This window comes from Bufo bufo, chromosome 1 (genome assembly GCF_905171765.1).
Source record: "Bufo bufo chromosome 1, aBufBuf1.1, whole genome shotgun sequence".
NCBI lineage: Eukaryota > Metazoa > Chordata > Amphibia > Anura > Bufonidae > Bufo > Bufo bufo.
Genome location: NC_053389.1, coordinates 602,170,175 through 602,314,353, shown reverse-complemented (window position 1 = coordinate 602,314,353; position 144,179 = coordinate 602,170,175). Strand labels below are relative to the sequence as shown.

Genomic DNA, 144,179 nt, shown 5'->3' with positions numbered 1-144,179 from the left:
ATGCAGATTTAGCCATAGGTTTGCCCCAGAATACATGGAAAAATAGGGCATTTGGGCTGAACAGCATATTTATGATGTGCCTGTGTGGCCAGGACTGCAGTCACACCTAGTGCAATCTACTTATCAATGAATTCTGACAACTTCTTAATTAGGAAATAGAAAGCAATGCCAGGTGTCACCAGCGTCCTGATGATGTGTCTGGTGCGCACGTCACTGGGAGGGAGACTGGCACCATTCATACAAAAGGGTCAGTGCTAATAGAAGGCTATGGGTATGGCAACACATTGCATAAATGCTGCAGAATTGCATGTGGGAAACTCCACGTTTTACCCAACCGTCCTGAATCCGGTGGGACAGTCCCGGATTTTAGCGGTTGTCCCACCGTCACGGGTAGGTTGATGTATTTACCAATTTCAACTGTATCTGTAGGCCTGATGACATCACTGCAGGAAGAGCGTGATGTTCTCCAGTCATTAGGGCTAGGAAAGTATTACTTTTTTATTTTATTAGCACTAAGGGGACAACATTCTTGTCTGTGAGGCAGTAGGGGGTCAGCACTAATTTGTGGGGGCACTAAGGGGGCATTCTGCTGTGTGGGAGTTCGAAGGGGTACTAAAGGAGTATTTTACTGTGTGGGGGCAGTAAAGGGGCATAAGTACTGTTTGGGAGCAAGAAGGGTGGCTTAACTACTGTGCAAGGTACTAAGGGGACATAACTACTGTCTGGGGACACAAAGGGGACATTCTACTGTGTGTGTGGGGGCACTAAGGGGGTATAGCTACTGTTTGGGAGCAGGAAAGGTGGCTTAACTACTGTGCGGAGCACTAAGGGGCCACTCTACTGTGTTGGGGTACTAAGGGGACATAACTACTGTGCAGAGCACTAAGGGGGCACTCTACTGTGTGGGGGTACTAAGGGGAAACTACTGTCTGGGGCACAAAGGGGGCATTCTACTGTGTGGGGGGGCACTAAAGGGGCATAACTACTGTTTGGGAGTAGGAACGGTGGCTTAACTACTGTGCGGAGCACTAAGGGGGCATTCTATTATGTAGGAGTACTAAGGGGACAGAACTACTGTGTGGGGCACACAAAGGGGGTATTCTAGTGTGTTGGGGTACTACGGGGACATAACTACTGTGCGGAGCACTAAGTGGCCACTGTACTGTGTTGGGGTACTAAGGGGACATAACTACTGTGCAGAGCACTAAGGGGGCACTCTAATGTGTTGGGGTAATAAGGGGACATAACTACTCTGCGGAGCACTAAGGGGGCACTCTACTGTGTGGTGGTACTAAGGGGAAACTACTGTCTGGGGCACAAAGGGGGCATTCTACTGTGTGGGGGGGCACTAAAGGGGCATAACTACTGTTTGGGAGCAGGAACGGTGGCTTAACTACTGTGCGGAGCACTAAGGGGGATATTCTACTATGTGAGGATACTAAGAGGACATAACTTCTGTCTGGGGGCCTTCTACTGTGTGGGGTACTAAGGGGACATAACTACTGTCTGGGGACACAAAGGGGGCATTCTATTGTGTGGGGGCAGTAAAACTACTGTTTGGCAGCAGGAATGGTGGCTTAACTACTGTGCGGAGCACTAATGGGGCATTCTACTGTGTGGGGCTACTCAGGGGACATAACTACTGTCTGGTGACACCAAGGGGTCATTCTACTATGTGGGGGCACTAAATGGGCATAACTACTTTTTGGGAGCGGGAACGGTGGCTTAACTACTGTGCGGAGCACTAAGGGGGTATTCTACCGTGTGAGGGTACTAAGGGGACATAACTACTGTCTGGGGACACAAGGCAGGCATTCTACTGTGTGGGGGTACTAAGGGGACATAACTACTGTCTGGGGACAACAAGGGGGCATTCTACTAGGTGGGGGCATAACTTCTGTTTGGGAGCAGGAATGGTGGCTTAACTACCGTGCATAGCACTAAGGGGGTTTTCTACCGTGTGAGGGTACTAAGGGGACATAACTACTGTCTGGGGACACAAAGGGGGTATTCTACTGTGTGGGGGCACTAAAGTGGTATAACTATTGTTTGGGAGCAGGAACGGTGGCTTAACTACTGTGTGGGGACACAAAGGGGGTATTTTACTGTGTGGGGGTACGAAGGGGACATAACTACTGTGTGGGGGTACTAAGGGGAAACAACTAATGTGTGGGGACACAAGGGGGGCATTTTACTGTGTGGGGGTACTAAGGAGACATAACTACTGTCTGGGGACACAAAAGGGGCATTCAACTGTGAAGGGGGCATTCAACTGTGAGGACACTAATGGGGCATTCTTAATGTGAAGGGTTTGTAAAAGGGAATACTGTGTGGGGGCACAAAATGGATTAGGTGTGTATAGATGGAGTTAGAGGCGTTAGTGTAGGATTATGTCTCTCCCTGGGCTTTACAAAAGTTGATAGGTATGGTAAAGTGGATAAGATTTAGAGAAATCTCTGGTGGAAATTGCGTTGTGGTGATTTTAAATCCTCAACATGTCCATTTATTCGGCAGATTTCCACAACGATTTTCACACTGTGCAAATCATCAAATCCACAGAAAAATCTGCAGCGGAAAATTATGGGCTGTGTGGCCGTACCTTATGGGTGAATCCATGTGGATGGGGTTTTAAAAATGCAATTTACATGAAATGGAAACGATCCAGGTAAACTTTGCAATGCACACGGTGAAATCTGCATATATCGCAAAGGAAAGGTCTGCAGTTTGTGCGTTAGTCCATACAGTTTGGGGGGGGGGGGGGGGAAGGTAGGTATCACGACATAGACCTAACCGGCTGAAGCCAAAAAGTCACTCTCTAAGGGGGCCTGTTGATATGCCTAATGCATGTGCCATGAGCTTTCCTGGTGCACATAGTCAGGCAGATTTGGCATTTATTAGGCCCCAAGCAAAGCTATATCTGGGGCCTCTATAGCGCTACTAAGGGTACTTTCACACTTGCGTTGCATGATTCCAGCAGGCAGTTCCGTCGACTGAACTGCCTGCCAAATCCGGCAATCTGTATGCAAACGGAAACTCACAAATGCATTGTAAGACCGGATCCGTCAATGCAGTAATTGAATGCCGGATCCGGCACTAATACATTCCAATGGAAAAAAAAATCGGATCTGGCATTCCAGCAAGTGTTCAGGATTTTTGGCTGGAGAGAAAAATGCAGCATGCTGCGGTTATTTCTCTGTCCAAATACCGTAAAAGGACTGAACTGAAGACATCCTGATGCATACTGAACGGATTTCTCTCCATTCAGAATGCATTAGGATAAAACTGATAATTTTTCCACCCAGTATTGAGCCCCAAGGACGGAACTCAATACCGGAAAACTTTGACGCAAATGTGAAAGTACCCTAAGACCCTCTCTCAGCCTATCAGTGCAGCCTAGGAATTTGTGCTACTGCTCTACAGCAGATTCCACGCACGGGATCCACTCGTGTGAAAGAGCCCTTAGGGCAGGGGTCAGAAACCATCAGCACTAGAGTTTATGTGAAACTACAACTCCCAAAATACACACTTCTACGGAAGTTCCAAGGACAGCCGTACAAGTGAATGCTGCACACTGGGAGATGTAGTTTCACAACAGCTGATATGCCAACGGTTGCTGATCTCTGCTTTAGGGCCCATTCACACAACCGTATATTTAAGTCTGCATCTGTTCTGCAATTTTGTGAAACGGATGCGGACCCATTCATTTCAATGGGGCTGCAAAGGATGCGGACAGCACACCGTGCACTGTCTGCATCGGTAGTTCTGTTCTGTGGCCCCACAAAAAAAGATAGAGCATGTCCTATACTTGTCCGCAATTGCAAGAATAGGCATTTCTATCATAGGGCTGGCCGTTCCGTTCAGCAAAAGTGTGGAACGCACACGGCCAGTTTCTGTGTTTAGCGCAGCTTGCAGAATGCAAAAACCGGATCCAGTCATCTCAATAAGCCCTTAGGGTGTATTTACATGCGGCGGTTTTAATAAAAAAAAATTTTTTTTTGCTTAATTTTGTACATAAAAAGCCACAAATAGATGCTTATAGACAGAAATACTATAAAGATGAAGCAGAGGTCATTTTGTCACCGCATGATCTTTATCTACTTGAGGCATAATGTGCGATTTACAAACATATTCTAGACAGGATTGTTATTTACGTTACATCAAAATTATATGTCCCCCAAAACAAGTTTTCCTTGTGCATTGTGATTACTCCATTACAGTAGTTCCATAGACATCAGTCAGTAAGATCCCATCTTTATACTATTTATTACATTCCTGCGATGCTGCAGTATGTCAACGCCTCATAAATATTCTGTATGATAACGCTGATATCTTCTTATCTCCAGGATGCTGCGGCACATACAGCGTATTTGTAAACTATCTCCATGTCCCTTCCTAAATCAGGGGGTTAGAAATTCAGTCAGCACAACACCAAAGAACTGCACAAACAGGATAAAATGGTTCATCACTGCAAGAGAAATATCCACATCTCAACCATTACAGAAATCCCAGCAACCGGGATCCTCGAAGGCCCCAATATCGTTGCGAACAAGGCTGCTGGTTAGCTGCATTATTGGTGGAGCTGCAGTGGGAATCTGGCAATATCTGCGGTGGGAGAAACAGGAGAAGAAGAAGCTGGAACGCATTGAGCAGCTCCGTACCCTAGCAGTTGGTCAGGGAGACTTCGGTCTTACTGATCACAAAGGCCAGCCTTGCTGTAAAAAAGACTTAAAAGGTAAATGGGTGCTGATGTACTTTGGCTTTACCCATTGTCCTGATATCTGTCCAGATGAACTGCAAAAGCTGAGTGCTGCGGTGTCCCTGTTGGACAAGGACTCCACTTTGCCCCCTGTGCTTCCTGTCTTTGTTTCAGTGGACCCCGAGCGTGATAACGTTGCGGCGCTAGCAAAGTATGTTAGTGAATTCCATCCACGACTCAAGGGTCTGACTGGCACAGAGGAGCAGATCAAGGCAGTAGCCCAAGCCTATCGCGTGTACTACAGCGTGGGACCTCGTGACGAGGACAATGATTACATTGTTGACCACACCATCATCATATATTTACTGAATCCTGACGGACTATTCACAGATTACTATAACCGGAGCAAAAACGATCAGGAAATAGCTGAAAGCGTAAAACGCCATATGAAGACCTACAAGTCACTATTCAGTTGACAGTGTTTGCCAAGTTCTGCCACTGGACTGTAAACCTTCTCTGATTCTCTATTCATATTGGCCCCAGTTTTTGGAGATTGTTTTGGTTCATTTTATACGTATAAACTTCAGACATTGAATATTGCTATTTCTTTGTTTAAATGGATTTAACTGCACTTTTTTTGTACATTGAAAGTGACAATATCATAAATCACGCTGTGCTTGTGTCTAGAAGAAGGCAATAAAATGACATGATTGAAGCTGTTTGTCAGTGCGTTCATTCTGGTTGAAGATGTCGATGAACTGGGGCTAGGAGTATCAGTATAGGACTGAAACTCCTGGCTCCAATTCATCTTCTCTGGCGCCTCTATGGATCCAGTAGTGGCCACACACATCTTTCTGATGCTGGCCTGTGCTGCTGAAAAGGGATCAAGCGTGAAAATAGAGAAGAAGGAATCAGAATTTTTCCCTTTCATCCTCCATGACAGCATACCATGAGAGATGACCGGCCTCCAACCAGGTAGGGACAGGAAGAATAAATTTGACCCTCCTCTGGCTCCTCCTCCTGTCTTCCTGTCCCTTCCAGGTTGGAGACGAGTTTTTTTTCTCATGGCAAATGCTGTGGGACCGCGTCTGTGGAGGCAGACAGAGGCTGCTGTTTTAATTTTATGCCTTGGCCACATGAGGGAGGCAGGCAGCACCCGTTCCCTAGTTTGGTACCTGTGGTGCTGGAGGGTCCACTATATGCCGGGCATTTGCTCCTTATCTCCCGCTCTGCTTGTCGGGCGGGGGATTCCAGGTTGAGACCGGACACTCAGTGAGGTATGGTATGAAAGAGAGGGATTTAAAAGAAGCAGTGGCAGGCGCTATGAAGGAATTTTCCAGGAATAAAACAGAAGAAAATAGGGAAACTATGGAGAATGCAAGCCAGGAGTATTCTGTTTTTCTCCTGGATAAGTCACAGCAGAGGCTTTTTTTTTAAGGGCCAAAAATATTTTGCCGAATCGGGCCGCCCAGGGAAATTGCTGGCTAGGGTGATCTCGAATCAGGATAAAAAAAAAAAAAAGAGCAAGTATTCGTTCATCTGAAGGAATAATTATTGAAGATTAAGATTGTATAAAAGGAATCTTTGTGAAGTATTTTGTGGATTTATGTAAATCAGACAAGAATATTCCAGATGAAATGATGGATTCATATTTTGATTCCATCTCTCTTCCAGTCCTTACGGACACCCAAAGAGAATTTCTTGATGTTGAATTTTCCCTACAGGAGTTAGAGGCTGCAATAAAGGCCTGTTTGGGAAACTCCTCCTCTGGTTCAGATGGATTCCCATATGAATTCTAGAAATATAGGGAGGTTATTCTCCCTTGTTTATTAAGGGTATTTACTGAATCATTAGAGGACGGTACCCTTCCGGAAACAATGACAAAGGCTGTAATAACATTAATATTAAAAAAGGCAAGGATCCCCTAGATATGGAGTCATATAGGCTGATTTCTTTATTGAATACAGATGTGAAGCTTCTTTCAAGGATCCTGGCTACAAGGCTTGCTAAGGTTATTACATCAATTATACATTCTGCTCAAAATGGCTTTATTCCTAATAAGGGTACGTACTATAATTTGCATCGCTTGTTTGCGAATATACAATCTCGCTCCATCCTGTCTCTTGATGCCTCTAAGGCCTTTGATAGGTTGGAGTGGAGATTCCTCTGGAAGGTTTTGGAAAAAATGGGATTTGGTGCTAGGTTTATAAATATGATTAAGCTTTTGTATAAGTCCCCTTAGGCGAGTTTGAATATTAATGGAAGTTTGTCAAATTACATTGAGTTGAATAGAGGTACCCGTCAAGGGTGCCCATTCTCCCCATTACTACTTGACATTTATATTGAGCCTCTTGGTGTAAGGGTAAGGCAAGATTCTAGGATTGAAGGGTTTGGGACATTAGGAATAGAGGCCCGCATTTCGTTATATGCAGACGACGTGTTATTTTTTTATACATAATACTAATGTTACACTCCTAAGAATTATTCAAATTGTTAATTTCAGGTCTTGATATTAACTGGTCAAAAACGACTCTTATGCCTGTAGACAGACTTGAGCTTCCCAGTGAGGGGTTTTTGAGTATGTTGAAGATTTCTGATTACTTTGAATATTTGGGTATGATGATATCTCCTAAGATTGAAGATTACTTGCACCTTAATTTGATTCCATTGATAAGTAAATTGAGGTCCAAAATTGCGATACGGCTTAGACTCCATATTATCCATAGCCGATAGAATATCCCTAATTAAGATGGTGATCTTACCCCAGTTCCTCTATATTCTTAGGAATTCTCCAATATGGATTGAGGACAATTTTTTTTAACTAATTGAGAGAATTATTAATGATCTACTCTGGGGAAAAAAGAGTGTGAGACAAAGTGGAAAATCTTTAAGTCGATAGAACAGGGAGGGTTGAACATTCCATATTTTAAGGGCTACTTTATATCTGCACAGCTATGGCTATACTGCGAATGGAAGAAAAGTCCACTATGTAGGACCTTATGGAGCAGATCTTGCTATGATAACATGTTTATCTTATTGTAATCTGATCAAATATCTAATATACAACAGGATTATAGAAAGGCTGGGAAACTGTTTAGTAAGTCCTGGTGTACTATTAGAGGATGGTTGGGAATAAAGGGATCTTTTTTTTGTACGCCACTTTGGAATAATTTTTTTCTACAGGTTTTAGATGAATTGGTAGGGGATCAGTATTGGCAAAAAAATATTTTTTTGTTGCACAGGTGGTGAGGAATGGAGATATACTTTTGTTTTTGGAGTTAGCACAAAGAGAGAATATATCTAACTTATCGTGGTTTAGGTATTTTCAGTTACGTTTGGCACTTTATAGTGTTATATTTTTTTTTTGTTAGATGTAGACACTTTTACTCCTTTAAATGAATTAATGGGGAATTTAGGTCACAAGGCTAAGATTGCATCAAACAAATAACTTTTTAGGATGGGGGAAAAAACAACAACTACGTTTTATTAGTCATCTGCATTAAAAGCACACAAAGAAGGGTGTATGACCTAAAAACATGATATATAATAGGCTGACTATAAGGTCAAGTGGATGGAATGTGCAGTGGCGTTGCGAGGAGGGGGGGGGGGTGCAGCAGGTGCGGGCCGCACCGGGTGACACCAGACTCATGGAGTGAGTGCACAGGCGTGCGTACGGGGCTGGGCTGCTGGGCACACCCTAATCAAGCCTGTCACGTCCGAGCTTCCGCCCCCCTCCCCCCGCTGATTCCCTTTTTAACGCTGTGAATACTAATCAGCGATTAGTACCGGATGACCCCGGGAAGCGATGAAGATTCTGTACTCACCGCTTCCTGGTCCTCGGCTGTCTGCTGTGCAGGGCTGCGCACAGCGTGAGTCGCTCTGTGACATCACGCTGTGAGCGCCAGCCGACAGCAGGAGCAAGAAGATCGCAGGAGGTGCTGTTAAGGAGCAGGAGAGGTAAGTGTTTTATTTATTTTTTATCTGAGGCTTCTGGGGGCAATCGGGGCATAATGGCTAGGTTGCTGGGGGCTGAGAGGCATAATATGAAGGGGGGGCTGAGAGGCATAATATGAACTGGGGGCTGAGAGGCATAATATGGGGGGGAACCTGAGGCATAAATTGGGCTGAGAGGCCTAATGGGGGGACTGAGGCATAAATTGGGCTGAGAGGCATAATGAAGAAGGGGGTTGAGGCATAAATTGGGCTGACTCGGCGAGGCAATGGCATAATGGGGGCTGAAAGGCATAAGGGATGATACTCTGGGCTGAGAGGCATAAGGGCTGATTATTGGGGTGATGAGAGGCATGGGGCTCTTGTCTGAGGTCTGATTGGGGGTCACTTACATTGGGGTCTGAGCTGAGGTCTGATTTACATTGGGGGTCTGATTGGGGCTGTCAGCTGAGGTCTGATTAACATTGGGGGTCTGATTGGTGGTCTGACCTAAGGTGTAATGAAAAATTTTTTTTTCTTATTGTCCCCCTCTAAAACCTAGGTGCGTCTTACAGGTCTCCTTCCTGAACTGCAGAGCTGTGCTCACTTCCATCCCTGATGGGGGGGTGACACCATTTTCTACCGCACCAGGTGACACCAGCCCTAGCAACGCCACTGGGAATGTGTAATTCACTGTAACTGTATAGGTGTAGCGCTTATTTAGCGCTGTACACCTATTATTTACAGTTGCAAGAAAAAGTATGTGAACCCTTTTGGAATTATATGGATTTCTGCACAAATTGGTCATAAAATGTGATCTGATCTTCATCTAAGTCACAACAATAGACCATCACAGTCTGCTTAAACTAATAACACAAAAAGAATTAAATGTTACCATGTTTTTATTGAACACACCATGTAAACATTCACAGTGCAGGTGGAAAAAGTATGTGAACCCCTAGACTAATGACATCTCCAAGAGCTAATTGGAGTGAGGTGTCAGCCAACTGGAGTCCAGTCAATGAGATGAGATTGGAGGTGTTGGTTGCAGCTGCCCTGCCCTATAAAAAAAACACACACCAGTTCTGGGTTTGCTTTTCACAAGAAGCATTGCCTGATGTGAATGATGCCTCGCACAAAAGAGCTCTCAGAAGACCTACGATTAAGAATTGTTGACTTGCATAAAGCTGGAAAGGGTTATAAAAGTATCTCCAAAAGCTTTGCTGTTCATCAGTCCACGGTAAGACAAATTGTCTATAAATGGAGAAAGTTCAGCACTGCTGCTATTCTCCCTATGAGTGGCCGTCCTGTAAAGATGACTGCAAGAGAACAGTGCAGACTGCTCAATGAGGTGAAGAAGAATCCTAGAATGTCAGCTAAAGACTTACAAAAGTCTCTGTCATATGCTAACATCCCTGTTAGCGAATCTACGATACGTAAAACACTAAACAAGAATGGATTTCATGGGAGGATAACACAGAGGAAGCCATTCCTGTCCCAAAAAAACATTGCTGCACGTGTACAGTTTGCCCAAGAGCACCTGGATGTTCCACAGCAGTACTGGCAAAATATTCTGTGGACAGATAAAACCAAAGTTGAGTTGTTTGGAAGAAACACACAACACTATGTGTGGAGAAAAAGAGGCACAGCACACCAACATCAAAACCTCATCCCAACTGGGAAGTATGGTGGTGGGGGCATCATGGTTTGGGGCTGCTTTGCTGCGTCAGGGCCTGGACGGATTGCTATCATCGAAGGAAAAATGAATTCCCAAGTTTATCAAGACATTTTGCAGGAGAACTTAAGGCCATCTGTCCACCAGCTAAAGCTCAACAGAAGATGGGTGTTGCAACAGGACAACGACCCAAAGCATAGAAGTAAATCAACAACAGAATGGCTTAAACAGAAGAAAATACGCCTTCTGGAGTGGCCCAGTCAGAGTCCTGACCTCAACCCGATTGAGATGCTGTGGCATGACCTCAAGAAAGCGATTCACACCAGACATCCCAAGAATATTGCTGAACTGAAACAGTTCTGTAAAGAGGAATGGAAAAGAATTACTCCTGACCGTTGTGCACGTCTGATCTGCAACTACGGGAAACGTTTGGTTGAAGTTATTGCTGCCAAAGGAGGTTCAACCAGTTATTAAATCCAAGGGTTCACATACTTTTTCCACCTGCACTATGAATATTTACATGTGTGTTCAATAAAAACATGGTAACATTTAATTATATGTGTGTTATTAGTTTAAGCAGACTGTGATTGTCTATTGTTGGGACTTAGATGAAGATCAGATCACATTTTATGACCAATTTGTGAAGAAATCCATATTATTCCAAAGGGTTCACATACTTTTTCTTGCAACTGTATATACCAATCAGGTGAACACAGTCCTCTGATTAGTATAGACCCAAATGTCAGAGGTATAAATCGCAAAGGGCAAATATGTGGCGCTTACTGTGTGTTGCGCCACTATATCAAAATATCAGGAATTAAACCTCTGAACAAAAATGCAGTATCCAATGCCAGGCTTGGTAAAAGCAACAATGTAGGACAACAAGTAATTGGTGCCTCACTAAGGCCAGTGTTGGTAGACAGCTGATATGGCTCCTAAACAGCCAAACATCAGCGAAGACTGGCAAAAGTGACTACCATAGAAGGCTCAACGCGTTTCCGTGCACTCTATTGGCGCACTTCCTCAGGAGCATTTGCTTGATTTAGCACCAGAAACTAAAGCCTGCCTGAGCCGCACATCCTCTAGGTTGAGAGTCGGCATATTAGTGTGGCTCTGATGTGAACCACGGCACTATGAGGGCCGCGAAGCGGCCGTCCATGTGCTGTAATTTAAAGGGCAAACACCCCACCCTGCAGGCGTGCCTTTGCTCGATCAGCCAACCCGGCGAGAGACACAGCTCTAGCATCGCCGGTCAGCTGATGAGAGGGAGGAGCAAGATACACCTCGGGGGGAGCGCAGCAGCGCTGAAGGTACAAAGGGGGAATATTACTGGCGACCCTTTTTTAAGAAACAAGGGAAATACATATTAAAGAAGACAGGGGAGATAACAGTGATAATTTCATGATTTTCCTATTTCATGACGTAAAGTCATGATTTTATTAAAGACACGGAGGCGAGTATTGCTTAAACTTCCTTTACTGTTACCATAGCAGCAAAGAAATGAACATGTCAATCACAAAGAAAACACCATAGTAACCGACTCCTCCCCCTTTATCCCAGTATATATAGACTCCACACTCTGGGATCATCCTCTTTCTTTGAACAGCCACTCAAATCGCTGACTCTTCCGGAAACTGGATCTTCCTGGAAAAAACAGTCCTGAACCTTAGGACGAACTCGTCAACCGACCAGACAGCCGAACTTTAGTAGCCTTGAAAAGCAACATCGTGTGTGTTTAGTCCAACAACACTAAGGAGGAGACACTTCAACCTGCGAACGAGAACACAAAATACGAGGTAGTACCGTAAGGATATATCATGATAAACGAGAAAACCATACAAGGTACATCAAAATCAAAATAACCAAAAATGCATAAATAAGCAACATACATTGTAATAAATAACATAACTTGTAATAGATTCTTCTGAAAACCCACAGGGTGGGTAAGGGCGGGCAATACTCGCCTCCGTGTCTTTAATAAAATCATGACTTTACGTCATGAAATAGGAAAATCATGAAATTTTATCACAAGACACGGAGGCTTCGTATTGCTAGTTTAAAGCTGAGAGATTACAGAGTTAAAAGCATGAGACTCCGGGCGAAAGTAAAATTCCCGGAAGGTGGAAACCCTAGACCAATCCGCTAAACGCATCACATCCTCCAGACGGGCCCCAGAGACCGACATAGAAGTAGCGGAAGCACTGCGGACGGAATGAGCCGTAAAGATATTGGTGTCGATACCGGCCTGACTCATAATCTTCTTAACCCAGCGAGACAGTGTCACACTGGCGACTGGAGCATAGGGTCTCCGAAAAGAAATAAACAAGTTGGGAAAAGTAGAGACACGTAAAGGCGCAGTACGAGATTCGTACTCCTTGAAGGCATGCGACCGGACACAGTTGTGGGGACTGAGGGAAAGCGGGGTAAGCAACAGAATGAATGTTCGTCTTAGTGCGTCTGGAAATGTTAAACACGACCCCTTCCGGTGTAAAGGACCGTGCATCGTGATCTAATGCCCGCACATCCGACACCCGCTTACACGAAATTAGGCAAAGCAGCGTGACTAACTTAGCTGATAACTGGCGTAGTGATAATTGGTCATTAGAAGACCAAGAAACCAGAAAATTTAAAATCAATCCCACATCCCAAGTCGCCGAGAAACGAGGTCTGGGAGGTCGAGACAAGCGAGAGCCCTTCAACAGACGACACACCAAAGGATGTTGACCCGCCGGAGTACCCTCGAAACCCTCGTGTCGGGAAGATATGGCCGATCTGTAAAGATTAATAGTACGATAGGCCTTACCTGAGTCATATAAAGAAGACAGAAAGGACAAAACCGATATTATAGGGGCCCGAAAGGGATCCAGGTCCCTTCCTCCGCACCAGCGAGCCCAAGCGTCCCAGGCGGAGCGATAAGCCCGTCTAGTTCCTGGGGCCCATGAGTTCTCCAGTAAGAAAAGAGTCGTGTCCGAAACTCCAGACAGTGAAATGGGACACCCGAGATCCTGCAAGCGAGAAGCCGAAGTCCGTCTGTCCGAATGAGGGGATGATGTGCTCCCAAAGGATCCCGCAAAAGCCCGGGGAAATCCGGGAGGAGGATTGGAAAATCCACTAATAAGTTCAGAAGTAGTGGGAACCAGGGTTGAGACCGCCACAGCGGGATGATCAAGATCAGATCCGCCGACTGGAGTTGGGCTTGGAGGAGAACTCGGGGAATTAAGGCAAAAGGCGGAAACGCATACATCAGTGCTCCCCCCCAGTCTTGCAGAAAAGCGTCTACTGCTTCTGCCAGCGGATCCGGACGCCAGCTGAAGAACCTGGGAGTTTGGGCGTTCAAGCGGTTCGCGAATAAGTCTATCGATGGATGACCCCAGTGAGACGATAAAGTTAGGAATACCCCCTCGTCTAACTTCCAATCGCTGGAATCCGAAAGATATCGAGAATTCCAGTCTGCTACTACATTGCGGAGACCCGGAAGGTGCTCCGCTATAACTACAATGCCTTTGGTAAGGCAAAACTCCCAGAAATCTTGAGCTAGGTAAGTCAGAACCGAAGAACGAGTACCGCCCATCCCGTTTACGTATCGGACCGCGGAGACATTGTCCATCCGTAATCTGATACAGGTCGTGACTGTGCCGTTGGCGAAACTGCGAATCGCCAACGACCCTGCCAATAATTCCAGGCCATTTATGTGGAGGCGGGACTCCTCTGGGGACCAAGGACCTCCGATGGATATCCCATTGCAATGTGCCCCCCAGCCGTGTAAGCTGGCGTCGGATTCTATAACCAGATCCGGAAGGGGCCCGAGCAGGGCTTTGCCATTCCAGACTGATAGATTCTGGATCCACCAAAGAAGCTCGTCTCTCGTTTCCGAATCGAGAGTGACCATATCTGAGTATGTGGCTCCGGTCCGGAGGTGTGCAATTTTGAGTCTCTGGAGAGCTCGGTAGCGCAAGGGAGCCGGGAAGATGGCCTAGATGGACGATGCCAGGAGACCTATCAGGCGTGCTAAGTGACGTAGAGATAGTTGGGGACGAAGCAGAGCATGTCGCAGCTCTTTGCGGATAGCGCGGACCTTGGACAGAGGAAGGTGAAGGGTAAGAGAAGAGGAATCTATCCTGAACCCCAGGAACTCTATAGAAGTTGAAGGATTGAGGCATGACTTCTCCTGATTTATGATGAAACCCAACCTGGACAAGAGGTTGGTGGTCATGGACAGGTGTAAGTGAAGAAGGGACGGGCTCCGTGCCATGATAAGAATATCGTCTAGATAAATTATCATGCGTACCCCTCTGCTGCGGAGCCAAGAAACTACGGGCTTCATTACTTTGGTGAAACACCAAGGGGCGGATGAGAGACCGAAAGGCAGGCAGGTGAAGCGCCAAAGTTGGTCTCCCCAAGGAAAGCAAAGCAGGTTCCTGGAGGTTGGAGCCACCGGGACCGTGAGATAGGCATCCTTGAGGTCCAGTTTGACCATCCAATCTCCTGGAAAGAGCATATCTCTCAGAAGATGGATGCCCTCCATCTTGAAATGGCGATATTGGACTATAGAGTTGAGGGACTTTAAGTTGATGACAGGGCGCGCCTGGCCGCCCTTCTTTTGCACCAGAAACATACTGCTGATAACCGCAGCTGAAAGGGGTGAGGTGCGTTCTATCGCCTGTTTGAGGACGAGTTCCTTCAGTTCTCTGTGCAGTTGTTGTTGTACCGATCCAGTCCCAAGAATGTGTCTGGGGATAGGTAGAAGGCTTGGAGGGGCTATCAGGTCTATAGTGAAACCCATGATGGTGTCTAAAACCCACCGGTCTGAGGAGATCTCGGACCAGGCATTGGAAAAGTGACGGAGTCTGCCCCCGACACATCCTGTTGAAGAAGACAACGGTATGGGGGGAAGGGCACTTACCAACTGGTCGTCGATAGGATGGGGCTCCACGGTAACTTCTGGAACGTCCTGAAAAACCCCTGGCTGGGAAGAAGGAGGGTTGATGTCTGGCATCCTGAAGGGAGGATCTATAATTGAAGGAGCCTCTTCCCGAACCACGGGAATGGAAATCGGACCGGCCGGACAGACGGCCCCTAGAGCTGCCGGCCCTGTTGGAAAAACGGGTGTTAAAAACCCTTTTCATGTAAGTCTGGGCTTTATCTAAAGCCGTAAAGGCCCCGACATATCTGCCCAGCTCCTTAATAAATGAGTCTCCGAATAGGAGGCCCTGAGCATTTTTTCCTGCTTCTGACAGCGCAAGGTTGGAGAGCTTAGGCTCCACCTTCATCAAGATGGCTTTACGCCGTTCGATGGCTAAGGAGGTATTCACATTGCCTGCAATGCAAATGGCCCTCTGCACCCATCCTCCTAGCTCGACAGGGTCTACTAATCTACCCTCCGCCTTGGCAGACTCGGCCATGTCAAAGATTTTTGCCAGAGGGCCCGTGATGTCCAGAAGCTTATCCTGAACTGCTCGTAAAGCTGAGTCCAGCCCTTTTTTAGGGTTAAATTTAGTTTTAGTAAGGAATTGAACCATCTTCGGGTCCACGATCGGTGTTTCACACACCTTATTAGGGATCAGAGGGCGAGGGCATTCCGCCCGCAATTTACTGCGGGACTCCTTGCTTAAGGGAGCACGGATCTTCTCCTCTAAATAATGTGCTACATGAGTGGCAGGGAGCCATTCTGCTGATCTGGGATGATGTAGCTCATCTGGATTAAATAGGGGGGCACCAAGCGGGTCAATCATAAGGTCGTCAGGTATAGGAGGTCCTGCCTGAAAGTCGCCCGTAGGCGTGGGTGGGATAGGAGCTGGTAATAAATTTTGAGGGTCAGTTTCGACGTCCTCAAGCTCCTCCCCTGAGTCATAATGATACTCATTCTGAACCTCCTCAATGGATTCTCTATCAGAATCGGACAAAGGCTCAGGTAAGGTCCTGGCCGATTTCCAAGCACGAGAATGTTCTGCCTGTCGTGCGCAGGCTCTTTTCCGCGGGACAACCGCGTGGTCATGTGATGGATTACCATCGGTTCTTAATGTTCTGGAGGCAGATGGCCTTTCAGTGTCCAAAATTGGATCCTGTGTGGCCCCAGGGGGCTGAGCACATAAGGTCTGAGATATAGACTGCGATAACACTGAGGACATGGAGCCCATAGCAACCATGATCGCCTCAGAAATAGACTGCTGCAGCGCAGCATTATGTCTCTCCTGTGTGGAATCATTAATTAGGCTGAGCGCATTAGGGGGGCTGGGGGAAGGGGCAGCCCTGTCCTGCCTAACTGAGGAAGAACTACTGCGGCGGGACATTATGAGAGGAGTGGAAGGAGTTAGTCACCCCAGACCACAAGAAAAAACCTGAAAGAAAAAGAGAGGAAAACAATGAGGGCCTGAGGTGCAAAGGGTACAATGTAGGGCACAAAGATAGATACTAACCTAAGAAGATTCGGCACCGGGTGAGAAGGGGGCTGCAGGAACACAAGCGGTGACAAAAACGGCGCGAAAATCCTGAGGTAAAGGCCGAGATCTCGCGAGATCTCAAGTGGCCGCAGTCCAGGATAGGAGCGCCGATGCTTAGGAGAGCGGAGGCCGAAATCTCGCGGATCGCGAGACTTCGGCCGTCACCAGCAAGTGCCGGGAGCTCCGGAGGGCAGGAGGAAAACTCGTGCGTCGCGATATTATGGTCGGAGCGTGCAGGAGTATGCCGAAAGGATCGGGAAGAACCGGTAAGGAACAAGGGAAAAGAGAAGTCTGAGGCGGCAAACGAATGAACAGGGAACTGGGGAGCGGACCCAAAAGGGGAATGAAAGAAAAGCAAAAATTACCGATACTAGGTAGAACGTAGTAATGAAGTGGGAAGGGGCAAAACCCTCTCACAGACCAACCTGAGCGATGTAAATTACACCTAAAGCGCAATATAATCAAAACAATGACAAGACAGCATACTATTGGTAAAGAGGATACTTATCTGCCATGGCAGCAGCAAAGAAAGAGGATGATCCCAGAGTGTGGAGTCTATATATACTGGGATAAAGGGGGAGGAGTCGGTTACTATGGTGTTTTCTTTGTGATTGACATGCTCATTTCTTTGCTGCTATGGTAACAGTAAAGGAAGTTTAAGCAATACGAAGCCTCCGTGTCTTGTGATAAAATCAGGTTAAGATTGCTCAACTTTATAAATTATTAGTTAAAGAGTTCTCAGGGCTGCAGGACCGCCGTCCGTCAGTCGCTGTATCATACAGGCTTCTATGTGAACCCTGTACTGACTCCTGCACAGCGCGATGTAAGCGCTGTGCAGGCGTGACAGCATAGCAATCAGCCACAGAGGCTGATCGCTATACTGTGCATGTCACAGGGGGCACTGGATGGCACAAGGGGCTACTGGATGTCAAACAAGGGGCACTGGATGGACCCATGGGGTAATGGATGGCACAATGGGGGAAATGGATGGCACAAGAGGGCAATGGATGGCACAATAGGGAAACTGGATGGCACAAGGGGGTCAATTGATGACACAATGGGGCACTGGATGGTAAACAGCGGCACTGGATGGCACAAAGGGGCAATGGATGCCACAATGGGGGAACTGGATGGCACAAGGGGGCAATGAATGGCACAAAGAAGGCACTGGATGGAAAATATGGGGGCACTAGATGCCAAACAAGGGGGCACTGCATGGCACAATGGGGAAACTGGATGGCCCAAGAGGGGCAATTGATGGCAAACAGGGGCACTGGATGGCAAACAAGGGGGCGCTGTGGACGTCACTGTTATGGGGGCGCAGTGGACGTCACTGTTATGGTTACTGTCCATGTGCGATTCACATTCTTTTGCAGTCCTATTGAGTTCTATGGGTTTTAGATCTGCATTATGAGGACTAGAATAGGACATGTTCTATCTTTTGCAGAACTGACATACGGTTATGGAAAGCACATGGACGTCATCAGTGTGTTTTTTTACATCCTTATGTCAGTTCCATTAAAGACAGAACATGTCCTATTCTGGTTTTCAAAATGAGGACCGTAAATCCATAGAACTCAATAGGAGTGCAAAAAATGGATATGGTTGTGTGCATAAGGGTTTAGATACACAGCTCAGCAGGCAGGATCATACAAGATAGAATTAGATACACAGCTCAGCAGGCAGGATCATACAAGATGGGATTAGATATACACTTCAGCAGGCAGTATCATACAAGATGGGATTAGATACACAGTTTAGCAGGCTGTATCATAGAAGATGGGATTAGATATACACTTCAGCAGGCTGTATCGCACACAACAGGACGTGTATCAGGCACAAATACAGGAAAGGATTAGATACAGATGTGTTTGGATATGTTTGCTGATTCAAGCTGTTTTTCACCCTCTGGAGATGGCGAGGGAAGAGCCTGTGAACGGTCAGTGATGAGATTAGATACACAGCTCAGCAGGCTGTATCACATAGGATGGGATTAGATACACATGTGAGGGCAGAGCCAGTGGACAGTCAGTGATGGGATTTAGACACTGAGTGAGAAGTAGATTCATGTCTGGGTGTAGAAAGATACACAGGAGTTGTAGTGGGCGTAGCTGCTGCAGACAGAGCAGTGTGGGGGCGTGGTCAGCCTGTGACTCATCTCTGTGCAGTGCAGCCAGGCTTGTGTAGCAATAAAGTTATGTATTCAACAAAACAAAAAGGGGAGAAAGTAAACAGATCTGCCAGGATAGTCTGATGTCTTCCAGGGAGGAAGAAAAGCTCAGACATGAAAAACAGGTATTGGGGGCTTATGTATGCATGGTGAGGGGTGTTAGGAGCACATAAAAAGAATTATGATTTTGGGACCAGACAACCTCTTTAACCCATTCCCAACCTATGACGTACTACTACGTAATGGGAACCACTGAGTTCCCGGAATTTGACGTAATAGTACGTCATAGTGATCGCGCAAGCACCAGAGCGGTGCGCGCGTGATCACTGCAGGGGCCCGGCAGTCCATGGTAGCCGGGCCCCTGCTGTATCCGCCGGCATCGCTGTAAAAGCCGATGCCAGCGGATTAACACCTTCTATGCCGCGGTCCACGCTGACCGCGACATAGAAGGGGCTTGTGTCGAGTGAGTGATCGCATCAAGTCCCCGCGGTGCTGTGGCGGGGACCCAATGCGACACAAGGCAGCCCGCTGCTGTGCAAAGGCTGCCCAATGCCTTGCACGGCATCGGGAACTGCCTTCTATGGGTGTCGGGGAGATCCAGCCTCAAGCTCATGTATTGTAATGCATTGCAGAGGGGATCAGACCCCCAAAAGTGAAAGTCATAAATAAAGTTAAAAAAAAGTGTTTTTAATAAAATTAATAAAGTAAAAAAGAATAAGAAGCCCCTTATCCCTTATTTTATAATAAAAAAACTGAAAAAACAAACAAAACCCACACATATTAGGTATCGCCGCATCCGTAATGACCGGCTCTATAAATATATCACATGATCCACCCTGTCCGATAAACACCATAAAAAAAAAAAAAAACTGTGTAAAAAAAAAAAAGAAATTTTTGTCACCTTACATCACAAAAAGTGCAACACCAAGCGATCAAAAAGGAGTATGTCCCACAAAATGGTATCAATATAACAGTCACCTCATCCCGCAAAAAATGAGCCCCTACCTAACACAATCACCCAAAAAATAAAAAAAACTATAGCTTCTCAGAACATTGAGACACTAAAACATCATTTTTTTTGTTTCAAAACTGCTATTAATGTGCTAAAGTGAAATACATAAAAAAATATACATATTAGGTATCGCCACATCCGTAACAACCAGCTCTAAAAAAATATCACATGAACTAACCCCTCAGGTGAACACCGTAAAAAAATAATAATAAAAAAAAAAAAAGTGGCAAAAAAGCCTTTTTTGTCACATTACATCAAGTGATCAAAAATGTGTATGCCCCCCAAAATAGTACCAATCAGACCATCACCTCATCCCGCAAAAAAATGAGACCCTACCTAAGAGAATCGGTCAAAAAATAAAAAAGTTATGGCTCTCAGACTATGGAGACACTAAAATATAATTATTTCGGTTTCAAAAATGCTATTATTGTGTAAAGCTTAAATAAATAAGAAAAAGTAGACATATTGGGTATTGCCACTTGCGTAATGATCTGCTCTATAAAAAAGTCACATGACCTAATCCCTCAGGTAAACGCTGTAAAAATAACAAAATAACACATGCAAAATAACTTTGAGGTTTACTGGTGGAATATCTCATAGTGCACAAGGCTGCCATTGTAAGGTATGCTGGCTGTTATCTGTCTCATGGATAGATAGACGGCTTGTACATACCTGGCTTTTGGCATACAGCCTTTGTGTGGTTGTCTATTGTATGTCGTACATAATAGGAGTCTAAGACGCATCCAGCTATCCTCTTGATGCTGTTTCCAAACCATTTTGATGGGGTTTCCATCAATATCTAACCTTTTTTTTTTATGAATCAGACACCGTCTTCTCTTCCAAGCAGGGGGTTTCTGGTTGTCTCCCATTGACTTCCATTATACTCGGGTGCTCAGCCGAGCACACGAATATAGCAATGTGTTCGGGCCGAACACCCGAATACTTTGGTGCTTGCTCATCACTAGTAATGATTTTTGCCACTTCAGCCTGAGTGATAGGGTTAGACAAAAGGTCTTTCTGATGAGATGATAGAAAAGGGAGCTTTAAATTCTTTAAATATGTGCTCATTTCTGAAGCAGGTGCCATATACGTTTCAGGTGAGCCCTGGAGATTATATAATGCGGAGTAGTACTCTACAAACTGATCGGCCATTGCCTTTGGATCATTAATTTTGGTGCCGCTGGGTGTATAAGGTGGGGGATTCTGGACTTTGCCGCGCGCATTTTAAGCCAGTAATTGTCCAGCCTTATTATCCTGTGAATAATACCGGGCTTTTATTGTTCTTAAGTTTTTCTCGTATCTAAAAAGGAGGCATTCCCTGAGTTGTGTTCTGAGGGAGTGAATTTGGGTGGCTCTGTCGGAGGAGAAGGAGTTTTTGTTTAGGGATTCTAGTGATTGAAGTTGAGAAAGGATGTTTTGCAGCTTTTGTTCACTTTGCTTTTTGGCCTGATGACCCAGTTTAATAAAAATCCCTCTGATAAAGGCCTTATGGGCGTTCCAAAGACTACAGAGTTGCTGTTCAAGCTATAATACTCCTTCAAAGCTATAGCCAGTTTTTCCTTATATACTGTGTTTGAAATGATATAGGGGCTACAGCGCCATACTGTATCTCTAATGTTATAGGTTTCTTGAATAGAGAGAGACATGGTGGCATGAACAGACTATTTAATCGTCCCAATGGTGGATTTAATGGCCAGTTGCAGGAGCGATCTGCTGACTAAAAATAAATCAATGCGGGAATAAGTCTTATGCACAGGTGAGAAAAAGGAATAGTCACGCTCAGCAGCATGCTGAAGTCTCCATATGTCGTACAGTTCCTCCCGCCTTAGCAGGGTGTTGAGGGTCGGATATGACTCCTCCCTCTGCTACTTGCAGTAGAGTCCATTTCTGCGTCAGGCACTAAATTGAAATCACTGCACATTATTAGGTGGCCTTTTCGTACTTTTCCAACCTTAGCTAATACTTTATTGAGAAAGTGAATTTGATGTTTGTTTGGTGCGTATATAGCAGCTATAGTATATGGTATGTTATTCACTGTAAACACCCTAATGATATATCTACCATTAGTATCTAATATCGTTGTACTCTGTGAAAAAGCGATGGAGTTACTAAAAGCTAGAATAACACGCCTTTGTTTTTTACGGTAGTGGGACTGTACGACATGAGGAAATACAGTGGATATAAAAAGTCTACACACCCCTGTTAAAATGTCAGATTTCTGTGATGTAAAAAAAATGAGACAAAGATAAATCATTTCAGAACTTTTTCCACCTTTAATGTGACCTATAAACTGTACCACTCAATTGAAAAACAAACTGAAATCTTTTAGGTAGAGGGAAGAAAAAATATAAAAATAAAATATGGTTGCATAAGTGTGCACACCCTTAAACTAATACTTTGTTGAAGCACCTTTTGATTTTATTACAGCACTCAGTCTTTTTGGGTATGAGTCTATCAGCATGGCACATTTTGACTTGGCAAGATTTGCCCACTCTTCTTAGCAAAAACACTCCAAATCTGTCAGATTGCGAGGGCATCTCCTGTGCACAGCCCTCTTCAGATCACCCCACAGATTTTCAATCGGATTCAGCCTCTGGCTGGGCCATTCCAAAACTTTAATCTTCTTCTGGTGAAGCCATTCCTTTGTTGATTTGGATTTATGCTTTGGGTCGTTGTCATGCTGAAAGATGAAGTTCCTCTTCATGTTCAGCTTTCTAGGAGAAGCTTGATGGTTTTGTGCCAATATTGACTGGTATTTAGAACTGTTCATAATTCCCTCTAGCTTAACAAAGGCCCCAGTTCCAGGTGAAGAAAAACAGCCCCATAGCATGATGCTGCCACCACCATGCTTCACTGTGGGTATGGAGTTCTTTTGGTGATGTGCAGTGTTGTTTTTGCGCCAAACATATCTTTTGGAATTATGGCCAAAAAGTTCAACCTTGGTTTACACCTTTTCCCACATGCTTTTGGGAGACTTCAGATGTTTTTTTGCAAAATGTAGCCTGGCTTGGATGTTTTTCTTTGTAAGAAAAGACTTTCGTCTTGCCACTCTACCCAATAGCCCAGACATATGAAGAATACGGGAGATTGTTGTCACATGTACCACACAGCCAGTACTTGCCAGACATGCTTTTGGAAAAATGTATACAACATTAAGAGTAAATATTAGAACAAATAAAACTGAAAAATAAATTGTAATGGACAGAATACTTAGATCCGGAGTATGATCGGTTACCCGAGGGGGTATATAATCTGGACAAGAAGGACTATAGGGGGTAAAGTCCTGGTTTTTGCCAAGCACTGAGAGCAGGCGCCATGACACCTAAAGAACTGCCGATGTTCAGTGTTTGTTTCCTCTCTTTGCACTGGCTGTGTGCCACTCAGAAGTCAGATGTGGTGGATATCCTCTGCAGATGGTACTGGAATGTTCCATGATCCCAACAGACGGTGGCCCTCTTCTACGGAGACAATGCTGTACTGTTTGCCATTATGGTTAAACATCAGCTTTACTGGAAAGCCCCACTTGTACATGATTTTGTGCTCTCATAGTGCTATGGTAACTGGTGCTAACAGACACCTCTGTCGTAGTGTTGCTGCGGAGAGATCCGTGTATAATTTCACTGACTGAGATGGCGCTGGCATCTCAGAGAACTGGCAGGCCGCTGATAGGATAGCTTCTTTGGTTTAGAAAAAATAAATACGAGCCAGAGTATCCCTAGGTGTCGTTTCTGGCAGATGTCTGGGTCTAGGGATCCTGTGGGCCCAATCTATGATCAGATCATGGGTAGAACAGGAGGGTAGTAGCTTCTGCATTAGGGACCGTAGGTATTCCATAAGGTCAGAAGGGCTAATTTATTCTGGGATCCCTCTAAATTTTATATTATTCTGCCTGGAGCAGTCCTCCAGGTCATTTATTTTAGCTTTGATGCGATCTATCTCTGCAGAGAGTTCCTCCTGGTTATCAGATGCGGCAAACTCTCCCATTTTAGACTCCACATGTGAAATTCTGGTGTCTAGGCCTGAAATAGAGGATTTAAGCGGGGCTAGAAGAGAGAATTCCTGGTGCAGAGACGCGCCCAAAGCATGTCCCTCAAGAGGTTACCTGAGGCCGGCTGCTCAGAGGTGGGGAACTCCTGCAGTACAGATGAAATTGAGTGAGTAGCAGGGGACTCCAGGCTTACCTCCTTTGTCTCAGATTGGAACCTGGGCCTTTGTTTCTCAGGGCTGCGCACTGTGGGGTAAGATGGCGGCCGCAGTCCCACGTGGTCCTGTGAAGGAGACGACCCCGCTGCTCCACCGCTCGTGGAGCTCCTTTCTATGCGCGCTGAGTCGGGAGGTGAGTTGCGGGAACCTGATTTGTTCTGGGGGATATCCCTATGCACCGGCAGGAAGATCACATGCACCGACCCAGGAGATGATGACGCACACGGCAACGCCGCTTCAGTCTGTGCGGTGTCCGCTCCATTCTCAAAATAAAAGTCCAGTCTGCCTTGCTTGGCATGGACTTGTTTACCTCGGGGCATTGTGGGGAGGTTTTAGAAAGGATCCGGGCACAGTTTCCTTTAGTATAGCGGCTGGAAAAGAGGAGAACTTGCCTTAACTTTGTCGCTCAGTGCCAGAACTAAGGCTGCGTTCACACGGGCGAGATTTCCGCGCGGGTGCAATGCGGTAGGTGAACGCATTGCACCCGCACTGAATCTGGACCCATTCATTTCAATGGGATTGTTCAGATGAGCGATGATTTTCACGCATCACTTATGTGTTGCGTGAAAATCGCAGCATGCTCTATATTCTGCGTTTTTCACGCAACGCAGGCCCCATAGAAGTGAATGGGGTTGCGTGAAAATCGCAAGCATCCGCAAGCAAGTGCGGATGCGGTGCGATTTTCACGCATGGTTGCTAGGTGACAGTCTATAAACTGTATTATTTTCCCTTATAACATGGTTATAAGGGAAAATAATAGCATTCTGAAAACAGAATGCTTAGTAGGTGATCAATTGAGGGTTAAAAAAAAATAAAAAAATAAACTCACCTTCTCCTCTTGTTCGCGTAGTTCTCCCGGTCTTTAGTTCTTTAAAAGATGAACTATGGTCTAAAGGACCTTTGGTGACGTCAGATCACATGCTCCAATCACATGGTACATCACCACGAAAATAATAACATCTACACAACACCGAACCCAAACCTGAACTTCTGTGAAGAAGTTCGGGTCTGGGTACCACAGTCGGTTTTTTATCACGCGCGTGCAAAACACATTGCACCCGCGCGATAAAAACTGAACATCGGAACGCAATCGCAGTCAAAACTGACTGCAATTGCATTCCTACTCGCGCGGGTTTGCCGCAACACACCGGGACGCATCCGGAACTAATCCGGACACGCTTGTGTGAACCCAGCCTAAGAGTTACATAGTAACATAGTACATAAGGCTGAAAAAAGACATTTGTCCATCCAGTTCGGCCTGTCATCCTGCAAGTTGATCCAGAGGAAGGCAAAAAAAAAAAAAAAAAAAGTGAGGTAGAAGCCAATTTTCCCCACTTTAGGGGAATAAAAAATTCCTTCCCGACTCCAATCAGGCAATCAGAATAACTCCCTGGATCAACGACCCCTCTCTAGTAGCTATAGCCTGTAATATTATTACACTCCAGAAATACATCCAGGCCCCTCTTGAATTCCTTTATTGTACTCACCATCACCACCTCCTCAGGCAGAGAGTTCCATAGTCTCACTGCTCTTACCGTAAAGAATCCTTTTCTATGTTTGTGTACAACCCTCTTTCCTCCAGACGCAGAGGATGTCCCCTCGTCACTGTCCTGGGGATAAATAGATGATGGGAGAGATCTCTGTACTGACCCCTGATATATTTATACATAGTAATTAGATCTCCCCTCAGTCGTCTTTTTTCTAAAGTGAATAACCCTAATTTTGATAATCTTTCAGGGTACTGTAGTTGCCCTCCTCTGGACCCTCTCCAGCTCTGCTATGTCTGCCTTGTTCACAGGAGCCTAGAACTGTACACAGTACTCCATGTGTGGTCTGACTAATGATTTGTAAAGTGGTAGGACTATGATCTCATCCCGGGCATCTATGCCCCTTTTGATGCAACCCATTATCTTATTGGCCTTGGCAGCAGCTGCCTGACACTGGTTTTTGCAGCTTCATTTGCTGTTTATTAAAATTCCGAGATCCTTTTCCATGTCAGTGTTACTGAGTGTTTTACCATTTAGTATGTATGGGTGACTTGCATTATTCCTTTCCATGTGCATAACTTTACATTTGTAGTGTTAAACCTTATCTGCCACTTATCTGCCCAAGCCTCCAGTCTATCCAGATCGCTCTGTAGTAGTATACTGTCCTCTTCAGTGTTAATTACTTTACACAGTTTAGTGTCATCTGCGAAAATTGATATTTTACTATGCAAGCCTTCTACATGATCATTAATAAATATATTGAAGAGAATAGGGCCCAATACTGACCTTTGAGGTACTCCACTAGTGACAGTGACCCAATCTGAGTGTGTACCACTAATAACCACCCTCTGTTTTCTAGCCCTCAGCCAGTTAGTTACCCACATACAGATGTTTTCTCCCAGTCCGAGCATTCTCATTTTATATACACTGCTCAAAAAAATAAAGGGAACACAAAAATAACACATCCTAGATCTGAATTAATTAAATATTCTTCTGAAATACTTTGTTCTTTACATAGTTGAATGTGCTGACAACAAAATCACACAAAAATAAAAATTTGGAAATCAAATTTTTCAACCCATGGAGGTCTGGATTTGGAGTCACACTCAAAATTAAAGTGGAAAAACACACTACAGACTGATCCAACTTTGATGTAATGTCCTTAAAACAAGTCAAAATGAGGCTCAGTAGTGTGTGTGGCCTCCACGTGCCTGTATGACCTCCCTACAACGCCTGTGCATGCTCCTGATGAGGTGGCGGACGGTCTCCGGAGGGATCTCCTCCCAGACCTGGACTAAAGCATCTGCCAACTCCTGGACAGTCTGTGGTGCAACGTGACGTTGGTGGATAGAGCGAGACATGATGTCCCAGATGTGCTCAATTGGATTCAGGTCTGGGGAACGGGCGGGCCAGTCCATAGCATCAATGCCTTCGTCTTGCAGGAACTGCTGACACACTTCAGCCACATGAGGTCTAGCATTGTCTTGCATTAGGAAGAACCCAGGGCCAACCACACCAGCATATGGTCTCACAAGGGGTCTGAGGATCTCATCTCGGTACCTAATGGCAGTCAGGCTACCTCTGGCGAGCACATGGAGGGCTGTGCGGCCCTCCAAAGAAATGCTATCCCACACCATTACTGACCCAATGCCAAACCGGTCATGCTGGAGGATGTTGCAGGCAGCAGAACGTTCTCCACGGCGTCTCAAGACTCTGTCACGTCTGTCACATGTGCTCAGTGTGAACCTGCTTTCATCTGTGAAGAGCACAGGGCGCCAGTGGCGAATTTGCCAATCTTGGTGTTCTCTGGCAAATGCCAAACGTCCTGCACGGTGTTGGGCTGTAAGCACAACCCCCACCTGTGGACGTCAGGCCCTCATAGAGTCTGTTTCTGACCGTTTGAGCAGACACATGCACATTTGTGGCCTGCTGGAGGTCATTTTGCAGGGCTCTGGCAGTGCTCCTCCTGTTCCTCCTTGCACAAAGGTGGAGGTAGCGGTCCTGCTGCTGGGTTGTTGCCCTCCTACGGCCTCCTCCACGTCTCCTGATGTACTGGCCTGTCTCCTGGTAGCGCCTCCATGCTCTGGACACTACGCTGACAGACACATCAAACCTTCTTGCCACAGCTTGCATTGATGTGCCATCCTGGATAAGCTGCACTACCTGAGCCACTTGTGTGGGTTGTAGACTTAGTCTCATGCTACCACTAGAGTGAAAGCACCACCAGCATTCAAAAGTGACCAAAACATCAGCCAGGAAGCATAGGAACTGAGAAGTGATCTGTGGTCACCACCTGCAGAACCACTCCTTTATTGGGGGGTGTCTTGCTAATTGTCTATAATTTCCACCTGTTGTCTATCCCATTTGCACAACAGCATGTGAAATTGATTGTCACTCAGTGTTGCTTCCTAAGTGGACAGTTTGATTTCACAGAAGTGTGATTGACTTGGAGTTACATTGTGTTGTTTAAGCGTTCCCTTTATTTTTTTGAGCAGTGTACTAACCTTTTATGTGGTACAGTGTCAAATGCTTTGGAGAAGTCCAGATATTCGACATCCATTGATTCGCCGCTGTCAAGTCTAGAACTTACCTCCGCATAGAAACTGATTAAATTAGTTTGGCATGACCGATCCCTCATGAAGCCATGCTGATATGGCGTTATTTGCTTATTTCCGTTGAGATGCTCTAACATAGCATCTCTCAGAAAACCTTCAGTTTACCCACAACAGATGTTAAACTTACTGGCCTATAGTTTCCAGGCTCTGTTTTTGGACCCTTTTTGAATATTGGCGCCAATCCTGTGGGGCATTCCCTGTCAGTATAGAGTCTGCAAATATCAGAAATAAGGGTCTGGCTATGACATTACTTAATTCCCTTAGGATACGGGGGTGTATGTCATCCGGTCCTGGCGATTTGTCTATTTTGATCTTTTTAAGTCGCTGTTGTACTTCTTCCTGGGTCAGACAGGACACTTTTAATGGGGAATTTAATTTTACATTTAGCATTTTCCTCAGTGAATACATTGGAGAGAAAAAATATTTAACAGCTTTGCTTTCTCCTCATCGCTCTCTGCGAATCCCCCCTCATTACTCTTTAAAGGGCCGACACCTTCAGATTTATACTTTTTAACATTTATATAATTGAAGAACATTTTAGGGTTAGTTTTATTCTCTGGCAATTAATCTCTCGGTCTCTAGTTTGGCCGCTTTTATTTGTTTTTTACATGTTCTATTTTTTTTCCTTATAGTTTTTCAGTGCTTCTGTGCTACCCTCCTGTTTTAGTGTTTTATATGCTTTCTTTTTGTCATTTATTGCTTTCTTTACAGTTCTGTTTATCCACATTGGTTTCTTTTTGTTCCTTAACCTTTTATTCCCATACGGTCTGTACCTCTCACAATGAGATTTTAGGATGCTTTTAAAGATATCCCATTTTGTGGCTGTATTTTTATTTGTGAGTACTTTATCCCATTTAGTTAGGCCTATGGCCTCTCTTAGTTGGCTAAATTGATCTTTTTTGAAGTTTGGTATTTTTGTTCCTCCGTGTAGAAACGCTCTTTTGAATGATAATTGGAAGGTTATTACTTTATGGTCACTATTTCCCAGGTGTCCCCCAACCTGCACGTCTGTTGTTTTGTCAGGCCTATTGGTTAATACTAAGTCCAGTATGGCCGTCCCTCTAGTCGGGTCCTGAACCAGTTGGGAGAGGTAATTGTCAAGAACCTGTTTCCTTTATGAGATGTACAAGTTTCAGTTTCCCAGTCTATATCTGGGTAGTTGAAGTCCCCCATAATAACCACCTCATTATGATTTGCCGCCTTATCTATCTCATTTAGTAGTAGATTTTCTGTGGACTCTGGTATATTAGGTGGTTTATAGTAAACTCCAATTAGTAGTTGTTTATTGTTTTTAGCTCCATGTATCTCTACCCACAGTGACTCCACATGTTCATGTCCCTCACTTATATCTTCACAGAGTGTGGGCTTTAGACAGGACTTTACATAAAGGCAGACCCCCTCTCCGGTTTTGACGATCCTTTCTAAACAGACTGTAACCTTGTACATTACCTGCCCAGTCATAGCTATCATCCAGCCATGTTTCAGTTATTCCCACTATGTCATAGTCCTCCTCACACATCACTAATTCCAGTTCCCCAGTTTTATTTGTCAGGCTTCGGGCATTAGTATACATACATTTGAGAGGTTTATGTATATTTTTTACCCTACACCTTTCCTTCTGAACTGTTCTAGTCCCTCCTTCCATTCCTCGCCCAGTCCCACTATCTTCCCCTCCTATAATGTAATTTCCCTCCCCCCCAGTCCCTAGTTTAAACACTCCTCCAACCTTCTAGCCATCTTCTTCCCCAACGAGGTGCAGCCCATCCCTACGATAGAGCCTGTAGCCGATAGAGAAGTCAGCCCAGTTCTCCAGGAACCCAAACCCCTCCTTCCTACACCAGTTCTTGAGCCACTTGTTAATTTCCCTAATCTCCCACTGCCTTTCTTGTGTGGCCCGTGGTACAGGTAGTATTTCGGAAAATACTACCTTTGAGGTCCTTGCCCTAAGCTTTTGACCTAAATCCCTGAAATCATTTTTAAGGACTCTCCACCTACCCCTAACTTTGTCATTGGTTCCGATATGGACCATGACCGCTGGATCTTCTCCAGCCCCTCCCAGTAATCTGTCAACCCGATCCGCGATGTGTCGAACTCTAGCGCCAGGAAGACAGCACACTGTTCGGCGATCACGGTCTTTGTGACAGATTTCCCTATCTGTACCCCTAATAATTGAGTCTCCCACTACCAGCACATGTCTGGCCTGCCCTGCTCTCCTGCTTACTGGAGCTGACATTCCCCTGACTGGCAGGGGAAGTGCCGTCCCTGGACTGACATCCCCCTCATCTGCCAAACGTGCAAACTTGTTGGGGTGTCAGATCAGGGCTAGCCTCCCTGGCACTCTTCCCTCTACCCCGCTTTCTAACTGTTACCCAGCTAGCTACCTCACTTTCCTCAGCCTCCTCTGTCACCCTCCCCCTCATCTACCCCAAAGAGTGCTTGCTAGGTGAGAAGCAAACTCTTTTGCAAATTGTCAATGCCTCTGTGTTGCAACTTGCCCATTTAGAGACTCTATTTGCAATTCCAAGCGGGTAATTTGCTTACATCTTGAACAAAGATATACACCCTCGAACGGCTGTTCCAGGACTGCATACATCATGCAAGATGTGCATCGGACTGCGTTGTCAATTGTGCAACACATACTAAATGGGGATTACACCACAAAAGCAAAAAATACAATATAATGTAGTACTAAGAAACTGGCTAATTGCAGTCCCCCACTGAAGTCACACGCTTAATCAACCACACGTCTGCCTATATAAATATAAATGCAGCTCACTACACCAGCCTGGTTTGTTTTCCCTCTGAATTCAAAAAGGAGTGTGGGCCATTCCGCCCACTGGGTTTTAACCCCTTCAGCTACCATAACGTGCTTGTACATACCCCATGGCTGAGGGGTTGTATGAAGCAGGCTGCTGTGCTGAGCCCACTCCATACGCGGCAGATGCCGGCTGCATAATACAGCCTGGGGTCCCGCTTCTTCAATAGAAGTGCTGCAGTTACCAACTCTGTATACTACAGAATGGATGGAGGGGCGTACTGCCAGAGCTACTCTGAAAAAGCTGCTCTGCAGGGGAGCATGGTGTTGGACCCTCACTTACCAGATATTGATCCTGAGGACAAGCCATCAATGTTAAAAACCTCTTTACTTTATTGTCCATCTAATGTAAGGTAAGTTTTAGGGATCTCACAAACGGTTCAAAACGGATCAGTTCAGCCCCAATGCATTCCGAATGGATAAGGATCCGTTCAGAATGCATCAGTTTGGCTCCGTTCCGCTCTGGAGGCGGACACCAAAACGCTGCTTGCAGCGTTTTGGTGTCCGCCTGGTGACGCGGAGCCAAACGGATCCGTCCTGACTTACAATGTAAGTCAATGGGGGCGGATCCGTTTTCACTGACACAATATGGTGCAATTGAAAACGGATCCGTTTTGACTTTGTTCTTCATAATGCAAATGGATCTGAACGGATACAGTCGTTTGCATTATAGGTGCGGATCTGTCTGTGCAGATACCAGACGGATCCGTACCTAACGCAGGTGTGAACGTAGCCTCAGTTGTTAAACAGACATATAAGATAATAGAACTCTATTCCTGGAAAGTTGGAACTAAATAAGTGGTATACTTGCCCATGGAAACCAATATGCCTCATGCTGTCATTTTCCCATGGGTGAGGTGAAAAAAGTGCATTTCATTGCCAAGCACAATTTTCCTTTGTGCCAATTGTTACACATCTCACCCTTTGTTTTTGATCAGTTAGTGTATAGAGCAGTTAGGTACCTGGGCCATTATTTCCAGGGTTCTGTATATATGTAAATTAATTTCATAATGTAACACAAAAATGTACAGTAAAAATGAACTCTGAGTGACAGACTGGTATAGAGGGAGAGAGAGAACCCTGTCTACAAGAGCTAACAATCTACAACGCAAGGAGGAATACAGCAGGTGAAGATGGAAGCTGATCATATGGCTCTGTAGTGGAAGAAGGGTTACTGTACGCCTTGCCGAATAGGTGAGTTTTCAGGTTGTTTTGAAGGTTTCAAAAGGAGGGGAAGAATCTGATCGTTTGGGTGGGAAGAAGGGTCTACAGATTTCTGGAGTAAGAGGGATACAAAGGAGAGATCTTGGAAGCAAATGTGTGAGGCCTCTTTCAGACAAGCGTGTCCAGTGTGGAAAACATGCTCCATACGGCAGCTTGATTTCCCATTATGAACACTGCTTGTTTCACTGGATCACACGGCATTATAATGATGGGGCATGAGCAGTGCTCCAACCCTCCCCAGGTGATGCTGACCTGCAGCTCCTGGACAAGGCACTTCACGGAATTCCAGGGGAACATTACGACCACAAACAGGGTTTGCACCTTATGGGGGCGGTTTCAACTCTGTCAATATTCTATCCCCAGGGGCATGGCTCTGTTCAAACCACTCCCTCAGTTTGATAAGAATTAAAGGAAACCTGTCACCTGAGTTTGGCAATAGAGCTGAGGACATGGGCTGCTAGATCGCCGCTAGCACATCCACAATACCCAGTCCCCATAGCTCTGTGTTTTTATTGTGTACAGAAACCAATTTGATAGGTTAATTTGCATATCTGAGATGAGCCCAGCGTGAATGAGCCCTGCATCCTCCGAATCTCCTCCTTGCTCCCCGACGTCAGAAAGCTAGAGCGCCGTAATCTAGCGATGCGCGAGCTAGCACATGCGCAGTTCGTTCCCTGAAACTGATGCCAGCACAGGGAAGGAACACTATGCCAACACAGTGCATGCGCTAGCTCGCGCATCGCGAGATTACAGCGCTCTAGCTTTGTGATGTTGGGGAGCAAGGAGGAGATTCGGAGGATGCGGGGCGGTGCTGGGCTCCTTCACGCTGGACTCATCTCAGGGACAGGACTCATCTCAGATTAATTTGCATATCTATCAAATCATTTTTTTGATGCAATAAAAACACAGAGCTGCAGGGACTGGGTATTGTGGATGTGCTAGCGGCCATCTAGCAACCGATGTCCTCAGCTCTATTGCCAAATTCCAGGTGACAGGTTCCCTTTAAGCTATAATGAGTGTTTGAGGTTAGGAGATCAGAGATGACAACTACACATGAGCCATCTGATGACAGGAGTCAAAGAAAACCAGCTTGAAAACAGACAGATTTTTTTACCTCTATCTCAGAAATAGCTGAACATTGTTAATAAAGACTAATTAAAGGGATTCTGTCACCAGGATTTGCCCTATAGAGATATTTATATGTGCCCATCAGTCTCCTTGTTTTGTATTAAATGATCCCACTCTTCCTGCTCGGTGTGTCTTTTATTTTTCCAAAAAGCGATTTTATAGATATGTAAATTACCTTGCAAAGGAGCCCAAGGGGTTGTCCCACGATCCGTTGGAGCCCGGCCGTGCCCATCGTTCCGGAGCCCAGCGCCGCCTACCAGTCAATTTATTCCTTCCAAGCGCCGTAATCTCACGTGCGCAGGGAGCCGGCGCATGCGCAGTTGGATCGATGAAGCCTTTGCCAGTAGTCTGCACGGGCGCAGACTACTGTGTACACTGCTCCTGCGCGAGATTACGGCGCTTGGAAGGAATGACATCAGGGCAAGTGCAGTGAATACATTAACTGGTAGGCGGTGCTGGGCTCCAAAGGATCGTGGGACAACCCCTTGGGCTCCTTAGCAAGGTAATTTACATATCTATAAAACCGCTTTTTGGAAGAATAAAAGAAAGACACACAGAGCAGTAAGAGTGGGATCATTTAATACAAAACAAGGAGACTGATGGGCACATATGAATATCTCTGTAGGGTAAATCCTGGTGACAGAATCCCTTTAAAAAAATTTTTTTTGCCTAAAATGAGTAAGATGCAATCAGAAAAAATACCCTAAGTTGTCCATAGCCTTTAAAATCCATTCATACTTTATTATTGCTAGCTGGCCCAGTTTAGAATATTTTAATGCCTTAAATTGGCAATTTGTAAAATTATCTGTGTGCAGTTATTTCAGGATGTAAAAAAGACCAAAACAATATTATATAAATGGAATTTATACATACATATATTTGAAAAGGGACTTGACTAGCAAAGACTGTACAAAAATGGGGTTAAAAATGTATGTACAGAATATAAATGTAATAAAAACATTTATGTCTTTGGTTAAATGCACACAGCACTTTACCAAGTAACATAACAGCCAGCACTAATGGGAGAGAAGGAAGGGAGGAGTCCATTAGGCCACTTGTCTTCAGTATACCAATATACTGTGGCGTCCCGTTCACCACTAGGCCGCATATTTTCCGATGTTTCTTTTTCTAGCAGCCATCTGATTCTAGCTGCATTAGGCATCACGTTTTGTTACAAATGCAGTCTGATATAAATTAGACTGGCCATGACAAAGTAACAGCAGTGTGGATTCAGCTGTCAGATAATGTGTAATAAACTTTCTCGTCTTTATGGTCAGTGATCAGCAACAGATGGGGCAGTATATGTCTTGAATCTCTCATGTGCTTTCTGTTGACTGAGAAGCCGTAGGGACATTGTATCTAGTCCTTCATGGAGCCCTGGCTTCTGGGACACTTCTACTGTGTAATCATTGGCCTAGAGAGAAAGAGCAGTGATTGTTAGTCAGTACTGCATTGCTTGTAACTAAATTGTGCAGCTTGCAATCGAAATTCCAATTCCCTGCAGTTTTCCCATCAGACCATAGGGGATGTAAAATCATAATGCAGTAACAATTTATAAAAACTACTCATAATAACTATCCTGATATTTTCTCTAAATTTCTGCATTCCATCTGTGTGCTGCACTAAAAATGGGTTAAATTAACTATTTTGCTAATACACAAATTTGTTACAAAAACACGATAACTGCCTGTGCATTGTACCATAAGGCCAGACACACGAGCGAGTTCAATGCAGGAAACTCGAGTGTGTCAGTGAGAGGTCCCGTTCTGAACTCCGCTGCTCTGACACAATCGCACAGCGTTCGGGTCTATACAGACATGCGTATTGCTTGGTCCGCAATTTAGCAGAACGGGTGCAGACCCATTCATTTCAATGGGGCTGCAAAAGATTTGGACAGCACACCATGTCCTGTAAGCATCCGGTTCTGTGGCCCCGCAAAAAATATAGAGCGTGTCTATATAGGGCTGACCACGTGCATTCCGCAAAATGCAGATCACTCATGGCAATTTTCAGACTGCAAAACACTTATGGTAGTTTAAATGGACCCTTATACTGATTTAGAATGTAGTTGTCCCTGTGAGAACTGAATTACACCACTGAAAGCATTATGTCAGTGTAATTTGATAGATTCCATGACTCACGGGGACACACAGCCTTATAAATCACTATAACGCTGTGCAATCCTGTCAAAGGAGCAGAGTTCAGAACGGGACCTCTCACTGCCACACACAGCTCGCATTAAGCTCGCTTGTGTTTGTCTGGCCTAAATATTAGGGCGTTGAAAAAGGTCCTTCTAAACCTGTCCTATGGATTGATAGCAAATTTGAAAACAGGTTAGCAGGCTGATTGACCACCTGGCAACGAGCACTGCCAGCTCTCAAAATAAGTAGTCCAGCAAGCAGATTTACTTATAATAACACTTATCCGTCTTACTAGGATGTGGCACCCAGCATAGGTCCAATTGTGTCTTGCACCTAGGTCTAGCAGCTGGAATTTGTCATTTGTAGCTTGTACAGCATAACATAGAAGGCCTGCTTGACGTTGTATGGTAACCCAGTTATAAGACATTGCACAGCACATCAATGACAGTGTCAAAATAGCATGCTCAGCTCTGCAACATCTGTGAATTATGGACAGAAAAGATTGTTGAATACTCACCAGTTGTAGAGATGCCAACATGTATCTGCAAATTTCATAGGGTTCCCTGTGTGCCATTAGACTTGCAAAAGATCTCCACTCTCCCACCTTACTGAATTGTGACACCAGACGATCTCCGTAATCATGAATATCGAAAGCGCCCCTTTCTTCCTGCAAGGAAATACACAAAAAGGTCTTTATTCTGATACTATGCCACCGGGCAGTGAAATGTGTAACTTAAGTTTTTTTAAAGGGAGTCTGTCACCTCCATATGGCCATATACAGTGCTTACATGGCTCTGTAGCACACCTATACAGGATTGTAACGGTACCTTTGTTCTTTTCTTTAGACTTGCACCAGCAGGAAAAACAAAGTTTAATTCATATACAAATGAGCACTTGCAAGTGCCCAGTGGCGGCGTTCAGTGTGTAGGTGCCCAGGCTGCTGTGCCTTCTTTTCACTTTACTCCTCCCCAGCCTCTGCTTTGCCCACCCTCCAAGTCCGGACCTATTGATGAGGCAAGATACTTGGAGGGCGGGCAAAGGCAGAGGCTGGGGAGGAGTAAAGTGAAAAGAAGGCACAGCAGCCTGGGCACCTACACACTGAACGCCACCCCTGGGCACTTGCGAATGCTCATTTGCATATTAATTAAACTTTGTTTTTCCTGCTGGTGCAAGTCTAAAGAAAAGAACAAAGGTACCGTTACAATCCTGTATAGGTGTGCTACAGAGCCATGTAAGCACTGTATATGGCCATATGGAGGTGACAGACTCCCTTTAAAGAATTTTTAAAAGGAGTTGTCTTGGGGTACCACTGAAAGGGACCCTTGTGATCAAGTTTCATCACTAAGGGAAGTTTACAGGAGAAAGCTCATTTTCAGTTCATTGAATACAATGGACCCCATCATCTATGACTTTTATATAGTGTATATGGAAAGAATGCTCCACTTCAAATGTTTCGTTTTTAGGAACAAAAACCTAAAACCCTACTGCAGATGGTTGGCGTTTGCTGTAAAGACAGTTCATACCTGTTCTTGAAGTTGTGGTTCCATTTTATCCTCCCACTCTCGCACACGCAAGGAAAGTACAGTTTCTTGGGCATACTTCTGAGAATTTGCAATAAATAACTCCTAAAATCATAGAATAAGATAGAATCACTATCAGTAACGTACTTTAATAAGATCACCATAAAAGAAATAGCCCTTTATGAATTAAATCTCCATTACACAAGAGCCTATGCAAGCAAGTATTGAGAAAGGATTCCTGCACTATAAGCAGCCATGCACATCAGAGGCTATTCACACATATTCCAGATGGTATACATGTCCTACATCCCTCTAATGCTGTGTGTCTGGATCAGTTAAAACCACGGTCGGGCGTTGATATGGACATAGAATACGCTCGTGTTGACAGCCAATAAAATAGACTATTTGACCCAACACGTTATCCTAAAAGAAAACCTGGACTTCAGAGGTTTATTATAGTAATCTATTGATCCCTTTAAAGCGGTTAAGACCTGAAATATTGTACTTACCACATTTCTTCTCACAAGCTCTTCATATGTCATTTGGTCGTGGAGATCCATTGGATCTGCAAATGACAAGGCGCAGTCAGTTACAGCCTTATTGTCTATCATCCAGGAGAAGCAAAATTAAAATCCACAAAAGAAATGGAAAAAAACTACTGAAAAGTGAAAGTAGCTAAAAATCCCCAATGGTTTTACAACAATTTGTCTGGACTCTGTACTAGAGGCAGGAGCCAAAAAGAGCTAAATTATAAAAAAGAAAGAAAAGTGTGTGTTGTCTTCCAAGCCTTATTTAAGCATCCTATATGTTTGTGTGTGTATACTGTACAATAGGCACAAGAGAAATACAGCTCACCTGGCTGCCAAACAATTGGATCGATGGGAGTGTAGAAGTAATTAAAGAGGATCCAGCAGCCGTCACCATTAAAGCATATCCACTTTATTAGAAACTTCATTAAAAATCTATCATCTCACAAAACTCTGCCACCATTAAGGATTTTGAATGGAGCTTCTAGTAAAGTGAATATGCTTCTGTTGTGACATTGGATGCTGGATCCCCTTGGCAAAGCACCCAAGAAAATCTGGGAGGCCTTATTATACACCTGTATGCCTAATTTGAGGTGAAGAGGTATCACGAGGGGAATTTTTGAGGTCAGTTTTAGGCTACTTTCACACTTGCGGCAGAGAGATCCGGCAAGCAGTTCCGTCGCCGGAACTGCCTGCCGGATCAGGCAAAATGTATGCTAACTGATGGCATTAGTAAGACTGATCAGGATCCTGATCAGTCTTAAAAATGCCTGATCAGTCGAAAAAATGCATTGAAATGCCGGATCCGATTTTCCGGTGTCATCCGGCAAAAACGGATCCGGCATTTATTTTTTCACCTTTTTTTCAGTCTGCGCATGCGCATACCGGAAGGACGGATCCGGCATTCCGGTATTCTGAATGCCGGATCCGGCACTAATACATTCCTATGGGAAAAAATGCCTGATCCGGCATTCAGGCAAGTCTTCAGTTTTTTTAGCCGGAGATAAAACCGTAGCATGCTACGGTTTTCTCTTTTGCCTGATCAGTCAAAACGACTGAACTGAAGACATCCTGATGCAAACTGAACGGATTACTCTCCATTCAGAATGCATGGGGACATACCTGATCAGTTCTTTTCCGGTATAGAGCCCCTGTGACGGAACTCTATGCCGGAAAAGAACAACGCAAGTGTGAAAGTAGCCTTAGTTGAGAGTACATTGCCTTTATCATTGCTAAATGTATCAAATGTTCTACTTCAGCCATAGAAAACATAATACTGACGACAGTGACGAGCATGAAGAATGTGAATATGCATTACCAACACCCGTACAAGCTGGCTCATCGTGTAGACTAGCTGGAATGTTCAGACCTAAGTCTTCATGGTCTGAGAGATCTGTCCAAAAAGAAAAATGTGTGATACAAAGAGAACGTTATTTCTGTTCTTATAGAATCTGACAAGCATGCTTTTCATATCATATGCATTTCATATTTGTTTTATTATTAGAAACTAATTGTCATATTGTAAGATATTTTACAATGTGTAAGAGGAATCAACTATTAAACTTTAGATTTATGTAGCACAACCAGAACTGGTCTGTCAGGTAACATAGGGTGTGTATCTCCAAGCAGACGAGATCTCCAGCCATTAACTGAAAATTGTATTCAAATGATGGATGGAACGTCAGTCAGTCCTCCAATCCCTAAGGGCTGTTGCACACGAGCGAGTCCATTGCATGAATAACACTCTGTGTGTGAGCATGATCCTCCGTTCTGGACTTGCAGGAGCACATGGCATTATACAGATTTATAATGCTGTGTGCCTCTGCCTGACCTTAATTCTACAAGATCATACTGACAGCTTTATGTCAGTATGATCCTGTAAAAGTAAGGTCATGCAGAAGCACATAGCATTATAAATCATGATGATGCCATACGCTCCTACAAGTCCAGAATGAAGGATCACGCTCACACACACAGAGTGTGATTCATGCAATGGACTAGCTCGTGTGCAACAGCACTAAGGCCTCATGCTGGCCCCTAATAGGACAGGTTCTATTTTTTTGCGGAACGGAAATATGGAAACGGAATGCACACAGAGAGCCCTTCGTTTTTTTGGGGGATTCAGTGAAATAAATGGTTCCGTATACGGTCCTAAAAAATAACGGAACGGACACAGAAAGAAAATACATTCGTGTGCATGAGCCCTAAAAGTCATTACTGTGAGCCCTCGTATTAGGGAGACTTTTAGCTCACACTGGTGGGTGTCTCATACTACGCAAATCTGAAGCTTTGGACAAGAAATGGAGAATTATTTTTTTTTTTTACGGATACAAAGTAAACCAAAACTTACAAACTTATTCACAATGTATGTTGCAGATTGTAGTATTAAATCAGAATTTTCAATAAAATTCCCCCACAACAGACCTGTGGCTTTGTTATAGACTTTACCATGGCTGGGAGACTGCAGCTTTACACAGTACCAGAGTTCTATGCCATTGAACTCTGCCAGGAGGTGTTTTTTTTGCCACCAAAAGTTTCTAGGGCTAGCATTCAGTACTTTTACAATACTGACAGATCAAACCTTGCAGAGTGCACTAGTGTTACAAGGGAAATGAGGCCAATGAAACCTCTCCTGCCCAAGACGGACAGGTTTCCTTCCTATGCATAACAGGAAAGATCTTGGAGAAATGTTACAGTTATTTTACCGTTCTGATGTCAGATGAAAAAAATAAAATCAGGATCCTATAAAAAAGGATCAGAAGAACGGTAAAATAACGTTGTTGTGAACTCTCCCTAAATAAGAAAAGGAAGCCAGTCAAGCTCACAGAGTCAATGTATCCGACCACACGTTTCGGATGATTCACAGGAGGCGCATAGCAAATAGGGGAAATCCACGTCCATAAAATCTTCTGCCTTATTAGATCACATTAAAAGCATAACATTCAAGTAGTAAATCATGCCCCACGCATTTTGGACAGACGCAAGCTATCCTTAGTCATGGCATCCCCCATAACAGAACTGTGGCTTTGTTTGCATTCATATAATCATATTGGACCTCTAACAAGTCTGCAGTGGCTCTGTCACAATACTATGTGGACCTCAGTGAGGACAGAATAGTAGAGGTGATCGGTTCCCTTTAAATATAGAAAAAGCAGATGCTCTACAACATGCTGCCGGCAGATTACCATACACTGAATTTTGTGGCAACAGGTTTTCTAACTGCAAACAGTAAATATTCTGTAGAGTTACTGGATATTTGTATCCCATTTAGTAACTCAATAGTAATATTTTATATACATCTATATATACAATTTTGTACACAGACCTGCACCATCATCATGATCCAAATAGTCTGCATCGCGCCCTTCTTCCACATGATTTACCGGGTCATCTTCAGCAAGTAATTCTGCCACTTTTGCAAATTGTGGCCCCTAAGAAAAATTTGAAGAGGTTACGGATAAGAACGTCTACCTGGGTGTATTAGGTATAGCACTAGTAGTAGGTTGTCATTTTTGTTTTTTCAGGCATTCATTATTTTCAGCCTTGAGCATAATCCTTACCGTTAGGCCTCATGCACACTAACGTATTTTTTCCATGTCCGTTCCGTTGTTTTTTTTGCGGACCGTATACGGAACCATTCATTTCAATGGGTCCGCAAAAAACACAAAAACGGAAGTTACTCCGTGTGCATTCAGCTTCCATATGTCCGTTCCGCATTACGGACAAGGATAGTACTGTTCTATTAGGGGCCAGCTGTTCCGTTCCGCAAAATATGGAATGCACACGGACGTCATCCGTATTTTTTGCGGAACGAAAACACATACGGTCGTGTGCATGAGGTCTTAGTGTTACTTATAAAACCAGGTACAATGTTTTCAATGCAAAGCCTGTAAGATAAACTCATTGTGATGAAAAAAAAGATATATGTTTGCTTCCATATAACCATATTATGCACTTCTAACATGGCTGTAAGGTCTGTCACTATACTATGCTGACCTCAGGGAGGACACAATAGTAGAGGTTAGAAAGAGCAGAGATATAGATGTATAAATTACAATTTTACTGAATCTTTTCCATCAAAACTATACATCAATCTGGTGTATATGTGTATATATATATATATATATATATATATATGCGTGTGTGTATATCTATCTATCTCTGTCGCACTAGGACTTTTATACCAATATTTAGAACAATGTGATTACCATTCTTTTCTGGAGTTGCCTCTGTGCAGCAAGACGTTCCTTAGCATGCTTCCAATACAACACTTCCATATCTGCAAAATACACAATAGGCTTGGATTAAAAGTGAACCATTTCATTGCCAGTGATTTATGTAATACATCATAATCTTAAAGGGGTTATCAAAGTTATTTTTATTGATCACTTATCCTCAGGATAGGTCATCAATATCAGATCGGCCGGCCTGGTTGAAGACAAGGCCATGGGCAGTGCCAGCGCAGCCTTCCCTTCATTGTTTACCTGCTTACAGTCGACATCGCAGCAGAGAGCAGGTGTAATTACAAGAAGCAGTCCCTTTCACTTCCATGGGGCGGCTCCTTCCTATTCAAGTGAATAATACAGAGCTGTCCCATAGAAGTGAATGAGACGGTGAGCAGGTAAAACAACGAAGGGAAGGCTGTGCTAGCATGGCGCTCAAACTTCTTTTCAACCAGCTGATCGGCGGGGGTGGCAGGAGTCGGAACCCCCCACCGATCTGATATTGATGACCTATCCTGAGGATAGGCCAATAAAAATAACTTGGACAACCCCTTTAAATGCCTATCTCAAGCTTAAATCCGGGCATCATATTAATGCCCAGAATGAAAGCTTTAAGATGTTACCAGGATCCACCATCTGGTTGGAATAGTAGCAATCATTCGTTGGGGAACAGAAGTTTTACTTCTTCATTCTGTGTGAGGGAGGGGTGGCTGGTGGAATCTGCAAGTGTTTGCGTTATCTGGTTCAGAGATTTTTGTTCTCGTCCCTTGACTTTGTGAAGATTCCCACACAGGCATAAGCAGCATGTGTTACCTCTGCACATTTTGTATGTTCATTTTTAGGAGGAGCATGTCTCGGGCTCTGTTTGGATGAGACTTTTGGTCAGATTTTTTTTTTGTTTTTACAAATCTTAACAATTGCATGAAGAAGCCCATGAGTGTGTGCTGGGCAGATTTTCACAATCTGCCAGGAATAATCTGTTTTTATTGAAGAATTCAGATTTTATGTCAAAAGTTTAAAAACCATCCTGGCAGCAAATAAGTTAAAGGAAAGTGGTGTCCAATCTGAGGACACCACTTAAAGCGAACCTTTCACCTGGATTTCACTTAATAAACTATTACCAGTACCTTATAGATTATCCTCATTCTGTTTCAATGCATTCTTGTGCCGCTTTCCTGGGATGTATATTCATGAAAAAAATGACTTATAAAGTCCTCGTCTCCAGCTCCTGAAGTCACGGTAGAAGTCAAGGGGGTAACCCTTCCCTCACTCCAGGCTGTAACTCCCCTGCCCTAACCCCTCCTCTAAGCAGTGTAACTGACACCCGGCTCAGTCGCCGGGACCGCGCTTGTACAGGCGGTGCATGAGCCGTCGGACTCAAGCGCGATCCTGTAACTGAATCGCGCATGTGCCGTCCCCGATGCCTGCCTGTCTTCTCTTCCTCACGCACGATTCAGTTACAGGATCGCGCTAGAGTCCGACGGCGCATGCGCCGCCTGTACAAGCGCGGTCCCGGCGGCTGAGCCGGGTGTCAGTTACACTGCTTAGAGGAGGGGTTAGGGCAGGGGAGTTACAGCCTGGAGTGAGGGAAGGGTTACCCCCTTGACTTCTACCGTGACTTCAGGAGCTGGAGACGAGGACTTTATAAGTCATTTTTTTTATGAATATACATCCCAGGAAAGCGGCACAAGAATGCATTGAAACAGAATGAGGATAATCTATAAGGTACTGGTAATAGTTTATTAAGTGAAATCCAGGTGAAAGGTTCGCTTTAATAGCTCTAGGGACATCAACATTATTCCTTGCCTGAGACTCCAAAATTCTCTTTATCAGCACTATAGAAGTGTCTTTCTCTGACTGACAGATTCCCTTTAGTACAGCTCCATTGGCTTATATCACAGAAAGAAACACAGAAAATAAGTTTTAGGAAAGTAAAGCTTCCCTCTATGGACCAGAGTAGAGAGGTGCTAAATGAGTAGCACTTGCTCTGGTTGATCTGACCCATTCAGATCATGCAAGGTCAGCAATTCTTTTGAATGGTAGACTGATGCAGGGAAAACGTATAGCCAACATCTGTTGTCCAGGGATTCAGAAGCTGCACCTGTTTGGCTTTGTAAACAAGACCGTCCCTTTAAAGAGGACCTTTCACTAGAATAAAAAATGTAAACTAAGCATACAGACATGGAGAGCGGCGCCCAGGGATCTCCCTGCACTTACTGTTATACCTGGGCGCCGCTCCGTTCTCCCGGTATAGGCTCCGGTAGCTTCATATGTTCAGTTCAACTGGGTGGAGCCTGCCGGCGTCTCCTTCTCCCAGGCTGTAGCGCTGGCCAATCGCAGCGCTCAGCTCATAGCCTGAGAGAAAAAAAAACTCTCAGGCTATGAGCTGAGCGCTGCGATTGGCCAGCGCTACAGCCTGGGAGAAGGAGACACCGGCAGGCTCCACCCAGTTGAACTGAACATATGAAGATACCGGAGCCTATACCGGGAGAACTGAGCGGCGCCCAGGTATAACAGTAAGTGCAGGGAGATCCCTGGGCGCCGCTCTCCATGTCTGTATGCTTAGATTTTTACTTTTTTTTATTCTAGTGAAAGGTCCTCTTTAAACATTTGCCCTAGACCACAGACACACTGGGCTTCATTTATCAAAACTGATCACAGCAATCACTCAGAGCTGAGATTTTATTTTGTCTTAAAAATAAAAGCTGCACTGTGATTTGCTGCTAAGGCCAATAAAATAAACATACCACCAAATGTTGGACCTTTCCTTCTAGATTTTACCGCTTCCGCACCATCCCAGGCTAGAAAAACAGAAAAAAATAATCAGTCAGCAGTGTGACCCATATCTACACATGAAAGCATAATAGTATGGGCACGTATAAACATTGGCATTAAATCTGACGTGTGATTTACAAGAGATCCAAGGCAGGCGTGGATGTTCTGCATGATTGTTGGCCCCATTGATATTTAATCGGGCTAATCTGTGGCATTTGTGTGCAGAATACACTTGAATAATAACCATGCTGGTTCTTCTTTTTTATCTGAGGTGCTGAAATACATCTGCACTTTTTCCAAGAGCATGTGAATGGGATATAAAATATGGAATGTATGGGATTTGATCAAGATTCAAGCATGAAATCCATGCCGTAAAAACTCAAATCCTGCACATGTGAACAAACCCTTAGTCAGAATATAAAGCTTTTCCCACACTATGGGAAGATTTATCAAGACCGGCACTTTCTATGCCAATCTTGATATCCCCTGCGCTGCTGGAAGATGCGCCCAATTTATGATGAGCAGTCAGTGCGTCTGAACAGAAATCTACGGCAGCTCTGAGCTCAGAAAACTGGTGTAAATGAAGATAAATTTGTCACCTTTTGGAAAAGTGGTAAGGAGGGCGTAAAAGAAAAGGCACTTGCAAGAAGATCTGTCACTATCCTTCCTTTAATAACTACCCACAAACAAGATGGATGCAGAGTTTTGCATACATTGAATGCTTCTCTAACACACTAGAAACTAAGGTGCCACTAATGGGGTCGTATGAGATTAGAAAAATATAGGTGCTGTGTCTTACAACCCAGGGACAAATGTGGCAGTACTTCTGGAAAACAATAACCTCTTTTGCTGAGTGATATTTTATCTTATACATTCACTAAAGGCTTTTTTTTTCTATACTTTAAAGGCCATATACATCTTCGGGGCAATTTCTGCATTTTACCTAATTTAAAATAAATTTTTCCAATTGGTCTTTATTAAAAATGGTCAGCTGCTTCTGAGATACAAGCGTTAAAACACAGTCTGCTTGCAAGCTGTCACTTTGCGATTTCTTTGAACCCCCTCATCTGACAGCTCATGCGTAGCTCTGATCTCTTAACCTCATAAACACTTATTTAAAGGGATTCTGTTACCTCTTTTTACCCTATAGAGATGCGGACATACACGGCTAGATCGCCGCTAGCATGTCCGCAATATACCTGTCCCATATTGTCCGAGTGGTTTTATTGAATGTCAAGAATTATTTTATATATGTAAATCAGCCTGGTAAGGAGCCCAAGGGGCTGCACTAACCGTTCTGGAGCCCAGCACCGCCTGCATCCAGGAATCTCCTCCTTGCTCACGAAGTCAGATCGCCGTAATCTCGTGGTGCGCGAGTTTAAGCATATTCTTATCAGTTTGATAAAAATGTTGCTATAATGAGTGTGGTGAATTCCACATTTTACAGAGGAATTATATTACGGAGGCTGGTTCAATCACTGTTATGAAGGTGCCGAGCCCCTCATTTCTCCTTACAGCACAGGCATACAGAGGTCACATATATAGCGTCCTCCATTCAATACCCGTGGGGCAGACAGCACTTGGCTGCCAAGCAGTAAAGCCTACCTTCATTCTAGTTTCACCTATACTGTCTGCAAAGACTGTAATTTTGCTATTCTACCCAGTGTGTATAATTATACTTACACGAACAGCTAAACCATTTCATGAAGTCTTGCAGTTTGCAGGTTAATCTCCTTTTCCTCTTGTTATTTGATAAGTCGTCTATCACCCCTCGAGGAACTGTATAATGCTTGCCTTACATAAACAGGAAAGAAAACAGTTGACATACAAGTCTCCAAGCACAATAAAAATAAGCAGAAAGATCGGGTCGTTACCTTTTTTAAAGGGCTTTTCTTCAGAAGACTCAAAAGGGTCTAAACTGCGCCATGGGTCCAAAAGATTATGCTATAAAATATAATTATAAAAAATAATTTATCATGAGGGGAATATTTGAAGTCTGTGTTGGTGTACATTATGCCACATTTATCAAAATGTCTCATCCATAAAAGGGTTGTCTCACTTCAGCATACAAGCATGACCACCACTGATAGATTGCAGGGTGGTTGTAACCATGGAAACCAGCAGTGTATAATGTGATGGAAAAATGAATCCAGCCAGCAAAGGAATCAATATGGATGACAATACATTAGGAAATGGCTTGTATTAACTTCCTCTACATGATAAATGCAATTTGCAGAAATGAGACAACCCCATTAAACCTAAATCTGAAATCCCCATTGTGTTCACAGGGAAATCCGTGCTGTCAATCTGCATCAATTGGTGCGGATTTACATGTGGATTTGATGTAGATTTCACTTTCCCCATTGAAGTGAACAGAGAAAATCCGGTCAGGTAAAATAAAATAAATTGACATGCTGCGGATTTTAAGAGTCCACACCGTAGGTCCAAATCCACACGGAAAAAAATCTGCATTGTGTACATGACCTAAGGTGTGGATTGGCCGCAAGCAATTCCGTGTGCATATACCCGAACACTTTTGTCTGGAAAAGCTACTCCAGTTTTCCTCCTCCACCCTTCTACTGGAGAGAAATAGCAACTTAAAAAACCCCCCAAAAAACTGAATTCTGAAGTAAAAGCATGATAAATCAGGGCCATAGAATGTATATAACACCACAACTATCTTTATAGTAAACCTATCAAATTAACAAGATGGACAACGGGTGATTATAGCAAAATTAACATTTTGAACTTCAAAAGAAAATGCTCCTAGAGAGGTGTATAATGTATAATATATATATATATATTCGACCGATATTGATTTTTTTTTAGGGCCGATACTGATAATTTGTGAACTTTCAGGCCGATAATTTATACCGATATTCTGGTAATTTTCTTATTTTTTTTAAATAAAATTAAATTCCTACACAAATCTGCTGAAAATTAATATGTTTATTGTTAACGTGTATTTAATTATTATTATTTTTTTAATCTTTCTTTCTCACTGCTGGGCTCCGATCGGAGGAGCAGGGGAGAGGGGATCCTGTGGCCACTGCCACCAATGATTAATACTGGGTGGGGGCGCACTGCGCCACCAATGATTAATACTTGGGGGCTTGGGGGGGTGCACTGCGCCACTAATGAAGAGAAATCTCTCATTAATTCATATACAGGAGGCGGGAGCTGGCTGCAGAATCACATAGCCGGCTCCCGACCTCTATGAGCGGTAGCTGCGATCCGCGGCACCTGAGGGGTTAACTAACGCAGATCGCAGCTACCGTTCATAGAGGAAGGGAGCCTGCTATGTGATTCTGCAGCCAGCTCCCGCCTCCTGTATATGAATTAATGAGAGATTTCTCTTCATTGGTGGCGCAGCGGCCACAGCCCCTCCCCTTCCTCTCACTGGCTGCAGCATCACAGGGGGAGGGAGACACTGCTACCTTCTCCCCTGTGCTGCTGAGGGAACACAGAGCGCTGAGAGCAGCGCGATCCTTGTTCCCGGTATATCGGCAAAATAGATGCCGATTAGAGTTGTTGCGATACCAATTTTTTTATTCGGTTTCGATACCATGAAAAAGTATTGCGATACTCGATACCATTCGATACCACGTGAAAAAAAAAAAAGCCACATGCATTCTGCATTTTAAAAAATGGCGAATCGCGCAGTATTTTTTTATTTTTTCTGTTCTGGCGTTCACCGCATAGATTTTTTTTATATTTTAATAGTTTGGACTTTTCTGACGTGGCAATATGTAATATGTTTATTATTTATACATTTTATATGTGAAATTGGGAAAAGGGGGTGATTCATACTTCATATGTTGGTGGGGTATTTTTTTCCTTTTTTTTTTACACTTTTTATTTAATAACGATTCCCCCCCCTAGGGGCCAGAACCTGGGATCTTTTCATCCCTTGTCCTATTCACCCTGATAGAGCTCTATCAGGGTAATTAGGACTTCACTGTCCCTGCTGCTCTGTGCTCTGTGCACACAGCATCACGGATGTTACCATGGCAGCCAGGGCTTCAGTAGCGTCCTGGCTGCCATGGCAACTGATCGGAGCCCCAGGCTTACACAGCTGGGGCTCCGATCAGAAGCTGCCACTGCACCACCAATGAAGGGGAGGGGAGAGGACCTTGTGGCCACTGCCACCAATGATTTTAATACTGGGGTGGTAGAGAGGGGCCGGCACCAATGATTTTAATGGGATGCGGGGTTGAGGGGGGGGGGGGGGGAAGGGGCACACTGCACCACCAATGATAATTACCCCTTAATACAGGAGGCGGGTGTCAGGGGCAGGATGCCGGCAATGCAATTCTGCTACCGGCACCCGCCTCCTGTATTATGGGTTAAAGTCTACTTTTCCTGGGTCCAGACTTTCAGTATTAGGCTACACAGAGCGGCGCCCAGCGATGTCCCAGCACTTACTATTATTCCTGGGCGCCGCTCCGTTCGCCCGCTGTGCCCCATTACTGTCTCCTCTCCTGCTCCACATGCTGATTACTATCGGAGGGATGGGGAGGAGACATCAGCTTCACTAGTGGGCGTTCCTTCTCCCTGGCTGTAGCGCTGTCCAATCGCAGCGCAGGAAGGAACGCCCACTAGAGAAGCTGATGTCTCCTCCCCATCCCTCCGATAGTAATCAGCATGTGGAGCAGGAGAGGAGACAGTAATGGGGCACAGCGGGCAAACGGAGCGGCGCCCAGGACTAATGGTGAGTGCTGGGACATCGCTGGGCGCGGCTCTGTGTATGAAAAGTACTATCATTGATGGCGCAGTGCGCCCGCCCCTCCTCCACCCCTCTCTTCTCATTGGTGGCAGCGGCGGCAGCAGCACAGGGGGAGGGAGAGACTGCTTCCTTCTCCCCGTGCTGCTGAGAGAACATGAGCGCGCTGAGAGCAGCGCTCTCATGTTCAGAGATACTAGACTGCGCAGAAGCGCAGCCCAGTATCGAAAAAATGGAAATCCCGGTATCGTATCGATACCGGGACAGAAGTATCGATTGGGTATCGAAATTTCGATACCCGCAACAACCCTAATGCCGATAACGTTCAAAATCCTGAATATCATCCGATAATATCGGATTAGGGATCGGTCGATCCCTAATTTATATATATTATATATACACACACACAAACAAACGACTTAGACTGATATTTAAAGGGGTTATCCAGAAATTTGATAGACTATTGATGGCCTATCTTCTGGATAGTTCATCAATATGAGATCGGCGAGGGTGCAGAGTCGGTTGTTTGAAGAGGCCGCCGTGCTCACTGGAGCTCTGGTGAGCGCTGCAGAAGCCTTACAGTTTACCCATCCATTGGATAGCAGCTGTGATTGGTATTGCAGTTCAGCCCCATTCACTTGAATGGTATAAACATCATGTCACTGGCCTAGGAAGAGGCCACATTGCTCACAGAGCGTCTTTGAACAGCTGATCGACAGGGTGCTGGGAGTTGGACCACCGATCAGATATCGCTGACCTATCCAGAGGAAAAGCCATCAATATGAAATTCCCAGATAAACTCATTAAAGGAAACCTATCACACTGAACATGGTGTCTTATCTGTAGGCAGCATATTATAAAGCAGAAGGACACTGAGCATTCCGACATACTGGTGTAGGAAAACTCTTTCTATATATATATATATATATATATATATCAGTCAATAGCCAAACTTTACCATTATGGGATTTACTTTTCGTAGAGGGCAGGTACATCAAGCACATGGCAGATGCTGCCTTCAAAGATGCCTTAGTGCCTGCCAATAGAGCCGTTAAAGACCTGAAACTGCATGGTATAAATACACGCCTCTTTGATCCCCCACTTCTCCCGGTCTCAAGGCTGCAGGTGACTCGCTACAGCCAGCAACTGACTGCAGCGGTCATGTGTCAATGTGTGTCAGGATGTCATCGCTGCAGCACGAGGTAGAAAACAGCGAGGGACCGGGCAGCCTCTGAACAGGACTGGCAAGGGATTGGAGAGTAGGCTTTTTGATTTACACCACACATTATCTCCAGACAAGACCTTTAGCTACGTATTACACCTGGCTTTTTCATACATGACATTCTGCTAACTCCCCCTCCTCCCTAACCTAGCTAATGTAAATTACCTGTCAGGGACTGTGCAAGACCGACATCACCCAATTCTGATGGTCCATATATGCTATGTCAGTCAGCACTGCACTAAAAGAGTAGCGACAGACAAAATGAACCAAAAACATATCAGGACGCAGTTTTTTAATACCCGTGTACAAGCCTGCAGCAGAATACCTTGGTGCCCAACAGAGATCTACACTGAACAAAAATATAAACGCAACACTTTCGGTTTTGCTCCCATTTTGCATGAGCTGAACTCAAAGATCTGAAACATTTTCTACATACACAAAAGACCCATTACTCTCAAATACTGTTCACAAATCTGTCTAAATCTGTGTTAGTGAGCACTCTCCTTTGCCGAGATAATCCATCCCACCTCACAGGTGTGGCATATCAAGGTGCTGATTAGACATCATGAATATTGCACAGGTGTGCCTTAGACTGCCCACAATAAAAGCCACTCTGAAATATGCAGTTTGATCACACAGCACAATGCCACAGATGTCGCAACGTTTGAGGGAGCGTCCAATTGGCATGCTGACTGCAGGAATGTCTACCAAAGCTGTTGCACATGCAATGAATGTTCATTTCTCTACCATAAGCCGTCTCCAAAGGAGTTTCAGAGAATTTGGCAGTACATCCAACCGGCCTCACAACCGCAGACCACGTGTAACCCCACCAGCCCAGGACCTCCACATCCAGCATGTTCACCTCCATGATCGTCTGAGACCAGCCACCCGGACAGCTGCAGCAACAATCTGTTTGCATAACCAAAGAATTTCTTCACAAACTGTTAGAAACCGTCTCAGGGAAGCTCATCTGCATGCTCGTCGTCCTCATCGGGGTCTGGACCTGACTGCAGTTCGTCGTCGTAACCGACTTGAGTGGGCAAATGCTCACATTCAATGGCGTCTGGCACGTTGGAGGGGAGTTCTGTTCATGGATGAGTCCCGGTTTTCACTGGTCAGGGCAGATGGCAGACAGTGTGTGTGTGTGGCGTCGCGTGGGTGAGCAGTTTGCTGACGTCAACGTTGTGGATCGAGTGGCCCATGGTGGCGGTAAAGTTATGGTATGGGCAGGCATATGTTATGGAAAATGAACACAGGTGCATTTTATTGATGGCCTTTTGAATGCACAAAGATACCGTGACGAGATCCTGAGGCCCATTGTTCTGCCATTCATCCACGACCATCACCTGATAATGCACGGCCCCATATTGCAAGGATCTGTACACAATTCCTGGAAGCTGAAAACATCCCAGTTCTTGCATGGCCAGCATACTCACCGGACATGTCACCCATTGAGCATGTTTGGGATGCTCTGGATCGGCGTATACGACAGCGTGTTCCAGTTCCTGCCAATATTCTACAACTTTGCACAGCTATTGAAGAGGAGTGGACCAACATTCCACAGGCCACAATCGACAACCTGATCAACTCTATGCAACGGAGATGTGCCCATTTCAGAGTGGTCATTTATTGTGGGCAGTCTAAGGCACACCTGTGCAATATTCATGCTGTCTAATCAGCACCTTGATATGCCACACCTATGAAGTGGGATGGACTATCTTGGCAAAGGAGAAGTGCTCACTAACACAGATTTAGACAGATTTGTGACCAGTATTTGAGAGTAATGGGTCTTTTGTGTATGTAGAAAATGTTAAGTTCAGCTCATGCAAAATGGGAGCAAAACGGAAAGTGTTGCGTTTATATTTTTGTTCAGTGTATTTACCGTTCCCCACAGTGCGGGTTGCTGGCAGATCATAAGCTACTTTTTGGCCACAATGCGCACCGAATTACATGACATGTATTACAGCCACCTCTTATTTTCACTAAATTATTACTTGACGGAACCCCCCCACCCCAAAAAAAATAACTATGTAGAGTACCTTGATGTTTGAAACTGCCATTTCCTTCACTGCTCTTTGTCGCAGTACATATCCTCGCTCTTCTGTTTGGATCTGTACAAACACATGCAGATTGATTACATTTTGGTGCTTTTTTAGTTAAAGATATGCATTCAAAGAGGTTAGCCATTGTATATTTAAAGAGGTTCTCTTGCTATTTAACTTATTTAGTAGTACATAATAAACTGCAGAAGGAAGCTTTTACATAGTATTTACCCTCCCCAGAGGGTCTCCACTGCGCTTGTGCAGGCTCTTCCACCCAGGTCCTGACCGGATGTGGCCACTACTCTTCTTCAGCTGTTCTGACTATGATGCAGTGGAACAGGAAAAGAAGCAGCTATATCTGATCGGGACCTGCAACATCAGGGGAGCAAGGGGGTAAGTACTATGTAAAAGAGCTTACCTGAACAATTACGAACTACTAGGGAGGCTCGTCCCTGTTGCGGCTTGCTATTGGCTGCTCCCCCCGTCGCCAGATGTTTTTTTTCAATCAAATCGTTTTTTATTGTTCAAATAAAATTGGTATATTACAATACATTATGTATCTCAATTTTCTTGTAGTTTTCTCCCCTCCGCATCACAAATATACACAATTATAAAAACATTATCATCTGACCATATATTTGTTACATCTTCTACAATCATTGTACATAATGAACATACCAAGATATAGACAAATCAATTACAAAGTCATTTGACTGTTATAACCCCAACAGCACCCTCCCCCCCTCCCCCAACAACCAACCCCCCCCCACCCCAGATCAGAGCAAGAATTTCCAAGATCTTTTATATTACAACATGAGTGTGAGACAACCATTCATTCCACAACTTTCAAACTTCAAAGGGCATCCCCTCCTAACAAACACTCCCTTCTCTAATGTTAACATATCATTCACCTTTCTCACAAATTCATCCACCGTTGGCGGACTCCCCTGGATCCACCTAAAGGCAATCAATTTCCTGGCCACATACAGTAGTCTCCCAACTGCCACCTTGACCGCCTCTCCCCCACCAATCTCCTTCACATATCCCAGCAAACATATCTTAGGATCCTTCTTTACCCTCAACTCCAGGTTACGATTAATCAAAGACAACACCTCATCCCAATATCTACTTAGCACTGGACAAGACCAAAGCATATGAAATAGATCTGCACCTTCCGCCATACATTTTGGACAATTGTCATCAGTTCTAATCCCAATTTTCCGCAAAAATACTGGAGTTTTGTAAACTCTGTGGATGATAAATAGTTGTGACAACTTACCCTGTTCACTTACAGACACTCTCGGAACTGCCTCCAATATATCTTCCCACTGTTCCTTTGGGATGTCCCCCAAATCCTTTTCCCATTTTCTCATCCTAGTAAGGGGGAATTCTACCAGAAATTTATCTAAAAGCAGAGTATACACCTGTGATATCAAACCTCTCTTTCCTCCAGCTGGGAGAACCAGTTTATGGACCACACCCATTTTTGCAATAGTGCATCCCTTCCTTATCGTGACCTCATATGCGTGTCTCAGTTGCAGATATTGATAGAACCACACTTTGGGAATGTTGAATTCCTGCTGTAGACCTTGAAATGATTTAAATACACTAGTCTCAATCAATTGACCTATCCTCATTACTCCATGGGATTCCCAATTTCGGACTCCTGATAGAGAAATGAATTCTGGCAACAGGTTATTGTTCCATAATGGGGAAAGCTCTCCTACCCCACCAACTCCCCTGATCAATTTCACCTTTGCCCACACTTTTTTCATAAGCTCAATAAGCGTCACTTTCTCTCTTCCCCCATGCATCCCTGCACCCTCCAGAATACCCATAAGATCCCTACTGCCCAACCAGTGTTGCAGTATCTTCCCCGTCACATCTGGTAGCTGAAATTCCATCCAACCCTTAAAGTGTTGACACTGAGAGGCTAAGAAATAAATCCAGGCGTTAGGGACAGCCAAGCCACCTTCAGACTTGGGATATTGCAGCGTCTCCAGCTTAATCCTAGCTTGACCATATTTCCAGATGAGATCTCTAAATATCGAATGTATTTTCCTAAATCTCTCCACTGGGATCCATACAGGTGCATTATTCAATATGTATAGTAACTGAGGCATCATTACCATTTTTAAGAGATTCACTCTACCCACTACTGACAAAAAGAGTCTACCCCATGTCCTAGCTTTAAGCCTGAAGGTATTTAGCAAAGGGGTTAAATTAAGCTCTTCAAAATCTAGCAGTCTAGGTGTTATATATAGCCCTAAATATTTAAACTTGCCCACCCAAGGAATCAAACTATCAGCCTGCACACCAGAGAGTGCCTGTCCGTCAACTGGCATCAAGGCGGACTTCTGCCAATTTATCCGGAGCCCTGAGAAGCTACCAAATCTATCTATTAAAGCCATGGCCGCATCCAGAGAGCCCCCAGTGTCACCCAGAAATAACAGTGTCATCAGCATACATCGCCACTTTGTTTTGCGTCTCACCATATCTAAACCCCACAATATGGGGTGACAGGCGAATAAGGGCTGCAAGTGGTTCAATTGCTAATGCAAACAACAAGGGTGACAATGGGCACCCCTGTCTGGTGCCCCTGGACAAAGAAAAGCTATCTGACAGCCCCCCATTAGCTCTGATCCGTGCTTTTGGGCTTGAATACAACACTTTCACCCACTGAATAAATCGAGTACCAAAGCCCATGACTCTCAATGTTTCCCATAGGTAGTTCCATTCAACACTGTCAAATGCCTTAGCGGCGTCTAACGCAAGTAAGGCCCTATCTCCTCCATTATCTGCTGGAATATTCAGACTAGTATATACTCTACGGATATTTATAGCAGTCGATTTCCCGGGCATAAAGCCAGTTTGATCCGGGTGCACTATAGTTAGTATTACTCTGGACAACCTGTTCGCCAACACCTTTGCCAGGAGCTTCACATCTGCTGTTAATAGCGAAATTGGTCTATAAGAATCAGGAACTTTGGGATCCTTCCCAGGCTTAGGAATAACTACTATGATAGCCTCCTGCATAGAATGTGGTAGCGAACCTGTCTCCAGAGAATATTCAAGAACCTTTAGTAATTCAGGGAGAAGTATCCCTTGCATTTTTTTTATATAACTCCACTGGTATACCGTCTGCCCCCGGCGCCTTACCATTCGCCATCCCCCCAAGAGCTGCCTCCAACTCCTCCAGCGTGATCGGCTCTTCCAGTCTCTCTCTATCCTCATCTGATAACACTGATAGCTGAGCCTCAGCCAGGAAGGCGGACAAGGCCTCCTCCGAGCCAGACGCCTTAGAAGCATAGAGAGAGACATAAAACCCTTTTAGAATGTCTAATATCCCTTTTGTATCCTGGCTACTATTCCCATTACCATCCATTAGCTCTTGTATACAAGAAGAACCCCTCTGTGCCTGAGAAACCACTGAGAGCAAATGCCCAACTTTCTCTCCCTCCTCAAAGGATCTTTGGCGGTAGAAACTACGCTTCCTATCCGCAGCCTGTAGTAGGTGACACCTCAGTTGTTCCTGAGCTACCTCCAGCGCCTCACTATTATCCATGGTGGGGGTTCTACCAAACTCCCTTTCAGCCTCAGGCACTTGTACATGCGCTTTAACATCCGCCTCTCTGGATTTAGATTTATGCTTACTTATTTCTTTGATCAATACCCCTCTCAGAAACGCTTTAATGGCATCCCATACACCGTGAGTTGAAGCCGTCCCTCCATTAATAGAAAAGTACTCCCTGATCTCCCTAGTAATCTCAGACAGATCCCCCAGTACATTCAGCCAATGCGGGTTGCATTTCCACAACCTCGGTCCCTGCCTAAGCACACCCAGGCACAAATCGACCTGCACCAGGGAATGGTCAGACAACGACCGAGGGTGATAAATAACATCTCTTATCAATGGCAGCATTACATCATTAACCAAAGCCAGATCTATGCGTGATAGTGAATGATGCGTAGCAGATCTACATGAAAACACCCGCTTATCCGGGTTACGCAGCCTCCAAACATCAAGTAAGCCAGTTTCCCTCATAATATTCTTTAGAGCCACACTCCCCGGTGATCCACTGGCACCTTCTACCCGACATCTATCTATGGAGTCATCCAATGTACAGTTGTAGTCCCCCACTAGCAGCCACGGCAGTCCAGGGAAGTCCGCCACAAAGGTCATAATATCCCGTATCAAAGGGGAAGCAAACGGTGGAGGCACATATACTGACACCAACACCACCTGGATCCCATCAATCTTGCACACTACACACACATACCTGCCCTCAGCATCCACATATTGTTTCAGATGTTCATACCTTATACTTTTATGCACAATCACACTTACGCCCCTAGAGTGAGAGGAATGGATTGCATGCATCACATGTCCTACCCAATTTTTGTTCAGCCACTGCACATTATCATTGGACAAATGCGTTTCCTGTAAGCAGCAGATAGCTGTCTGAAACCGACTCAAATATTGAAATATACCTTGTCGTTTACGTGCATCAGCCATTCCCCTCACATTCCAGCTGAACAGTAACCCCAACCCCCCCCTCCCAAACATCCAACTCTAACGCAGGGCAATCTGTAAGCACAATGCCCAATGCTGAACAGAAATCATTTCTGATTACAACACTCTCCCTCAGGTAGAGAATCCTCTCCACAACTGGGAAATACATTTCTTATCCCAACCTCCTACTCCTGCATCAGGATCTACCATGTGGTAGCAACACTCAATACACTTTATAACTGGTATAACGTTCAAGTGACATTAAGGTGCAATCCTATGCATATAAAGTGAACACAAACTGCAAACTATTTCCTTCAAGTGTTCAGGGCCCCACTTCTCAATTGCCTCTCGTGGACGTCCAGCCACTGTGTCGCTTCATCAGGGTCCTCAAAAAATCTGGTGGATCCCAACGCCACCACTCGCAATCTGGCCGGGAACAACATGGCGTACGGAACTTGTAGCACTCTGAGCCTTTTCTTTATATCTATAAATCTGCTCCTCCTCCGCTGTACCTCATTGGAATAATCCGGATAAATGGACACTCTGACCCCATTCATGACCATCTCATCATTATCCCTTGACTGGCGTAGGATAGTGTCCCGATCTTTAAAGTGTAAAATCTTCGCCAGTATGGGGCGAGGAGGCCTGCCTGGCGGGAGCGGCCGCGACGGGACTCTGTGCGCCCGCTCGACCGTGTACAGGGGGGATAGGCCCTTCTCCTGGAATAACTGGTGCAGCCATTTCTCCACAAACTCTGTAGCATTGGCTCCTTCTGTTTTTTCTGGCATTCCAACAATTCTCAAATTATTCCTCCGCGATCTGTTCTCTAAATCATCCGCTTTGGCGTATAAAGCAGCTATATCTTTCCCATTCAATTTTGACGCCATTTGCAGGGGTTGAATAACATCTTCCAGTGAGGACACCCTCTTTTCCAGATCTGAAGTACGCTCAGAAATGTTATGCAGGTCATGCCTGATTATGGACACGTCTGATCTCAGGCTGCCAACTTGTACTGCAAGCACTTTAAGGGTACTGTTGCAGCTTGCCACCGCCACCATTATATCTTTCAGTGTGGGCTCCCTTGTAGAATCAGCCCGCAGGCCTGCTGGAACTGTTTCAGGGACCGCAGAATTGGGCACCGGCTGACCGGAGAAAACCGGGTCATCGCCGTCCATGGATCCGTCCTCCTGGTCAGAGGAGGTAGGAATATCAGTCCCTTTATCACTGGCCGAATCGCCCACTCCACCATCCAATCTGGCATATCTACTAAGTTTAGCAGCCGCACTCTGGCTCACCAACTCCTGCCGCGCCGACCCCTCTCCACTTCCGGCGCCATCTTGGATTTTCTCCATGCGGTCTTGTTGCGCCAGTTTGGACGATTTCCTCTGCATTTTCAGGCTCCGATTTTGTCACTGCAGTCACCGGACACCTTCCTCTCCTTAGGTAAGTAGTTTCAGGCAGTTTTGAGTGCGCTTTCACTGTAAATGAGCAGGATCTTGGCAGGAGCAGTGAAACATGCACTCACAAGCCACGCCCCCCCGTCGCCAGATGTTTTGATCTAAGTGACAGGGAGATGCAGCCTTGCAGGGATCCGGAGTGATGTCGGTGCCGGGGAGCAGGAAAGTATAATGTATACAATGGGAAGGGGGAGGGGGTCATTATAGTGGCTGGATAACCCCTTTAAATTCTGCACATGTGCTGAGAAGAGCACATAAAGTCACTTAGTAATGCAATGTTTTAAAACTATCAGTAGAATTAAAAGGTGTAGTAGCCAACTCCTTTAACAGTGAATTTTTTTTTTAAAGTAATTATATATGTGCAAGAACATTTCTGACATGCAAAGCTTTTTGGTATGCAATTTGATTTTCTGTTAAAATAAACCCTTTGTACAATATTGGGTATACCTCAGCAAGTCAGACCAATAACTTTATATCTCAAAAATATATTCTGGTAGACTGTTTACACCAAAGTTCAGTGCCAGATCGGAGTTTGTAGATCAAAGATATGGCACCTTCAAGACTCTTTAAGCAAAACCCTTTCACATGTCACAATATGACATGACGACACAATGCAGCAGAATAAAAAAGCTGTTACCTCCTGTCGCTCAATTTGTTCAATAGGTTCCATCTCTTCTTCATGGTGATCATCCAGTGGAACAAATCCATCATCATTCCCTTTAAACATGCAAAAAACAACCAAAACAATGTAAATGTCTTAATAATGCTTTTGAAAGAAATATAGTTAGTAAGCAAATGGCTCTAATTGAAAGGGCTTTAAAGGGAACCCTGTCTGGAGCTTTATGCTACCCTAACCACAAACAACTTGAAATACCGACAGAAAAGTCAAAGTGGTGGCACCCCACCGGCTTTTCCCAGTCCAGCTTGGTTGCGAGGTCTATCCTCCATCTTTGTATAGGGGCAGACTTGTCAGTCAGGCTGGCCCTTGAGAAGCTAGTGGGGAGCACCCCTGCCACTATGCTTCTGATTTGTATTGCCCAAATGTGATCTGAACAAAGCAAGCCTAGGGCCACCTGTGCACTTTGCGCAATACATATGGGTTTTCCGCACAGAAAATCCGCAGAGTAGTACAGTACCAGCAAAGTGTATGAGATTACACAAACGTCATGTACACTTTGCAGATTTTTTTTCTGCATGGAAATTGACCTACATTGCAGATTTCCAAATCTGCAGCATGTCAATTATATTTGCAGTTTTAGATGCAGATTTCACCCTTTTTACTGGAAGGGTGAGATCTGTGGAGAAACTGCTTCTGCGGTAATTATTCTCTTCTAAAAATTGCATCTAATCCACACCAAAATCTGCAATTACAAATAGTGGATTTTGGTGAAGTTATGCTGCAAAAACGCACATAAATACACACAGAAATTTGCACAGATCTTGTGTGCCTTCACCCGCATTCCTGTACAGGTGGCCTAAGGGCGCTCATACATGTAGAAGTAAAATTCTACACAATGTGCTGTTTGCAGTAGAACTGTAAACTGCGTTTTGCTGTAGGGTCTGGTAACATAGGTAATCTTACTCACCATTATCATCAGAGAAGTTCAACACTGGTAACGGTGCTTCACATTCAGCTTCCATATTTTCATTCTTATCACTTTCTATGTTCTGCACAACTGTAAAAGAGAAATGCTTTAAAACTGTAGTCTTAATAAATCTACCAACGTCTTTTTTTTGTAGAATACCCCTTTAATGGGGTGTAACTCATGAAAGAGGTTGGATAGCAAATAGTACTCTGCAAGATGGAGAGAAAGTAATACATCTGTAAATATACCATCTTAATGCCATCTAAGGCTAGGTACACGACAACAGATAGGGCACAACTACACTGCAACATGCTGCGACAGTCGCAGAAAAATCTCTGCGACTGTCGCATCGCAGTATGTTGCAGTGCGACACCATAGACTGCCTTTATAAAAATTGTCGCGCGACATTGGTGCGACAAATGTCGTTGTGTAGACCTAGCCTAATTATTTTAGCATCATTTTTTACAAAACAATTTATGAATTAACAAAATATTTGGAGTTTTGGGAATACTGTTCAGACTTTATGAAAATTTTTGTACCTGGCTGAAAGCTGGCCTCCTCCATTCGCTGGATATTTTGTTCAAAGTGTGTTGGTGACATTAGAGCCAGTTCTAACATGAAGGCACCGCATGCATGAGGCGTGCAGGTGTTCATACGGAAATCCTTCCTGCTAGCCAAGATTTCTCCTTTTCGGCTGAAATATACAAATGAACTTAAATGAGGAAAAAAACATTTACTAGATTAAGGCGGAAAGCACACCTTTTTTCCCCCCTTTTTTAAGCCAAACACAGGCGTAGATTCAAACAGCTGATAATTCTCTCTTCTGAATCTACTCCTGTGTTTGGCTGTAAAAATGAGATTTTTGTATAACTTACCAGTAAAATCTCTTTCTCGCTCTTCCTTGGGGGACACAGGAAACCTTGGGTATAGCGCAACTCCCTAGGAGGCGTGAGACTAAGTGAAAACTGTTAAGCCCCTCCTCCAGCAGCTATACCCTTAGCCTGGAGAGAGAGACTACCAGTTGCGTGTCCAAGTAGTGAAAGAAAGGCAATGACCAACCATATAAAACCAAACAAGTCAACTACCCGACAGGGGCAACTAAACCGTAACGGTGAACCAGATAATGGGTGGGTGGTGTGTCCCCCAAGGAAGAGCGAGAAAGAGATTTTACTGGTAAGTTATACAAAAATCTCATTTTCTCGCCCAATTCCTTGGGGGACACAGGAAACCTTGGGACGTTCAAGAGCAGTCCAAGAAGGGAGGGACTACAGCCCAAGGCGAAAACCACCGGAGGTATCAAGATAACGCCGCCTGCAAGACCAGGCGGCCCAAAGCAGCATCTGCCGATGCATAGGTGTTCACCCTGTAGAACTTGGTGAAGGTGTGCAAGAAAGACCAGGTGGCCGCCTTAGGCCTCTTTCACACGGGCGAGTTTTCCGCGCGGGTGCAATGCGGGAGGTGAACGCATTGCACCCGCACTGAATCCGGACCCATTCATTTCTATGGGGCTGTTCAGATGAGCGGTGATTTTCACGCATCACTTATGCGTTGCGTGAAAATCGCAGCATGTTCTATATTCTGCGTTTTTCACGCAACGCAGGCCCCATAGAAGTGAATGGGGTTGCGTGAAAATCGCAAGCATCCGCAAGCAAGTGCGGATGCGGTGCGATTTTCACACACGGTTGCTAGGAGACGATCGGGATGGAGACCCGATCATTATTATTTTCCCTTATAACATGGTTATAAGGGAAAATAATAGCATTCTGAATACAGAATGCAAAGTAAAATAGCACTGGAGGGGTTAAAAAAAAAATAAAAAAATCATTTAACTCACCTTAATCCACTTGCTCGCGTAGCCCGGCATCTCCTTGTGTCTCCTTTGATGAAGGACCTGTGATGACGTCACTCCGGTCATCACATGGTACGTCACATGATCTTTTACCATGGTGATTCACCATGGTAAAAGATCATGTGACGTACCTTGTGATGACCGGAGTGACGTCATCACAGGTCCTTCATCAAAGGAGACACAAGGAGATGCCGGGCTACGCGAGCAAGTGGATTAAGGTGAGTTAAATGATTTTTTATTTTTTTTTTAACCCCTCCAGTGCTATTTTACTTTGCATTCTGTATTCAGAATGCTATTATTTTCCCTTATAACCATGTTATAAGGGAAAATAATACAATCCACAGAACACCGATCCCAAGCCCGAACTTCTGTGAAGAAGTTCGGGTTTGGGTACCAAACACGCACGATTTTTCTCACGCGAGTGCAAAACGCATTACAATGTTTTGCACTCGTGCGGAAAAATCGCGGGTGTTCCCGCAACGCCCGTGTGAAACCAGCTTTACACAGTTGTTCAGCCGAAGCCCGATGCCTCTGAGCCCAAGAAGCACCGACCGCTCTGGTAGAGTGAGCGGTAACACCAAAAGGCGTCTCCTTGCCCTTAGCGCAGTAAGCCTCGATAATAGCCATCTTGATGAAGAGGGCAATAGACACCATGGACGCCGCCAACCCCTTGCGCGGACCTTCCGGAACCACAAAGAGAGAGTCCGTGCGCCAAAAGGGTCCGGTGACTTCCAGGTAAATCTTCAGGGCCCTAACCACATCCAGGCGGTGAAGCTCCCGTTCTCGAAGATGAGAAGGACAAAGGGAACGGAGGACGATGTCCTCATTGAGGTGAAAGGCGGAGACCACCTTCGGAAGGAAGGAACCGGACGGAGAACCGCCTTATCCTGGTGGAAGACCAAAAGGGGCTCCGCGCACGAAAGTGCCGCCAATTGAGACACCCGTCGATGGGACGTGACGGCCACAAGGAACATGACCTTGCAGGACAAAAGACAAAGAGAAACCCTCCGCAAAGGGGTAGATTGGAGTGCCGTTAGCACAACATTAAGGTCCCAGGGTGGAATGGGAGCGCGATACGGGGGAACAGAGTGAGCGACTCCCTGGATAAAGGTTTCGACAGGCCCGAGAGGGGCCAGAGGACGCTGGAAAAGGATGGAAAGCGCCGAGACCTGACCCTTTAATGAGCTGAGACCCAAACCCAGGTCCAGACCAGACTGCAAGAAGGACAAGACCGTGGGTAGGGAAAAACGAAGGGGATGAACATCCAGAGTTTCGCAAAAACCCAGGTAAGACCGCCAGGTCCGGTAATAAATCCTGGACGAGGCCGGCTTCCGTGCGCAGATCATGGTACGAACCACATCTGCTGAAAAACATTGTTGCGTTAAAACTGCGGTCTCAATAGCCATGCCGTTAAATGTAGCGACCCTAAATGCTGGTGGAAGATCGACACTTGAGAGAGAAGGTCTTCTCTTAGAGGCAGCGGCCAAGGCACGTCTCCAAGGAGTAGCATTAGGTCGGCGTACCAAGGCCGGCGAGGCCAATACGGGGCTATGAGAACCGTAGGCACGCCCTCTGACGCGATTTTTCGGAGGACCCGTGGCAGAAGAAGGAGGGAAACACGTACAGGAGGGAAAATTCCGTCCACGGAAGAACGAGAGCGTCGGCGCCATACGCCCTCGGGTCCTTGGACCTGGACAGGAAGGTGGGGAGCTTGTGGTTGAACCTGGAGGCCATGAGGTCCACATCCGGACAACCCCAACGGAGGCAAATGGACTCGAACACTTCGGGATGCAGAGACCACTCGCCCGGGTCGATCGTCGTCCGACTGAGGAAGTCCGCCGCCCAGTTGTCCACCCCCGAAATGTAAATGGCCAACAGGGCCGGAACATGAGTTTCCGCCCATAAAAAAATAATAATAATTTCCAAATGAAGGAGAAAAAACAGCCCTGCAGAGCAGGGAGTGTCTTGCCTCCTTGGACACTAAGCAAAAACTGGTAGTCTCTCTCTCCAGGCTGAGGGTATAGCTTCTGGAGGAAGGGCTTAACAGTTTTCACTTAGTGTCACGCCTCCTAGGGAGTTGAGCTATACCCAAGGTTTCCTGTGTACCCCAAGGAATTGGGCGAGAAAATAAACTGTGTCAAAAACAAAACAAAACGCATGGGTGATTACACCATTATGTTGCTCGTACATGTAGCTTTAGAGCTTTTCGGCGCTCCAGAGGCTGTGAAACTACAACTCCCAGCATGCACACTTACTCAGCTGTTCTTGTAAACAGTCATAGGAGGAGGATTGTGGGAGTGTAGTTTCAGAACAGCTGTAGTGCCGGAGGTTGCCGATCCCTGGTGTAGAGTGTCATGTAGAGTTACACTGGATTTGAGATGCGGTTATATGGCTTGTACAGGTGAAACACATGGTCTCAATTTGTTTCACCTGTACATGCCAAATGGGCAGAAGGAGCATCATGCATGGGCACCTTTACAATTTTTATTGACTAGAACCACAAATAATGTATAAATCACTTTTCACCTGCATAGAGGGTTGTTTTTCTTTTCCACTTCTTCAGGAGGAACAAGCGCCATTGGTGTAAGGGGAATAACGTTCACCAGCTATTAAAAAGGAACAAATGTAAATTACATAAATTAGATCAGATAAAAAAGGGATGGGGAAACGATACATAATAATTGTATATTAACGTACATTTGGATTTTGTTCCTTTTTCAAATCCACGTTGGTTTTCTTGGTGTCAGTTATATCATCTAGGCTGAGAAACTACAATAGAAGGAAAGGGATCATAATGTGACCGAAGACAAGGCAGTCTCTAAGATTTAACATCACCATAAAGAGTTGCGATGATTTACATGACATGGCATTTATAATATAGTTGCGAATAAAATGTAACTATACATATGTTACTACATAGTTGTATTAAAGAGAATCAGTCACCAGTGACCTCCCTATCAAATTGTTTGCATAGACACATAGCTGTGGTTCACCTGATTAAAACGCTGATCGACAGGACCAGGCAGTGGCAAAACAGAGAGATGGGGCTGGCCACAGAAATTAGTGGAGCTTGGACGCAACAAGAGCAATGGTGACACCCTCATTGCACCAAAGGCCTAAGCATTTTAATCAGGTGAACCATAGCTCTGTGTCTATGCAAACAGTTAGCTAGTGAGGTTGCTGGTGACAGATTCTCTTTAATGGTACCGTTCAAATTGATAAAGAAGCACATGTTTAAATAGTTTAAGCCACTATTACATTTTAATTCTAGTTAAACATCATTTTGACAATAATTGGCAGCAGACTTTCTATACGGGAAACAGAGGAATTACTCAACAGCAGCTTGTGTTTCTATCTTCACAAAACCTCTGGTCATGTACTGAACGCATTGTTATCCATACGTAACATTTGTCTGTGTACCGATTTATCTAGTACTTCAGGTCGTCCTTACAGGCATGTATTCGTAGTGGCCCTATGTATTACCTATTTGCATTAAACCTGATCGGTCGTCTTAATATATTGCCCTGAGCAAATCAGCATATTATAGCTACGCTGTTTTGCTACTAGCAGCGCTGCAAGCACAGGAGTAGATCCAAAGAGAAGGACTGATATGCCTCCTTTCTTTTGTATCTACTTCTTTGTGTGACTTGTGTGATCCAGCCTTACAGTAGTGATGGCGCTAAGATGCTTTGCCCTAAGGGCAGACTAAGACAACATCAGTTCTCGCTTCCTACACAAAACTACTTTGAGGCAGATATGAATAGGGTAGTGTTCCCCGACCAGTTTGGGAGTATAATGTGGCTCCCTATAACTTCCCGTATAACTTTCAGTTAACACAGAGGTTAAAAGCCATATCACTTGGTCAAATATTTAATTGGCTTTTCACTTTTAAAAGAGTCTGTCACCAGCAACCTCCCTATCCAACTAAGGGCACTGTCAGAGTTTTAGTTAAATTTTGTTGATCCGAGGCTCTGTTCCCAAGTAATGACACTTTTGCATGCATGAGAGAACACAGGGCCGGGCAAGATTACGTTGCCACTGCCTGAGCCTGTCAATCAAAGCAGCCAGGGAGGGGCAGGCCACACAAAGGGCAGGAGCACCAGTGCAATAAGAGCAACGATGACTCTCGTTGCATCAAATTTGCATGTTTGTACTAACAACAAAATTATTTATTTTATTAAGATGCAATAATTGTGTAAGACATTCACACGAACGTGGTGTTTTGTGGATCCACAAAGCACGGATACTGGCCCATGTGCAGTCCGTAATTTGCGGACCGCACATGCCGCCGCCATCATAGAAAATGCCTATTCTTGTCCGCAATTGCGGACAAGAATAGAACATGTTCTATTCTTTTTGAGGGGCCGCGGAACAGAACTACGGTATGCTGTCCACATCTTTTGCGCCCCCTACAAACGAATGGGTCCTCAGCAGTTCTGCAAAATTGTGGAACAGATGCAGACTCATTCATATGGTCGTGTGATTGTAGCCTTTTAAAAGGTATCAGTCTTGTTTGCTTTTAATTGCATATTCAGAGTACAACCATTACCTCTTGTTCTTCATTCTGGTTTGGAAAGTTTGCATCTTTGTCCACCCCATCTTCTCCAACAGAGGCCGGCTGCTGATTCCGCCTAAGTAAAACATGACAATGTTAGCTCTTGTTTGTAATAAATGTACAGCCAGCCAAGGCTACATTTCGAAAGGCTATATTCTCCTTTTACAGTTTAAATGTATATTAAATAAAACTATGAAGGAAGAAACCAGACACCGCATGGGATCCCTCTGCATAAAAAAAAAAACTAAACCTGAGCGTTATTTCCTGACAGATCGTGTGGCACCTCTCTAGTTCTCCTGGCTGCAGCTGTGACAACATGTGACTGCTAAAGTAAATTGCATATCTCTTCTGTACAGTGCAATAAGGAATGCTCAGTTCCCATGCGTTGTCCAGTTTTAGGAACTGTCCTTGTCCATAAATCAATTGTACAAGACAAGAAATTTTCTAATGTATCTTATTAGAGAAAATTGCCTTTCTTCACTTTTATCAAACTATTTCTCCTCTGCGCCAATCAAAGACCCATAGTTCACTGATAATATCCATCTCCAGTAAGAAAACAAAGATCAGGTTACCATTGCTGCGAGGGGAAGAAGCAGCTCTAGTAAGTTTTCTCTCATGCCAGTGCTTCCCAGCTAAACTGCTCACTACTGATGTAGATTGTCCTCCATGCTGCTGCTTCTAAAGGTTTTCTACAGAGATAGGGAAGCAGGATCTCGTGTGTGAAGTGTATGTGAGACATGATAGTATCTCCTCCTGTCTGCAGCATTGATCAGGTTACTGCTGCTTCCCCTAGAAGTCTAGGGAGTGGGAGATGAGAGGAAGATGTGGCTGATAAGTGGAGAAACAAGATTTTTTTTTCTGTAATAAGATATATTACATAGTTTCTTACATTCTCCTAATTATTGACTAATGAAAAGTTCTTTATAATCAGAGGTACAGTTTAAAGAAAATGTTATATATTTAATATACTGTAGTTCTGTCAGGTTTTGATCAGGTTTTCAGATGCAGTTTTGAACCTAAAACCAGATGTGTATTGTATAGGGAAGATTCTAATTATTATTTTTATTTTTTTGAATATACAGCCTCATGGCAGGTAATTGAATAAAAAATAAATAAACCTGTTTCTACAGTGTCATTCTAACCTCTGCATCTCCAGTCCTCCCATTCTTTATATACAAGACAGACATTGAGGTGCACAACACGTGACCGCAACCAATCACTGGCCAGAGCGATCTCGTGCCATATACCGCTGAGGCCAGTGATAGGTTGTTGTGGTCACGTGCCATAGACCACTATGTCACCACTGCAGTCTTGTATAGAAAGAGCAGGAGGAGGAACAGAGATGTGGAGCCGAGAATGACTGAGGGAGAAACAGGCAAATAATATAGTTATTTTTTCCACTGGCATGAGGCATAATTTTAAAGGGGTTCTCCGGGCTTTTACTATTGAAGACCTATCCTAAGGATAGGTCATCAATATCAGATTGGCGGGGGTCCGATACTTGGCACCCCCACCGATAAGCTGTATGAAGAAAAGGCATGCGCAGTGTGCACGTTTTCTACATTCTCTCTTCCTGCTCGCCACAGACACAGCAGCAGCGAGCAGGAAGAGAGAAGGAATCCTGAGGATATGTCATCAATATTAAAATCCTGGAGAACCCCTTTAAACTACTCAGACAGCCTCTATAATGGTTAGAAAAGTGGTAGCGTACTAATAGGTTTTAACTAATAAAATATAAACACTTTTGCTCTCAATTACACAGAACGTATATACTGCGATACATACTTCTTATTGGATATGAAATCCAAGGCTTGATACACCAAAGAGTAAAGATATTCCACCTATATACAAAAAAAAATGTATCCAATTAAAACCAAACTGATTATCTAAACATGAACACAAACAAAATTTTAACAGATGCTAAGCTGCTATTAAAGGGGTATTCCCATCTTAGACAATGGGGGCATATAGCTAGGATATGCCCCGTTTGTCTGATAGGTGCAGGTCCGAGTGGTAGGACCCGCACCTATATCAAGAACGGAGCGGGAAGCGATGCGGCTGAAAGACCCCAGATTTCCCGGGGTCTGTCCACCACCAAGCGCTAATCCCCGCCTCTCCCATAGAAGTGAAGTGAAGATTGTACACCGCTCTCTGCACTTTTAAAAAGTGGGTGAGAAAGTGGCCATGGCTAGTTAGGAGAGTATATGTAGGCCAGAATTTTCAGAAGCAACTTTTTAAAATGCTGCAAAAAAACTGCAATCACAATCAAGAAGGGGGGCCTGGCCAATAAAGCTTGAATACCATCTCTAGACAAAAGTATTCCTCTATCAACTTTGTCAAAAAGCTCTATGGGACTGCTGGAGATAGCCAAGAACTGTACCCCGCTACATCCAGCAGTTGTCACAGAGCGAATAGGGATGCTCAAACACCGCTTCATTCATATATGGGCGACACAGGACCCGTGTTCTCGTGACATGTGGGGGTCCCATGGTTGCACCCTCACCTATCCTGTGGATAGGAAATAAGTTTACATTTTGGGAAACCCCCTTACAGGCTAATGCACCAACTCACCTTTTTACTGTAAATGCATGCTGACCCTTGGATGAGGAGGGCAGCTTCTGCAAAGTTCATGGTGGTTTTACCGCCATCAAACGATATGCAGATCTGATCCAACTACACAAATATAAATGAAATGGATTATCATGCAGCAATTTTTTTTTTAAAGAAATGTAAAAAGAAAAGGAGTTTATTTTTTTCAATAAATGTTGACGCTTTCATTATATTTTTGAGATAATTATTGTACAAAACAAGATAATGAAAAGTGGAGCCACAGAGCAATAAGGCTACACCTACACGACGACATTTTGTTGCACTAATGTCGCGCAACAATTTTTATAATGGCAGTCTATGGTGTCGCACTGCAACATGCTGCGACTGTCGCAGAAAATCCATTCAAGATGGATTTTTCTGCGACTGTTGCATCGCTGTTGCAGCGCGACACCATAGACTGCCATTATAAAAATTGTCGCGCGACATTAGTGCAACAACGTGTAGACGTAGCCTAAAAGAGAATCTAAATGTAGTATGTGGTTTTCGGCAAACAATTATTGTCTGAAGAGGTTCTCTGGGAATAACGAGGCCACAAGCGGCACATTACTGCTGAAGCCTGTCATTGGCTGGATGTAAACAGGCCGCGGACCGGATTATGGAGATGTGGGAGCCTGTGCGGAGGACTGGAGAGCAGTCAAGTGTGAATCTCCCATTTACGGAGGCAGGCTGCAGGCAGAACCCCTTTAAGGGTTCACACATGCTGGGGAAGGAGGGGGGATCTGCAGCACAAACTGACCTGGAGTACAAATCGTCAGGGCAAATTACACTGCTGAACCGCTGCAAAATCCACCCCATGTGACTGTACCCCAAGGCCTCTTTCACACGAGTGTGATGGATTAGGAAAACTCGCACCACTTTGCAAGCAAGTTCAGTCAGTTTTTTTTTTTGTTTTTTTTAAATCAGATAGTTTTTATTCATTTTTCAGAGGTAAAAATAGAACATGAACATCATTGCACGTACATGTTACAATATGAGATACACAATCTCTATTAATTGGATGCATATCGTCTGACAGCAGTGCAAGATATTAATATCATTTCCCATCAATGAAGGGTGATGCTCATCATAACCAATTTACTCTCATAACCCTCAACCCCGGTCAACCCCCCCCCCCCCCCCAAGTTCAGTCAGTTTTGTCTGCGATTGCGTTCAGATGTTCAGTTTTTTCCGTGCTGGTGCAATGCGTTTTGATGCGTTTTTCACAAACATCTCCTAGCAACCATCAGTGAAAAATGCATTGCACCCGCACCTGCTTGCGGATGCAATGCATTTCCCACTAAAGCCCCATTCACTTCTATGGGGCCAGGGCTGCGTGAAAAACACTGAATATAGAACATGCTGCGTTTTTCATGCAACGCAGAACTGAAGCGTGAAAAAAAAAAAAAAAAAGAAAAGAAAAATACATGCACATAGATCTATTGAAATGAATGGGTCAGGATTCAGTGCGGGTGCTATGCGTTCACATCACGCATTGCACCCACGTGTGAAAACTCGCTTGTGTGAAAGAGGCCTAAGAATGCGTTCACAATGTTTTCTGCATAGATTTTGGTGTGGATTCTGTCTCGAAAAACGCCTCCCATTATTTTTAATGGGAGTCCACGATGCAGTTCATGAAGTTACGGTTCTATGGCTACAAAACCGCACCCTTTCTGCTGGGGCAGATTTTCCACAGACCAAATCCAAAGTGTGAACAAGGTCTTAGGATTCTATTTAATTGATTTGCATATTTTTAGAAACAAGAGAAATATTAGCTGTATTTGATACCACACCTGAAAGCATAAAAGTAAATGACTGGTGCATTCTGGACACACAATGTGGGCCATTTATTATGATTCTGTATGACAGGTTTTGGCGTAAAAGAGTCGCACAGTCCTGTTTTGGGACTTTTTAAATACCTGTGCATGTGGTGTTTTTATGTCACCCTCAACACTGGGGAGTGCTGGGGACTTACTAGATCATCTCTAGCTTCTGACTCGTAGAGGGGGGTTATAAGCAGGAGACCCCCTCCATGACATCCTAATGCCACAGGTCCTTATAATGATTCTAACAATCACAATTTGAAAAAAGTTTTATATATATTATCTATAACATAAAACTTTACCTCTTCCAAGTACTCGCCCAGCTGAGTGGCCACATCCACCTCCCAGTTCTTGGTCATGTCCCTGATTGGCTGCAGCAGGTGAGAGTACCTGGACTCCACGTCCTCCATCTTTTATAAATGCACCTGGAAAGAGTCCAATACACAGTTAAGCAGATTCATGTGAACTCCATGTACACAGGTTAAGGCCTCCTGCACACGACCGTATGGCTTTTTCAGTGTTTTGCGGTCCGTTTTTTACGGATCCGTTGTTCCGTTTTTTGTTTCCGTTTGGCATATACAGCATACAGTAATTACATAGATAAAATTGGGCTGGGCATAACATTTTCAATAGATGGTTCCGCAAAAAACGGAACGGAAACGGAAGACATACGGATGCATTTCCGTATGTGTTCAGGTTTTTTTTGCGGACCCATTGACTTGAATAGAGCCACGGAACGTGATTTGCGGGCAATAATAGGACATGTTCTGTCTTTAAACGGAACGGAAAAACAGAAATGGAATGTATACGGAGTACATTCCGTTTTTTTGCGGAACCATTGAAATGAATGGTTCCGTATACGGAACGCAAAAAAACCTGCATCCGTGATCCGGTGAGCCCAAGCGGCCGGTGCCCGCATATTGCAGACGCACTGTTTGCGGGCCGCAATACGGGCCACGGCCGTCAACTGCCGTGTGAATGAGGCCTAAGAATGGTGTTTCTGGCCAAGTAAGAAAACTGGCTGCTGTATGATGCATTACGATTGGTGCATCTTCAGGAAGTCCGTGTGCCAAAAGAGAAAATGTACACCCGCAAGGAGCTACTGCAGATTTCAATGTGCATATAGTTAGATGCGTCGGGCCATAGAGATCATATCTGCGCTCCCACTCTTCTGTGAAAGATGTACTGGTGTCGGAATATTACTTTGCACTTTAAATTTACGGAGTTCACCATGTGGAATAACTAGTGCGGTCATTTTTTTCTATGGGTCAGTATGATTACATATATAGTTATGGTTTTGTTGTTTCTTTTTTTTTTACTAATTTTACACAATAATAGCACAGCACATTTCACACAAAAGCAATAGTATATATATGTATGAGCAACGCATTCTAAGAGCCAGAATTCATTTGTCCGTGGATGTAGCTGGCGTATGTGGCCTTTTTGTGAAGGGTTAGAAGTAGTTTTCATTTATACTATTCTTGGCGAGGGAAATATGAAAAATAAAAATAAAAAAATCCATTACTTTTTGCGTTTTTTTATGTTGTTCACGGGATGGTTTATCATGTTATCTTTATTATATGTATTGTGGCAAATAAGGCAATACGGTGTATGTGTTTTTTTTTTCTTTTACAAAATACCGTAAAACTTTTTACAGAATTTTTTTTTATGTATACCACTGCATTATAACCTATCACTGTACTATTAGGCTGTGTCTGTGGCACAGTGTAATAGGCATACAGCTATGTTAGGTCCCTGGCAGCCATGGCACCGCATTGTGTACTCAGGGGGTGGGCGGCGATGGTGACAGGGAGCATCTGCGTAACTTCTTAGATGGCACGGTCACTACTGACGGGATGGCGCTGTTACAGTGGTAGCCTGGCGTCTGTCAGAGCTGGGCTCCCACAGTGACCCAGAGAGTTGTATCAGCGCAGGTCTTACACGGTGTCTTCAGGCCCCGCTGCCCGCACCGGGTTTAATGGCACAGGTGGCAGGGTCTGAAGCGAGTATACAGGTTGCGCTCCAGAAGGGGAAAAAATATATATATATATTAAATTATATATTTATTTTTTTTACAATGGAACCGTATGGGTGACGGGAACATAGCCAAGCAGGTGTGCTAGGGAAAAGAAAATGGAGGAACCGTTCTTTCTGGAAACCTAGCTGAGGATGGACACCAGTAATGATGTATAAAGCTGCAATGGCAGACGTATTAGTATCAGGGCAGTAGTGTGGTCATAGCCTTGACAGCAGCCCTCCGCCTGCTGAGACACTACAACTACCAACATGCCCTGATCGGCTGCAGCTGTCAGGCCCTGCTGGGACTTGAAGTGTTTCCACAAATAGGGAGATGGTAGCTGACAGGTGGGCACTGAGCTCAGCCCCTGCCTCCTCCCCTGGATGTCCGGTAAACTCACCTTAGCGCAGGTGCCTGGGTGTAAAATAAAACGTACAGTGTAACGAGCTCCTCCGCTTCTCTTTCAGCCTCGGCTCGCCATTTTTGTTTTTCCCGCCCAGCCCGGTACAGACGTGCACTTCCGGGCTCTTCGAATTCTACCAATCAGACCAGCACTACTGGGAGTAGAAAGACGGTCTCGCAATGCCTCTGGCGGTCGCTAGGTGGCGCTGTCATTCTTGGCTGCACACGTGACGCTGAAAGGCCGGGCTGTCCTGTTGTGCGGGATTTGTCTTCTCATTTGTGTTTAGGTTTGTGATAGGGTCCCAAGGAGTCCAATGAAAGCTGCTAAAAGAAAAAGTGTCCAGAGCAACCAATCATAGGGCAGCTTTCATTTCTTATAGCGCTGACATTGGTGGCTACTAGCAACAAAGTTTTTCTTTTACTTAGTAAAATCTTGTTCTCCTAGGAGCCTGGTCACACCGTGCCACTTATTTATTACTATGCAGGTAGAGCCAGCTCCTCACCAAGGAGGGGAACCGCACATCACTTGCAGTTTGATTTATGTTATTGAATCAGTTGTAACCCCACTGAGGAAAAACATATTTTGAGGGGGAAGAAATGCTGCAAATATTAGCTGGAAGTCAAAAGGTTAATGTAAAATACAGAGCAAACAAATTTATCAAACTGCGGTAAAGTAGAACTGGCTTAGTTGCCGATAGCAACCAAGCAGATTCCATCTTTCATTTTCCAAATGAGCTGTGATAAATGAAAGGCGCAATCTGGTTGCTGTGGGCAACTTTACCCCAGTTTTATGTAGTTATAGGGTTCCTGCGAAGAGGGCTTGTTCTCCCATTTAAAATAACGGATCTCTGACGGAACTGAGCACAACTGATAAAATAAAAGATCCACCACAACATTTTCTGCATCAGGTTTTTTCAGCTCTGAAAATTCTCTGTGTGGACCAAGCCTTTGCAATGCAAGGGTGAGATTGGGACAAATCCACATAAAAATCTGCACATAAGGCTACATGCATTTTTTTTGCGGTCCACAAATAGCGGATCCGTGTTCCTGTTTTTTTTACATCCACATCCGTTACGTTTGTCCACAAATTTTGTAGGTTGTGTTTCTGTGTGCGGTCTGCAAAAAAAAACCCTGAAGTCTGTAATTCTTAAAAATGTAAATATCCCCACCCAGGATACTGGTATATACAGGTTTCCCAGCAACCATCCGCAAAAAAAAAAACCAGATGCGGATGACATACAGATGGCTTCCGTTGGTTATCCACATTTTTTTGCGGACCCATTGACTTCAATGGGTCCGCAAAACGTTTATTGCAGACAAGAATAGGACATGCAATACTTTTTTTGCGGACGGGAAACACGGACAGCGGATGCGGAAAAGAAATGGTTGACTACACCGCAATTTTAACGGCTCCGTAGAAATGCATGGGTAACCATCCGATCAGCCAAAAAAAACGGAACGGACTCAGAAATACAACTGTCCTGTGCACGTAGCCTAAATCCGCCAAATCACATCACTTTTCCTGCAGTTTCTGCTTTAGATTTATTTATTACAGTCAGATATAAATTATGGTTCTATGGTAGAAGCAGGGCTCTGAAGAAAAGGCAAAAGCAATGCAACCGAGCAGGGAGAGCCCTCCAGTCTAGTCTGCTCTTTGTACATGGACAGGAAAGGATCGCTGTTCTGCTGGGCGAAATCCGCTCAGACGTTACAACTGCGCCTGCGCAGTGAAAGACCCGGAGCTCAATCCCACTTCTCTGAGCCCGCCTATCAAATCAGTTCAAAACGTGGACACGTGAAACGCGCATGCCTGTCTAGTAGGGCGCCTGGGACCCTTTAATGCGCATGCGCACACCGTCCACGTTGTGACTCATCCAGACTGCTGCAAAGATTTGAGGGGGTTCCGTCCGCGGTCATGGGGGAGCAACGGCAAGTTCGAAGTACCTTCTTATGGGGGCTGAGCGGCATTTACCTGTGTGCATTCCTGTCACTGTATACGCAGATACCAGGTAAAAGACACGTAATTGGCGGCTGCAGTTTTGGGGGGGTTATTTGTACGGGCATGTGAGACCTCCGTTTCTGTGGTAGGAAATCTACTCCCATTCACCTTCTGTCACACCACACTTTCCCCAGCTGATTGCATGGGCACTGGGCAGTATTGCTAGCAGGGTGGGGTCTAAGTCTTAATCATGAAGAGATAGATAAGGGTTAATGCTGGCAGTGCATGATCTGGGTCTAAACACAAAGTTTCCCTTTATTACGGCTGAATGTGATGAAATGGGCGCGGTGATATTGGGCATATTGTCAGAAGATGGCTACCAGACTATGAAGCCCCCCCACACAGGAAGTGGTCTCCCACCTCTTTTGTGGCCATGCCCTTCCATTTTGGGTTTTGGCAAGAACCTTCTACCCCAACTATGAAGACCTTTCACGTTGAGTAACAAAAAGAACATACAAACTATCAATAACCTATTTGGGGACCTTTAGACTAGAGACACGGAGTGTTGAACTGCTTCTGCACGTTGGATTGCTTTGGACTACTTATATCATGGTGGTTTAATATGAAATAGTGAGAAGAGTATATGTATTACGGTCAGTGGTATATTTATATTGACTATTACTACAGCAACTAGACACTTCATCTATCAATATTGAGATTTTAAATATTTTTTCTTTTATTATGTTTATGCACAATAGGAATACTCAATTAAAACACTACATTTTAATACAGTTCCAAATGAGAGAGGGCGTGTTAATATAATTATTTTTGTATAAATCTCTTGAGAGGCTTTGGGGTGAGCCTACCTAACTCCAGAGATCGCGACGGGTGGGCCGCTATATACATCTATCTATTGTACATTCTTGTTTTATGGCTTAAAGGGAACCTGTCAGATCCGTTGTGCTGCCCTCTGATTTCACATTGATTTCAGGAGCCTGTCACTTAGGAGTTAAAGGGAGTCTTTCACCTAAAATCACCATTGTAGAACACTAACATCAGGATCTCCATTACATTCCCCATATTAGAATGCTACCTTCCATATTGCTGTCCATCGCCGATTTTCTCAGAAAAACACTTTTTTTAAATTCAATATGTTAACTAGCTTCTGAAGGTGCCCAGGGACGGCATTCATGCGGCCGGTGCCCAGGCCCCTCGGCGCTTTTCATATGAAACCCCTCCCCTTTCACCCCTCTGGCCCGCCCTAGGTTCTTCGGATTACGTCCTCCTCTTAGTGAGAAATCCAGCACCAGCCCCGTTCAACAAATTTGCCATTATGAGCAGAGGCACAAGAGCGTTTAATGCGCATGTGCCGGCCCGTACATCCCGATCTAGCCAGCCTTGTGCCTCTGCCCATAATGGGGAATGAAGTGCGCAGGCGCGGCGATTCTGCTGAACGGGTCTGGTGCTGGATTTCTCACCAAGAGGGGGATGTAATCAGAAGAACCTAGGGCGGGCCAGAGGGGTGAAATTGCTAATTGACAGGCTTCTCCATTGGCACAGAAACATGTCAATCAGGGACTGGAAGGGGAAGGAGCTTGCATGTCATGAATACATCGGACTCCTGACTTCAGAGCGGATGACTCTCTGGTTGTGCTACGAAGCTCCACAAGTGAGTAATAGGGTCAGCTTCCCGTTAACTCCAGAAAGCTGACGTACACTATGCTCCGAGAGGACCGCATAAGGGACTTGACAGGGTCACTATATAGACCCTTTAAATATGTACAGTTATCCCCTATTAACAGGATAGAAGATAACTATTAGATTGGTGGGGGTCTTACCAGAGGGCAGCCCACTGATGATGAGAATGGGGATCCCGTACCCCTCATGGCCTCCCTCCAGGCATGTGCACTGCTGCTCCATTCCTCTCTACGGAAGTTCTGGAGACATCCAAGCGCTTGTACTTGGTTGTGTCCAGCAGTCCCGTCCATCCTGCCACTATGTTAATTTCTGCGGGGGGCCTGAGGGGTACGGGGTTCCCATTTTCGTGATTGGTGGTGGTTCCACAGATCTAATAATTAGCCTCTGAATAGAGGATAACTTGTCACTACTAGAATACCACATTTAATGGCTGTTTAAAATAAAGAGTAATATAGAGTTCCTTTCATTACATGAGGCCTTAGAAAGTTGGTACAACTTTTTATGATTTCCACTTCCCTTCATTCTGGCGAATACATTTGGGCAGATTTACTAATCCTGTAGACCAGAGTTCCTCGTGAAAAATACATTGCATTCGGATGTAATGCGTTTTACACTGATGGTTGCGTGGAGAGGTTGTTCTTAAATATTTTCACGTGTGTGAAAAACGTGTCAAAACTGATTGCACTCGCGTGGAAAAAACTGAACGCAATCGCAGACAAAACCTAGCTTCACTGAACGCATCCTGAGCCAATCCGTATAGTTTGTGTGAAAGAGGCCTTAGGGTTAATTCACACGACGTGGGAAAAAGGCAGTTAAATGGAAAAACTGTCCGTCTCGGTGTGTGCATCCATTTTGTCAGATGAGTTTTTTATTGGCTTTTTTTTTAAACCGCAACCCCTGCAGTGCCATCAGGATAAATAAGGGCCCCATAGTTCCCCCATCTTAAATAATGCCTTTCAGTAGTGCCCGATTTTTATATAATGCCACAAGAACCCTCAGTATGTATAATGATTAAATATATATATTGCCCCCTGCGCCATTATTCACTGGCTGTTAAAAAATAGCCATATTAATGGCCCCATAGACTGCAGTGGTTGTGAAAAATGCCATGTAACATCCGTTAAAAAAAAAGTCACGGCCATTTTTCACTGCTGTATAAATGCAGCCCTAGGCTATGAATTGATCACAGTTCGTCAGGCTGGATGATGAATCTGTGCAGGGATAGACATTGTTCTCTAAAACTATACCAATTATTGGTTGCTTACTTTGCGATAGAATTTTACACCAGAATTGTAGCACAGTTTTGGCCCAAAATGTTGCATCTTAGGCCACGCATCGTTCTTGCTAAGCTACACCTCCTTGGCAAGCTAGGCACAGTGGATTTTTATAAAACTAGATGCACCAAATTGGGTGCACTCACTTCAGTAACTGAGTTCTTGTTTTCCAGCAGACTTGCAGTATGCATTTTATATGTCTTGAATACTTTTTCCTTTAGGGCTATATGGACGTGAAGGAATCTTGCCAGCATGGAAGATGCTTCGCTTCACTGGCAAAGGCTTATGGGAACAGTTGAATGACTCTCCTACATTGCTGTGGCTAGGTCCCCGGATAGGACTGGACACGGAGCAGAGCATGGAACTAATCTGTTTACTTGGGACTGTCCTTTCTTTGGGTGCTTTGCTTTTCAACTGCTTTCGGGACAGCTTAATTTTTCTACTGCTGTGGATCCTCTACCTCTCCCTCTGTCAGGTAAGCTTTGTGTCTATGCCTCAGAAACTTAAGGAGTTATACAGCCAGCAATATTGATGACCTCTCCTCAGGATAGGTCATCAGTATCTGATTGGCGGGGTGCTGGGAGATGGACCCCCACCGATCAGCTGCTTGAGGAGAAGTCGGCACTCATACTGCTTCTTCCTCAAGATTACACTTTGCACTGTCTCGCTGGCATCTCAGTGTAATTACAAGTGCTTGGTCCTTTTACTTAAATGGAACAAGTACTTGTAATTGCACTGTGCCCCCGAGACTGGAGTGATGATGCGCAGGGTGATCTTGAAGAGGAAGTGGCGCTCGGACCAGCTCCGCCTCTTCTTTATTTTTTTTTGAAAATCTTTATTTATGTCAATTTTTTGGCATGAAAAACAAACAAAGCTCAGTTGAATACATCAGATATTACAGCATATAAGAGCAAAATAGTTACACATATCTGACCATTGGACACAGCGAAAATGGAGTCAACCGTATGTGCGGCCCGTCTCCTATCGCACTTGAAATAAGCAATAAGCCCTCTTTTAACGCTAGAGTCAACTAACTCTTCCAAACACGCTGTTATATTTTGAGGCCTAGATGAGGCATTGGCTAAGAGACCAACCTCTCCTAGTTGTCCCCTCCACCATGTTTAATGCAGTATGAAAGGACAAACATGAAAGAACCATTAAACAAAAAGGATAAAAGGAGGAAAAATTAAATATGTCAGTCAGGATGTCTAGTGAATGGTTATCTGCTTGTAACCTCAAAACTTGCACCTCTTGAGGAATAGAATGTGAACTAGGAAAAAGTGGAGTATGTACCATCTAACGCAATATGCTAGTAGGATATACAATATGAATGAGCTAACACTACCCCTGAGCATATTTCTCCTCCATATGCGTGAGCCAAGGTTGCCATATTTTAAGGAACAACTTCCTATTGTTGTTTTCCCATCCCGCCAACTCCTCCATTCTACATATTAGGTTCATTTTATCATACCACATAGTCAAAGTTGGGGGATCTACCTCCCTCCATTTAATAGGGATAAGGAGTTTTGCAGCTGTAACCATATGAGTGGCTAGTGAAGTTTTATTAGGTCTAAAGTTTTTCTCTGGACGCCATAGTAAGATCAATGGGCCCGTGAGGACAATTTGAGTGTTGCATACCTTATTGATTACAGTTTCAATTTCATGCCAGAAATGTCTCAGGGTTTGGCAACCCCACCAAATGTGCGATATGTTACCTATTCCAGTGGAACATCTCCAACACACATTGGAAGGGATTAGGTTAATTTTATGAAGAAATTCCGGAGTTCGGTACCATCTAGTAAGTATCTTGACAGAGTTCTCTTGGACCCTCACGCACCTCGAGAATCCATGTGAGTTAGATAGTATAAATGCCTTATCCCGATCATCTAAAGTGATATTCAGTTCTCTCTCCCATTCCCTCAAATAGGCAGGAGTCTGTTTATCTCTCCCAGTCAATAGTTGTCTATATATTAAAGAAAGGCATTTTGGGGGAATGGAGGGGAGAAGGACATAATTTTCCAACCAGGTAGGATCTGGAAGTGGCAAATGTGCAGACCTCGAAAACTTTGCGCATGTATTCTCAAAATCCCATTTCTGGATCATATTTATCACCTCACCTGTATTTTTAGTTAGAGCAGTGTAATAGTCAGAATTCGGGAGGATTCTATTTAGATCCCCCAATCTAAGACCATGAACAAACCCCGAAACCTCTGGTTGTTTAATAGACGTGGCAGGAAGTACTTGTGGGAGTAGCTGAAGAGGCACCATGGGAGAAAGGCGGTTCCCACTCATGTTGAGGGCTGAGGTGGCATTGCAATGTGTGATGGTACACCTTGTGATATCACTCAAAACTACCCGTCTATTGAGAATCTTGCTACTATGTCTCCACAAAAGGTGCTCTTGATTCACCCCCAAGAGTGCCCTTTCTAAAGAAACGTGCAGTGGGAAAGGTTGCGGCCTAGATAGAGCCAACCATCTTTCCAAGTGAATAGCTTGAATATACATTGATAGATCTGGGAGGGAAATGCCCCCTTGTTTTCATCGTCTAGTAAGAAGCCCATATGAAAGCCTAGCTCTCTTGTCCGCCCAGAGAAACCTACCCATGAGTGTTTTCAATTTATTCAGGAATGATTTTGGAACAGTAATTGGAAGAGACCTGAATGTGTACATAACCTGAGGTAGGACATAAGTCGTCAGAACATTTTTTCTCCCTAACCAAGAAAGATTGGGTAATGAAGGTTTAGAAAGGAACATTTTTATTTTATTTAGTAGGGGGATATAATTAAGCCTGAAGAGAAGGGCTGGGTTAGCCGGAACCATGATTCCTAGATATTTTATAGCTGTAGGTGGCCATTTAAAAGGGGTCAGAGCTTCTAACTGCTTCTTTCTGGCAGGGTCCAATGAGAATCCCAGGGCTTCAGATTTTTCCATATTTATTTTAAAATTAGAGACCCTCCCAAACTGCTCAAAGATTCCTAGGACATGTGGCATGGCTTCTACCGGGTTCGTTATCATCAAAAGAAGATCGTCAGCAAATGCTGCCATCTTATGATGTACGCCTTCAATTCTCAATCCCATGATGTTAGGTGATTGTCTGAATTTTAGTAAGAGAGTCTCCAAGGTCAAAACAAACAGGGCCGGGGATAGTGGGCATCCCTGCCTGGTTCCATTTTTAATCTGGAAGGCGTCCGACAGAGTTCCATTGACTAATACCTTGGCCGAGGGAGCAGAATATAGTGAAAAAATTGCATCTATGACCTGCAAGGGAAATCCAAACGCAACCAAGCAGGATTTCATGAAAAGCCAGTTAACTCTGTCGAACGCCTTCTCAGCATCTGTCCCTAAGCGCAGTAGTGGTATTTTTCTTTCCTTGGCTACAAATATGGAGTGCATGACCCTACTGATGTTGTGTCTACCCTCCCTCCCCGGCACAAAACCAACCTGTTCTTCTCCTATCAGGTTTGGGAGCAATTTGGATATGCGCTGGCTCAAGAGCTTCGCCCACCACTTCAAATCTGTATTGAGCAGTGAAATGGGCCGGTAACTACCGCACTCTTCTGGATCTTTCCCCTCTTTATGTAAAATAGTTATGTGCGCCAATTGAGCCTGGGGAGTGAAGGAAGAACCCGACATCAGAGAGTTGCATAAATTAGTGAAATGTGGCAGCAGTACCTCTTTAAATTTTTTATAATATGCAATAGGGAACCCGTCAGGACCCGGGCTTTTGCCAGACGGGATAGTGTGGAGTGTCTTTTCTACTTCCTGAATTGTGAAAGGTGTTAATAAACTAACTTTCTCATCTTCAGAGAGGGTAGGTATTTTGATGGAATGAAGGAATGAGTCAATGTGGTCTTGCATATTAGGAGAAATGTTCCTAGAAGCGTCCTCAAGATTGTGAAGTGTAGAATTTACAAAATTCTTCAGCTATGGTAGGGGTCGTAATTAATCTATTGCCTGAAGTAGTCTTAACTGCACTAATAAAGGTTTTATTCCTCTGGGCTTTCAAGAGAGCTGACATCAATTTAGAACCCTTTTCTCCATGCGAATAATACTTAAATCTTAGCGTTTGTAGGGCCCTAGCTGATTTAACATTAAGCGTATCTTTTAATTGAGAACGTAGGAGATTTAAAGTATTTTGATCTTCTTCTGACAAACTAGATTTGTGCTTCTTCTCTAGTGCTGAGATTTGAAGTAAAAGCTCTTCTACTTTTTTAGCTCTTTGTTTCTTTATCCTGGTACCCAAGCTAATCAATTCCCCCCTAACGACTGTTTTGTGGGCTTCCCATAATATGGTTTTTGAAGTTTCAGGTATATCATTCACTTTAAAATACTCTTGCATTTTATCATTAATCATGTCCCTATTAGTTAAGTCCTCTATAAGTGTGGTATTAAGCCTCCACGACCAAGCTTTAGGTGGTATATCTTGGAGTCTGAAACCAAAACCAACAGGGGCATGATCTGATATAGTTATAGACCCAATTGAGGAGCTAGTTACAGATGACAGGGCGTTATTGGACAAAAACAAGTAATCCAACCTTTGGTAAGTTCTATGGACTTGGGAGAAAAAGGTATAGTCCTTATCACTAGGGTGGAGTATCCTCCATACATCCGAGATTCCCAAACCCGCTAAGCTAATCTGAATCCTGCGTATCTGTTTCCTGGAAATTGAGGTATGTTTGGACGTGGAATCCTTTGAAGAATCTAAAGCCAGGTTAAGATCTCCCCCCACAATGAGAGTCCCTTCAGTAAACAACCTAAGCGCTTCCAAAGTCTGGACTACCCATGACACCTGCCTAATATTCGGGGCGTATAAGGAGGCCAAAGTGACAATAGAGTTTAATATTTTACCCTTAATGAACAGAAATCTTCCTTCAGGATCTACTTTTTTATCTAGCACCACTAAAGGAATGTTGCTGTTCACCCCTATGGAGACACCTCTAGCTGCTGTCGAATAGGTAGCATGGTGCCAGCAGTTAAAATGTTTATTTACTATGTTGGGTACATGTGAATGCCTAAAATGTGTTTCCTGCAGAAACACGATGTCTGCTTTTTCCTTCCTAAGCATATGATATACTTGACTGCGTTTTTGAGGTGCATTCATCCCGTTCACATTCAGTGTCACTACCGTGACTTTAGCCATATGAAGAATGGATGAGGTACATGAAGCGCATTATTACCAATCTCTGACTGACAAGGGGAGAAATAGAAACAAATAATGAACTAAAATTATAAATCGGCCCCTCATAAAAAACGAGGTAAGCCAAAAACCTACATTCGTAGATAACAAGAATGACATACATGTGGATGTATGTTGGGGGAGATGACTTATTGGTGAGAGCCACGATCTCCATCGGAACGCCACCACCGCGGCTAGGACATTGTGACAAACCTGCCCATTAATAAGGGAACCTATGAAGGGTATAATACCTTATATAGCTGTATTAGTAACCCTGAGTCTGGAATCCCAAACAGTAACTAGGTCTACATAATCAGGTTCTTGGTCGTCTCCATTAACCCTCTGTGTGAGACACTTAACAATAAACTGTGAGAACAACCATAACTTATAGCGGTATAGTGACCCCTGACTCAGGTTGGCATTATATTAAACATCATCATTAACAACAAACCAGTATTAGGCACATGTGATGTTAAGTCCCTTCATTCGGTCCTGAAAAAATAAAGGGTTAGGCAGCATTATGAGAGTCTCACGTGAGGAACCTCAATCCGCAGGATCAGCTCTCTTCTTGGGGGATTTAAACTTCCCCTCTCGATTCCATGGAGAGGGGACGGTTAACTTGGGAAGTTCGTCGAAATCTGCCACTGGTAACCAGGGTGCTATTTCCATCGGTGCGATATCTAACGCCTCCCAAATCTTCTGTAGGTCGTTCGGGTGTTTCACCAGAATCTGCCGCCCATTTATGGTGGTACTGAGACCAAATGGAAACAGCCACCTCAAGGGATGCTTCCTAGCTCTCAGTTCCGTCGTCAGCGGTCGCAGGGCCCTGCGTTTAGCAAGAGTGCTCGCGGCTAAGTCCTGGAATAGCAGAATCTTGTTGTTATCAAGCAGGACCTCTTCCTTCTCCCTCGCTGCTTTCAGGACGTCTGCAGTGTCCAGATAGTTAAGTAAGGCGCAAATTATGTCCCGAGGGGGATCACCTGCTGGGGGTTTCGGCCGCAAAGCTCTGTGGGCTCTTTCAATTGTAATGGCTGTCGCTCGGTCCGGTCCCAGTAACATAGCAAATACACGGCGGACCGTTTCCAGCAGGTCATCCGGAGAGACCGTCTCTGGGATTCCTCTCAGCCTAACATTCTTCCTCCGACCCCGGTTTTCTTGGTCTTCAAGATAGAGGTAAGCATTATTGACCTGCGTGCGGAGCACTTGCATTTGTGATTGCACTCCTTTGCTGTGCTGGATGATCGCAACTTGTGACTCCTCCAAGGCCTCCACTCTGTGTCCCACGTGCGTCACTTCAGCTTTTATATCGGCCAGTTCCTTCATAACTGGTGAGAGAGCTTGTGCAGCGTATGTTTAAGAAAGGATCTGGTGATAGGTATCGGGTCTCCCCGATCCGGAGGCTCAGAGTGGGCACAGGAGCTTGCCCCATCCGAATCATCTTCTTCATGTGCCGCGTCGCTGTAATCAGCCGGCGCCATTTTGCTGCGCTCGGCCGTTAGAGACAGCTTCTTTTGGAAGAATTTATTCATGTCTCCATGAGACTTCTTGACCCTCGGGGTAGCGTCCGCTTCCTTCCCTCTCTCTTTGCTGGTTTTACCCATGATTTGGCAGAGAATAAAGCTATTGTAGCTGATAAGCCGGGTGGTGTGGTGAGGAGCTCAAGGTTCAAGCGTCCTACACCATGCTCCGTTGGCTCCGCCCCCCCCCCCCTCGCCTCTTCTTTAAACAGCTGATCATCAGGGGTGCTTGGAGCCTGACCCCCCCCACCAATCAGACATTGATGACCTATCCTGAGGAATAGAATAGGAGGGGATTTTGGCAAACCCCCTTACTTGACCGGACCTGTAAAGGGAAGATTACTTTCCTGCTTCCAGGCGCTGGGTCTGTACTCCTTTTTCCTCCTGGCCTGCGATGATCCTCTGTGATCCCTCCCTCTAAACATCCAGTCTGACATCGCCTGCAGCCCCCACCACTGATTGACATTATACATGGCTCTGGTATTCAACTTTTTTTTTATTTATTTTTTTGTTTCTCTCCATACCACATGTTTTTATGGTGTTATTTTAGCAGCATTTTTTTCTAAACTGTGTGAACCACTTTTTTTTTTTTTTTTTTTTTTTTTAACCTATGGAGAAGGGGATGTCAAAATGCAAGAAGAAACACTAGAAGTTTCAGCACAATGTATTAAAAACTAAAAAATCTAGATCTAAAAACACCACTTAACAAAAAAATGTCAGTAGCAAAAAAAAAAAAAAAGACAAAACACTTGTGTATTCTGTGGTCTATATTTCCAGTAGACTTTCAGCTGATGTATGGAGCCCCAAAAATTAACATTACTACTTGAAAAAAAAAATCACAAATAAAAACCTGTGTGTGAACCCAACGTAATAGAGATGAGATGTTAAGAAAATGCCTGGGTCAGTTCATGTAAGCGATCCAGTGATGTCATCAGGGTCTATCGCCAGTTTCTGCTACCCTCAGATAAGTTAGAATAGTACTAGTGACAGATGCTCTAAGGCCTCTTTCACACCAGCATGTGAAAGGAGCCTAAGTAATGGTTCATGTGAGCAGAATATGAATAGAAATAGAATATATACTTCTGGAAGTTGAGCTATGGGCGAGCACTATTTTAAATCTCCGACATTTGCATCTGTCATGTTTACTAATTCTTGTCATATAGAAGTAATGTCTACTGTTTTATATTATATTGTAGATAATGACTTATAGTTAAAACTCTTGTTTTGCAGGTTGGACAGGTGTTCCTTTATTTCCAATGGTAAGTATTAACTGTTCTACAGGGGTCAATTATGACCAGATATACTCCGCTTTTGTAGCGTGTATCTGACGCAGATTGTCGCACACCATGGTGCGGCAGAATCTCCAACCTTTTCCCTGCTCGCGCCAAGTCTAAAAAAGTGGGCATGGCAGGGAAGGGGTCAGGCCTGCCTCATTTATCATTTTCTACGCCTGATTTAGGTGTAGAAAATAGTCTAATTGCAAGACAGCTAGGAAGTGGTCTTACATTTAGAAGTGGCGGTGGATCCGCCAAAGTTATGTAGAGGCTGGTTCCTCTACATTTATTTATTTTACGCACATAGGCTACTTTCAGACTCTCTCAATACCGGAATTAAACTTTGTTTTAATTTTGCACATCAGGATGCATCCGCTCCGTTAGGATGTGGTTGTGTGACGTCAAAACAGATCCGTCACTAAATACATTGAAAGTCAATGGGTGACGGATCCATTTTTATTTATTTTTTGGCTCCTAAAAAGACGGACCCGTCACCATTGACTTGCATTGTTTTCATCCGTTTTTTTTGTTTTTTTTTTCCATTTTTATGACTGGACACCAAAACCGCAGCTTGCAGTGGTTTTGTGTCGGGTCACAAAACGGAATGGAAGACATCCTGACCGGATCTCTTTCCATTCAGAATGCATGGGGACTAAACGGAAATGGGAAAACATCAATGCAAGTGTGATTGTGGCCTTATGTAGCACTGCTATATTCTGCAGCGCTTTACAGACATTAGCATCAAGTTGTCCCCAATTGTCGGCGGCCAGAAATCCCGCGCAGGCGCAGTACCGCCTGCGGCCTGCGTGATCATCAAGCTCCTGAGGGCAAAAGCCTCACTAGGCTCGTTGCATGCCCAGTGACGTAATCTGAGCGCTGTTGCCTCAGGAGCTTGATGATCGTGCAGGCGGTACTGCGCCTGCGCAAGATTTCTGGCCGCCGACAGGAAGAAGAATGGGGCATTTCTAGAAGGTAGAAGATGGCGTGGGGAGGGGGCGGAACCGTTTGCCGGGGCTGTGGGAGGTTATTTGAGGATCAGGAGGCGTTCTTGGGATTCAAATTAAAGCGGGCTGGGCACTGCAGGGGGGCGTCACTGGGCACCAGAGAGGAAAAAAACGCCCCTCTGGGCACCTTGGAGCTTCATTAGTATATCGTAAAAAGGACTTATTTTGTTTTGTCATTTTGATTAAAAAAAAAAGTAAGAAGAAGACTGCAGGAAATAAGGTACTTTAGTGAACATGGCAATGGTAACAGCTTAAAATGCTAAAAGCAGGTGACCGATTCCCTTTAAATTAGTCTCAGTTCATACCTCAAATGTGGTGCACATATCCTAAATGTAGTGCACATATCCTAAATGTATAAATGGGCCTCTGGACATATATTGGGAGAACTTCAGTATGAACATGTCTTTCTCTGTGCTTTATTTTAGGGACAGCCTGTTACTGGAAACAGGATTCCTGGCAATATTGGTAGCCCCAATGCATCTTTTGCGCTCAAAGATGAATGTCTGGAGTGCCCATGACGGCATCACTTTCTGGCTCATTCGATGGCTGCTTTTTAGGCTTATGTTTGCCTCTGGAGTTGTAAAACTAACAAGTCGGTGTCCAACATGGTGGGGACTTACTGGTGAGAAAATGTGTTACTTTATTTTCTCTAGGTCTTGTCTGTTTCAGCCTGCAGCACGTTACCGGTTTACACAAGGCTATGTGCTCTCGACGAACAACGATCTAAGGTGCCACATCAAAGTTGCAGTCGCCTGACTGTGATCGCTGCCATCTTTACACATGGCAGTTATTGAAAAGGAGTTTGTGATTGGCGGTGGTCTGACCACTGTGGCCCCCACCAATCATAAGAACGGGGGCCCATGTTTAAGTGTAATAAATGTGGCGCATGGTGTGTGCTTCACATTACTGCTGCATTTCATTAGTAAATTTGCCCCAACAGGTCTAAAGTGTCAACTCCTGCCTGAATAAATCCCAAAGCTGGAGCTGCAGTAACATCATATCACCAACTAATCTGCTAGTAAATCTTATATTCTTGACAGGGGCAGAACACCTTATGAATATTTATCAGCCAATATGTTTTAGTTCCATAGATGTATTCAGGACCGCTGCAGTGCATGTCACTGGGGAGAACACATCACACAAGGCATAATGCAGAACTGTGTTTGCCACAGAAATTACTATAGATTTTACCCTGACGATGCAGACCTCCAGTATAAACTTATACACAGCACATTTCAGATCTGCACTTCTGGTCCATTTGCATTGGATTATTTTCTGCAGTGTTGATGAGATGTTTTAAAATCTCATCCACTTTACTGGTACTGGACAACTCTGCAGATCTGCAGCATGAAATCCACAATGGCAAATCCGCCACGTGTGAGTCCACAGTAAGAGTGGTTTTAACACATGGGGGGGGGGGGGGGGGGGGGGATTTATTAAAGGGGGTTATCCTGGAAAAGATAATGACTTATCCTCAGCATAGGTCATCATTATTACATCAGCAGGGGTCTAAGTCCCGGCATCAGCCTGCTCACTGAAGCTCTGGTGAGCAGTGCAGGTTCCCAGCAGCTTTCCAAGGACAGCGCTGTACGCTGTATAGTGGCAGTGCTTTGTATTGAAGCTCTGCCCCATTGACTGAGCTGCACCTAAGTCATGTGACCAATGTTCAGTGATGTCACTGGCCTTGGAAGACACTGTTGAGCTTTAGGCCTCTTCTAACAGCTGACAAAGGCTACTTTCACACTCGCGTTTGGTGCGGATCTGTCATGGCTCTGCACACACGGATCCGTTCAGAACGAATCCGTTTTTATTATCGTTAACATAGCCAAGACGGATCTGTCTTGAACACCACTGAAAGTCAATGGAGGACGGATCCGTTTTCTATTGTGTCATAGAGATTGTTCCCTATAATCTGCCCATGTAAAGGTGCCGCAGATCACCCGATGAATGAGCGAAACAGTCGTTCATCGGGTGAAATGATCAGAAGTGCAGACCCCTCAGTCATCCTTCCCAGGCAGCAGATCTTGCTATCTAAACAACACTCTGCTGCCCAGGAACAATTCGTTTGTATGGGGACAAGTGATAGCAGCAGCCACCCCTCATACTGTTGAGGAGATCGCTGCATGTAAATGCAGAGCTTCACCTCGACTGAACCAGCAGCCGACTGTTGGGAAAGAACGCTTTGTTTCCAACAATCTGCTTCTCCTTGCTGCTTTCCAGAGCAAAGGCAGGTAATTGCCTTCCACCTTGGAAGATTCTTATCTTATCCCTAAGGTTGTGTTCACAGGTGTCAAATGACATTATTCTAATTTAGAAGTGAGTGAACACAACCTTTCCTTTGAATTGTGACTTTGTTTGCAAGCATATGCGCTAACTGCTTCTGCATATATTAACATGCTTCTACATGTTCTCCTTTGGTAGAATTGCTGAAAGGAGCGTAGATGCCAAGAGAGACATTTCTTATTCTTTTACATAGTTGGCATGCAGTACATGGCTAGAAAATCACTTAACTGTCTGTACATGGATTGATGAATGTGGGTGAGCTTGGCTAATGTCTGGTACCCATGGACCAGTTTGCGCAGTTAATAAGTTGACATATTAAGTGTGTTGTCTTCTTTTCTAGCTCTAACTTACCACTATGAGACACAGTGTATTCCAACTCCGGCTGCTTGGTATGCTCATCAGCTACCTGTGTGGGTCCAGAAGCTGTCAGTGGTTACCACCTATGTGATAGAAATTGGGCTACCATGGCTTTTCTTCCTGCCCTCAAGAAGGCTTCGTCTCTTCTCATTTTATTCTCAGGTAACAAACTGTTCATTCATTGTATTTTTGACATGTAATGTGAAATGTCACGGATTTTAAAACATTTCCTAAAAAAAATCCAAAGACCTATGACGGAACGTATTCTTACTGAAAACGGTAGGATGCAGATTGTGGCGTGAAAATGTCACTTTGTATCCTTATAATTTAAAGGGGGTTCTGCATTTTTTTTTTAAACTGATGATCTATCCTCTGGATAGATTGTCCGCATCTGATCGGCGGGGGTCCAACACCCGGGAGCCCCGCCGATCAGCTGTTTGAGAAGGCAGTAGCGCCGCGGCCTTCTGGCTATTTACCGCAGGCCCAGTGACGTCACGACTAGTATTAATGGCCTGGGCGGGGCTAAGCTCTGTTCCCTTGAATAGATCTTAGCCCTGCCCAGGCCATTGATACTAGTCGTGACGTCACTGGGCCTGCGGTAAACAGCCAGAAGGCCGCGGCGCTACTGCCTTCTCAAACAGCTGATCGGCAGGAGTACTGGTTGTCGGACCCCTCCGATCAGATGCTGATGATCTATGCAGAGGATAGACTATCAGTTTAAAAAAACTGCACCTCTTTAAGGTCCCACTCCTGTCTTGCAAAGGAAAAGCAACAGAATTTAGTTGTTGGACATACCTTGTTTTTTAAGTCAAGTAGATTTTATTAATCTTTTAACAATAAAACATACAAAGCAAAATATGGACATACGTTTTTACTTCCTTCTAAAGTTATCTTTTAAAATAATTACAAGTTCAATGAAACATTAACATAGGGGGTCATTTATTAAGGCTGGCATTTTAGATGCTAGTCTTTAACCCCTATATATGACAGTCGATCCACTGAAGTTATGAAGAGGCGCGGTCCTGTACATAACTTTGGCGCATCCACCACTGGTCTAAATCTACACCAGCTTCCTTGCTGGCTCAAATTTAGACCACTTTCCGGCTGCAAGAATAGATCCTTGGCAGACAAAAAATGCAGGACACAAAATCTCATATCTTCATGTTCCAACCAAAAAGAAATGAAAGTGAGAGGACCATTATCTTGTGAGTCTGTAGGGGTAATCTATGTCTTAGAGTGCCCCTGCAGGCTACAATATGTGGGCAGAACCCTAAGGAAACGCAAAACCAGGATTAGTGAACATATAGGGAATATAAAAAGAGGTCTTGAAACCCACAGTGTATCCGCACATTTTAAAAGAGTTCATCATAAAATTCCTGCAGGATTGAGATTTGTTGGGGTTGAACATGTACATAAGAATTGGAGAGGTGGGGATGCAGTGAAACAAATGAACAAGAGAGAAGCACAATGGATCTATGAACTTAACACCCTACAGCCCAAAGGCTTTAATATCGAATGGGACATGAAATATATATATATGTATATGTATTTTGATATGGCAAGCCATTGCCCACCGCCCGAACCTGAAAATTGATTTGTATTCTGGATACAGGGTATGAATCGGTGAATGCACGATTTTGTTGTCTCCCTAAGGCATGCGTATATGTCATACCATGCCAGGAGTTTCTGCGCTAGTCACAGAATATTATGTGATTGTATACTAACTTGTATTCGGGAAACCGGAAATGACAGGACCCTAAGCGCATAAGATCAAAGTTCGGGCGTATCAGATTGTGACGCCCCAGACGAAGCGAAGGCGAAACCTGGGTCGGGCCATTTTACATGCTCTATGCAAGTCATTTTATTGCAGAGTAGAATAAATCATACTTTTAACAAAAGATTCGGTATTGCACTATTTGTTCCTCTTGAAGGAAATCGCTTTGCTGGTGGGCAGCGATACCTTACACTGGGGATGCATCGGTGAAGCCGTGAAATCTCCAGGAATACTTCTTGTTTGTGAAACACTCGCCATTGAAGTCTAGCGCAGACCCATATATATGTACTTTTTTGAATTATATTGGAGAAGGGACTTACTCCAACCTTTTGGGACTGCTGCTCAATCGTTCCTGGTATCGCACAGAAATTCTTTCTTCCCCATTCACATGACCGCCAGAAGTACATAAAAAAAAATAGGTGAATTTCTCTTAGTAAATGACCCCCATAGTCTTTTTGTATATGGCTTTACCATCGAATGACCAGATTTTACCTTTCTTTTAACGGGTTTTTCCAAGAGTTTACCGGTAATATTGGTGACCTGTCCTCGTGGTAGATTATCGATATCTGATCTGTGCGGTTTCTGACACGTGACAACACAACCAATCAGCTGGCACTGCTGCCTCCTCAAACATATCATGCACAGCTGCATTTATTGTATAGTGGCTGTGCTTTGTAGTGCAACCCAGGCTCATTCAATTAAATGGGGCTGAGCTACACCCACGTTAATGACCAATCCTGAGGATTAGGGGGGGGGCGTGGCCTGGTCGGGCATGTGAGAAGATGCAGTGCTGAGATGCTCCCGTCCTACTTCCATACAATCCTGCAACATCCTAAGGCCTCATGAACACGGCCTGGATTCCTGTTGAGAGCAGGAGCGCACGGCGTCATTGGTTGCTTTGACGCCGTGCACTTCATGCCGCTGCTGCACTACAGTAATTGTGAACAAATCTCTACCATTTATATGTCACTCGTCTCGTATAGATCCTATAGGTAGATATGTGTGCGTGCGTTGTACCTGTTAACACTCCTCCTTTGTCCTAGTGGCGGTGTATATCCTCCCTGCCTACAGTGGCGAAGTTTTGAAAGAGATAATGGCATATGTTTAGGAGCTCCCTCCATGTCCTATTTTAATAGTAGGTGATTTTAATACTTGTCAGTCTGCAAGGTTGGACAGACACACTAATTTTGCCACTGTACTACGAGAGCTGGATTTGCATGATATCTGGCGAGTGAGGTATCCGGATATATGAGAGTTCTGGCAGACTGTCGGCCGGGATTGTTTGGACACAAAATGGTCCATCAAAAATTCTGTCCATCCAGAGACCTGATGGATCTTTGGTCACGACAGTTATGGATATTCTGGTGGTATTCCATATAAAACTTTACCACTCTAAGTCAGCGGTGGACTCCCAAAATTATTGCAGACTACCTTGCTGGGATCGTTACCCTGCGGCTTTCGGTGGAGTGTGCGGCCTACTTAGACCAACCTCTGTCATTGACCGAACTAGAGGTGGCCCTTAAATCATTCCAAAATAAAAAAAGCTCCCAGGTTGGATAGTTTACCTTTCGAAGTTCTATAAAACAATATATAGCACTCTATTACTACCACAGTTGCTATCTGTGTTTAATGACTCCCTTCAAAAAGGAGAACTACCTGCTTCTATGAAAGAGGCAATAATAGTTGTATTGCCAAAGCCTGGGAAAGACCCAACTCTCCCCAATTCGTATAGGCCGATCTCCCTACTAACATCTGATGTTAAGATACTGGCCAAGGTCCTAGCGAATGGGTTACAAGCCGTTATCTCGACCATTATACATAGTGAGTTTTATGCCTGATAAATCTACCTCGATTAACCTTAGACGGCTATTTCCTAACATTCAGAGGCGGTCGGAATCAGCAGGAGGTCGGGCCATACTATCCCTGGATGCTGCCAAAGCTTTTGATAGTGTTGAATGGCAATATCTATGGGAGGTTTTACAAGTCATGGGATTTGGGAACACCTTTATATCTTAGGTTTAACTATTATATTGCGGCCCCAAAGCTAGGATCAGAGCTAATGGTGGTACGTTGGGAGTCTTTGAGTTGGGAAGGGGTACGCATCGGTGATGTCTGCTATCCCCTCTTCTATTTGCCATTGCATTTGAGCCACTTGCATACCTACTTCTATCCTTAGATAGAATTGTGGGATTCCCCATGGGAGCCAGAGAAGAACGTGTGTCCCTGTATGCAGACGATATGCTCATATACGTGGGAGATGTGGAAGGGTCATAATGTCTCTTATACAAGACTTTGGAGACAAGTCTGGCCTTCATATAAATTGGAACACGTCAGTTTTGTTTACGTTAGACCTGGCCCCTGTTGGCCTCTCCCTCCTGTCCACTCATCTGCAGGTTTCCCACAACTTCAAGTATTTGGGGATTGTAGTTTCATCAAGCATTGGGCATTATGTGAAAAAAAAATAGAGCCACCCCTGAACAACATGTCCGAAAAAATCAATGCATGGTGTAAACTAACAATGTCTGGAATAGGTAGGAGCAATCTCCTTGAAATGATACTTATGCCAAAACTTGTGTATGTCTTGCCTAACTCTCCTGCATGGATTCCACAATAGATAATTAAAAAAAAAATTTTTTTTTAAATAGAAATGCTGTTTAGAAGCTTGATATGGTGCAAAAAACGGGCCAGGATCCTGCTGGATACTTTACAGAGAGGGAAAGATGCAGGGAGTCTCTATTCCTTATCCATGGCTTTATTCTATTGCCTCACAGATGGCGCAGCTGAGGGGGTGGGGAGGACTCCTGGGGATAATGCATCTGCACGGCTAATGGCCCACATTATAGAAAATGAGTCTCCTGTAGCCCTACTGGAGCATAGTGGTCTCTGACAAGTTGGTGAAACATCCTACACTTGGGGTCCATTCACACGTCCGCAGAATATGTCCGCATCCATTCGGCAAATTTGCGGAACGGGTGCGGTCCCATTCATTCTCTATGGGGCAGGAATGGATGCGGACAGCACAGTGTGCTGTCCACATCCGCATTTCCAGAGCGTGCCCCCGATCTTCCAGTCTGCGGCTCCGGAAGAAAATAGAACATGTCCTATTGTCCGCAATACGCTACGGATGTGTGAATGGACCCTTTAAAGGGGTTGTCTCATAATGGACAATGGGGGCATATTGCTACGATATGCCCCCATTGTCTTATAGGTGCGGGTCCCAATGCTGGGACCCACACCTATATCGAGAACTGAGCCCAGCAAGGTGGTGAATGGAGGACTCCAGTCCGGCCGCCAACAAGCCGGCTCCCCATAGAAGTGAATGGGAGTGTACCGCGCATGCACGGCCCCCGCTCCCATTCATTTCTATGGGTCTGACGGAAATAGCCGAGACAGTGGTCCTCCTTCACTTGCGGGGCCCCGTTCTCGATATAGACAATGGGGCCATATCCTAGTGATATGCCCCCATTGTCCATAATGAGACAACCCCTTTAATTTGATATATAAGGCTTGGCATAAGTGTCGTGACTTGCTGTCTATACGGGGATTCACTCTTGTCACTCCTCTGTGTAGAAATCGTCAGTTACCTGAAATGTTTCGCCTGGAAGGATTCTCTCCTTCGGAACGGAAGGGTGTGAGGTTCTTGTATCAGCTGCAAAAAGGTGGAGTGTTTAAATCCTTTAAGCAATTCAGGAAAGAGTTTGCCCTTCCCCATACGGCCTTTTCTCAATTTTTACAGTTACGGCACGCATTCCAGGCTCGGGCAAAGTCTGTGTCGCTCACGTGTGACTCCTCAAGTGGACTAATATCATCCATATATAGGAACCTGTTTGTGAAATCTGTGAAACATGATTCCTTGGTGGTCAAACAAAAATGGGAGGGGGAGGTTGGGGGTCTCTCGGAGGATCAATGGAAAGCAGTATTGGCATTGACACCTCGGCTATCACTGTGCGAGGGCCAGCGTATGTCGAGATTCTTTCTTATTCACCGGGTATATCGGACTCCATCCTTTCTATTCTAGATCGGGGTTAGGAACAATGCTTCCTGCTCTAGATGTGGGGAGAGTCCTCCATCCCTGATACACATGTTCTGGGAGTGTACAGAGCTTAGACATTTTTGGACAGACGTATTAACTTGTATCAAAGACTCATATCAGGGGGCGTGGCCAACTGCCGTTATGGCTGGACGCATCTAAGAGCAGCTCCGGCTCCCATCATCAATCCTGAGCCATCCTGATCTTTACACTTGCCGAATTTCGACCTGAAAGGTATCCCTGGGTCTACAAAAGTGCCAGATCAGAGTCATGAGCCCCAGCAAAGCTCAGATGGCAGCAGAACGCCTTAAAGAATTCGCCAGACAAGACGCCTAACATGGCACTGCAGCTCCCTCACCAACACGTGCGAACAGCACCAGGAGCCAGGCGGCACAGCAGTCACACTCCGATGCAGAGCCTGAGCCGGAGTTTACCCTGCAAACCTCACACCAACAACTAATGGCGGCCATAACAGGGGGCCAGGTCTCCCTGACAGGGAAGATAGAAGAGGTTAGGGTGGACTTGGGTCTGTTGCACATCCTGGCGCAAGAGACCCAACTGCACGAGAGAGTTAAGCTTACCGAGACGCGAGTATCAGACCTGGAGAACTTGACTAGCCCCTTACCGGCAAGGCTTGTCGCCGTGGAGGTGTCTGTGTAAATGTACCGTCAGAAATGCGATTATCTTGAAAATCGCGCACGGCGCAACAATGTGCGCATCATCTGCATGCCAGAGCGGGCGGAGGGCCTAGATCCAACAGCTTTCCTGGAAGGATGGTTTAAATCGGTGTTCCCTAATGCTGCTTTTTCATCCACATATACAGTTGAAAGAGCGCACCGTGTTCCAGCCAGACCACTTCCTCCTGGCGCCCATTCTGGCCCGCATGCTAAACTGGCGCGACAGATCTTATTTTGGCGCAAGCTAGGGTCACGCTTGCGCCAAACATATCTTTGTATCCAGATTTTTCAGCTGACCTGCAGATGAAACGAGGCACATTCGTCTCCATTAAACGACGCCTCAGGGAGCTGAATTTCAAGTATTCAATGGCGTATCCGGCACGTTTACGTGTTTTTGGACGGCGACAAGTCACTCTTCTCCAACCCTGCTGAGGCGGAGGACTGGCTATCTGGGAGACCCCGCCGTTCCCCTCCCAAGTGATCGAGCTTGAAGATGAGGCCTCCAATGGTTTGCATAAGGGAGATGAAAAGGTTCCTGCAAGGACTGCACTATAACCATTGATTTACGGTTACCTTGGTTCGTGGTTCGGTAACGTATTGCACTACATCTCTGTGTGGACTTAGGAACACTGAGGTTTACTTATTTGCCATTCAATTTTGAATGTACCTATGAAAATGGCAAGTATCACTGGTATTGGGGGGGAGCCAGCTTCTCCACCTGCACTGGAATTCCACCTTTCTACACCGTGCAGGTCCCCCATGCACATGGCCATTTGCCATTTTAGCAGTGTTGATGTTCTAACAGTTAACCCAATGTTTGGGTGGTTGAGAGTATATCTTATGTTACACGCTATTATTGAAATGTCTTGTAATCAAGTAATGAGTGTTCAAGATAACATGTACCTTCCTCGCCATGGTGAACCCCAGTGGCTGTGTGCCTATCCTTATTACTTTGCCTGGACTCCACTATGGCGGATCTTAGAGTGATGTCCTGGAATGTGAGGGGTTTGGGAGGGCCCAGGAAGCGAATGGCTGTGTTTACACATGTCCGTAGTTATGCTCCACATTAGGGCTGCACGATATATCAAAAAAATAATCGAATCGCCAAATGCAATATGGCGATTTGGCCGACCCGAAAATGCTGTGATTATATATAAAGGGGCCCCGCGCACATAACTGGCTTTGTATGTAAAGTATTTTACTACTGTCTGAAACAAGCTCTCTCCTATTGATACAATGGCCAGCCTCTGTACTCACTCTCACTATGACTGCACTGCAGCGAGCGGGCCGGCCAGCGCGTGACTGACGTCACTTAATCATGCTCCTGCTTCCTGAATTAAGTGGGAGGAGCGGGACTAAGTGACGGCCGGCCAGCTCGCTGCAGTGCATTCATAGTGAAAGTGAGTACAGAGGCTAGCCATTTTATCAATAGGAGAGAGCTTGTTTCAGACAGTAGTAAAATACTTTACACACAAAGCCAGTTATGTGCGCAGTTTAGGACACATGAGGACACATAGGGCCATGAGGGGGACCAGCATAAGATGCTATATGTGTGTCTTATGCTGGCCCTATGTGTCATAGCGCTCATCCCCTATAACAGCGTCCTCCACAGATCCCACCCCATAACAGCGTCCTCCACAGATCCCACCCCATAACAGCGTGGGATCGATCGATATTCAGGATTTTGAACGTTATCGGCATCTATTTTGCCGATATACCGATAACGTATTGGGAACACAGAACGCGCTCTCCGCGTTCCCTCAGCAGCACAGGGGAGAAGGAAGCAGTGTCTCCCTCCCCCTGTGCTGCTGCTGCCGCCAATGAGAGGGGAGAAGATAAGAGGAGGGGAGGGGCTGTGGCCACCGCTCCACCAATGAAGATAAGCCTTTCATTAATTCATATAGAGGAGGCGGGAGCTGGCTGCAGAATCACATAGCCGGCTCCCAGCCTCTATGAGCATTAGCTGCGGTCCGCGGTAGTTAACCCCTCAGGTGCCGCGGATCGCAGCTACCGCTCATAGAGGTCGGGAGCCGGCTATGTGATTCTGCAGCCAGCTCCCAGCTCCCGCCTCCTGTATATGAATGATTGAGAGACTTATCTTCATTGGTGGCGCAGTGCGCCCCCCCCAAGCCCCCCAGTATTAATCATTGGTGGCGCAGTGCGCCCCCCACCCCCATCCCAATCCAAATAGTAAAAACATTGGTGGCGCAGTGCGCCCCCCCTTAGTATTAGTCATTGGTGGCAGTGGCCACAGGATCCCCTCTCCCCTGGGGCTTCGATCGGTTACCATGGCAGCCAGGACGCTATTGAAGCCCTGGCTTCCATGGTAAGCTCCATGCTGCTGTGTGCACAAAGCACAGAGCAGCAGGGACAGTGTGAGCTCCTATTCAACCTGATAGAGATCTATCAGGGTGAATAGGACAAGGGTTCTAGTCCCTAAGGGGGCTAAAAATTAGTAAAAAAAAAAACACAAAAATATTAAGTATAAATGAAAAAGATAAAAAAAAAAATACACATTAACAATAAACATATACATTTTCAGCAGATTTGTGTAGGAAATTTTTATTTTTTTTTCTCAAATGAAAATTCCCAGAATATCGGTATAAATTATTGGCTATCGGCCTGAAAGTTCACAAAGTATCGGTATCTGCCCTAAAAAATCAATATCGGTCGATCCCTAATAACAGCGTCCTCCACAGCCGCGTCAGCGGCTCATATGGGAAAATCCAAGCAAATAGACCTCTAGCACAATTCCCTTTTAAAATATCGCATCGCATATAGTTATCGCAATTTTTAGGGCCCTAATCACAATCGCACAAAATTCCCATATCGTGCAGCCCTACTCCACATATTCTAGGGCTGCAGGAAACACACCTTACCACGGAAACGGGAGGGAGAGTCAAGAAACCTTGGGCTCAGTGGGTGGTGAGTGCCTATGGCAGTTCATACTCTAAAGGGGTGTCCCTATTGATACACCGGGCAGTTCGGTGGGAATCACATCACACGAGAATTGACCCTGAGGGAAAATATGTCTTTGTGTATGCTCATATTAATGGAATGCCGTATGTGATACTAAATATGTATAACCCTCCTCCAGCTAGTCTCTCGCTGCTCCAGACAGCGGCAGGGCTTGCGGCACAATTCCCATCAACCGGGATTCTCGGCATGGGAGATCTTAATCTGCCCCTGGACGAATCAAAGGACAGGTTCCGCAACCCGTCCAACAATTCTATCTGCCGGTCATCTAATACGGCTCTGGCGCGCCTGCTGTCTGAACTGGGATGGATTGACATATGGAGGGAGAGGTATCCGAATCGAATTTTCTTATTTCACTCCCTCTAGGGGGAGCTTTATCTAGGATTGATTACCTCCTGGGCACCCCTGGCACCTTTATGGCAATGCGGGACATACATTATGGGCCCCAGGGTCCGTCTGACCATGCACCTATTATGGCCTTGATCACTAATCCTTACACTGCTGCTCGCATTCCCAAGCAACGCATACACCCATTCTGGCTATCTTTAATGTCTCTAAATGATCGGGTACCTGACCAGCTTCATACCTTTTTTGCAATTAACTTAGCTGACACTGACCCGGCCTTACTGTGGGAGACACTGAAGGCCTTCCTGCGAGGGTGCCTTAAATCTTCCATTTCTTATATCAAGAAATTCTCCTGTCGTAGGGAGGAGGATTTGGGCACAGTGCAGGAATGCAGAACTTGCGTACAACACTAATCCTACAGAGGAGAACAGGTTAGTCTGGATGCTGAAGGGCAGACAATACATGAACCACTTACGGGAAAAAAGTGATCGCAAGATGCTATTCTTGCAGCAGCAGACCTTTGAGCAGGGTAGTAGAGTATTGGCGCAGGTAGTACGTAAGAACAATATGGCTCCACTGATATTACGCATTGGTATGCTGGTATTCTATTCTCCTTCTCTGTTACAGACCAAAGTTGAAATTTTGAGACCACACTTCTTTAGATATTTGCAGTTGAGACATGCCCTCCAGGCCCAATTACGAGCTCTCAAGGGGCCGTTCTCGGCATATCCACTAATTGGGGTTTTTAGAACTCAGGGGGCCAAGGGGATTGATATCTACCCTTTATACACACCTGCTCAATCTCAAATTCTCTGCTTCTCCCTTGGGTGCGGAGTGCAAATGGAGGGGCAACATACCTACTTTGTCAGCTGAAGAATGGAACGAGGCCTTAGAGGCTCCAGTAGTTGTATCACCGTCCCTCACTAATAGATTGACACAACTTTTTATACTACATAGATGTTACCTTACCCCGACTAGACTTTTTAAAATGGGTAGGAGGCCCCATACGGGATGCCACAGGTGTGCGCAGTTAAATGCGGATTTCTGGCACCTCGTGTGGGACTGTAGTCACATTCGCCCATACTGGAGGGCTGTAATTGATGTCATATCCACCTTGATCCCAGATACTCTAGAGGTATGCCCCAAAGCTTGTCTCCTAGGAATTCTTGAAGATTATTTGCGATCACGCTATACACTCACTTTCATTAGGGAGGCTCTTTTCCTCGCCAGAAAGGCTATTGCTCTCAGATGGATGGCGGACAGGCCCCCCACGGTTGGCCAATGGAAAGCCCTAGTTAATAACATAATTCCCTTTGAGAGGATTATCTATTCCCGCAGGGGATGTCCTCAAAAATTCCAAAAGATATGGGGACCGTGGTGTGCCTGTCCGTTGACTGTCAAGACAGCCCACTTACACTCTATGGTGCAGTAACCTTGTATATCTTCCCATTCAGTATTCCGGAATTTAGGAAGGTACTCATTTAAAGGAATCACAACACAATTTGGGACTGTTAACAAGGATGTTTTAATAACGTACTGTATTATCGATGTATCTTTGCTCTTACTTGTCACGATGTTGTAGAATTCTGATCTGTATTATGAGATGTGTAACTCGCCACATACTTTTCTGAATGTTCTATAACTTACCTTGCTTGTTGTTCTTCAATAAAGCGAGTTAAAAAAAAAAAAAAAAAAAGACTCCTATCAAATTGCGGTCCTGCCTGGTCCGAGGGTGTGTGTGTTGGGAATATTGGACATTAAAAAACGAAATTCACTCCTAGGGGTGCAGGGTCTACTCTTCCAGGCCAGGAAATTAATTGCCAAATACTGGCTTAAACCACAGCCCCCATCTGGGGCTGAATTTTTGAACAGAATGGCAGAGATCCTCCACATGGAAAAAAGCGTATATATTAAAAGGCAATGTTTGACCAAGTTTACCAAAATCTGGGACAAGTGGGTTTCTTATACTAATGCGACATAGCTTGGCTTATGGCTCTTTTGGCTGTCTTGGGAGGAGTGGTTTCAGAGATGCGTATGGTTTTGGAACATGCATACACGAGACCAGAACTGGGAAAGGAAATTAAGATGGGTGACCTGGAGTGGAGGAGTTTAGTGAATAGTCTAACTTGGAAAGGAGAGGGGTAGAGCTCTTATTTAGAATGTCGGCTATATCTTCCTTGGTGTTCTGATTCATTATACGTACACTAGTGGTAGGGTACCCGTCTTATCGCTGGGTGTGGGGGGGGGGGGGGGGGTGGATTATTCAATATCATTCTTTCTCGCTTATATCATTGGGGGACACAGGACCATGGGTATAGCTGCTGCCACTAGGAGGCGACACTAGGCTGAAAACTGACTGTTAGCTCCTCCTCCGCCACCTATACCCCCTCCGGCCAGGAAAGAGCTCTCAGTTTTTAGCTTAGTGTCGTAGGAGGCAGACCCTCTGCTTGCAGGGTGGCTGTTATGTTCTTTTTTTTATTTTAAATTTTTCTTTCTTTTCAGGACATGGGGGTCCAGAGCCGCAGCGGGGCTCTGCATCCCCGGGAGGCTGACCGGTGATGGATATTCCACCGCTCTGCCTCCCACAAGAAGAAAAAGTGGACCAGGTCAGCTTGTCTCTCCTGCTCCCCCCCAGCCATAGGGCCACCTGTTCTTGCCCTTCACTCCAGTCCCTGTCACTTGTGCCAGGGACTGAAGAGGTGGCCCTGCTGGTCTGTTAGAAGGGTGAAAACCACAGATGAAGACAGGCAAGTATGTCTCTCTGTGTTTGTATGTCTGGCACTGCGAGGGTTAAGCGCATCGGGGGAGCATTAGCACCAGCCTTCCTACCAAGACGGCAGCTGGAGGGGGTGATGGCACTGTTAGGTTCAATGGCTGCGCGGGAGTGACTCTGCTCCTGCGGTCTCTACTTGTACCTCTCCCTCTACCACCCTCCGCTTTGGCCCCGAGTCTTCCTCACTGTTCTGCTTCCCCCCACGTTATCCTGGGGTGCCCCGGCTTCCTTATGTTTTTTTTTTTTTTTGCTTCAATTTCGCGGGCTTTTGCCGATCAAGGGGGCGTGGCCTATCGCGTCAGCTGCCGATGGGCGTGGCTTAGTTTCCCGCCGCGGCCTTCTCTTCCTGCCGTCGAAGGATCTTTGATTTGCTCTCAACGCCGCATGCAGCTGTGGGACACAGGCCTCGGATCTGCACCACTCGGGTAGGGACATCTCTTCCTCTTCCTCCTCCAGCTCTGCCCCACCTCTGCTCCAGCTCTCCCTCCGACTACTGCGCACGACTCATGTTGGATCCAGCGGACCCTGGACCCCAAGTCCCATGTAGGGCGACCCACTATGCATGTACTGCATGTACTGCATGTAAGGTGAAGTTTTCTCATGAACAGGCGAACCCCCTGTGTTCATCCTGCCAGCCAGCCCAGAGTCTGCAGCCCCAGGCACAGCCCGCTGACATGCCCATTCCCCGGGTAGTGTGGAGCCTAAATGGGCGCGGTCCCTATCCCGGGCGGTAGCGGACCTCTCAAAGATCTCCCAATCCACCCTTTCCTTGATGGGTTGTTTGGTTGAGACATCGTCCCCTGCGCAGCCGGCGTGCTCTCAGGGCACCCAATCCAGGGGCAGAACCCCCGGCAAGCGTCCCAGGCACGGTCACATCTCCTCCCCCCCGTTCGCCGTCCAAAGAGTCGGATCCGGACCGTTCTTCCCAGATGGCATTGGTGGATAGTCTAGTGTCGGCGGTCCGGGACACTTTCCAACTGCAGGATGAGAGCTCCTCCTCTCACCAAGGGGTATCCTTCCTGCTAACCAAGCAGGCCCCGAAGTCATTTCCGGTCCACAACGACTTTTCCCTACTGATGACCAAAGCTTGGGAACAGCAGGGCTCGCGCTTTCTAGTTCCAAAGCGTTTGGATCTTCTCTATCCGTTTCCCCCTGATTCTGTGAGTAAATGGTCTTCCTCGCCAAAAGTAGACCCACCCGTGGCTCGCTTGGCTAAGCACACTACCATTCCGGTAGCAGATGGTTCCTCCTTGCAGGACCCGATGGATAGGTGGATTGAATCCCTCGCTAAATCTATCTTTACAGCCAATGGTTCGGCCTTTCGCCCCATTTTCACCTCGGCGTGGTTGGCTAAGGCGGTCTCCGAATGGGCCTTGCGCTTGCACCAAGACCTAGACTCTGACCTTTCCAGGGCGGAACTTCAAGCCCTGGCGGTCCAGATCTCTCACGCGGTCCTCCGCTTTTGCCGTCTCCAATTGCCGGGAACTTTTGGCTTAAGGCCTGGCAGGCGGATTCTTCATCAAAATGGTCTCTTCTGTCCCTACCCTTTGCGGGATCTCGTCTCTTTGGGCCTAAGCTGGACGAAATCATCTCTGAAGCCACGGGCGGCAAAAGCACCCACCTTCCTAAGCCCAAGCGAACTTCTCGTCTGCGGCCCGGTCTCACTCCTTTCGCCGGTTCACTGGCACCCGTCCCGCGGCCCGCCCAGGACCAGCGGCGGAAGCCTTCCTTCAAGCTCCAACCCGCCTGGCGTCGTCTAGTTCAACCACAGCGGTCTTCCTCTGGGAAGCAATCCCCAGCACCTGTCTGGGTGGGGGTCGGCTCCTTCATTTTAAGGAGGTTTGGCGGGCCCACATCACGGACGCCTGGGCACTCGAGGTGGTCACCTCTGGCTACAAACTGGAGTTCAAATCGCTTCTCCCAAGCCGTATTTTCCCTTCCCAACCTTCTAAGGATCCTGCTCGGGCGGCGGCCTTCTTTTAGGCCGTTCACTCCCTCCTGGAAAGGGGAGTGATCTCCCCGGTTCCCTCGGTGGAGCGGTTCTCAGGTTTCTATTCAAACCTGTTCATTGTGCCAAAGAAGGAGGGCGCGGTCCGGCCGGTGTTAGACCTCAAGATGGTGAATAGGTACCTTTCGGGTACGCCGTTTCCGGATGGAGTCCCTCCGCTCCGTCATAGCTTCCTTGGCGCAAGGGGAATGCGCTTCCGTGGATATACAGGATGCTTACCTACACGTTCCCATCGCGGTCGCCCACAAGCGGTTTCTACGTTTCGCGATCAACTCGAGTAATTTCCAGTTCATCACCCTCCCATTTGGTTTGGCGACAGCTCTGCGGGTGTTTGCCAAGGTGCTCGCCCCGCTCATGGGCCTTCTGCGCTCCAGGGGCATTGACTTACTCCCATACCTGGACGACATCCTGATCAAGGCGCCGTATGCCCGGCAGTGCGAGGAGAGTCTTTGCATCCCGTTGGATTCTCTCGCCCGTTTCAGGTGGATAGTCAACAGGAAGAAGTCTTCCCTGATTCCGACCACCTGTATTCGATTCCTCGGGATGACTCGGGACTCCGAAGCGGCCCTGGTACGCCTTCCTCCGGACAAGATGAGGGATATTCGCAGCTCTGTTCTCCGCTTGCTTCAGCATCGCTCAGTCTCGATTCGAGCTTGCATGAGGGTGTTGGGTTTGATGGTTGCCTCCTTCGAGGCGGTGCCGTTCGCCCAGTTCCACACCAGGCCCTTTCAGCGAGCCATCCTGTCCTCTTGGGACAAGTCCCGGGAGTCGTTGGACCGAAGGTTTTGCCTCTCTCCACATGTTGGGTCGGCCATCCGTTGGTGGCTCTCTCCATCGCACCTGGAGACGGGGAGATCCTTTCTCCTGGTCAGGTGGACGGTCATTACGACCGACACCAGTCTCCAAGGTTGGGGAGGGGTCCTGGACTCTCGGACAATGCAGGGAGTCTGGTCTCCGTCGGAGTCCAGACTGTCTATCAATGTCCTAGAGCTCGGACGATCTACCTCTCCCACATTTCCAGTCCGGGTGCAGTCGGACAATGCCATAGCTGTGGCATATATCAACCATCGGGGGGGACCTGCAGCTCGGTCGTCATGTCGGAAGCTGCAAAGATCCTCAGGTGGGCAGAAGCCCACGTTCCGGCGCGCTCAGCGGTTCACATTCCGGGAGTTGCCAACTGGACAGCAGACTTCCTCAGCCGGACGACGATGGGTCCGGGGGAGTTGTGTCTCCATCCAGAGGTGTTCGACCATTGTCGCCGGTGGGGGCGTCGGGATGTGGATCTGATGGCCTCCAACCTCAATCGCAAGCTTCCGCTCTACTTCGCCCGCGCAAGGGATCCCGCAGTGTGCGGGGTAGACGCTCTGGTGGCGCCATGGGACGGCTTCACGTTCCTCTATGCCTTCCCGCCGTTGTCCCTCTGCAGGATCAAGTGGGGGGCATTCCTGCCCTCTTGATAGCTCTGGATTGGCTGCGCAGAGCGTGGTACTCGGATGTAGCCCTCCTTCTAGGGGACATTCCATACCTGCTACCACTCAGACCCGACCTTTTTGTCTCGAGGGCCCGTCTTCCAACAGAGTTTAGATACTCTACGTTTGACGGTGTGGCTCTTGAAACCTTCCTCCTGAAGCGGCGGGGCTTCTCCGATGTGGTCATTCGGACCCTGATTCAGGCCAGGAAGCCCACCTCGTCCAGAATCTACTATATGACTTGGAGATCCTTTCTGCGAGGAGTGTGACCTGTCTCCCAGGTCCTTCTCTCTGCCGGTGGTCCTGGCTTTCCTTCAGTCTGGCCTGGAACTCGGCATGGCGCTCATCTCATTGTAGGGTCAGGTGTCTGCCCTTTCAATTTTCTTCCAGCGTTCACTGGCGGGAATGGGTCCGTGACTGCACCCTATGCGACTCGGGACCTCCCATCTGGACAGGAAACCTGAGAAGATAAAATGGACACACCCCCACCAAGCACCAGTTCAGGTTTCCTGTCCTACGAATGGGAGATCCTGAGAAGCAGGGCAGCGGGGATCCGCTGCAGAAGACCATACCTTGTACCATCATAGTCAGCACCTGCCGCTGGGGGATGGTCTGTGGCCGGTTGCCGTAGGAGACCTTTTCCCTGGGGAGCGGTAGTTCTGTGGCCGTGCCGGAAGCCGCTCCTCGCAAGTCTGCCTCCTTCTGCACTACCTTCCGGTCCTGCGGGGAGCCGCTGTGGCCGTGTTCAGGCGGCTCCCCTCTCTTGTGAGGGCCTCCACCAGTACCAAAGATGGCGGCCGCGTGCATTAAGTGCTTGTGCGCATTAAGTGCTTGTGCGCATGCGCGCGGCCGCACACAGGCGCATCTGATGATGTCAGGGGGGCGGGGCCTTCTCCCGGACCGCGGAACCGGAAGTAGAGGCCTTGGCACATCTTTTAAAGTATAAAAGCGGCTGCAGGAGCAGGCAGCCAGCGTGGAAGGCACACAGTGTTTGTGCTGAAGAGGTTCCCAGCTTGGGCAGTATGACGGAACCCTCGGATGGACGCGCTGAACCCCTGGAACCCTTGAGGCCCTGTAGCGGTCCTAAGGAGTGGGGAAGGAAAAGTTTCTTTGCTATGGGTGAGCATTCTTTTCCTTACTAATGGTATATTATTTGATTGTTGTAGACCTCAAAGCCGCCTAAAAAATCTTCTAACAAGACCAAACATAAGGAATGCGCAGGATGTAAAACGGCCCTCTGATTCCTCTGAATATTCAGGAAGATCCTTTTTCCCCCCCTGAGGATACACAGCCATTACTGAAAGCTGTAAGATCCACTATGCAACTAGAAGATATTAAACAGACTAGATCTGCTTTGGACCAAGCCTTCCAAGCTCTAGGCCCTAAGAAAAACACGGTTTTTACTATGCACGAAAACTTACAGGCCCTAATCAAAAAAGAGTGGAAAAACCCTGACAGGAAGTTTTTTATTCCCACCTCAGTAAAGAGAAAATATCCGTATGATGAAGTATCCTGAATATGGCATAAGGCTCCTACAGTGGACGCCCCAGTCGCCAAAATAGCCAAAAAAGCTGCACTTCCCTTTTGATCTAGGTTGTCTTTCCAATCCTCTAGATAAGAAAGTCGATATTTATTTAAAACGTGCCTGGGAGACATCAGCCACTTGTCTCAGACCTGCTATCGCAGTTACCTGGGTATCTAGGTCTCTCCGTCTTTGGTTGGACCAGTTAGAGATTCATCTTAAAGAAAAGAAACCTAGGGAAGAAATCCTAGCATCCTTACCTACATTCTCTAAGGCGGTGGATTTTCTAACTGATGCATCTACTGATGTTATCCGTTTTACTGCCAAATCCTTGGCCGTGACTAATGCCGCTAGAAGAGCTATTTGGCTTAAATCATGGAAAGGAGATCAAGGTTCTAAGGCCAGACTCTGCGCCCTTCCATGTGAAGAGAACAGACTTTTTGGATCTTGTCTGGATGAAATACTGGAGAAGGCCTCGGACAAGAAGAAAGGGTTTCCTACACCTCAGAGAAATCCCTTTTTTCATAAACCCCAGCAGGGTTTTAGAAGACAGAGGGGCAAACCATATGACAAAAAAGAGAGACAGGTTTCAGAAAAGATCAGGTGGATTCCTCTTTAAGACCCAGGATAATACACCAAAAGGAAAGCAACAATGACGCCAGACTCCAGGTTGGGGGAAGGTTAGCTTACTTTTTCCCGGCTTGGACAGCGATTACCCAGAACAAGTGGGTCCTGGGGGGGATAAGGAAGGGATTCCGGTTGGAGTTCCTCTCTTATCCTCAAGACTTTCACCTGCACTCCCTTTCCGAGAGACTTCCAAAAGTCAAAGGTGCTAGAATCGAAGTCCATCTATTAGACAAAGGAGTAGTCTACCAGGTACCCAAGAGGGAGGAAGGCAAGGGGTTTTACTCCCTTCTATTTTTGGTCAAAAAGCCCAACGGATCCCTTTGCATGATACTGAACTTAAAGCTCAAAGTGGAGAAAAGTCCCCGTGTGACTGCTGAGGAACTGAAAAAAGATTTGTCAGATGTGGGTACTGAAGTTTCAGCTCAGACAATAAGGCACACACTGCGTAATGAAGGCCTCCATTCCAGAACTCCCAGGCGCACCCCCTTGCTGTCTCCAAAGAATAAGAGTCGATTTGCAGTATGCCAAAAGTCATGTGGACAAACCACAAAAGTTTTGGGATAGTGTTCTGTGGACTGATGAAACAAAATTAGAACTGTTTGGGCCCATGGATCAACGCTATGTTTGGAGGAGGAAGAACAAGGCCTATGAAGAAAAGAACACCTTGCCTACTGTGAAGCATAGCGGGGGGTCAATCATGCTTTGGGGCTGTTTTGCTTCTACAGGTACAGGGAAGCTTCAGCGTGTGCAAGGTACCATGAATTCTCTTCAGTACCAGGAGATATTGGATGAAAATGTGTTGCAGTCCGTCACAAACCTGAGGCTTGGGAGACGTTGGACCTTTCAACAGGACAATGATCCCAAGCATACCTCCAAGTCCACTAGAGCATGGTTGCAGATTAAAGGCTGGAACATTTTTGAAGTGGCCATCGCTCTCACCAGACTTAAATCCGATTTGAGAACCTCTGGTGGGACTTAAAGAAAACTGTTGCAGCGCGCAAGCCTAAGAATGTGACTGAACTGGAGGCTTTTGCCCATGAAGAATGGGCGAAGATACCTGTAGATCGCTGCAAGACACTTGTGTCAAACTGTGCTTCACGTTTAAAAGCTGTTATAACTGGAAAAGGATGTTGTACTAAGTACTAAGATTGAATGTCACTTGGGGGTTGAATAAAACTGATAATGATGTGAGCACAGAAAAGACATTTGTGGTTATTTCATTATAAATGTTATGTTATATTTGTCTGACTTACAAGTGCCTCTTTGATTTAATTGTAAACAAGATGACTGAAATCATCAAAATCAATGTCAAACTGGCCAAAACACTCAATTTCAGTGGGGGTTGAATAATTTTGAACACAACTGTACATCTAGAGGATGCTTATTATCATATCCCAATTCATGCTTCCTCCCAAAAAAAATTGAGAACAGCGGTCTACATGCATGGTCAGCTTCTGCATCTACAATACAGGGCACTCCCCTTCGGTGTCTCGCAGGCCCCTAGAATCTTGACACAGGTAGTGGCAGAGATGGTGGCTTTTCTCTGACTGTCCAGGGTAGTGATACCTTATCTGGACGACTTTTTGTTCGTTGCCCACACAAAGGACCAATTACAAGAAGATCTAGTTCTGGTATGCTCCCTGTTAAAGGATCTTGGGTGGAAGATAAATCAGGGAAAATCTTGTCTAACCCCGTCTCAGAATTGCACCTTTTTAGGAATGCAGCTAGACTCCAGGTCCCAGAAGACAATCCTCCCACAAAGGAAAGTCTCGTCCTCCATAGAGCATGTTTGGGCCCTGTTTCGTTCTTTCAGACAAGCAATGATGGTACTGGGTCATTTGACGGCTACAATTCCGGCTGTACCCTTCGCGCAGATTCACACAAGACCACTGCAGGTGGATATATTGCAGGCTTGGAATGGACTTCCACAGACACTGGAGAAAAGGTTCCATCTCTCCTCCACAGCAAGATCATCCCTTCTGTGGTGGACATCCCAAAGAAACCTCTCTGTGGGAATGCCTTGGTCTTTTGCAGATCCCATTATGATAACTACGGACACCAGTCCCTGGGTCTGGGGGGTACACTCCGAAAAAAGATACTGGCAAGGAAGGTGGGATTTAAAAACAAGAAAATGCACTTCAAACTTCAAAGAGCTCAAAGCCGTAGTAATGGCACTAAAGATTGCAATTCCAGAAGTCTCAAACAGAAGACTGGTCTTCTACTCTGACAACTCAACAACAGTGGCTTATATAAATCGCCAGGGCGGAACAAGGGTACCATCCCTTCTCTCCCTCTGCCAGGAGATTTTTCAGGTAGCAGAAGAAAGGAACCTTTTTTCTATCCGCAATCCATCTAAGGGGGAAAGAAAATATTCTAGCCGACTTTCTAAGTCGAGTCAAGCTCAGTCAAGCAGAATGGAGTCTGAACGAGGAAGTATTCTCTCAGATTGTGTCAAAATTTGCGTCTCCGACAATAGACCTCTTTGCCTCCCGGAAAAACAGGAAGGTGGAAAGATTCTTCTCCCTAAATCATTCAGAAAATCCTACAGCAATAGACTGTCTAGCTCAAGACTGGAATCAGGAATTCGGATACGCCTTCCTTACCCTTTCCCTAATTCCCCAAGTCTTGAAGAAAGTCCAGAGGGAAAAAGCCTCCATAATATTAGTAGCCCCAAGATGGCCAAAGAGTGTGGTATTCAACCCTAATAAACTTATCCAGGGAGCCCCCTTGGATCATTCCTCCAAGGGAAGATCTTCTCTCCCAGGGCCCAGTCCTACATCCCAATCCAGAGATTCTGCATTTATCAGTATGGAAGTTGACAGGGATATCTGGTTAGGAAGAGGCCTTTTAGGCAGCAGGAAAGTTACTATGGCTAGAAAGTATAATAGTCTGGAAAACCTTCTCTTCCTTTTTGGGATCCAGTCCAGATCCGTTTAGTCCTCCCAGAAGTCCCTAAGATCCTGGATTTCCTGCAAGCAGGTCTGGATAAGGGGCTCAGGGCCTCCACCTTGAAGGTGCAGGTGGCGGCTTTGAGCTGCATTTTCGACTTCCAACTAGCCGTCCACCCTTGGGTTAAGCGTTTTTTATCTGCAGGGGCTAGACTCCATCCTTCCCTAAGACCCCTCTCCCCCTCCCTGGGATCTAAACGGGGTATTGACAGCACGTGCCTAGGAGCCCTTTGAACCTCTGTCTGAAATTCCGATAGACATCCTGTCCATAAAAATGGCTTTCCTCTTAGCCATCACCTCCGCTAGGAGAATCTCAGAAATCCAAGGCTTTTCGGCTTATCCTCCTTACACTATTAGACCCCTTCCTACCTTTTTTACCTAAAGTAGTCTGACTTTCACAGGAACCAAGATATTGTATTGCCGTCTTTCTTTCCTAACCCCTCCAACAGTTCAGAACAAATTCCATTGCTTAGATGTTAGAAGAGGCCTGCTGCCCTATTTAAACGCCACTTCCCCTTGGAAAAAGGACGAAAATCTCCTGGTCCAGTTTCTAGGCAAAAACAAAGAGTGCAAGGTGTCTTCCGGGGTTATTGCTAGATGGGTTAAAAAGGCCATAGTTAAGGCTTGTTTCCTTAGGGCTTCCTCCTCCATCAGGATTTGGGGCCCACTCTACTAGAGCGGTCTCGACCTCTTGGGTAGAGAGAGCAGATGTTTCTCTAGGTTAAATTTGTAGGGCAGCCACCTGGAGTTCTCCACATACCTTCCTTAAGCATTATAGACTGCAGCTTCATTCTGATTCATCCTTCGGAAAGAGGGTTCTTCAGGCTGTAGTCCCTCCCTAGGTTCCGATTTATAGTCTATCTTGCATAGGGTGCCGTCATGGGTGAGGGGAAAACAACATTGCTTACCGTTAATCGTTTTTCTCTATACCCATGACGGCACCCTATGTGACTCAGGACCTCCCATCTGGACAGGAAACCTGAGAAGGTAAAATGGACACACCCCACCAAGTATATAAGTTGAATGTTCTTGTACATATGTACCATTTCTCTCTCCGGAGAACAATTTTATTTCTTCCACTGGTGCTTGGTGGGGGTGTGTCCATTTTATCTTCTCAGGTTTCCTGTCCAGATGGGAGGTCCTGAGTCGCATAGGGTGCCGTCATGGGTATCGAGAAAAAGGATTACCGGTAAGCAATGTTTTCTTCAAGGCGTTGCGCACTCCGTTCCGCCTTACCCCCTTCCCCCCCCCTTGCATCCATGGGACCTCAACCTGGTCTTGGGAGTTCTTCTTCAGAATTCAACCTTCGAGCCCTTGAGAGAGGTTTCCTTTTGCTTTTTGTCATGGAAGGTAGCCTTCTTGGTGGCCATCACGTCTATGAGTCGTGTGTCCGAGCTGGCGGCCCAGTCGTGCCGGGAACCTTTCTTTATTTTTTTATTTTATTTTTTTATCAGGATAAGGTGGTGCTTCGCCCGGTTCCTGCCTTTTTGCCTAAGGTCATTTCAGCTTTCCACATCAATGAGGACATTGTATTGCCTTCCTTTTGTCCTCGGCCCTCCCACCCGAGGGAGGTGTTGTTGCACCGTTTGGATGTGGTGCGGGCTCTGCGGATTTACCTGTCGGTCATGGCCCCCTTTCGGCGTACGGACGCTTTGTTTGTCATTCCGGAGGGTTCTCAGAAGGGGTTGGCAGCCTCTAAGGTGACGAACACGCGGTGGATCCGTTCCGCTATTTTGGAATGTTACTGCGTCCGGTACAAAGATCCTCCCCCGGGGATTACGGCCCACTCTACCAGGGCGCTTGGGTCCTCCTGGGCTCACTTCCACCAAGCGTCGGCGGCTCAGTTGTGTAAAGCCGCGACTTGGTCGTCACTTCACACTTTTGCAAAGTTTTACCGGGTTCAAACTCTTGCTTCTGCGGACGCAGCTCTGGGCCGCCTGGTCTTGCAGGCCGCGGTGTGATGTGAGGTGCTCGTGTTTTCTTTACATTGTTTGTTTGATTTCCCTCCCCAGGGACTGCTTTAGGACGTCCCATGGTCCTGTGTCCCCCAATGATATGAGCGAGAAAACGAGATTTTTGTGAAACTCCCCTGTAAAATCTGTTTCTCGATTGATTCATTGGGGGACACAGCACCCACCCCGTGTTCTAAGTACGGCAGGTGGGGCGCCAGGTTCCTGGGGCCTCGTTCTGGTCCGTTGACAGTGTGCGGTTGTTGTTTGTATTCCATTTTTTTGTTCTGCTTCTCCTACTGCTTTTGCACAAACTGAGAGCTCTCTCCTGGCCGGAGGGGGTTATAGCTGGCGGAGGAGGAGCTAACAGTTTTCAGCCTAGTGTCGCCTCCTAGTGGCAACAGCAGCAATACCCATGGTCCTGTGTCCCCCCCAATAAATCAAGCGAGAAACAGATTTTACAGGTTGCGTTTCACAAAATCTCGTTCTACTACAATTGAAGGGATATATTTCTCTGTATCATGTGCTTTTATTATTGTAAGCTGGATTTTATTTATGAAAATGTCTGGATAACTTTCTGAATGTCCAATGGAATTGTATGTACCCATCCTTCTATCTTCTGATGGGTTGTTCTTTTTCTTAATTTTTGTTAACTATTTTTTAATATACATAATCTGATTTAAAAAAATCCTCAGGACTTTATTTTTTTAAATTTTTTATTTTTTTTTATCCATATCTTACGCTCAGAAAACCCCTTTAACCACCTCCCGACCGCCTAACGCACGGTTGCGTCCTGGAGGCGGTCGATTAATTCCTCCTGGACGCATCCATGCGTCATCTCGCGAAACGCGAGATTTCCTGTGAATGCGTTCACAGGATCAGAAGGTAAGCGAGTGGATCTCCAGCCTGCCAGCGGCGATCATTCGCTGGCAGGCTGGAGATGCGATATTTTTTTTTTTTTTTAACCCCTAACAGGTATATTAGACGCTGTTTTGATAACAGCATCTAATATACCTGCTACCTGGTCCTCTGGTGGTCCCTTTTGCTTGGATCGACCACCAGAGGCTCAGCTCAGTAATAAGTAGCACCAAACACCACTACACTACACCCCCCCCCCCCTGTCACTTATTAACCCCTAATCACCCCATATAGACTCCCTGATCACCCCCCTGTCATTGATCACCCCCTTGTAAGGCTCCATTCAGACGTCCGTATGATTTTTACGGATCCACGGATCGGATCCGCAAAACACATACGGACATCTGAATGGAGCCTTATAGGGGGGTGATCAATGACAGGGGGTGATCACCCCATATAGACTCCCTGATCACCCCCCTGTCATTGATCATCCCCCTGTAAGGCTCCATTCAGACATTTTTTTTGGCCCAAGTTAGCAGAATTTATTATTTTTTTTTTTTAAAGTCTCATATTCCACTAACTTGTGTCAAAAAATAAAATCTCACATGAACTCACCATACCCCTCACGGAATCCAAATGCGTAAAATTTTTTAGACATTTATATTCCAGACTTCTCATGCTTTAGGGCCCCTAAAATGCCAGGGCAGTATAAATACCCCACATGTGACCCCATTTCGGAAAGAAGACACCCCAAGGTATTCCGTGAGGGGCATATTGAGTCCATGAAAGATTGAAATTTTTGTCCCAAGTTAGCGGAAAGGGAGACTGTGAGAAAAAACGAAAAAAAATCAATTTCCGCTAACTTGTGCCAAAAAAAAAAAAAATTCTATGAACTCTCCATGCCCCTCATTGAATACCTTGGGGTGTCTTCTTTCCAAAATGGGGACACGTGGTGTATTTATACTGCCCTGGCATTTTAGGGGCCCTAAAGCGTGAGAAGAAGTCTGGGATCCAAATGTCTAAAAATGCCCTCCTAAAAGGAATGTGGGCCCCTTTGCGCATCTACGCTGCAAAAAAGTGTCACACATCTGGTATTGCCGTACTCGGGAGAAGTTGGGCAATGTGTTTTGGGGTGTCATTTTACATATACCCATGCTGGGTGAGAGAAATATCTTGGCAAAAGACAACTTTTCCCTTTTTGTATAAAAAAAAAAAAAAAAAAAAAAAAAGGGAAAAGTTGTCTTTTGCCAAGATATTTCTCTCACCCAGCATGGGTATATGTAAAATGACACCCCAAAACACATTCCCCAACTTCTCCTGAGTACGGCAATACCAGATGTGTGACACTTTTTTGCAGCCTAGGTGGGCAAAGGGGCCCACATTCCAAAGAGCACCTTTCGGATTTCACCGGCCATTTTTTACAGATTTTGATTTCAAACTACTTTGCACGCATTTGGGCCCCTAAAATGCCAGGGCAGTATAACTATCCCACAAGTGACCCCATTTTGGAAAGAAGACACCCCAAGGTATTTCGTGATGGGCATAGTGAGTTCATGGAAGTTTCTATTTTTTGTCACAAGTTAGTGGAATATGAGACTTTGTAAGAAAAAAAAAATCATCATTTTCCGCTAACTTGTGACAAAAAATAAAAAGTTCTATGAACTCCCTATGCCCATCAGCGAATACCTTGGGGTGTCTACTTTCCGAAATGGGGTCATTTGTGGGGTGTTTGTACTGTCTGGCCATTGTAGAACCTCAGGAAACATGACAGGTGCTCAGAAAGTCAGAGCTGCTTCAAAAAGCGGAAATTCAAATTTTTGTACCATAGTTGGTAAACGCTATAACTTTTACCCAAACCATATTTTTTTTTTTTTTTTTTACCCAAACATATTTTTTTTATCAAGGACATGTAGAACAATAAATTTTGAGAAAAATTTATATATGGATGTCGTTTTTTTTTTTTTTTGCAAAATTTTACAACTGAAAGTGAAATATGTCTTTTTTTTTTGCAAAAAAATCGTAAAATTTTGATTAATAACAAAAGTAAAAATGTCAGCAGCAATGAAATACCACCAAATGAAAGCTCTATTAGTGAGAAGAAAAGGAGGTAAAATTAATTTGGGTGGTAAGTTGCATGACCGAGCAATAAACGGTGAAAGTAGTGTAGTGCAGAAGTGTAAAAAGTGGCCTGGTCATTAAGGGTGTTTAAGGTAGGGGAGCTGAGGTGGTTAAAGAGGACCTTTCACCTGAAAATGAAAGTTAAACTAAAGCTATAGCCTTACTTACATGCCCCCGGTATTGCTTATTCAGTCATTCATTTTTCAATCAGTGCCCCCGTTTGTCCGTGCTGCCCCCTGGAATATTTGCTGCCTTGTATGCTAATGAGCCATTCGGCTCAACTGGGCGGGCCTTCAAAAGTTCTCCCGGGCGTGTCATTCTTCTCCCTGACACGGAGCGCATCCAATCAGCGCGCTCCGCTCTTAACCAGAGAGAAGACCCTCCAGTTCTCGCGAGATTCGCGAGAACTGGAGCGATTTCATCCATCCCGAGCCGGCGCCATCTCGCAAGAACTGGAGCGTGCTCCGTGCCAGGGAGAAGATTGACACGCCCGGGAGAACTTTTGAAGGCCCGCCCAGTTAAGCCAAATGGCTCATTAGCATACAAGGCGGCAAATATTCCGGGGGGCAGCGCGGACAAACAGGGGCACTGATTGAAAAATGAATGACTAAATAAGCAATACCGGGGCATGTAAGTAAGGCTATATCTTTAGTTTAACTTTCATTTTCAGGTGAAAGGTCCTCTTTAATTTACAGCATGATCTTCCAGCCACTTGTGATACTGTATACATTGTCTGCGATATAGAAGTCTTGTTCATTGTCTTCAGTAAAAATGTTGTTCGTGTTCAAGTAACTTTCCAGGATTTTGACTTGACCTTTTGCATGATGCAAACAGATCTCTCCAGTATTTCCCAGTCCATTGACGCGCATACAAGTCTGACTGTACCTAGAACCGCAGTTCAGCGCTTTTAATTTTAAATGGACTAACCTGCAGCCCCATCGTTCTGTTGAATCTAATGCAATGGAATAAAGCTAGAATCAAGCACATTTGCTCTTTCATCAAACAAGTTATAATGTATCTTGAATAGAATTTTACATATTTCTTCGGTAATTGTAGTTTCTTTTCATTTTTAGGTTGTGCTGCAGGTGCTGATCGTACTTACTGGGAATTACAATTTCTTTAACCTGCTGACCCTGGTTCTTTGCTTTTCTCTGCTGGATGACCAGCACTTGAAATCTGTCCCGAAAGGAAGGAAAGGACAGCAGAAAGGTGAGAACTCGAAACCATTGTCATCGTGTGTGTCTGTGCATATCTGGTGTCCCTTTTTTTTCTTATTCTGGCATGTATACAACTGCAGAGTTAAAAGCCTGATCATACATGTGCCAAAAATTTATGTAATGCTAAAAAGTTTGTTTAGCATCAAAATCAGTGATTTTGATGCCAATCAATACATATGTACAATTAGTTTGCTTGTGCGTTTTTTGATGGTCAGACAGTCAGACTCCCATTCTTATCCAACTCTTTAAAACAAGACTGCTTTAAACCCTTCCTGACTGCCGCTGTAAATGCACAATGAAAGCCCGCTCTTTAAAGATGGTGCCCACTCTGCAACAGAGCACACACCATAGCCACCAGGTGCCTGCTGTTTTTCACACAGGAGACACCCTGGGCTAATGTCTCCGATAGGTGTTATCACCGATCGCAGATGTTTAACCCCCTCTGATACTGTGGTCAAATGTAACTACAGCATCTGAGTGATGAAAATGCAGGAGCATTGCGCAGCTTTCCCTCGCTAAGATTGGGGAAGCTCTTGCCTGGTAATGATGGGCCATAGCCTACTGCAGGCTCCGATGCCTATCGCAAGTACACTGCTCAAAAAAATAAAGGGAACACTTAAACAACACAATGTAACTCCAAGTCAATCACACTTCTGTGAAATCAAACTGTCCACTTAGGAATCAACATTTGAGTGACAATCAATTTCACATGCTGTTGTGCAAATGGGATAGACAACAGGTGGAAATTATAGGCAATTAGCAAGACACCCCCGATAAAGGAGTGGTTCTGCAGATGGTCACCACAGACCTCTTCTCAGTTCCTATGCTTCCTGGCTGATGTTTTGGTCACTTTTGAATGCTGGCGGTGCTTTCACTCTAGTGGTAGCATGAGATGGAGTCTACAACCCACACAAGTGGCTCAGGTAGTGCAGCTTATCCAGGATGGCACATCAATGCGAGCTGTGGCAAGAAGGTTTGCTGTGTCTGTCAGCGTAGTGTCCAGAGCATGGAGGCGCTACCAGGAGACAGGCCAGTACATTAGGAGACGTGGAGGAGGCCGTAGGAGGGCAACAACCCAGCAGCAGGACCGCTACCTCCGCTTTTGTGCAAGGAGGAACAGGAGGAGCACTGCCAGAGCCCTGCAAAATGACCTCCAGCAGGCCACAAATGTGCATGTGTCTGCTCAAACTAGGGGTGCACCGAAATTTCGGCAGCCGAAAATATCGGCCGAAAATGTACCTAATCCATTTCAATATCGGCTTAAAATATGGGGTGTAGGATTTGTCACCCACCAAGTAGCTGGCGGGCGGCTTACTTTAAGTCACTGCATCTTTATTTTACCTTGCAATCGTGACGCTCCAGTAAGAACTCTGCAGGCAGAGCGGACGGCGGCGTAACGTCACTTACTCACGTGACGCGCCTGCTCCGCCTCCTTCATTCATAAAGTGGGCGGAGCAGGTGCGTCATGTGAGTAAGTGACGTTACGCCGCCCTCCGCTCTGCCTGCAGAGTTGTTACTGGAGCGATTGTAAGGTAAAATAAAGAATAAAGATGCAGTGAGTGATGCTGTGAGCAGCAGGGCCGGGGCTGTTATGGAGAGGGGGATCGGTCTATGGCACTGCTATGGGGAGGGGGGGATCTGTGCACTGTTATGGGGAAAGGGATCTGTGCACTGTTATGGGGAAAGGGATCTGTGCACTGTTATGGGGAAAGGGATCTGTGCACTGTTATGGGGAAAGGGATCTGTGCACTGTTATGGGGAAAGGGATCTGTGCACTGTTATGGGGAAAGGGATCTGTGCACTGTTATGGGGAAAGGGATCTGTGCACTGTTATGGGGAAAGGGATCTGTGCACTGTTATGGGGAAAGGGATCTGTGCACTGTTATCCCCTTTCCATACAGCGCCACCCACAGATCCCCCTCTCCATAACAGCGCCACCCACAGATCCCCCTCTCCATAACAGCGCCACCCACAGATCCCCCTCTCCATAACAGCGCCACCCACAGATCCCCCTCTCCATAACAGAGCCACCCACAGATCCCCCTCTCCATAACAGCGCCACCCACAGATCCCCCTCTCCATAACAGAGCCACCCACAGATCCCCCCTCTCCATAACAGCGCCACCCACAGATCCCCCTCTCCATAACAGAGCCACCCACAGATCCCCCTCTCCATAACAGCGCCACCCACAGATCCCCCTCTCCATAACAGCGCCACCCACAGATCCCCCTCTCCATAACAGCGCCACCCACAGATCCCCCTCTCCATAACAGCGCCACCCACAGATCCCCCTCTCCATAACAGCGCCACCCACAGATCCCCCTCTCCATAACAGAGCCATCCACAGATCCCCCTCTCCATAACAGAGCCACCCACAGATCCCCCTCTCCATAACGGCGCCACCCACAGATCCCCCTCTCCATAACGGCGCCACCCACAGATCCCCCTCTCCATAACGGCGCCACCCACAGATCCCCCTCTCCATAACAGAGCCACCCACAGATCCCCCTCTCCATAACGGCGCCACCCACAGATCCCCCTCTCCATAACGGCGCCACCCACAGATCCCCCTCTCCATAACAGCGCCACCCACAGATATATTTTAATTCACTTTCCTTTTTTTTTTTATCTATAGCTGAGGCATAGTCCTCTTTCAGTGACTTTACAATGTCAGCGGTTTGGAAATATTTCAAAGTTTCTGATAAAGACACCAAATTTGCCATCTGCAGTCTTTGTTCAGCTAAAATTTCAAGAGTGGGTACAGAGCAGAGGCAATTTTCCACAACCGGGTTGATATACCACCTGAAAACACGACATTCAATTCAGCATGAAGAGTACAGAAAAGCAACAATGCTTAAAAGTACCCCAACTACTAGCACACAAACACCTTCTGTCGCCACAGTCTTTGAAAAAATTATGAAATTTGCAAATGATAGTGCCAAAGCAGAAGGCATTACAGAGAAAATAATGGAATTTATTGCCTTAGATGACCAGCCATTCTCTGTTGTGGAAGACATTGGATTTCGTAAGCTCATAGAACACATTGAGCCTCGTTACACACTGCCAAGCAGACGTTATTTTGCAGAAACCTGTCTACCTGAAATGTTTGACCGTGTTTCAAAACACATTCATAAGGTCTTGACCACAGACATCCCAGCTCTAAGTTTTACCACTGACATTTGGAGCTCAGACGTAAGTCCAACTAGCATGCTCAGCTTAACAGCGCAGTGGATAGACGCCGATTTTAAATTGCAAACAATTTTGCTTCAGGCACAAGAGTTTGTTGGGTCACATACTGCAGCAGCAATATCTGAGGCTTTAGTTAGCATGCTTGAAACTTGGCACATTGACAGGTCTAAAGTGCATCTGATTGTCCGAGATAATGCACGGAACATGGTAAAGGCTATGGAGGACAGTGGCCTCAATAGTATACCGTGCATGGCACACACGCTGCAGCTGGCTGTAAATGAGGGAGTGCTGAGTCAGCGCAGCATATCAGATATAACCGCATCAGGGAGAAAAATTGTGGGTCACTTTAAGCATTCTCCGCTTGCTTATTCCCGATTACAAGCTTTGCAAGTACAGTTTGGAATGCCACCCAAACGACTGCAGCAAGATGTAGCCACTCGCTGGAACAGCACGTACTATATGTTGGAAAGATTACTTGAACAAAAGCGCGTCTTAGCTGCGTACATGGCAGATTACGAACTGCCAGCAACCTTCAGTGCACATCAGTGGATCTTAATTGAAAATATTGTGTCTCTTCTTGCTCCATTTGAACAGTTAACCAAGGAAATAAGCTCAACTAATGCATCTGTTGCTGAAGTTATTCCCTTGATTGCAGCACTGAAGCGTCTGCTAGGAAAAGAGGTGCAAACAGACCATGGCATCAAAACAGCTAAAAGCACTCTATTGGAGGCTGTTAACAAACGCTTTCAAGACACTGAGTCCAACCCCCTGTACTGCATTGCAACAGTACTAGATCCTCGATTTAAAGAACATTACTTCGACATGGAGAAAAAGCAGCGTGCACGGGAAATGATACAGGCACAGTTGGAAGTGATGGAAGCATCTGGTAAGGGAGACTTGCACAGCACAGAACAAAGTGTGCCAGAGAAACGGTCATGACGTACAAGAAGTGATGGGGAGCACACTCCCTCGCTTTCTGACATGTTTGACGAGATTCTACAGGAAAGCAGGACCCCGATCCACAGCAGTGCCACAAGTGCAGCTACAAAACAGCTGGAGATTTACCTTGCTGAACTACCCATCGCCAGAAGCGACAATCCCCTTGACTACTGGCGCATGAACAAAGATCGCCTTCCATTGCTTGCACGGATTGCACGCAGATATTTATCTGCCCCAAGCACCAGCACAGAGAGCGAGAGACTATTCAGTGCAGCATCTCATGTTCTTGATGAGAAGCGGAACCGTCTCTCGTGCGAGAAAGCTGAGCAACTTTTGTTCTTGAAAAGAAACCTGCCTCTTTTACTTAAATAGAAAGCAGTCCAAGTTGTGTGTAGTTATTTTATTTACATTTAAAAAAAATTGTGTAGCCCAGCAAAAATTTGTTCTTGACCTGAGGCTACGTCTGTTTACAGTTTGAGGTTGGTTTTACAACTGTTTCTTGCACTGTTGTTTTGTACAATCACTTGTGTATGAGGAAGCACCATGTTATATAATATGATTTATTAAATTCATGAAAAAGAATTATTAATAAAATCATTTAAAAAAAAAAGTATTTTAAAAGTATTTTGGCAAAAAGGCAGTTTCGGTTTCGGTTTTCGGTCAAGGGCATCCTGAATTTTCGGTTTCGGTTTCGGACCAGAATTTTCATTTCGGTGCACCCCTAGCTCAAACGGTCAGAAACAGACTCCATGAGGGTGATATGAGGGCCCGACGTCCACAGGTGTGGGTTGTGCTTACAGCCCAACACCGTGCAGGACGTTTGGCATTTGCCAGAGAACACCAAGATTGGCAAATTCGCCACTGGCACCCTGTGCTCTTCACAGATGAAAGCAGGTTCACACTGAGCACATGTGACAGACGTGACAGAGTCTTGAGATGCCGTGGAGAACGTTCTGCTGCCTGCAACATCCTCCAGCATGACCGGTTTGGCATTGGGTCAGTAATGGTGTGGGGTGGCATTTCTTTGGAGGGCCGCACAGCCCTCCATGTGCTCGCCAGAGGTAGCCTGACTGCCATTAGGTACCGAGATGAGATCCTCAGACCCCTTGTGAGACCATATGCTGGTGCGGTTGGCCCTTGGTTCCTCCTAATGCAAGACAATGCTAGACCTCATGTGGCTGGAGTGTGTCAGCAGTTCCTTCAAGACAAAGGCATTGATGCTATGGACTGGCCTGCCCGTTCCCCAGACCTGAATCCAATTGAGCACATCTGGGACATCATGTCTCGCTCTATCCACCAACGTCACGTTGCACCACAGACTGTCCAGGAGTTGGCAGATGCTTTAGTCCAGGTCTGGGAGGAGATCCCTCAGGAGACCGTCCGCCACCTCATCAGGAGCATGCACAGGCGTTGTAGGGAGGTCATACAGGCACGTGGAGGCCCTACACACTACTTTATTTTATTTTGACTTGTTTTAAGGACATTACATCAAAGTTGGATCAGCCTGTAGTGTGTTTTTCCACTTTAATTTTGAGTGTGACTCCAAATCCAGACCTCCATGGGTTGAAAAATTTGATTTCCATTTTTAAATTTTTGTGTGATTTTGTTGTCAGCACATTCAACTATGTAAAGAACAAAGTATTTCAGAAGAATATTTAATTAATTCAGATCTAGGATGTGTTATTTTTGTGTTCCCTTTATTTTTTTGAGCAATGTATATTCCAATACAGACCTGCAGATGGCAGCTTAATTAGAATATACTGAATTCTATATTGAGTAATGGATCAACTTCCATTAGCGAATAGAAAAAAAAACATCCATACTATTAAAATATAAAAATATTTATCCCATACAGCTTAATGGATAAAAAAAATATAATAATATCTAAATTGCTGATTCACCATTGTTTCTGTTGCTTTATCCCCCCCCCCAAAAAAAATAAAAAATAAAATGTAATAACAAGTGAACAAAAAGTCCATACACACCCCAAAATGGTATCCGTAAAAACTACAGTTTTTCCCGCAAATAATAAGTACCCACACAGCTCCGTAGACTTAAAGGGGTTATCCGGTAATAAATATTGATGACTTGCGCCCGCTGATCAGCTGTTAGTCTGTCTCTCACTGAGTGTAGCAGCCGCTTCCTAGGCTATCACTGTACATCGTTCACAAGGCCTAGGTGCAGATCAGCCCCATTCACTGTGTACAGCGCTGTGCTTGGGAGAGATGCCAGGAGCCGACTGCACTCACCAGAGCTCTGGTGAGCATGGCGACTCCCTGTATTGGCTAATGGGCGGGTGTTTCTGGGACTTGGACACCTGAACATCTGATAATGATGTGAGGATACGTCATCTTTATATATTACTGGATAACCCCTATTAAAGAGGTTGTCTCACTTCAGAAAATGGCATTCATCATGTAGACAAAGTTAATACAAGCAAGGCCACCGTTGCAGGATTGTAGGTTGGTCAGAACCCCTTGATACAAGCAGTGTATAATGTGATTGAAACGTGAATCCAGTCAGCAAAGGAAGCAAAATGGATAATCACAATACATTAGTAAGTGCCTCGTATTAACTTCCTCTACATGATGAATGCCATTTACGGAAGTGAGACAAGTCCTTTTAAATATAAAAAATTGAGGGTTAAAGTTTAGTGATAAAAAGAGAAAAATCATAGAAATGCCTATTCTTGTCCACAAAATAGACAAGAATAGAACATCTTTCTTTTTTGTGAGGTTGCGGAACGGAGCAACGGATGCAAAACGCACATGGAGTTCTGTCCGCATCTTTTGTGGCCCCATTTAAGTGAGTGGGTCCGCATCCAAGCCGCAGGATGTCTCTGCTTCGTAGCTCTTTTTGATCACAATAGAAACTGTGCAGTGAGACTTTCTGGATATAATTTTTCATTTATATCTGTACAATCACATTAATGGGGTTCTCCAGGATTAGTAAAACATGATTACGGTTAGGCCTCATGCACATGACCGTATGTATTTTGCAAAATACATACGGTCGTCTGTGTGCCGTCTTTTTTTTTTTTTTTTTTTTTTTTTTTTTTTTTTTTTTCACTGACCCATTGATGGGTCCGAGGTCCGCATTTTGTAACCAATTATAAGACATGTTCTATCTTTTTGCAGAACGGATTTGCTTTCAGCATCTGTATGTCCATTCCTGCTAAAAGATAGACTATGCTCACAAAAATCTCCTGTTTGTTTTTTTGACTGGGACTACATGCTAACAAGAATAGGGATGCAAATAAGTTCTGCCTCTGATGCCACCAGATGTAAGGCAGCTATCCTGTAAGTCAATGTTCAACCCCTTAAATAGGCCTTGAGACATGACTCTGATATTAAATAAGCCAGCACCTCATCTGCAGACAGCTGTTTCAGGGTGATTGGCTCTCATCTGTGCAGACCAGAGAGTACTGACTTAACAAAACATGCAAATATCTTATTATATTATATATTTATATATCTCATTATATTTATATATATATATCATCTATAAAATATCTTATTTATTAATGTACTTATTCTTTATTCTTATGCACTTTTGTTTGCAGGCCGTGGGTTCTCCATGCAGTCTTTGGTTGTGCTCTTCGATCTCGTGGTATTTGGTTTGCTAGGTTTCTGGACTGTAAAATACTTTGAGCTACAAATAAACTTGGAAAAGTATCATGTGGAATCTAACACTGGTGAGTGCCTTGTAACACTGGGGCAAATCTACTGGTGGTTTTACTCTACATTTATGGCATAGAAAAGTTGCAAACTATGGTGCACTTTCATTTGCAGCTTTTTATTCTTCTTGCCACACGTCTTGACACATTGCTCCAATTTTTGCACTACACCTTTATTTACAATACTGAGACTCTTTAAAAAGTCTCGGTTGATAAATCTGGCTTAAGCTATCTTGACAGGCTAGCCACTTCCAATTTTCAAAACAGTTGGAATGAATATATGTTGTGGTATGCTGGATTGTGCCATAAAACAATTTAAAAAATTTGTTGAAAGTCTGACATCACACCTTTATTTCTCTATATGAATTTCTGGTTAGATATGATATGGTTTCCCTTTTTCTACAGCATTTACGTACCATGATTTCCTGAAGTGGCTCCGCATGCTCACATTTCCCTCTATTTGGCTGGGAGCTGTATCTCTTGGTTGGGAGATTCTTAAAGGCATGTACAGGTAAGCATTGCATGTGTTCTGCCTAGTACTGTTCTGAGCTACTGCAGAATATTGGCACTAGTAAGTCACTATGGTAAGTAAGGCAGTTTTCAAATTAAAGGGAACCTGTCGCTTCCCTAGACCATTGAGAATGTGTTCATATTCCCCCCCCGCCCTCCCAAAAAAAAAAAAATAATATTTTAGGCTACATGCACACGACCGTTGTGTGTTTTGCGGTCCACAAATTGCGGATCCGCAAAACACTCATAGCGTCTGTGTGTGTTCCGCAATTTGGGGAACGGCACGGACAGCCATTAATATAACTGCCTGTTCTTGTCCGCAAAACGGACTAGAATAGGACAGGTTATATTTTTTGGGCGGGCCCACGGAACGGAGCAACGGATGCGGACAGCACACAGAGTGAATTGGTCCACATCCAAGCCGCAAAAACTGCGTCTCGGATGCGGACCAAAACAACGGTTGTGTGCATGAGGCCTTTATAAATATGCAAATTTGGTTGAAAAGAGCCCATTTACCTGTACTTAAAGGGGTGGAAACGAGTAGTGTATAATATGATGGAAAAATGATTCAAGGAAGCAATATGAATAATAATACATTAGTAAGTATCTTGTATTAACTTTCTCTACATGATAAATGCCAATTGCTGAAGTGAGACAACCCCTTCCAAGGGGTTTTCTGAGATTTTCATACTGATGACCCATCTATCAGTGTGGGTCTAACACCTGGGACCCCCGCCAATCAGCTGTCCGAGAAAGCATCCGCGATCCTGTGAGTGTGGCGGCCTTTTTCGGCAGTCCCATCGAAATTTGCGGGCTGTATCACAAGGATTGGTGCGGGTCCCAGAGGTGGGACCTGCAACTATCAGTCATCCTAGCGATATTCACCCAATGTCCAAGATGAGAATTATTTTTGTATATACCATATTTTTCGCTTTATAAGATGTACCTGATAAGACGCACCCCAGGTTTTAGAGGAGGGAAAAAAAACATTTTTTAATAGTTCACACTTTTTTCAGGCATTGCGATATGTAATATGTTTATCTTTTTGTTTTTTTAATTTTATATGTAAAATTGGGAAAGGGACCAATTTTAAACTTTTTGTATTTTGGTGTTTTTATTATCTTTTTACTTTTTGTTTACTATTAGCCCCCTTAAGGGCTAGAACCCTTGCCCTATTCACCCTAATAGAGCTCTATTAGGGTGAATAGCATTAGGGAGCTTGCCAGGGCTTCAGTAGCATCCTAGCTGCCATGGTAACAGATAGGAGCCCCGCAATTAGACTGCTGGGGCTCCAATCGGAACTGCCACCAATGAAGAGGAGGGGACCCTGCCACCAATGGTTAGAATTTATAATGCTGGGGGTGGGGGGGATCGCATGCCCTGTTATTGAGGCCAGGTAGGTCATACTGCCGCCGGCACCCGCTGCCTCCTATACTTGAATTAATGTGTTGCATTCATTGGTGGCGCAGTGGCCACAGCCCCTCCCCTCCTCCTCCCTGCTATCTCCCCATTGGTGGCAGCCGAGTCACAGTGGAGAGGGAGGGACTCACTCCTTCTCCACTGTACTAGTAAAGAGAACATGGTGTGCACTGAGAACGGCACGTGCCATGTTCTTTAACTGATACTAGGCTGCGCAGCATCGCAGCCTAGTATCGTTAAATAGTAAGACCCGGTGCAACCCTAAAGCATATTAGTGAGCGCTTCCATAATGAAAGCGCTCACTAGTATTCGCTTTATAAGACGTACAGCCATTTCCCCCCCCCACACTTTTGGGGGGGGGGGGGGGGGAGTGCGTCTTATAAAGCGTAAAAATACGGTATATAACACAATGGATTTAATAAAGCATTGTGAAAGTTTTCTAGTTGGAGTGCTATAGATTCTTCATACCTCCTAATTCATGACTAGGTCTGTGCCTTCTCATAAATTAGGTGCATCCTCAAGCAGTGCAGGGGATATCAAGACCAGCGCAGAAAGTGCCATCCTTGATACATTTTCCCCCTCAGTACAATTGAATTGTACAACATTTAAACTTTAGTTTTTGTGCAGAAAAAATGCTTATTCTGCTGAATGGCTTAACCTTAAAGGTTTACTCTGGGTGGCTGCAGGAAGTACTGGGTCCCTATTCTTGTGATCGGTGGGTCCCCCCAGCGATCTAATAGCTATCCCCTATCCAGTGATTTTGTTGTGTTGACCAGTTAAGTGGTGAGGCTTGCATCTGGAGATACTTATGTGGCATGGGCTATAACTCCCATGATGGAGGCTTCTAAACAACGCTAGGAGGACTGATTACCAAAGGGAAGTTTACCGTCCAGCCCTCTACTAGATATACAATAGTATCAGGAAATAGACGCATAACCTATATGAAAATGTATATACCAAGCTCACAGCTGGTTTCAGAAGAAGCCATATGTAGATGGATGACCCATTAAACGGCATTGGCTAACACTTTAATGTTTTCTGCTTTGCGGAGAGTAGGCGATCTATAACTTTTATATTTTTTATTTTTTGTTTCCTCAGGAGTGCAGCTGTAAAAGGACTGTTCTGGAAGCTCTGGGCTACAATACAATGGGTTGTTTTCTCCATTGCTACAGTTGGGATGTTTACTATCAGCCTGGTGAGTGTAACCTCAGCAGTGAGACCTGTTTCCTGCAGTTTATTTGTAAAATTGATATAATAAACACAGTCACTTTTTAAATTCTAAATTGGCAATGGTACCTGGAGTCAGCCACCTAGTCCAAAATGGTCGCTAAAATTTCTAAAAACCTTTTGTGCAAAAAAAAAAATCCATAATTGTTTAGAAGAAAAAAAAATCACCCCACTTTCCGTAGAATAAAAAAAAAAATACATAAATAACAAAAAATATAAACATCAAGGGTATGGCCACGGCCTAAAATGCACATGCTATTAAAATATAAAAATATTTTTCAGTGAATGGTATAACAGAAAAAAGGGTCAAAATGGCCAATTTGCCATTTTTTCCATCGCTTCTCTTGCGCAAAAAAAGTCAGTCACACACTCTAAAATGGTATCAATAAAAAGTACAGATTTGTCCTGCAAAAAATGAGCCCCCACACAGCTCAGTAGATCTAACTATAGAAAAGTTATGGGGGTCAGAATATGGTGATATACATTTTTCCTCAAAGTATAAAACCTATACATATGTGATATTTTTGTAATAGTTCTGAAGCAGAGAATGAAGGGCACATGTCAGTTTTGCTGCAAACGGAACACTGTGTGAACAAAACGGTGGAGGAATTGCGTTGTTTTTTTTTGTTTTTGTTTTTTTTTTGCCATTCCAGCCCATTTGGATTTTTAAAAAAAAAAAATTTCCCCGCTTCCCAGTACATTGTATGTCATACACTGAACAAAAATATAAACGCAACACTTTCGGTTTTGCTCCCATTTTGCATGAGCTGAACTCAAAGATCTGAAACATTTTCTACATACACAAGACCCATTACTCTCAAATATTGTTAACAAATCTGTAGCAGGGTCCATTCACACATCCGTATGTGCTTTGCGGATCCGCAAAACACAGACGCCGGCATTTTGCGGACCGAACATCTCCGGCACTATAATAGAAAATGCCTAATCTTGTCCGCAATTGACAAGAATAGGACATGTTCTCGTTTTTTCGGGAACGGAAGTGCGGATCCGGACAGCACATAGTGTGGCCCCGAAGAAATGAATGGGTCCGCAATTCCGTTCCGCAAAATGTGGAACAGAATTACGGACGTGTGAATGGAGCCTAAATCTGTGTTAGTGAGCACTTCTTCTCCTTTGCCGAGATAATCCATCCCACCTCACAGGTGTGGCATATCAAGGTGCTGATTAGACAGCATGAATATTGCACAGGTGTGCCTTAGACTGCCCACAATAAAAGGCCACTCTGAAATGTGCAGTTTGATCACACAGCACAATGCCACAGATGTCGTAATGTTTGAGGGAGCGTCCAATTGGCATGCTGACTGCAGGAATGTCTACCAAAGCTGTTGCCCGTGCAATGAATGTTCATTTCTCTACCATAAGCCGTCTCCAAAGGAGTTTCAGAGAATTTGGCAGTACATCCAACCGGCCTCACAACCGCAGACCACGTGTAACCACACCAGCCCAGGACCTCCACATCCAGCATGTTCACCTCCATGATCGTCTGAGACCAGCCACCCGGACAGCTGCAGCAACAATCTGTTTGCATAACCAAAGAATTTCTGCACAAACTGTCAAAAAAACGTCACTGGGAAGCTAGTCTGCTTGCTCGTCCTCATCAGGGTCTGCACCTGACTGCAGTTCGACGTCGTAACCGACTTGAGTGGGCAAATGCTCACATTCGATGGCGTCTGGCACGTTGGAGAGACGTTCTGTTCACGGATAAGTCCTGATTTTCACTGTTCAGGGCAGATGGCAGGCAGTGTGTGTGGCGTCCTGTGGGTGAGTGGTTTGCTGACATCAACGTTGTGGATCGAGTGGCCCATGGTGGCGGTGGGGTTATGGTATGGGCAGGCATATGTTATGGACAACGAACATAGGTGCATTTTATTGATGGCATTTTGAATGCACAGAGATACCGTGACAAGATCCTGAGGCCCATTGTTGTGCCATTCATCCACGACCATCACCTGATAATGCACGGCCCCATATTGCAAGGATCTGTACACAATTCCTAGAAGCTGAAAACATCCCAGTCTTGCATGGCCAGCATACTCACCGGACATGTCACCCATTGAGCATGTTTGGGATGCTCTGGATCGGAGTATATGACAGCGTGTTCTAGTTCCTGCCAATATTCAGCAACTTCGCACAGCTATTGAAGAGGAGTGGACCAACTTTCCACAGGCCACAATCAACAACCTGATCAACTCTATGCGACGGAGATGTGTTGCACTGCTTGAGGCAAATGGGGGACCACACCAGATACTGGCGTATTTCTGGCAAAGATTTTTGTGCAACGGCTGGTTGCCCCGCAATCTGTGACTTTTCCCCGCTCACGTGAGGTCTGAAAAAAAAGTAGGCTGGAAGGAGACTGGCCAGCCGGTCTCATTCATCATTTTCTACGCTTGTTTTAGACATAGAATATATACAGTGCTGCCCATAATTATTCATACCCCTGGCAAATTTTGATTTAGTTACTTTTATTCAACCAGCAAGTAATTTTTTGACTGGAAATTACATGGGTGTCTCCCAAAAGATAATAAGATGATGTACAAGAGGCATTATTTTGAAATAAAGAAAAATTCTCGGCTTTAATTTACATTTGAGCAAAAAGTGTCCAGTCCAAAATTATTCATACCCTTCTCAATAGTCAATATAAAAGCCTTTATTGGCTAATACAGCAATCAAACGCTTCCTATAATTGCAGACCAGCTTTTTGCATGTCTCCACAGGTATTTTTGCCCATTCATCTTTAGCAATGAGCTCCAAATCTTTCAGGTTGGAGGGTCTTCTTGCCATCACCCTGATATTTAGCTCCCTCCACAGATTCTCTATTGGATTCAAGTCTGGACTCTGGCTGGGACACTCCAAAACGTTAATGTTGTTGTCTGCTAACCATTTCTTCACCACTTTTGCTGTGTGTTTTGGGTCATTGTCATGCTGAAATGTCCATTGGTGCCCAAGGCCAAGTTTCTCTGCAGACTGCCTGATGTTGTCATTTGAGAATCCTCATGTATTGCTCTTTTTTCATGATGCAGTTTACTGTGATTAGGTTACCTTGTCCATTGGCTGAAAAACACCCCCAAAGCGTTAGGTTCCCACCACCATGTTTGACAGTGGGGATGGTGTTCTTTGGGTTGAAGGCGTCTCCTTTTTTACGCCAAATGAAGGAAACATCATTGTGACCAAACAATTCAATTTTTGTTTCATCTGACCATAACACCCAGAAGTCGTCTTCTTCTTTGTCCAGATGAGCTTTTGTAAAGGCCAAGTGAGCTTTTGTGTGCCTTATCTGGAGAAGTGGCGTCCTCCTTGGTCTGCATTGTGCAGTGTCCGTTGGATTGTCTGCCTTGAGACATTGCCACCAGCAGAGCCCAGATTCACCAGGATGGCCTTGGTGGTGATCCTTGGATTCTTTTTTCACCTCTCTAACTATCCTCCTGGCCAGTACAGGTGTCGCTTTTGGCTTCCGACCACGTCCTCTGAGATTTTCCACAATGCGGAACATCTTGTATTTTTTGCTCAAATGTAAATAAAAGCTGAGAAATTTTTTGTTTTTGTTTTTTTTCCCCCCACAATAATGGCTCTTGTACATCGTCTTATTATCTTTTGGAAGACACCTATGTCATTTCCCGTCAAAAAATTACTTGCTGGTTGAATAAAAGTAACTAAGTCCAAATTTGGCAGGAGTATGAATAATTTATGGGCAGCACTGTGTATATATGTATGTATGTGTGTGTGTGTGTGTATGTATATACACTGCTCAAAAAAATAAAGGGAACACAAAAATAACACATCCTAGATCTGAATTAATTAAATATTCTTCTGAAATACTTTGTTCTTTACATAGTTGAATGTGCTGACAACAAAATCACACAAAAATATAAAAATGGAAATCAAATTTTTCAACCCATGGAGGTCTGGATTTGGAGACACACTCAAAATTAAAGTGGAAAAACACACTACAGGCTGATCCAACTTTGATGTAATGTCCTTAAAACAAGTCAAAATGAGGCTCAGTAGTGTGTGTGGCCTCCACGTGCCTGTATGACCTCCCTACAACGCCTGTGCATGCTCCTGATGAGGTGGCGGACGGTCTCCTGAGGGATCTCCTCCCAGACCTGGACTAAAGCATCTGCCAACTCCTGGACAGTCTGTGGTGCAACGTGACGTTGGTGGATAGAGCGAGACATGATGTCCCAGATGTGCTCAATTGGATTCAGGTCTGGGGAATGGGCGGGCCAGTCCATAGCATCAATGCCTTCATCTTGCAGGAACTGCTGACACACTCCAGCCACATGAGGTCTAGCATTGTCTTGCATTAGGAGGAACCAGGGCCAACCGCACCAGCATATGGTCTCACAAGGGGTCTGAGGATCTCATCTCGGTACCTAATGGCAGTCAGGCTACCTCTGGCGAGCACATGGAGGGCTGTGCGGCCCTCCAAAGAAATGCCACCCCACACCATTACTGACCCAATGCCAAACCGGTCATGCTGGAGGATGTTGCAGGCAGCAGAACGTTCTCCACGGCGTCTCAAGACTCTGTCACGTCTGTCACATGTGCTCAGTGTGAACCTGCTTTCATCTGTGAAGAGCACAGGGCGCCAGTGGCGAATTTTCCAATCTTGGTGTTCTCTGGCAAATGCCAAACGTCCTGCACGGTGTTGGGCTGTAAGCACAACCCCCACCTGTGGACGTCGGGCCCTCATATCACCCTCATGGAGTCTGTTTCTGACCGTTTGAGCAGACACATGCACATTTGTGGCCTGCTGGAGGTCATTTTGCAGGGCTCTGGCAGTGCTCCTCCTGTTCCTCCTTGCACAAAGGCGTAGGTAGCGGTCCTGCTGCTGGGTTGTTGCCCTCCTACGGCCTCCTCCACGTCTCCTGATGTACTGGCCTGTCTCCTGGTAGCGCCTCCATGCTCTGGACACTACGCTGACAGACACAGCAAACCTTCTTGCCACAGCTCACATTGATGTGCCATCCTGGATAAGCTGCACTACCTGAGCCACTTGTGTGGGTTGTAGACTCAGTCTCATGCTACCACTAGAGTGAAAGCACCGCCAGCATTCAAAAGTGACCAAAACATCAGCCAGGAAGCATAGGAACTGAGAAGAGGTCTGTGGTCACCACCTGCAGAACCACTCCTTTATTGGGGGTGTCTTGCTAATTGCCTATAATTTCCACCTGTTGTCTATCCCATTTGCACAAAAAGCATGTGAAATTGATTGTCACTCAGTGTTGCTTCCTAAGTGGACAGTTTGATTTCACAGAAGTGTGATTGATTTGGAGTTACATTGTGTTGTTTAAGTGTTCCCTTTATTTTTTTGAGCAGTGTGTGTGTGTATATATATATATATATATATAATTATATTTTTATTTTTCATGGCCTGTTTTCTGAGGCAAGATGATGCATTATAACCTCACAATCACTTGCCTAACATAAACCCTTTTATAGCAGAGTGGCAACAGTAGTGTGGCCACTAGGTGTCGCCTAGGTATTTGGTCATTTATACTAGGTATTTGAGATGTAGTGATCAGTTGTGGTATAAAGTTTAAAAATTATATGCAACCATTTAATGCTAAAAATGATTTTGCTTCTGCCACTTTTTGAGAAGTAAGATCACCTACCGTGTAAAACTCATTTATATCTTTAGTCATTCCTACGGCATGAGAACATATTATTTTTCTTGTGCATCATTTTTGCTGTTTTTTCTTCTCCCCCCTCTACTTGCAGGATAACAAGCTGATCTGGATGGACAGATGTCTCTTTTTCAGCCTTGTAAACTGTTACTAATTTACCCTGTGTTTTTTAGGTACCCTATACATACATAGATTTTGAATCGAATGGTCTACTTTGGCCATCTGTGCATCGGATGTTTAAGAAAGTGGATGATTACCAGCTGGTTAATTCCTATGGTTTATTCAGACGCATGACTGGTGTGGGAGGCCGGCCAGAGGTTGTAGTTGAAGGAAGTTATGACAAAGAGACATGGACGGTAAATATATACATACAATATATAAAAATAAAAAAATTGGTCCCTTTTTATTGCATTTTTACATTAGCCATGATTTGTCATTGCTTCAGTAGATGAGCAGTGACAAAATTGTCAGGATGTTTAAAAGTGAGTTCACAGGTCCCCAACCTTTCGTAAGTTTGGGGCCATTTTCAAATATAATAAAACCTTTTGATATGGCTTTTATCCTAGTGTTAAAGGGGTTGTCCGGGTTAATTACCCATAATTTCACCCAGGCAGCCCCCACTGATGTTAGCATCAGAGCATTTTATGCTCCAATGCTCTCCCTTGCCCTGCGCTGGATCGCGCAGGGCAAGGGCTTTTTTTATTTACAATAACACACTGCTGGGTGGAGGCTTCTGCCCAGCAGTGTGTTCGGTGACGTCAGCGGCTCTGATGGACGGGCTTTAGCGCTGCCCTAGCTGTTTTACAGGCTAGGGCAGCGCTAAAGCCCGCCCATCAGTGCCGGTGACTTCACCGATCTCACTGCTGGGCGGAAGCTTCCGCCTGGCAGCGCTATGGAGAGCTCGGTTCGTCACCAGAACTCCAGAAAATGCCTTTTGTCCTGCGCAATGTAGCGCAGGGCAAAGGAGAGCATCGGAGAATGAACTGCTACAATGCTCAAGTCACGGGGGCTGCCTGGGTGAAAATGGGGATATGTCTGGGTTTAACTGCCAGTAATACGCTTTTGCCCTAGGTATTGTGCTAAATTCTAGCATTACTATAATGGCCTTAGTGCTATAAGTACACAGTAATGTTTTCAGCTGCCACATGTGACAGCATTGGAGCTAGCCACAATGACTTAGTAGAGTTTGGATTTGAAAAGCTTTGAATCTGCTAGATAATTGTCTTCTCATGTGATGTTTCATTTGTCTCATTCAATCAGGAGATCGAGTTTATGTACAAGCCGGGAAATGTTAGTGCGCCTCCTCCAATAGTCACGCCTCATCAACCTCGGCTTGACTGGCAAATGTGGTTTGCTGCCCTTGGGCACCACACACAGAGTCCATGGTTTACCAGCTTTGTTCATCATCTTCTACAGGGAAACAAAGATGGTGAGCTATAGAAAAGGCTGTGTTGTACCTGTCGCAGCATTGGTGGAACAGTAATTGGTAACACTGCTATTAAAGGGAACCTGTCATCAACTTTATGCTGACCTCACTAAGGACAGCATAAAATATTGACTGACGCGCTGATTTCAGCGGTGTCACTCATGAGCTAAAAGTTGTTGCTGAGAACCAGCATCATAATAATTGCAGCCCATGCCTTGAAAAGAGTCAATCCTACTTAAAGGGAACCTGTCATGTGGATATTTGATTATAATCTAACTAATTATATACAATCATGAACTACTAAAAAGTGCCTTAGATGTATTCACTTACTGATGTGACAGATGGGTTACCTCATAATATACACACAAAGATGCCGCATGCTAATGAGCTGATTTGAGTCCAGCGTGCATTACTGAGTTCAGCGTTTTGTTTTTGTTTTTAATTCGGAGCTATAGCCACTCCCCTGCCCACCTGCTGCTGATTCATATGGAAAATAACTCAATCAGCAGCAGGTAGGCGGGGAGAGTCAGGAGCTCATGAATATTCAGGACTCACCATTATGAGCTGGAGCTTTTCAATACAAGATGTTGGCAGATTGACTGGGTCCATTAAAGAAAGTGAGCCAGCATTTCGCTAAGAGAATCAGTCACTTATTTATGTTGCCCTTAGTTAGGACACCATAAAACTGGTGACAGGTTCCCTTTAGGAGTCATAGTTATTCATAATCTCCTGCTCTCTCACCCATCTGTTGATGATTGACAGTTCTCTCCTAGAGAGAAAGGGAGAAAACTAGGTAGAAGCCTGTCAATCATCAGCAGGTGGGCAGGAGAGCAGGAATTCATGAGTAATCAGGACTCTTCTCAGGTGGCCGTGACTCTTTTCCAGGCCCAGTCTGCAATGATTACGGCGATCTGACTTTGTGAGCAAGGAGGAGATTGCTGGTTACAGGGGGCGGAGAAAAAAAAACCTCCCAGACTGTGAGCTCTGCGCTGCGATTGGCCAGCGCTACTGCCTGGGAGAAGAAGACTCCCAGGAGAACAAGGGCAGTCTCCTCCTACTATAACCAAGTGACCGAACATACTGGAGGGCATACCGGGAGAACGGAGCGGCGCTGTACACATCATGATACTTGGTTCACAATTTTTTACCAGATGAAAGGTCCTCTTTAAAGCATACCTGTTAATATAATTCTTTCTTCATTTAACTAATTGGTGTAAAATTATTATTTATTAGAAGACTATCCCTGAACATGACAAACCTTAAAACATAATGTTTTTCATAAAGGATAACCCAATTTAATTCTAAGGTGCCTGTTGCCCCTATCAAATGATAAGCTTACAACAGAGTTAGGGCTCTTTCAGATGAGCGCGTCCTGTGCATAAATCGCACTCCTTAAAAATCATTATACTGATTTACAATGCTCTGTGTCTCTGCACAACCTTACATCTGCTGAATTATACTGACAGCATTAGGTCAGTATAAAGCCTCTTTCACATGACCGTTTTTTTTTCTGTTTGCGTGCCGTTTTTGTGGTCCGTATACGGAACCATTCATTTTAATGGTTCAAAAAAAAAAAACTGAATGTACTCCGTATGCGTTCCATTTCCAGTTTTCCGTTCAAAGATAGAACATGTCCCATTATTGCCCGCAAATCATTTTCCGTGGCTCCATTCAAGTCAATGGGTCCGCAAAAAAAACTGAACACATACGGAAATGCATCCGTATGTCTTCCGTATCCTTTCCGTTTTTGCGGAACCATCTATAAACTGAACACATACGGAAATGCATCCGTATGTCTTCCGTATCCTTTCCGTTTTTGCGGAACCATCTATTGAAAATGTTATGCCCAGCCCAAATTTTTTCAGTGTAATTACTGTATACTGTATATGGCATACGGAAAAACGGAACATAAACGGAACAACAGATCTGTGAAAAAACTGACCGCGCAACACTGAAAAAGCAATATGGTTGTGTGTAAGAGGCCTAATTCAGTAGATACAGGACTGTGCATGGAGTAACATTAAAGCGAACTAGAAAGGTGGAATCAATGCCCCAAAAATGAATACTAGGAAACCCTATGGTGACAGACACCACTGTACGGCATCCGTCAGACATCGGTTTCATTTATATGTCAAACATAAGACAAACCTTTTTGTCTTTTGTCAGAATTATTTTTTTTTTATTTTATTTTAACAGTGATACGATTGGTGCAGAATGATGAGTCACTCTATCCTTTCAACTCGCAACCCCCTCATTATATACGAGCCCAGCTATACAAATACTGGTACACAGAGCTTGATCAGTCAGGGTGAGTATTAAATTTGGGATAGCAACTAATTAGCACCTATACATTTTTGTTATCTTTGCCGGCACATTTGCACTGATCACTATTTCTGTACCTACATTATATGGGTGAGTTTAGTACATACATTTTAGGGCAACCCACCTGCCTGGACAAGGTGACATCATCTAATGGGACACTATACAGACTTTCCTTTCGTGGACCTAGGACTCCAAAATGAATTCAGGGTAGTAGAATGTAAGTGTCTACATACAGGGTTTGGGTCAGTGGAGGTTTTATCAAAATGAAGTTTGAAGGTATGGGGTTTTCTTCTGTAGACTTCTCAGTAGAATTTGACAAATGCATATACAAAATGACACTATCAAATTGCAAAAATACCCTGTGTAAAGTAGGCCTTAAACTGTCATGTTCTGTAAACCATAGCCATTTTGGTAAAGGTGTTATCTAACTTATTGAAATGCTGTCCTCAAAACCACAAAATGTTATAAACTAATAAAAGAATGCCTACTCGACTTTCATCTCCTTACGCTTCCTGTGGATATGCCATGACTGTCCCAGATGGGAATACCCCTTTAAGAGCATAAACCAATTAAGGGGACTTTTCATATCATCTCCTGCACTATGATTGCTGGGACCCACTCACATCTCCAGGACAGAGATAGGAAAGTGAAGGGAGAGTGCATCATCCACCCTCCATTCACTTCTATGGGAGTTCTTACCGGTGGTCTCATAGAGGTGAATGAAGTGGTGGCTGTTCATTCGCGGTGCGCTCTCCATTCACTCCAGTCTCTCTCCCCTAGGAGTGAATGGACAGCATGTCACTCATGCACAGTGTGCGCTCGTTCTCTTTCGGTCACCTTTTGTGTAGAGAGGATCCCAGAAGTGAGGCCTGCACCTATCTAACATTGGTGGCATATCCTAGTGATATACCACCAGTGTCTGACATGAGACAAACCCTTTAACCTTGATGGTCTTTTCTTGATTTGGACCATTAAAGGGGTTTTCTAGGGGTAGAAAAACATGAATGCTGTCTATGGGTTGTGTCTGGTACTGCAACCTTTTTTTATTCTTTTTAAATGTTAGATCAGTGGCAACCAACCCTTTTACTAATCACGCCAATGAAAGAGCTGCAGATCAGCACAGCTATTCATCCATACGAGTGTCTGCGCCTGCAAATGCAGTCATTCATGGTAGTGCAGTTTGACCTGTGGGCTTCCTGTCCTTCCACTACACACAGGGCTTCTGACTGAAACATTTCTTCAGTATTTTGTGAACCATTGTGTATTACCTGTGGTGATGCACCGTAGTTTTTAAGCGCTAATTGGAGTCTGCAATTTGTTATTCGGATTGTACCTTATTGGAAATAACTTCTTCTGATCTCTTGCTAGGCACACACCTAGTAACTGGTGGCGGCGACGTCACGTGGAGGAATTCTTTCCAGTGGTGTTCCTAGGAGACCATACGCTGGAATCTCTTCTAACCCAGCATGGCTTAAAGGTTTGTAGTTGTATTCAGCTTTGACTCTGAAAGTGGACCTTACAACAGATAGCAGTTCTGTAGATTTTTATAGTTTTAAGGCATGCATCCTCAAACTGCGGCCCTCCAGCTGTTGCAAAACTACAACTCCCAAACAGCCTACAGGTATCGGCCTACAGCAGGGCATTGTGGGAGTTGTAGTTTTACAAAAGCTGGACGGCCGCAGTTTGAGGATGCCTGTTTTAAGGGGTTGTTGCATGAAGACAGCCCTTGTTGATATACACTAATAATGCAAAAGAACATTGTAGAGGGGGTTCACATGTTGTCTTACATGGATAATGCTGATAATTTTCATGATATGCTGAATATGATCATTAAATCATATGCTGGTATATCAAACCAGTTATGAGCCTGGGTAGCAGCGGTCAAGTTCACCTGCCGATACATGCATTATGGTTTAGTGTTTGTTGTGTGTGTGTGTGTATGGGTGGGTGTGTGTGTATATATATATATATATATATATATATATATATATATATATATATATATATATATATATATATTCAGACTTAAAGGGCTGGGATATTCCCCTGTTGTCGGAGGACTCTGGTCTGGCCACCACCAAGCAAGTGAATGAAAGCGTACTGCATATGTGTGCTTCCCCCTGCTCCCATTCATTTTCTTATAGGTGGGACCTGCACCTATAAGACAATGGGGGCATATCCTAGCGATATGCCCCCATTGTCCATGATGAAACAACCCCTTTAATAAAGCACAGATTCTTTGGTGTGCTCTGGTCCAATCTGAAACTGGGACCCACTAGGGGTCATGTACTAACATTCTATGCCAGTTTTTTGGCATAAAAACGTGCAAATGTTTTGTTATTTTGCGATTTTAAAAATTTTTGCATTTTCTAATTTGACACCGCCTCACTTTTCCAAAAGGAGGCAGGCCACAGGCGGAGCGCCGTGATCCAACCCATTTAGCATGTGCGCCTAAAAACACATTACACCAGAAATCTCCTGCAGCTCCTGGCTGGAGTAGTTTTCTGTTCTGGCACATGGACAGCAGAAGATGCAACAAGTTTATTGGTTAGATCTTCCGCTAGTGGGTGTTTTTAGTAGGACTTCAGTAAATGACCTCTACTGTGCTATGATTCTGCTTAAATTTGTGTGTCCCATACAATATCAAGTTGCCAGTTGCTTTCAGTACTATATGAATAATATATAAATCATACACTGTCAGAACCATGTAAAAAAAAGTTTCATTCTTCATTTATTTTTTTCTCCTCCAGGATAAGTCACCTCCTCGCCGTTCCTTAGATGCTCCATTTCCATCAGCGCTCCGGTTTATACGAGACAGTTTAGCGCCGTACCCTGCTCCTTTACTACTGCATTCACTGCTTATTGCAGTAGTTGTCATCTTTTCCTTGCAGGCTTTATTTGGTAGAGGTAACCGTTCAGGAGTCTCCAAGCAGCGGGGTTCTACAAAACCGCAGAGCGAGAAGAAAAAGCAGAAAGAGGGCAGCAGACAAGGAGAGTCTGGGGGCTCAGGAAAGGATTCTAGTCACAATAACAAGAGGCGTGAAAAAAGCTAATGACGGTCTCAGGCCTCTGATGCAATCTCCACAAGGCACAACCGCCCAGTAATCTACCATTTGGATATAAACACGCCATTACTCCATTTTACACTTGTGAAGTTTCATTGTGTTGACCATTCTCTGTGGTAATCATTGCAAGAATTGATCCTCATTTCTATTGGGCTTCCTCAAAAAGATCCATGACCACTGCTAAGTGAATTTACTATGCACCGCCTCTTTCACTTCTGTTTTTAAACCTGTTTTTATTAGATATATGTGCAGATTATCTAAATTCTAAACTAGTTTTTACCCCCGAGTTTATAAGTGCAAAGCTGGCCGTAGCTGAACCATTATTGCTAAAATATAGATTTAATTTTACTTGATATGTTCTGACAGAGCCAGTCCATAAATATAAGTAATTATGCGGTTGTCAGTGATAAATGTTATTATTTTGTTATTTACCTGCATCCAACGTAAGATTTATTAAACTGGTGTAAAGTAGAACTGGCTTAGTTGCCCATAGCAACCAATCAGATTGCACCTTTCTTTTTTTAAGAGCTTCATTGGAAAATAAAAGGTGGAATCTGATTGGTTGCTGTTGGCATCGAAGCCGGTTTTTCTTTGCACCAGTTTTGATAAATCCCCCCCCTCCCCCATTGGTCCATTCAAATGCACAATATTTCCCACAATGCAAATGATTTAGTAAGTAAACAATTGTCTATATGGTGGTAAATATATTTGGTGTATGCCTCTTTCCCAAGAAAAAAAAAAAGTGCATGCCCGTCATATTGTGAGGACCTCTTTATTGATTGTGCTTACCATTCTAGATGCCAGCCTCCTTACTTAAAGTGCCTTATTGATTTGTCAGTCTCTCAGTAGAAGCCTTAAGTGCCTTTATTACATATGACTTGCCTGGTCAAGCCTAAACAGTAGGTTTTTAAGTTTTTCTTTATGGAGCTGTCATGCTACTGTTCATAATATGGAAACATTCGGGGAGATTTAAGCTAATTGCACCAAAGTTCTGGGTTAATTTGCACCCAAAAAAAGAAAACATGGTTTGCACCACATGTGGGGTTTTTTTGGACCCTTTTTGCACATTGACTAGGTGTGTGCAAGAAAGGTGTGGCTTTATGAGAAATTGGTGTGGTTTAAGATTCAACATCATGTGCCAAAATCAATCATGTGCCGTAAACTTGGGCAAAAGCATCTTTCCTCTGAATGGGTCATCAGTATCTGATTGGTGTGGGTCCAACACTAGGGACCCCCACGATCATCTGTTTGAGAAGTTAAAGGCGATGCTGTGAACGCCGTAGCCTTCACAGTGTTCACCAAGTACAGCGTCGTACATTGTATAGTGGCTGTGCTTGGTATCGCGCTCAGCCCTATTCACTGCTATGGGGCTCAGCTGCCTCTAGGCCATGTTACCGATGAGCGGGTCCTCACTTGGCCAAGAAAAAGCTGGAGCGGTGCAGTAGTGCCTTCTCATACAGCTGATCGTCAGGGGTCCAGGTGTTGGGACACCCACCAATCAGATACTGCTGACACGTCCAGAGGATAGGTTATCAGTACTTGAGTCTAGGAAAACCCCCTTAGGGATACCTGAACACATGGTGGAATACATATTATTTTTTTTATTTTTATTTTTTTCTAAGCGGAAAAGCCGCAGTGTAGTACAGTAGTCGTGTGCAGTTACCCTAAAATATTTTCCACTAACGACATTTATCATCTGCCTACAGGATAGGTGATAAATGTAATTACCAGAGATCCAACCGCTGTCCCCTGTGTAAATCAAGCAGTAGTGCATGTGTGATCACTACACCGGTCACTGTCTATAGGACTGCTGGAGATAGCCAGGCACTGAACTCGACTGTCCCATGAATGGAGCAGAGGTCATGCATACACACTACCGCTTCATTCACACAGAGATGGCTCTCATGGGGCTCCCAGCGGTCAGACCTCCAGTGATCATGCATACATTGCCTATACTGTGGATTGGTTATAAAATGTTGTACGTGTGCCAACACCTTTTTTGTAGTGGGTATATTTAGTACACCATGGTGAAGAGTGTGTGCTTGTAGGTCAATGTCGATGAGGCATCTGTATGGTGCTGTAATCTACCTTTCCGTATTGATGACCAGTTCCCACTTTGCTTAGGTAAGAATAGTGAAACTAGGTTCATCTGATTTTACATGTGTCAAACATTTAAAGGCTATGTACACCTTTTTTATGATTGCATTTTACTCATTTTTGACTAAAAATAAAATTTTCAGTTGGCCTTTATTAAAAAAAAAAATATTAAACTGTTCTGTCACAAAGGGTTAAAGGCTATATACACCTTTTGGAGGCAATTTTTGTTTAGGATAGCATTTGACTTGTTTTTTGCTAAAAATCTGATTTTCAATTGGCCTTTATTAAAAATATTGAATCATTCTGTCATAAAGGATTAACTTTTTCTAGCTGTGTGACTGGTACTTTCACTGTGTGCCATCCTCTAATAAACCTTATCTCTAAATTACTGAGCGGTCCTAAACACTTATTTAAAGGGGTTCTACACTTTCATTTAACTGATGATCTATCCTCTGGATAGATCATCAGCATCTGATTGGCGGGGGTCCAACACCCGGGACCCCCGCCGATCAGCTGTTTGAGAAGGCAGCGGCGCTCCAGCAGCACCGCGGCCTTCTCACTGTTTACCGCCGGCCCACTGACGTCACGACTAGTATCAACTAGCGTGGGCGGGGCTAAGCTCTGTTCACTTGAATGGAGCTTAGCCCCCCCCCCCATGCTAGTTGATAATAGTCGTGAGTGAGAAGGCCGCGGCGCTGCTGGAGCGCCGCTGCCTTCTCAAACAGCTGATCGACGGGGGTCCTGGGTGTCAGACCCCCGCCGATCAGAAGCTGATGATCTATCCAGAGGATAGATCATCAGTTAAAACAAAGTGCAGATCTCCTTTAAGCCATATTCTTATCAGTAAGATAAGGATTGAGCTTTAATGAGTGTTTATAATGTCAGAGAGCAGAGATGAGGAGCCCGTCAGCTCCCCAACTGATGGAAAAGGCAGAAAATCCAGAGGCTGCTACTAGAGCAGCTCTGTACACAAAAAAGGATTCCATAATTTTAATAAAGACCCAATTAAAAAAAATATATATTTTAGCTCAAAATGAGTACAATGCAATAATTTAATTTTAAAAAAAATTGCCCCCAAAGGTGTACATAGTCTTTCTCTTGGATTGAGGTAGTAACTACCTCTTGTTTCTAGGAAACCTCTTAGTCCTACAATCAGGGGAGTAGCTGGGGACAACCCTGGCATGTTACCCGGTGCTGGTTGCTAGCAGGGGATGCCAACAAGCCACCTTGCCTCGTCCAGGGTATTTTGTTAAGGGGGAGGGCAATCAACAAAACTTTTGCCCTGGGTGAAGGAAAGCTCTGCCTATAATCATGAATTTGCTGTATATATGGGTCTATTTCTTGTTAAAGTGATATCTGACATTAGATTTTTTTTCTTTTGAAACTGCTCCAAGTACCATGTGGCCCTAAGGACCACAGCATGCTCAAATGAATTACCGGTAATTAGGACCGCATTGTTTATTCAGTCTTTGTTGTTTTTGGGTACCCATT

General features: G+C 45.0%; 3 protein-coding genes across 3 annotated transcripts in view; 2 read left to right on the top strand and 1 right to left on the bottom strand.

Annotated features, from left to right (window-relative positions):
* LOC120985551 (protein SCO2 homolog, mitochondrial) overlaps positions 1-5,417 on the top strand; it is a 5,934-nt gene extending 517 nt beyond the window's left edge. Inside the window, exon 2 of the mRNA XM_040413558.1 lies at positions 4,344-5,417. Within this exon, the coding sequence (XP_040269492.1) occupies positions 4,345-5,172 (828 nt within the window). The 5' untranslated portion in view covers position 4,344 and the 3' untranslated portion in view covers positions 5,173-5,417. The remainder of the gene's footprint in view (positions 1-4,343) is intronic.
* A 28,791-nt stretch (positions 5,418-34,208) lies between these two features.
* On the bottom strand, positions 34,209-73,469 carry NCAPH2 (non-SMC condensin II complex subunit H2). Its single transcript, XM_040415755.1, has 21 exons — positions 73,355-73,469; positions 71,240-71,362; positions 69,100-69,201; positions 68,314-68,369; positions 66,523-66,604; positions 64,671-64,742; positions 64,500-64,579; positions 60,664-60,818; positions 60,125-60,214; positions 59,176-59,255; positions 52,566-52,637; positions 46,456-46,525; positions 46,265-46,375; positions 44,554-44,607; positions 41,792-41,862; positions 40,909-41,014; positions 38,902-38,976; positions 37,566-37,621; positions 37,060-37,161; positions 36,054-36,203; positions 34,209-34,809 (listed from the first exon to the last, which is right to left on the bottom strand). Exons 2-21 carry the CDS (start codon positions 71,345-71,347, stop codon positions 34,669-34,671), a joined length of 1,833 nt encoding a protein of 610 aa, XP_040271689.1. The 5' UTR covers positions 71,348-71,362; positions 73,355-73,469; the 3' UTR covers positions 34,209-34,668.
* Positions 73,470-75,193: 1,724 nt separating this feature from the next.
* On the top strand, positions 75,194-141,753 carry LMF2 (lipase maturation factor 2). Its single transcript, XM_040413556.1, has 14 exons — positions 75,194-75,365; positions 78,489-78,742; positions 86,191-86,219; positions 87,664-87,860; positions 89,862-90,040; positions 117,026-117,161; positions 124,861-124,992; positions 125,380-125,485; positions 128,002-128,098; positions 133,952-134,134; positions 135,039-135,207; positions 137,401-137,512; positions 138,895-139,003; positions 140,277-141,753. Exons 1-14 carry the CDS (start codon positions 75,272-75,274, stop codon positions 140,577-140,579), a joined length of 2,100 nt encoding a protein of 699 aa, XP_040269490.1. The 5' UTR covers positions 75,194-75,271; the 3' UTR covers positions 140,580-141,753.
* Positions 141,754-144,179: the final 2,426 nt, after the last annotated feature.

Bases quoted from the DNA above. Each gene is read 5' to 3' on its own strand.
- NCAPH2 (XM_040415755.1), bottom strand. From the start codon at position 71,347: ATGGAGGACGTGGAGTCCAGGTACTCTCACCTGCTGCAGCCAATCAGG. The intron at 41,863-44,553 runs GTATGTTTATTT...TGTATTTTGCAG, and splicing joins GAAAGGTCCAACATTTGGTG to ATATGGAAGTGTTGTATTGG. The intron at 41,015-41,791 runs GTAATCACATTG...AATTTTTCTTAG, and splicing joins GGCAACTCCAGAAAAGAATG to GGGCCACAATTTGCAAAAGT.
- LMF2 (XM_040413556.1), top strand. From the start codon at position 75,272: ATGGGGGAGCAACGGCAAGTTCGAAGTACCTTCTTATGGGGGCTGAGC. The intron at 87,861-89,861 runs GTGAGAAAATGT...CTTCTTTTCTAG, and splicing joins AACATGGTGGGGACTTACTG to CTCTAACTTACCACTATGAG. The intron at 117,162-124,860 runs GTGAGAACTCGA...TTTTGTTTGCAG, and splicing joins AAGGAAAGGACAGCAGAAAG to GCCGTGGGTTCTCCATGCAG.